Source organism: Acomys russatus, chromosome 23 (assembly GCF_903995435.1).
Source record: "Acomys russatus chromosome 23, mAcoRus1.1, whole genome shotgun sequence".
Taxonomy (NCBI): domain Eukaryota; kingdom Metazoa; phylum Chordata; class Mammalia; order Rodentia; family Muridae; genus Acomys; species Acomys russatus.
Genome location: NC_067159.1, coordinates 38,496,982 through 38,641,160, shown reverse-complemented (window position 1 = coordinate 38,641,160; position 144,179 = coordinate 38,496,982). Strand labels below are relative to the sequence as shown.

General features: G+C 38.7%; 1 protein-coding gene across 1 annotated transcript; it reads right to left on the bottom strand.

Annotated features, from left to right (window-relative positions):
* Window positions 1-35,370: 35,370 nt before the first annotated feature.
* Emcn (endomucin) lies at window positions 35,371-127,794 on the bottom strand. Its single transcript, XM_051165717.1, has 9 exons — window positions 127,531-127,794; window positions 95,376-95,501; window positions 74,303-74,410; window positions 52,716-52,769; window positions 51,150-51,245; window positions 48,136-48,160; window positions 46,995-47,056; window positions 40,963-41,035; window positions 35,371-35,893 (listed from the first exon to the last, which is right to left on the bottom strand). The coding sequence occupies exons 1-8, from the start codon at window positions 127,601-127,603 to the stop codon at window positions 41,001-41,003; spliced, it is 579 nt and encodes a 192-aa protein (XP_051021674.1). The 5' UTR covers window positions 127,604-127,794; the 3' UTR covers window positions 35,371-35,893; window positions 40,963-41,000.
* Between the last annotated feature and the right edge of the window lie 16,385 nt (window positions 127,795-144,179).

Here is a 144,179-nt window from a genome sequence, read left to right as displayed (position 1 = left end):
TTTTCTCATTTGTAAAACCATTTGGACAAAATGAATGTTTTTAAGCCCCTTCCCAGTCCTAAAGTTGTTATCTTTTTCATTTTACAGAATCCCAGACTCTGAGCAAATAAGTTGTTTGTTATGTAAACGGGCTTGTGATGGTTCACTAACTCAGTACATTAAAAAGATTAGTTCAAATGTCTGGCTTCTGAGGGCTTTAGGTTTTAGCTTTCCGGAAAGAGGAAATCTGATTAAAATGGGTATATTTCCATGTGACTCTGCTTGATCCGTCTGTGGCTGGGACGGCTGGCCACAGATATTTTTGCAACTATTAAAACCACCAGTTTAAATCTTCCTCTGGCAAAAATAAAGGGATTCTCTATCCCTGATAGAAAATATATCCTTTTGTATTAAAAGTCTGTGTGCCAACTAACAGAATTGAGAGCATTATAGCCAGATTCAAAAACGAAAGATTAGTGAATTCTGCTAAGGTTCCAGTTGGGTGTTCCAATCTATTATTAGATACAGAACTGTTGGGTAATTGCCAGCGACCTATTGTGAGGGAGAATGGGAAGGGTCGGTAGGGGCTTATTACTGATTTTAAATACTAACAACCTAGTAATATAGATGTTTATAAACATCTCAAGAAGCTCTGAGGTTTTTTTTTGAAAGTAGATTATAAGGCCACTATTAGTAAATGTGTATTCTGGATTTGTTTCCTCAGGAATAATTATACACAGTTAAAACTGTGTTCATGGAGAGGTTGAGATGGCTTTATATCCACATGTAATAAGAAGATAGTGGAAGCAACATGCTGTTTATATATTCAATAAATAAAATGCTTAATGAAAGTTAAGTGAATTATTCTAGTTATAGAGTTTAATAACATGTAGTCACTAACTTAATTACAGGAACATTAGCATACAGGGAAAAGTAGTTATGAGTTGTGAAGTTATACCATCTAGTGCAGAATCAGTGAGTTTTATGACCCAAGAGTTCCCAACAGGTGCACCTCTTCTTCCTTTTTCCTGACAGGGTCATACTGCATAATCTGGTATAATTTAATAGTCAGCATTTAGTAAGAGACCAACAGTTAGAGTGAAGAGGCAATTTTTCCTTTACTCTCTTAACTTTGCATCATGCATCTTTTCTATCTTAGCACCACGTACTATGAAATACATGGTTCATCTGGAACCAAAAAAATGCAGCACAAACTTCTTAGCCATCACACCTGTATGCAAAAATGATGTACTTCATTTGTCCTGGATAATGGTGGTAACTTTGTAGCCTCTCACCTTAGATTCATAGTTTCTGTAATATAAGGGCAATTTTAGCAACTACTTTGTATGTTGTACTTTAATGAGTTCATGTATATACAAAACATATTAGAGACTGTAAGATAGAATAAGCAATGTTTCCTTGCTATTTCATGTTGTCTAAAATAATGCATTAGTTTTCTGTTGATGTTCCCAGCTAGAAGGAGAAAAACCTTTACTTTGGCTTACCATGTTTGAGGTTTCAGTCCTTGAGGGGATGGTCAGGTTGCTTTGAGATTGTGGCTGCAGAGCACATCCTGGAGGAACCACATGGAGAGAGATTCTCTGTTTCCCTCACAGTAGAGATGAGGAAGAGGCTGGGGTCCCATAATCTCCTCCAGGGGCACACCCTCATGACCCAAGAGTTCCCAACAGGTGCACCTCTTTTTCCCTTTTCCTGACAGAATCATAGTGTATAATCTAGTATGATCCCATGCTCATCCTATTTCTTTATTTCTCCTTTCTTAGAAATTAGAATTTATGTCTGTTGTTTATGTGAAGTAACAAGCAGACGTTGATTGGCTCTCAAATGTTAACTCAAATTTATCATAGGCATAAGCCTGAATTGGCCATAGAGTAACTATTTTTGCATATTACTGCTTTTGAGATACTGACATTTTGCTTAAGGTTTTTAAAATGTCCAAGGTTATATGACTGATGGTCACCTAGAAATTTCTTTTTAAACTTCCAAATTGCCTTAAATGTAATTTTTTAACTTTTTTGGCAACACACTGAGTTTAATTATAGTTGCTTGCATGAGTGTGAGTTGGGGGTTATTTTCGGGATCATGGATGTTGTACCAGTGGCTACCCCACTGCAGAAAATATTATGCTACTGAGAGATAATGTACCATGTGCTTGTTCCACACTCCTATAGTAATCTCGATAGTCTCCATCTGGTATAGGTTTTGTGAAGGTAACCAGAGGTGGCGGAGTTCATGTGTGCAAAGGCCCTACCATATTCAGATGGCAGTGTTTCACAGCACTCTTCCCTATCCTCCAGTTACTATGTTTCTTTATAGCCTTTCCTCTTTATGTTTTCTGAGCCTTTGAGAGACTGAGCTGATATACTATTTAGGACTGAGTATTCAATAATCACTTATTGTCAACACTAGTTATGAGTCTCTTTTTTAAAAACTATTTCCAACTGTAAACCAATGCTTTTCTGACCAAGGCTGAGAGCAGTCTTGAATATAAACACTAATACTTAAAAGGCAGTTTGACACCATGTTTACTTAGCAGAAGAACACTAGCAGGTTCTTTTAGGTCTTATGACCTCCATGGTCACAGGCTTTTGACAAGGTACTAGACATAAATTCCCTTCTGTAGAGCAAATTCAATAAAGAAGTAGTTGGTTACCCTAATAACAAACCATGCCACTATTGCACAAGTCAGCACCTCTTGCGCGATAGATTGGTGGTGTGGCTCACATGGTTTACAACATAGTAAGATCACTGGTAACTTTTCTTCTTCAGTAGCCTACATAGCATCTTTCTTTACTATGAAAGCTGGGCTAAGGGGAAGCTTCCAACTCAGTTCCAGCTTGAATTTTCCTATGTCTTGCAACCAAAGTATGCAGCATCTTAAACAACATGGTCTTGACATTGTTCTGGCGGGCAAACAATACAGTGCCATATCCTGTGTTGTTATGGGCACTCTTTAGCTTCCCTAACAGCAACTCATAGTTAGGCATCCCAAACCTTGGCCTGGGACTTTCTTTTGGTTTCTTGCTATTTCCTATCTAGATGATGGTGATATGTAAAACCAGTTGAAACAGTTGAGAACTGAGACAACTTTGTTATAAAATCTGTAAGAGTTTGTGTACTATTAGATTTAGTTTTCCCTACATGCTTAGTTGAGCTCAATAGTGAAGAACCTAGACTTGTTTTCTTTGTAGAACATTTTGAATTGTTGACTTGATTAAATTATAATATATTCAGGTAGTTATTACTTATTTACATTTTCTATGTTTGTTCTGATAATAAAATGAAAGAACTTGTATTTACAAGTTTTAACACTTGTCCATAAGACTTATAACACCCATTTTCATGACCTATAATTGCAGTCTCTTCCACATTGAATACACCATTTATTTGGTTTCTATTCTGTTAGTATCTTTACTCTACCCTTTCCCCTATGCTAGGGATTATTATCATGGGTTCCAAGTGTTAAACTTTGCCAGAGGTGACATAAATCTATTTATTTGCCTTCCAAGATTTAAAATATTATGTACTTAATGAATGACCACTGTATACCTAGTTTTCCATTCTGGGAAAGTTCTGAATTAAGCAAGATGAATAGAAATCTCTTGCTTCCCTCCTCAGAGAGCCCTGAGACAAGTCGAAACAGAGAAGCAGTGTACCCTGCTGCTGCTGAGGCAACTGGAGCAGTTGTAGGAAATACAGGCTTTCTAGAAAAATCTCTAAGCTAGACTGTATGAGAGACACTGGAAACCTCCCCTTCTGTGCACATACCACCTCTGATTGGCTAATCATTCCTGTGTGTGCTGTAAATTAAACCTTTGCTTGCTTATCTATGACAATGTGATTCTAACATTTTACCTGTTTGGAATTATGTACCTTTTATCTACGGGTGTTAGATATTTGAATCTTTCACTAAGGACATTTATTTTCCTCTATGTAGCCTTTTATTTGCATCTTATAAAGTTTTGATGTGTTTTCAACTTATCTAAAATGTGAATCTGAGCAGAGTGAGGTGTGGCTGTGTTGACTGGATGCTCCTGCACCCAAGGGCTTACACTCTACAATGGTACCAAGCCTCAGCCTCACATCCCCTCAGTGCTTTCTTAGATGATATATGGCATTGCCTCACTGAAGGTTTTGACACCATGGGAGCAGTATCAACTTGACTTGGACATGAATCTGACCTTCTCTTCCTAACTGGAGTAGCATTTAAAGTCAGCTTCAAAAGCTCATCAGTGAGTTACTTGAGAGTCCTATGGAAAATTTACCACAGACTTCTATGTAGAAGACCTGATTTCTTCCCTTTCCTTGCAAATATATTGACCTTACAAGGTCACACCGAAAATTCTAGCAGAGTAATTTCCATGGTGGCCCTTTTCATGGGGAATTAAAGCTACAAGAGAAGGGTTTTTGGAAGTAATGATATTCAACGCCAACATGAAGTAAGCATATTCCAGAAGATATGCAGTATGCGTTGGCAGTTTATAAGGCTTCGGGGTGGAGGTGGCAAGTATGTGACAGTGTGCTTCAGTGGAGTGCTGAGCTGATGAAGAAAAGGGAGGAGCTAGTAAAACGCATGTTAACTAGACCACCCACAAAAGATCTTATATCCATCTACCTTGGGAAGTTTTGGACCTCAGAAACCAAAAGAAATACTCTATCTGCAGATCTTAGGAATACTGGTAAGTAGAGACAGTGAAATCTCTTTGCCTGATAGAATTTGAGGTAGAAGGGTTATTAGGGTGTAGTGGTGGCCACCTGTCATCCCAGGACTTGCAGAAGGGAAGCACAAGGACCAGCAGCAATACAAGCCAGCTTGGGCTACATGGAAGCCTGTTTCCATCTCTTTTAAGAATCATAAGGTAGTGGTGAGGGTATTCTATTCAAATAGTATCATCATTTGGCATTCCACATGTAGCCAGTAGCAAGATTTTCTTACAAAAACAGTCACTGAGATGACAGATTTGTGAAATGCTCAGTTTCTCAGAACAAGAACATTTCTCTGTGGAGTCACAGTAGGATTTTGGATGATGCTTTTACTCTGTCGGGACTACACAGCCTTCTCCTATATGGCTTGCAGGCAAATGGTACCCAAAAGGAGAGTTCTGTATATTGTCAGTCCTCAGATCTTCAGCTGAATCACTGCTGTGTGTTTATTAAAGACATAAATTTGAACGTGTGCTCAATAGGTGCAACAAAATTTGATTTGTGCAATGTATAATGTAAAAGAATCACCTTAGATTCCAAAGGCAGCTTTCTTGCCATCTCATTAAGTGATAAGCACCACAGTGATATTTTCCAATAGATGACACCAGTGACTGCTTTGTCCCTTATATTCTAAACTTGCAGAACAGGTGATAGACTCATAACCAAATCCAAGCCAATACTCATTTTGTAAGTTGTGAATGCTTCATCAGAAGTGAAAATTTCTGAATTGATTATTATAAAAGCCGCAACTAAAAAATTGAGCTCTTTGTCTGTAAAACCATTCTCCACAAATATTAAGACTGTAAAAGTAGGCATGGATGGCAGGAGAATTTAAGGGAGGAAGAGAGGAAAGTGAACCTATGTATGGGTGTTTCCATGAGAAGAACAAGAATGCTTTCCCAGAGATCTGAAACAGCAGTTCAAAAATCCCACCATCAGCCCAGCCATCGTGATCATATATGTGGCCGAAATACATGAATCATGTTGCAGAGGACATTTTTATTTCCAAAAGCAGCACTGCCACTTCTGTGTGACAAACTGTTCACTCCTTTGTGGCAAACTTGGCACTGTAGTACTCAGCACCACAGAGTACTCGGTAACAAAGGATGTTTGTGTATGAGATGCATTAAAAGGATTGGGAGGCAAAGTGCTGCTCTGTGGTCCATATCTGACTCGGTCATTCCCACAAATCTGAATACTGTTTAGCAGCTCAACACAAGAGATGCTATGTCTTACAAGTACAGCATTCTTGTTCCTTAAGGACATGCCTCTGCACCCACTGACCTTTGAGGAAAGGCTGGAAGCAGAGCTCTGTGAAGCTACTTCCTAAAGTCCTCTGTGCACCCCAGCAGCTCTGGTGGGTAGTTAACTTTCTCTAACACATGAGCTATCAAGCTCATCAGGAATTGGCAGCAGACACCTCTGCCTTCCAATCCTGCACACACTTTGATTACTTTTCTAATAATTCCTCCATTGGATTCAGACATAGTAGGTCACATTGAATGTCACCATGCATAATCATTGGACTTTAGTTTTAGCTAGTTCACATTTGTCCTGCACTTGGGAGCTTGGCATGTCAAAGAACAGCACAATAGTAGATGGGTAACCAGTACCCATCTTGCTGATCTCAATACTTTCTGTGTTCTCTGGGCTTTCCACAGCTCTCATCCCCACCACAGCTTTTTGATAAAGTATTCAATGTATTTTGGATCCTCCTTGCCCTACCTTCGTATGACCTGAGATATGCAGCCAACCGGTAACTGTCCCAACTTCACAGGTGTCATTGTCATACTAACTATAGTCTTTTCAAATCCCTCTTTCCTGTTTGCTCAGTTATTATTTAATTCTGTACCATTATATTGTAGTCTGGATCCCAAGTCTCTCCCAAATGCCCAACTGTAAAAGGATTGGTTGGAAGCCTGCGATACTACTGAGAGATGCTGGAGCATATAGGATGTGAGGTCCATTGCAAAGAAGCAAATACCCTGGGGATGTACCATTGAGAGGATACTGGGACCCAGATCCTTTTTCCTATTTCATCTGCCATATGTTCTCTATCAGGATGCTCTGCTATCTTACCACATCCCCAAGTGAAACTGCACCAACTGATGATAGACCAAAAGGTCTAAACTCAGGAATTCAGTGAAGACTTTCTCCTATTAAACTGATTTATCTCAGTTATTTTGTCACAGAGATAGAAAACAGACTAGAAAAATTATCTATGCAGGACAAAAGAAGTTGCCCTGGACACAGGCTGTGTCAAGATAGTCCCTTTGTTATTTAAATGGGCACCTATTGGGGTGACACATTGACTTAGTTTTGCTCATGAGCCCTTCTATGTATTTATCTATTTCTTAGTCCCTCAAGTATAAATTATCAACTACTTGTATCCTATTCCATGGGCTGCATAGTTAAAATTTTGCACAGTTCTCATGTTTGGCAAAGTTCTACTGTGAAAGATAATAATGCATTCAGAATAAACAGGGATTGGCTTTGGGAATGAATCCAACTTTGGATCTTTGGCAGGGTTGAACTTCTACTGGAAATAAAATTAGCCAAAACTCTGGCTCAAAATCTTTTGAAAGATAAAGCTGCAGGGATTATCCTAATGTATTCAAGGTGGCCATGTACTTTGAGTACAGCTAATAATAAGCTCCCTGGAAACAATGAGGAAGGCTTTGGCAGATTATCAAAGCTCAATAAAATCAACTTCAGATATGCCCAAGACTACCATTTCTAAAATAGACTGGTGCTTTCACGTTCACCATTTCATTTGGAATGCTATCTTTGGGAGTGTGGGAGGCATTTTTCATTATCAGGGAGAAGGGACAATGAGCTTAGCCTCCCACATTCAGTGTGTTTCCTCATGTTTTATCATAGTGTCTGAATTCATAGTTCCTTTCTAAAAAAAAAAGGCCACCCAGGAGCTGAAATGACAGTCGTTGGAGGAGGAACTTATTGTCTAATTTGGCTACAGTCCCTGACATCTCTCTCTCTCTCTCTCTCTCTCTCTCTCTCTCTCACTCTTCTCCTCTCCTCTCTCTCCTCTCTCCTCTCTCTCTCTCTCTCTCTCTCTCTCTCTCTCTCTCTCTCTCTCTCTCTCTCTCTCTCTCTCTCTCTCTCTCTCTCTCTCTCTCTCTCCCTCTCCTCTCTCTCTCTCTCTCTCTCTCTCTCTCTCTCTCTCTTTCTCTCTCTCTCCTCTCTCTCCTCTTCTCTTGAGATGGGTCTCTGTCTTAGCCTCCCAGAGTATCCTGCACACTAGATTAGAGGTCTGAGCCAGCATTGGTGAGTCTGTAGTTCTGGGAAGTGTTTAAATAGCATTTACTAGCTCAACAGTGGGACAGAAGCCCCACCTATCAGTCTCAGCTTTTTCAGATTTCAGAGAGTGGTCTGGGTTCAGAAGTCACTGAAGATGCTACTTTTGTCTTCCAACATGTATAGAAAATGAATGAAAATCATCCATGTCCTAAAAATTTCTTTACTAATCCAGCCAAATCTCGACTTCATAGAAAACACTTGATTTTCACAACTGCATGAATAAACCCTTCTTCCATTCAGAAATTATGCAATACCCCCAAGTCAATTTTTAACTAAGGAGGTCATTTTCTAATCACCTATGGTACATTTTCAATAGATATATTCTCTCTGCTCAAAGGCCAGGTTTTCTTCTCCAAGAATCTGGCTCATTCTTGCCTGGCTGGGCTGTGTGGACAGACTCTCCCACTGATCAAACTCCTTGTGACAGTGGCCTGTGTCTCCCAGATATTGGGGTGATAAAAGGTTGGGAAACTCAGCTCTATGTCTTTGAGCCATATTTCTTAGCTGTGTCTTGAGATCTTTGGGGATTTGCAGTGTTAGTAACTGGGACCTGTAGGCAATGTTCATTATGTGTTTGAGGCCATCTTATGGAAACTGTTTATCTTCTCCTGACAAGGAAGCTGTTGCAGTTCCTGGCCAAAACCTCCACTTGTGTCTTCCTGTGAAAATTATAACAACTCCTAATAGTAGTCTAATGATTACAGGTGATGGACAGTTACATACATGCTCATTATTGGATGGAAACAGAAAAACACCTACTTAACTAGGATTGGCCATTGGGTAGGTGAAACACTTCAAACCATGATTTCTAAGGAAGAAAAATAATTCAGAGGTTATTATCATTTAAAGGATTGGAAGCCACTCTGGGCTATAAATGAGAGAGGACTGAGCTGTGGGAGGAACAGCTGAGTATTATTATTTTTTTAATCAGTGGTTTCTTTCTTAATAACACATGTGTATAGCTGCACACAACACCTAACACTGCTCTCAAATAGAACAGTTGAGTGGAGAGTGGGGTATGACTTTTACATGTACTCTGGTGCCTCATATTTGACCATGTCCCCTGGAGGGGGAGACCTGGTGGCACTCAGAAGAAGGATAGCAGGTTACCAAGAAGAGACTTGATACTCTATGAGCATATAAAGGGGGAGGAGGTCCCCCCCCAGGCACAGTCATAGGGGAGGGAAATAAGGGGAAAATAGGAGGCAGGGAAGAATGGTAGGACACAAGGGATGGGATAACCATTGAGATGTAACAAGAATAAATTAATAAAAAGAATCAGAAAAAACCTAATAAAGATATGTACTTAGTTGTTAAAAAAAATTATGTGTGTCGTATCTACCCTGAGCAAGTTTGAATTCTCCACCCAGCCTTTTCTGCGATGATGCTGTGGGTGGTGAGACTGTGGGAGGCTCAACCTCAGCAAGGCATTCCATAAATTTAGTATCATAAACCAGTTCTTGGTCTTACATAAGACATGAATATTTGTCCTAAAATGTATGTCCGGAAATTCAAATTTCATTAATATAGCTTTAGTTTTTGTATAGCACCTTATATATTAAAAATTGAATGCCTATTTTCTCTCTTTCTTTTACAGAATTTGCAAGAATTTCCTCCAGAATAATCATTAGGAAAGTTGTTTTTAAGTTAAGATCATAGAGGTGATAGAAGCTACTGTCATTATCTTTGGGAAAGAAGAGATAATTTGTCTTTTTCTCCGTCCTCCTTCTAATTCCATTTTAAAAGTGCATGAGAGGAGAAGCATGGCGTGCACACCTGCAATCCCAGCATATGGTGACAGAGGCAGGAGGATCAGAGACCCAGGGTCATACTTGTCTGTATAATAAGTTTGAGGCTAGCCTGGGCTACTACCTGAGATCCTGCTTAAAAAACAAACAGACGCAAAATCAGGTGATGAAAAAAGGACAGAGCTTTCTGAGATGACATTGAGGCCACAGGTATGCGAGGGTGACATGAGTTCCAGATGGACAATTTTTTGTGTCTGTCATGCTGTCCGCATTCCCTGTCAGAAGGCAATGGAAGGCAACTTGCTCATGGAAAAGCAAATATCGTCTAATTCAGAAACTACACAGTGTTCTAGAATAATTCTGCTTTTAAAAATAATAGCCAGTAAGTTGTTTTGATTCCTGGTCATTCTTTTAAAGTGAACCTGACAGGTGTGGGCTGATATTTAGACAGACTACTATAGCAAATAAGAAAAAGGATTGTCTTTCCTACATAGCAAATGAGCTTTATAATAGAATTTTTTTTTGTACAGGGGAACTATTATAATTTTAAACATACAACAAATATATTTGCTAGACAAAATGTATAGTTCATTACATGTGATGCACTTTCTGTTGTACATTTTTGTTCTGCCCTATATAGTAAAATATTATTTCCTACGATAAAACACACATCCACCCAATTTACCAAGAATACCAGGCAGGTGACAGGACATAGCTGGCCAACAGGTCATAGTTACAGACCCATGGTTTCTCATGGCCACACCTTTCCCCACTGACTGAATCACTTACGGGGCTTCTGAAAACTGAAAGAACCAGAAGGCTCTGTGTTCAACAGTGGCACCTGCAGCTTTACGACTGGTTTGTTCTGCAGTCAACGTTTGTGGCTCACTTCTTCATGCATCTGTGACCCACCATGCCCACTGTCCAGCACTGGTTCATTTTACTTACAAACTACTCAGCACCCTGATCCCTATTCTAGCAAGTAAGCCTTTGTTTTTCTTATTGTTGTAATTCTAGAAACGGAAGTTTAACAAGAGGGTGGTTGCATTGTGCAAAAGCTTCTAGCAAGTACAGGAAAAAAGTTACCATGGCAACACATTTTGGGGGGATTAAAGCATTTTGAAGTGGGAACTGATGAGGAAAAAATGATGCATGCAGCTAACTGAGATTTTTTTTTTTTTACTATAGGCAGAAAAATACCCTGATGTTTCCTTAGAGGTATAGGGGTTGAGGAAAAATGTATCTCATAAACCCCCAGCCCCTGCTCTCCCCAGCACAAAACAAATCTGCTCAGTAGACAATCAATGACAAGGTCTGTGTGTCTGTAGTTCACTTCATTGCCCAGGAGCGTGTTTACTTTGTTATCCATGTTCTATTTGCTTTCCTTTATCCTTGCTTCGATATTACTTTAGATTGCTTTCTTATCCAAGGCATAACTTAGGAAAGGTTACTGATTGTATTTGGACTGTGTTTGGTTCTAAACACAAGATGAAGCAAACTTAATTCTTGGACAACAGAGCAGGATGTGGCAGCATCATCAACAGTCATGACTTTTGCCATGGACCTGTGCCTTGGAGCAGATGTTCAAGGCAACCCTTTGCCTTTGTCCTTCATCTCCATTCTTTTTGAAGACTGAGGTCGAGCCAGGAAGTGGTAAAGCTTTGTGTAGAGAGAGTTCCTTCAAATTGGGAACAGTGTGCAATAGTTTTGAAGAATCCTGTCTGTACTCCTGAGGGTTTCAATTAGTGCTATGATAGTATGAAATTAGCATAAATTAGCATAGCAATGATGATAGTTATGAAGAGGTAGAAAGAGAAGGATCTCACTGACTTCTAAAGTAGTCAGGAGGCATGAACTACCCTATTTTGGTTTTCACAGTACCCTGTGGTCAACTTAGATGTGGAACCTAATTGTAGCTAAATGATTCTGCCAGGCCATAAAGCCAATAATTCACAAAGATGGTCCTTCTGGGTCTTCCCTTGGCCTCTAAGAAGGTTAGGAGCCAGAGGTCTGAAGACAGTGGTGAGGATTTCAATTCTTCTTCTGCCTCTCATTTGATGAGCAGCTGACTGTCTTGTCTGTCCCAGAGAGCCACTAGAAAGAATAATGAGTACTATTTGGATGAGGTATGGATCCGTGCTTGACATAAAGCCTTTATTAATGTTTGCAAAAACAAAACAAAGCCCACAACTAAAATAAGCACCATTTTCTATTCATCTGGAAAGTATAGACAGTAACAGGACTAATCCCTCTGAACCAATTAGAGTGAAGGCCAGAATCTTAACAACACAATTTTTGTTTGTGATCATATTTAAAAATATTTATTTTAATTCTAATTGTATGTATATGTGTATTTCTGCATGTGGGTATGTGCATAGGAATGTAGTTACTGTACTGTGGAGGTCAGACAAGGGCATCACATCTTCCAGAGCTTGGATTATAAACAGTTATAACTTGTTTTTGGCAGGTGCTAGGCAATGAACTTGGGTCCTCTGGAAGAGTGATACTTGCTCTTAATCATTGAGCCGTCTCTCCCGGCCCCATGGTTATGATTTTATGATTTTATTGCTGTTGTATTATCTTCTTATGTGCAGTATAAATATTATCAAACAGATTAATAAACATTAAACACACACATGTGAATAGTATGGATAATGTATGTAATGTTTCAAAGTTTTTCGGACACATGTTTAAAATTAAATATTGCCACTATTGGTTAAATAATAATTTCAACTAAATTTAGCAGACATTTCTTATCATAGAGACCTAACTTGTTCACCCACTCAACAGTTTGAGATGACTGAAGGTAGACTGAGAAAACACTAGACCCATCACTGACCAAAATAGAAAACATTAAGGTTGTTCTTAAGTGTTGGAAACCAGGCTTCTGAAACTGCCTGAACTACATCAGCGTTCTAGCAGTACACAGCATCTCTGTATAGAAGGGGACCTGGGAAATATCCTGCAGGGCTTACCCAAACAATACCCAGAGGAAATTCCTGCAGCCTACAGACAGCTTTGCAAGGAAGGGACACAGCTACACTCCAACTGCCACTGTGAACAGAGCAGCCCACAAGGACTAGGACTCAGGAAAGCGTCTCATCATCTTCATTTGCTTCTTCTAGGCTTCACTGTGTTTGGTGTTTGAGATAGGGTCTTACAGTGTAGCTCAGAGTGGCCTCAGCTTCATAATTCTACTTCAGTGCAGGCATAAAGGCGCACACCAGTGCACAGAGCCCCACACCTGGCTGAGGAGCTATTGACAACGATCCCTGCTGGAAGGAGAAAAGTCAGTTTTCTTTAAAAGTGAGGAATCTGGTATGTCAAGTATACTCCTCGTCCAGGAGTCATTAGCCAGCACAAGTTGGATGAGAGAGAGGCGGGGGTGGGGGTGGGGCGTGGGAGTGGGGAAGAGGGGTAGTAAAAGAGCAGAAAGTTGGGTGGATAGGGAAGTCGATAAAAATCTGGCAAGAGTTATGGGAGAATATAAGCAAAATGCACTACATAAAATTCTCGAATAATTAATAAAACAACTCAAATGCTATAAACATGAATACAAATAAGTAAAATGGGTGCTAGGTATATAGCATGGTGGTAGACTGCTCGCATAGCATGAGTGGTGTAACTATGTTTAATCCTGTGTGTGTATGCTCAGAGAGAAAGAGACAGAGACAGAGAGACGTAGAGACAGAGTTACAGTAAGAAACACAGGGATACGCACAAAGGAAGAAAGGACAGTGTGGGAAGCAAGGTGGCCGGCTTCCTACAAGTTAAGGTAAAAGGCTTCAGGTCTCAGAAGTTCAGGCTGGCCTCGAACTCATCGATCCATCTGCCTCTGTCTCCCGAGTGCCGGGATTAAAGGCGGGCACTACCATTGCCCAGCTCACTTTTTATGTTTTTGTTTTGTTTTGTTTTGTTTTTGTTTTTGTTTTTAGTAGTAAATGTAGGCTCCAAATATTTTCCCCAAAGTCATGTTTTACCAACATATTTACGTTTATTAGTCCACAGAATATTTTTCTTTCCTAATTAAAAATGAGAAATATATAGGTCACAGATTTTTTTTTCTTTTAATTTCTGGATTTGTCCTTCGTCTCCCTCTTATTTTATACTTACCCTCTGCTGCATCTGGTTCCTTTGAGAATCTGAATTGCTGTTACTGCTCCTTAATTCTCCTGTGCTTTTTAAAGGGGCTACTATAGCTCAAAGGCCATAGGCTTTTGTAGATCTATCCTCTGGATTTTGTGGTAAATCAGACTACACCTGTGCCCTTTTTGTGAGACTTTATTATCATGTTCAATGCCTGCACTCTGGTTTTGCTTCCCAGACTGGTCTACAAACTCAGTCTGTTGTTTACTCCTTGAAGGAGCTAGGAGCACACCCATTGTTTATAAGCAGAGTACACAATTGTCTTTGATCACACTGTCCGTCTACTTGAGTGACTTGTTTGTTCAATATTATTCTATATGTGTCGAAAGAACAAATTAAAATCCATGATATTGGCACCTCGCCTGGAGGTTAACTGGTTTAATTTGACTCTACTGTGCTGAGGTTCAATCTAAGAAGACACCCACATTTAACCCCCAACTTCGCTAGCAACATAAATCGGGGCAGTAGAACAAAAATGTAGCCCCTGGAATATTCTAGTCCAAGAGGCTTTTAGAAAGTCATGTACCGAAGACCCGGTTCCCTTTTCTGACTGGCAGTTACCTGAGGATGAGTATGGCTCTGTATGACTATAGAGAGGTGTGGTGCCTGGAAGGCTGAGGAGATAGCTCGCTGCTGGCCTACAGCAAAGTCCATGCAACCCCAGTGACGGCTGAGTCGGTTTACATCCCCCTCCTCAATGGGGGAGAGCAAGAGAAAGAAGAAGGTGATTTGCCTCCCACTGCCTTGCACTGCAGTAGGCTTGTTTTCTTTTCAGGTGCAGAGATAGTGCCTATTGCCATTTCATCATTTTAATTCTAGTTTTAGTCAAATTTACACATTTTTTCTTTTTTTCCTGACTTCTGTATAGGCAATAACTTTGACTGTTTTTTCTATTTTATATATGAAATACCCGGTGTCTAGACTATCCTAGGTGGTGAGTAAATAACTTACCTGACAAATGCATGGTTGTTACAGTAGTTGTACTTGTCAGGCATCAGGAAAGTTGAATTGGGACAAGTTTCTGGAGAAAATTAAACTTCCTTATTATAATTACTTTCTTTGGTAATATTTCTATGGCATGACAAGACTTAAATGACTTTATTTGGAAACTGTGCTCTGAGTAAAATTGTCAAAAGTTTGTTTATTTATCTCATAAGCATTAAGAGACTATTACAGAGATGGTGGGTCATGGCCAATAGCATCCTTCCCCATCCCATGAATAAAGAGGTTTGGTGACAAGACATTAGAAAATGCTTAGTGGGCACTGTGAGATATTTGCCAGTTATGTAAGAGTATGAAATAAGATACAAAAACGTGGTACAGAAGATATGTCGTGTATCTTTAAAGAAAGATTCACACCCATAAAGAGTCACAGAGAAGAGAACTGGTAAAGAAGAGTATTTAGGACCAGATATCAATGCTCAGAGTCTGGTATATTAAAACAATTGTGGACATTTAATTCTCTCCACTGAGGAAAGGGCTGGAGAGATGGCTCCATTGGTGAAGTGCTCGCCTTGCAAGTGTGAGGTCCTTGGTTTGGATACTTAGTATTTACCCCAGTAAAAAGATGGTCACAGTGGTGCTATAGTCCCATTGCTGGGGAGAAATAAACATGAGGATTCTTGGGGCTCGCTGACCAGCCAGGCTGGCTGAATTAGTAAGCTCCAGGTTCAATGAGAGACCTTATCTTTTATTTAATATATATGCATACACAACACATATATAAATATATAAAGTTGGAAGAACATATTGAGGAAGACATCTGATATTAACCTCTAGTGTCTACATACATGTGCACACATGTGTACACCTATATACTTATGGGCATACACACATGAATACACACAGACCCACATGGACATACAGCAATTGTAAAAGGGCAGAGGACAGCTAGCAGGGATTTGGAACTATAGTTACCTATAGATTGCTGAGAATAACTGTGTCTTAGAATGTGTGGATTGTGCTAGATTCAGAAGGATGCTGGATATAAGACAGAATGAAAATTAACAGAAATGTTATTTGAATATGAGGTGGCAAGAAGAGCATGTGGGAAAGGGTTATATAAGTGGATAATGCTTTCCTGGAGAAAATAGATTTAAAACTGCAGTGGCTAGTTCAAAAGAGAACATGGTAAGCCACTAGTAGAACAATAGAATGATATCTCTCTCTCTCTCTCTCTCTCTCTCTCTCTCTCTCTCTCTCTCTCTCTCTAATTAAGCTAAAGTTGGAGCTTGTTTTTGCTTTATTCAATCAGTATTTGTTTGGTATCTACAAATACTGGTTCAAGTACAAAGGAAGAGAAGTACAAAATAAAAAATAAAAATAAAAAAATTAAAGTATAGACTAGGATTTTTTAAGAACTCAACAAAATGAACAGTCAGTATCTTAGGAAACATTATTAGATTTTCAAGGTCTCTGACCCAATGTCAGAGCAGTGATGTGCTGAAGAAGTGGACAGTCTTAACTGTGGCTATGAACTTGGTAGCCTACTTACACCATGGATTTTGAGGGAGAAAAGCAAAGTGAATCTGAGGACCATTAGCTATTTTCTTCAAAACAAAGCAAAATATAAAAACAAAAATGAAAGCAGCCAGCCGGATTATTTGACAAAATTTAAAATGAATTATGTCTAACTTGGCCTCCAATGGAGTTCATGTTTCCCACGGAAATCTCTTGACAGAGGTCTCCATGGTCTCCATTTCTCTTGGCTTTTTGGTTTTCTAATCTGGCACCAAAATAGCCCATCAACTTCTTCTCACCGCTGAGCTTCCTTAGCTCACAGCTTCAAACTCTTCTATACTCCCTCCTACAAACCAGTTCCTAAGACCCAAGGACTACATAAACAGGGTTATCACAGTAACACCCCTACCCCCTCTGTACACACTGTCTATATCAGTTAATCTCTTCATGACCTTGACAAAATACTTGCCAGGGCAACTTCAGGGAGAAAGGATTTGTTTTGGTTCATAGTTGGAAGAGAGACAGTCAGTCATGAGGCAAAGACTTGGTGGTGGGAACAGGGAATGGTGATTGTATTGAATTCCTTGTTAGAAACAAAGAGTGATGAACACTGGTACTCCACTGGTTGCCTCTTTTTATATTCAGTTTGGATCTTAGACCATGGTACAGTGTTTTCTACACTTAGGAAACATCTTCCTCCTCACATTTCTGTGAAAGCACCTCTTCATAGGCACGTCTAGAGATGAGCTTCTTAGGTGAATTCAAAGTCCAGTGGGGTTAGCAGGGAAGGCTGCCCAATAGGATTCCAACTGCACTCTCCTTATGTTATTTATTTAGTTATTCAGGTGTCCTTACTCCACATCTGGATACCACTGTGTCTTTTAGTCATTCAAACCACTGCTCAGCCTGATTAACTCACAGGTCTCAGGAGGAGAGGTGTGGCTATTTCAGGCAGTTCACAGTGGCCTCTGGATCCAGTGACCATAGCTAAGGGCATGACTAGAGTATAAAGCTGTTGCCATACAACATATTTCCTTCTCTAGACTGATGGAGCAGACTCCCACAACATTATAATAGCACTGCGAGGACACCACTGCAAGGTGTTTCTTATGCAAGGGATGGATGGAGGTGTTCTTTTTAAAAAATTTACTTATTTTCTTTAAAATTAAACTCAAAATTAATACATTATAATATCAATGAGGCAGACACAGTTTTTTTTTTTTTTTTTTTTTTTTTTTTTTTTTGCTATTTTGTTGTTACGAGGCATATAAAGTAAATGGATTAATACATTGATCCTGAGTGGTAATTGGAGCCATGGGAAGCACATTGGCTTTACACTCTCCAGCAACAGAGATCATCAGAGTTTATCTTTAAGACAAACTTAAATGGCACATACTGAAGGAGGTGGCTGTTGCATAAATCGTGATGTAAGGGCTATGTACTAAAATATACACTATGATTTCAATTAGGATCATCCAGAGAGCACATCCATGTTGTTTAAAACTGAGTTTTAAGATTCTACTACCTGTAAAGTTAAGAAAATACCATCACTCAGGGAAGACACTCTACAGGTGAATGAAATGAGCTCCTGGGAGCGTCATTTAAGAATGAGACCCTTCAGGTGTACTTCCTGAGACTCTGTGTCTTCTTTTCTTAACTTGGTTTAAACAGCCACACAAGTGGGACATCTGGAAATAATAGATTGGATTATAGAATTCTATCAGTTTCTTCCATGATTTTCTTTTATAGTAAATGTCTTATTCAAGGTTTTCATAAAGTTTAAACAGAAGTATAATGTAAGTGAACGGTCTCTAATAGCACGGATATTTATCTCATTCTTGCTTCCAGAGCACTTATTTCTAGGTTCTAAATGTTTACCAAATGGATGTGTAGCTCTATAGAAAAGCCACAGAATCAACTTGCTATTTTCCCTTTATTTTAAAAGAAGATAATACTTTTGTCATTTGATTTATTTCCTCTTATTTAGCTTCTTTGGGGGCAGGGTTTTGACTTTGTTAGCCTGGATGTTTCTCTGTGACTTTGTAATAAATAACTAAGAGGAAAGGGTGAGGAGGAGGACAAGGAGGAGGAGGGGGAGGAGGGGGAGGAGGGATGGGGGGGAGGATAGAGGAAAAGGGCAAGAGGGAGGGTAATGGAGGAGTCTCAGATAGGGCTTGGTGAGAAATTCCTCAGAGTCTTTAGAGGAAGAGAAGCAGCCCAATATCTGAACAAAGCAGATGAGATAGAAAAGGGAAATTTCAAAACATTCAAAACATGCTGCTGTGATCAGGAAATCCCTCCATGTGTTAAGAAATTCAGCTGAAGCAACAGATATGAAAGATATAATTTGAAATGGCTTTTCAGTTGCTTAGCTGCGCAGCCAACCTGTGCATGTGCCACATGCTTGTTATGCTCACTGTGATGTGAGACTTCCTGACAAGACTCTAGATTCACTGGAATTGCAGATGACTGAATACAAACTGCAAAATGCAAATGATTGAACGTGGACCATGTAACTAAGTGAATGAAAAAATAAACAGGAGCCTGATCAGGCTTGCACTCAGAGGGAGAGCATTTTGTATCTCCACAGATTTTATTACAGCTTGTTGATTGGTAGTGGAGAGCAAACAGAGAATTCTACAACATTCTATTTGGAAGAGACAATTTTGATTTTAAACACCAATATAGATTCATAATTATTTCATAATACTAAAGATACTTCTACAGAATATCCTAATGAGAGTACCAGCACACACACACACACACACACACACACACACACACACACACAGAGACATACACACACACAGTCAGAGACATATACACACCATATATACACACAGACATATACAGACACATACACACAGACACACATGCATGCACATAGAGACACACACATATGAATGTGTCAAAACACTAGATAAATGCATCTGTTTGATGAGAACACAGTGTTTTTCAATTAAACTGTATTAAAAAAGATAATTATGCTACGTTTAATGAAGTCTGCTCAGAGATTTTCAAGTTGTATGTGCTGATTATTATTACACTTATTTTGTGGATGACATTCAGTTAATTGTTCAGCTGAGTCTAATTCACCTTCTAGTTATGATAGTAAAACTGTTATTAACTCAACAAAGAATTATAGTTCTTTCCCCTGCTCTAGTAGATAGATATACCTAATTACACAATGACAGTTTAAATGTATGTTGTAGATTGGAGACTTTAAGCAGTTTTGAACTTTTTTTTCTGCCATAAGTGTATTTCTGCTTACTATGGCATGTAAAATTTTATAAGAAAAGAGCTTGAAAGTAGCATTAGCAAACAAAAGGAGTGATGGGTCACAGGCAGCTTTTCTTCCTATTTCTTCTGTTTCTTTTCCCTAAGGCAACACTGATGTGGTGTCCACACTTTTCAAGGATACGACTGCTGTTCATTTTCCAATGCTACGGACCTAATTACTTGTCTGTGTTATCTTTCTGGCATACACTTTGATTCTGGAGTTGTGGTGGTTTGAATGAGAACTTCCTCCCTGGACGCAGGTGTTCGAACACTTGGTCCTTAGTTGGGGGCCTTGCCTGAGGAAATACGCCAATGAAGATAGGATTGAGAGTTTGTAACCTTGACATTCAGTTCCTGGTCTCTGGTTCCAGGTTTTAGTTGGAAGTGTTATCTTTCTGCTTTCTATTCCTGCTATAGATAAATGGACTTTACTGCAAAGCCTGCTCCTTGCTGCCATATTTTCCATCAGGAAGGACTCTTCCCTTTTTGGAATCATACTCCAAAATAAACATTTTCTTCAAAGAGTTGTTTTGTTCACGGTGTTATATTGCAGCAATATAAAATTAACTAACAGGGAAGTTATTATTTTTATGTGTGATTATATACTAGGCATTATGCTAAATGATTTGCATTCATTGTTATTTTGTTTAATCTTCCCACATCTTCGGTTTCAAATTGGGAAGATAACTGACGGATCTTAGACCTGAGTTCCTATCTCAGCACCAAGACTTATTATGTACTACACTTGTGTGCATGGTTTTATGTAGTTTAAATCGGAAATAACGCTATGTAGCTTTCGGTTTTCTACTCAACACTTTACCAGGTAATATAGCAGCAGCATGTAAAAAAAAAATCTTCCTGTGCCAGTCTCCATGATTAATGACATTACTATACACAACAATAAACTTTTGCAGTAAATCCCCACTTACATCATTGTAAAACCTTTTGCATAAAGCTTGTGTTGAGGTAATGGGGTGAAGATGATAATGACAGTGGTAATGGTGATGATGATGGTACTGCTGCTGCTGCTGCTGTTGGTGGTGGTGGTGGTGACAGTGGTGGCAGTGGTACTGATTTAATGATGATGACATGGTAACTGTTAGCATTTAGTATAGATGCAGATGTTACTTCAGTATCTCCCCTGATCCCACACACGGTTCTTAAAACTTTAAGCTTTGAGAGCATCCCACTCTTTCCTTTAATTTGACTGCAGGCCTATGCTTCATTTACCTTCTGACCCTGCAAAGTGGGAAGCTTGGCTATCAAAACTTCAGTCAGAGTCTTCTGAGGTAAAACGTCCTGGTGATACTCAAGGTTGGATCATATCTTATAACAAGATGGAGCTGAGGCTAAGCACATCCTTCTAACATGCCAAAGTGGACTGAAGTACATTTCTGAGCCACAATTCTCAAATAACAGTGAGGTTGATTAAATGAAGCACCCACAGGCCATAGACAATAATAGTGGACACAACAGACAAATGGACTTTACTACTAAGCCTCATCGATGCCTCTTGCACACCCATCTTGTCACATAAGACTTAAGAAGTGATTAAAGATACTGTAGAGGGAACAGCATGACAGAAACTCACAGTTTTTGTTTAAAAATCTCTGATTTGTTTTAGCTTTTGTTCAAAGTCAAATGCAGAGCCTTGCAAGGTGCATGATTCATAATGGGAAATGCATAGGCCATTAGCCCATGTCCTGCAATATCGAGAAGGAGAAATCTGATAATGTATTCCAAGCACAACAGTACAGCATCATTGTTTTTTTACTGTGACATGTGTACACACCCACATGTACATACAGCATATACAGAGACACATAAACATCCCCGTCCTCCCGTGCACATAATAAGCACAAGCACATAGGCAGGCACACCCACAAACACACCCACTCATACCCAGCCCCTGCCCACATGCACACACACAAACACCCCTGACCTTCCGCCTGTGGTTGCACACACCCACACATTTTAGTTGATATTTTATAAACAAAGGAATGAGTATACAGCCACAAAAAATGACATTAGGGAAGGCAAACTAGACCTCACCTTACAGGTATACAGGTAAAATTTTGCACCTTGAAAACATTGTAAATATTGAGCTGCAAAAAATATACTTAAATTGAAGAGCTCCAGGCTTACTTTTTGTCAAGGAAATGAATATTTTTAAAAAATTAATCAGTTTTTTTCTTGAATTGCTGATATTTATGCCTTCTTTGTGGCTGAAGCATCTATCCAATATCAGTAGTATTGAGACTATCTGGTCACAGCTGTGGTGTGGGCTTTGACTTATCCAAAAATCTTTGCCAGAAAATGCCTCTTCAGTTGCTTTATGTAAAATCGTGGAGTCCAAGGGGAGTGGCCAAAAGGACATTTGAGAAGTTCTGTAGTTACATTTGCAACTTAAAAGAACAGTCATAGGGGAGGGGAATAACGGGAAAATGGGAGGGAGGGAAGAATGGGAGGATACAAGGGATGGGATAACCCTTGAGATGTAACAAGAATAAATTAATAAAAAAAATTAAAAAAAAAGACAAATCTGTTTATTCGGCTTACAGTTCTCTGCATATTTCAGGGTTGTCAAGAGAGAAACTCAAAAAAGCTAGTCACATCACACCCAAAGTCAAGAGAAAAGAAAAATAAATACATTCCTGATTACCTGCCTGCATGTTTCTTTCTTTACTCTTATATGGTTCATGGCCCATGCTATGGAGTGGTGGCACCAACAGTGGGCTGAGTCTTTCTGTAGATCAAGGCAATCTTCCACAAACATGCCCATGGGCTAAACTGTTCTAGACAATTCTTCTATTAAGACTCTCTCTTCTAACCATCACTAAGAGGGTGTGTGCTCACTTGCTGATAACTGTTGATACATTTCTCCACCAGGGCATGTGATCAGCTTATCTGAAGGATGTCAACATTGCAGAAAGTTCATTTATATTAATAAGTGGTACTTGAAACAAGTTGTTTCCAAATTTAGGTGGGTCTGTTTAAGTGGTATAATAGAGGAGTTTAGTATAGTTGCCTTATAAAAGAGAAACCTCAGGCTTGGAAATTTTTCTTGATAAACTTTTGTAGTTACTAGCAAAACTAGGAAAGAAAAATGTTGGAATTCAATTGTCTCTAATATTTACAATTTCATTTAATCATTTCAATAATGCTAGAAGTATATGTTAGTTTTCTAGCGTTGGCATTAGTAAAGAATGATGCATTGAGTAGATTAAATAATAGAAATTTATTTTTTAAAATCGAAGATTTTGGATGGTGTCATTAGGGATGGCTTATCCATATCCATGACCTTATGTGGTGGTGGTGGTGGTGGTGGTGGTGGAGGGGTGTGTGTGTGTGTGTGTGTGTGTGTGTGTGCGCGCGCGCGTGCATATGTTTGCCTTCTAGTTTCTGTCCTTTAAAAAAAAAAAACATCAGTACTATTGGATTGGTTTCATTTTAGATACTTTCTTTACTTTTTACTATCTTTCATAAATCCTGTCTCCAAACGTGACCATATTCTCAGGTACTTGGAGTTAAGGCTTTTATTTCTGAATTTTGAGAGACACAACTTAGTCCATAACAAAAAGCTACTGAGCTAACCTCCTGTCTCATTATTTAAAATATTTTAAAGTCATTAATACCACTGCAAAAGAAATTTTCTTTCCTTTTATAGTCAGTGCCAACATGGACCATAGTCATCAACATGGATTCAGGTGACATCACAGACCACAAACGTCCACAAGGCCTTCAATGGTAACACGGGTCCCAAACATCCATGTGCCCCGAGCCTGGCCTCTAGTGGGAGCACAGACCATGCACATCCACATAGTCTCTGGCTGCAGCACGGATCACAGACACCATCATGGTCCTTGGTGACTCACAGCCGAGAATAAGAGACATAGGAAGCTTCTGTGACAACCTCCCTTCCTTCTCCACAAAGAAGCAGTCCAGACAGAAAGCCATTTAAGAGAACTCTTAAAAATTGTGATTAAGATGCTAAAGTGAAGCTCTTCAGAGTTTATAGCTTCTGGCAGGGGTGAGGATGGAGAAGGCCTCAGCTTTCTTTAAGGGACTGCCCACTGGGAATTTGATTATGCTCTAGTGAGTATATGGGCAATACAGATTGGACTTGGTATTTTTTTCTTTTCTTTTTCTGTTTTCTTCTTTTGTTTTAGGAGGAGGTCACAAGAGTGAAGAGGTGGACCTAGAAGGACAGGGAAGTGAATGTGATTGGGATGCATTATGTAAAATTCACAAATAACCAATGATATATGCCAAAGTCAATTTCAAAGGTAAAAAGGGTTTGTTTTGAGAGTACAGGTTGTTTTTTCCAAAGGTATGTATAAACATGTATATTCATATAGCCAGCATCATCACCAAACTATTAAGTATTATTTTTCCCCGAAGCTGATTATGCCTTTCCTTGTAACTAATATTTCCCTCTAATCCTGGCTCCAGGTAGCCACTCAACTTATTTCTTTTTAGAATTTCATGTAATGGAGTCATGGAGCCTTTACTCTACTGTGTATGATTTTTTTTTTCTGCAGCTAGATGTAACTACCTTGATACACAATTTGGGGGATCATATATATGGTCTGCTCCATTTGACTCCCTAATGGTATTCTATGATGTGACTATTGTTTATAGTTTTGGCCATGATGGGCCAAAGATAATTAATAATTAACAGTTGAATATAGGCTTTTGTACACTCAGGCATATTTTCAGTCATCGTAGGTAAATATATAAATACTGGATCATATGTACTTAGCTAAAACAAAACAAAACAGGAAACAGAAACAAGCCTGAGTTATCAAAGAGACTTCCAAAACATTTCAAGCTATTGGCATTGCCTTTGGTTTCTCCGACAGAGGTAGACAGTAAGTCTCTGTTGCTGAAGACACCATACACTTCAGGAGGATTCAAGTCTACACAAGAAGCACAGGCAACTAAAGAATGACAAGAGTGGGAGAAATGGTTTTCTCTAGGGAAGAGCACATCAACTGGTTGTCTAATATCTAATAGTCAGCCTTAAAAACATACCTACAAGTAACATTATATGGAATGAGCAGGTTATATTTATGAATAATGTGTATATATGTACATAAATGCACAGAACAATAATTGATGATAAAAGGCCATGAACTTGAAAGTGAGAAAGGGAAGAAGAGTTTATGAAATGAATTGGCAAAATGATATAATTATACAATAATATAAATATATAATAATAAAATAGCCCTGCCAAGTTATTCCCCAATGGCTGTAAGTTTATATCTGTACTAGGTGTTCATGAGGGTTTTGGTTTCTCATATTCTCATCAACTCTTGGTACAACTTGTCTTTATGGTTTTAGCCATTTTGAGAATGTTTACCGTCTAATTCTGGTTCCAACTTACATTTTTCTGATGAACAAATAATAGTAATAATAGTGAATGTCTTTTCTCGACCTAGATCTCTTATTTTGTAAACTGTTCAAGTATTTGTACCAATGTTTAGTATATTTAGAATAAGTATTTTTTAAAATATTTATTTATTTTATGCATAGGAGTGCTCTATCACATGTACATCTGCTTGCTAGAAGAGGGCATCAGACCACATTACAGATGGTTGTGAGCCACCATGTGTTTGATGGGAATTGAACTCAGGACCTCTGGAAGAGCAGACAATGCTCTTAACCTCTGAGCCACTTCTCCAGCCCATAGAGTAAGCACTGAGTTCTACTTCTCCATATGATCATCCTATCATCCTTTTGTTGTAAATGCTGTCTTATGCCCATTGGTTCCTTTGGCAAAAATCAATTCTGTCTTACCCCCATTGGTTTTTATGTCAAAAAATCAATTGATCATCTACAGATATAGATAGAGCAAGTACATATTTCTATCTGGAACCTCTATTTTGTTTCATTAATTAAATTCCAATGTTTAGTCAATATCATGCTGTTGTGATCACAGTGGCAACAGTGAGTCCTTCCACTTTAAGTTTTAAAAAAACATTTTTGCCATTCTACTTCCACTGAATTTTTAAATAATCTTTAGCATAACCTTCTCAGTTCCCACAAAAGGAAAAGTGGATTTGGATTGGCCTTGTGAGGAAACTGCAGTTCAGTATCCCGGCGCGTGACAGCTTAATGTCCAGTCTTCACATTTCTGACTTTGTGTTACTTGGTGTCTTTCAGAAGCTTGGTACTTTTCAGAGAAGAGAGGTCACATATTTAAAACTTTTACCTCTAAGTATGTGTTTATTTGCTGACAGCATTACAAGCAAAACTACTGAAAATATTTTTAATTTCCATTTTTAATGATTAGAAATTATGTTAGTTGATTTTGGATACTTTATATTAATTTTCATTTGTATTTGCAGTGGTGGGTTTTGTTCTGGAATTTTCACATGTATATGTGACCAAACTTTGCTCTTATTTACCTACTAGGCTTTATTCTCACCCATCCCACACCCATGGCTATTTTTGACTTTGCCACAGTCCTCCCTTCTTCATTCTTATCACATATATTTCATACCTTCCTCTCTCCCTTAAATTTATTCTTTATCGTCCATAATCTCCTTTCTATTTCAATGACATTTATACATATATCTATCTACACACATCTCTATATCTATTTATCATCTATTTATCTATCTTATGTACACATACATAAATTTAATACAAGATTCTGTATATAAGAGAAAATGAAGTGATTATTTTTCTGAGTGGTGTATTTGACTTAATATAAATTTCCAGTTTCATTAATTCCCCCAAAATATTATTACTTTTTTCTTATGATTAAAAAAATAATGTTGGGCATATATATCATACATTCTTTATCCATTTATCATTTGATAGATATCTCTGATGGTTTAATTTCTTAAGCTATATAAATAGAACAACAAGAAGAACAACAGCAACCAAACCAACCCAGTATAAATAAATGTCTCTGTGGTATGTCAGCTTACCCAGAAGTCATAAGATGTTTTATATGATTCTGTTCTTACTGTTTTGAAAGACTTCTTTGGTGATTTCCATAATGACTACACCAATTTACATTCCTAGAAGTAGTGTATAAGGGTTCCTTATTCATCACTTCCAGATCAGCATTTGTTGCTACTTATTTTCCTGGAGTGAGGTAGAATCTCAAATGAGTTTGAATTTAAATTTCCCTGCTAGCTGTGGATGTTGAACACCCTTCCAAATATTATTGGCCACTTGTATTTTTTTGAGAACTGTCTCCTTAACTAATTAATGCATTTATTATTTGGATGACTTGTTTTGGGGACATTTAATTTTGGAGTTTTAAAAAATTTATTTTAGATATTAATCCTTGTCTGATGTATACTTGGGGTGCATTTTCTCTCAATTTCTAGGTTCCTTTTTCACTCTGGTAGTAGTTTTACTTCCTGTAGAAGTTTTTGTTTTATTTTATTTTATTTTTATCTCACACAACATTTTATCAATTCTTAGAATTATGGTCTGTGTTATTGGAACCCTTTTCAAAATGTCTTTGCTACATCTTGGAGAGTTGGCATGAATTTTTCTGTATCACTTTTCAGTGTTTCACATCTTACATTAAACATTTATTCACTTTTAAATTAATTTTCTCGAGAGTGAGACATATGGATCTAGTTTTATCCTCCCACATGTAGTTTGCCAGAAGCCATGCATGCAGAAAGGGTCTGTAGCAAACAAATGACCTTCCTTTTTTGTTTTGTTTTGTTTTTTTCACAGCTAAGCAGTGGGTGATTCCTGGTTGAGGCATGGCCCCAAGGCGCATTTTTTTCTGGGTCGTTTCATGCTGCTGATATGCCTTTCCATGTTTGTCATTGCTGTATCTCTCATATATCTGGCATGGTGTAAAGAAATCCTCACTGCCTATGCTCTGGTGTAGATGTAATGGCTTCACTTTGTTGGGCATTTTCTTTTTCAGAATCAATATAATTCCTATAATTATTGAATAGAATTCCTGATTTAAGTAATTCTACCCTCTACTCTCCCCCCTCAGAATAGCAAAAGATGCAAAAACAGTCTGTGAACCTTTACATGTCACTGGCATACAAACCGCACTAGCAAGAACAGGCTTGGGACAGATTTATGACCAAAAGTAAACATTTGCTCTAGGTTGCAAATGAGATCACTGGGTCTTGGTATGCACCATGATAAGATAAGCCAAGAACAGAAAATAGTTAATTAACTAATTTAAGTATAAATAATCTTAAAAATAAAACACAAGATAGATGAGCTGTTTCTTGGTAAAATCCTTGTTAACCTACGATATTAAAAAAAACCAACAACAACAACAACAACAACAAAAAAAAAACTATTGCACACTGTCAACAGAACAAAGCAACAGCCTACTGACTGGGGAAAGATCTTCACCAAACTCTACATCTGACAAAGGCCCAGAATCAAAATATATAAAGAACTCAAGACATTAAACATCACCAAACCAAATAACCCAATTAAGAAATGGGGTTCAGAACTAAATAGAGAATTCTCAAAAGAGGAATATTGAATAGCTGTGAACCAGTTAACGAAATGCTCCAGCAAGTGGCACCACATGCTGGAGAGGATGCGGAGAAAGAGGAACACTCTTTCATTGCTGGTGGGAGTTCAAACTTGTACAACCACTTTGGAAATCTATCTGGTACTTTCTCAGAAAACTGGGAATAGGGCTTCCTCAAGACCCAGATATTCTACTCCTTGGAATATACCCAGAAGATGCTCCTCCACACAACAAGGACATATGCTCAACCATGTTCATAGCAGCCTTATTCATAATATCCAGAACATGGAAACAGCCAAAATGTCCCTCAGTTGAAGAATGGATAAAGAAACTGTGGTACATTTACACCATGGAATACTATTCAGCTATTAAAAATAAGGAAATCCAGAAATTTGTGTACAAATGGATGGAACTAGAAATGATCATACTGAGTGAGTTAACCCAGAAACAGAAAGAATCACATGGTATATACTCATTTAAAATTGGACACTAGCCCAAAAGGCATGTCCCACAAAAGTCTTCACTTAGCAGGAGATTGGGATAGATTTGAGGACATCCTATTGGGACTCTAGGTAAGAGAAATATAGGAGAATGGGGAAATAGAAGGATCCAGAGGGTCCTAGAAAGCTACAAGAAGAATATCATGACAGGTGGATCTGATCCCAGGGGGCTCTGCTCAAACTACTGCACCAACCAAGGACAATACAAGCAGTAAACATTGAATGCTTACTATGATCTAGCCAATGGACAGGACATTCTCCACAGTTATGTGGAGAGTGGGGACTGACTCTGACATGAACTCTGGTGCCCCATATTTGACCACTTCCCCTTGGTAGGGAGGCCTAGTGGCATTCAGAGAAAGAATAAGCAGGCTACCAAGATGAGACTTGATAGCCTATGACCATATAGTGGGGGAGGAGGTGCCCCTCAGTCATAGACCTAGGGGAGGGGAATAGGGTGAAAGTGAGAGAGAGGGAGGAACGGGACGATAGAGTGATGGGATAACAACTGAGATGTAATCTGAATAAATTAATATAAAAAAGAAAAAACTATTGCTTTAAACCTACAATGAGCTTGTGGAATTAAAGAAATATATAAATATTACCTTGAACTTTCAGTGAGCTCATGGATAGCTGAATATGTTTAGTCAGATATGAATCTTAATGGAAAGACATATAAACAATAATCCTACTGTAATATCTTAGACTATATTAACCTTAAACCTTGCTAGCCTATGACATGAAAAACTTTTGCTTTAAACTCACAATGAACCTGTGCGATGAAGACATACATAAGAAGTATTTAGTTAGATATGAGTCATAATGGAAAAACATGTAATCAATAATCCTGCTGTGTAACAAAATTTATGATAATTGCTTTTATGGCCATGAGGTAAGTTTTCTGACATAGAAGACTTTGCTTTAAAGGGTATTTAAAAAAAAACCCAAAAAGTAATAAATGGTGTGTGTTAGAGCCTTGCTCTGTCCACCATAGCAAGAAAATAAAACCATCACAGGTGACTATCAAAAAATGAATAGATAGTGAAAACTGGGTACATATATAAAATAGGATATTGTTAAGCTCTAAAGAAAATCAAAATCACAAAATTTGCAAGAGTGTATAATACCGAAGTCAGCCAATCTCAGAAAAAAATCACACATTCTCCCTTACATTCAGATTTCACCTTATAATGTGTATATATATATATATGCATATATGTAATGACTGTAAGTGTGGGTATATTATAAATATAGTAATGAGAACAAAAAAGTGTACTATTAAGTCATGAAGAAGGATGGACACAGAACTCATGAGAGAAGATATAAAGCTAATTGGTTTTCTACTTTAAAGTGTGTCATGGAGTTTTCATTTCTGTCATTGATAAATGCATAATAATACCCTTGATAGTAATCCAAAGTGAAGCTCCTTGGCTTCGGAATGGATGTTGTAATGGTCTGGAAGTTCACCGAGTCGTATAGGCATTGGGTCTGGGAGAGAGTGGTCATATTAACTTGACTGCATAATGTTTTTCTTAAATTTTTAATTTATTTACAACAAATTAATTTTAAAAATGGTATAATTCATCAGTAATTATGTCTGGGCCTGGGTTTTCTTCACAGGGAGATTTTTTACTCCCTGTGATCTCATTTCTTTTTATGAATCTAAGTTGCTTATATAGTTTTGATTTAATTTTGGAAGCTCATATATATCAAATAATTTCTTGATAATATATTTTAAAGACTTCTGCTCTCACAACAACAATGTTTGAAATAAGAGATAGAAAAAGAGCATTCTTTTAATTTTTCTAATTTGAGGGGAAGTAATTTAGATTTTTAAACATTCATATAAGAGTTAGGTTTCTCATAAACAAGCCTCTTTCCTTTTATGATAATTATTACTAACCTTATTTGAGAAAATGTTTCATTGTGAATGAATATTAAACGTTTTCAGGTGCCCCTTCTGCCTACTGAGATAAAGCACAGCATTTTCTTCTTAACTTTATTAATAGGCTGAATTATAGTGATTGATTTTTCAAAGAGTAGATACTTGGATCTCTGGGATTAATCTCATTGCCAGAAGTTTTAAAATATGTTGGATTTGATTTACTAATATTTAACCAATAGTTTTGGCATTCACATTCATGAGGATTATTTATTCATTCCTTTTTTTCTTTTTTTCCCTTTCAAACGTCTTTGCCTGACTGGCTGTTATTAGGTTAACACTTATCAAATTAGTTGTGAAATGCTCCTCCTTTCATTTGATTTTGAATATACTTTATTGACTAATTTTAATAATTATTACAGTTCCTTTATTTTGGGGGGGGCATCTTATATGTATACAAATATGCATAAATTTAGTCATGATATCTGAAATTTACATTGTTGAATTTTTATATTGTATTTTGTTGCCTTAATAAAGATTGTCAGAATTTAGGAAGTCCGCTAAGTGGATTGCAAGCCTTGCTTGTAATCTGTGTTAGGGCTTACCTAGATGCAATATTCTAGCTTAGCTGTAATACCTGGCATCATTAAGCAAGGTTACCCAGAAGGATTTTCAGGCATTGTTTGTCAGACCTTGATGGTTTCTGGGCTATTTATGAGGCCTATGAACACACACTCTGCAGCCCCCGTTTCCTTCTTGGTATTCCTTCCGGTCTCACTGAGTTTTACTCTGTGTTGAGATGTTCCTACCCTATTACTAACAGCTATAGTGTCCTGGTGTTGATTTTTGAAGGTCTTTCTCTATGTGAGTTCTTATTTGATTCTGCATTCCATTAATGCTAGACACTTTAGCTCCCTTCCTCCCATGTATCTCTGCCCAACTCAGAATGATGAGCACACTTTGGTCAGAGATCCTCCTGTGTGCTATGCGCTCTCGGTCATGCTCCCTGCAGTGTGTTTCTGGGATGGCTGCTTAGGTTTTAAGTGTTGCTAGTGGAGTGCTATGTGCCCTTCTCATATTTTAAGATTGTGGCCCAGAGCATCGTGCTTTCACTACTTTGTGTGGTTAAGAACCCCGAGGCCTATAACGTCACAGCAGAGGGATGAAGAACAGCGGGTCGGCCATAGGCTGGAGAGAAAGTTTTCCCATCATTTAGTGGCACAGTTGTCATTGTAGTTTGCTTAAGCTTCCGTGTTACCTCCTGCATCCGTAGATGAAGCTGTTTCTAACAGGCTATCAGCTGGGGCACTTCAGTACTGTGCACGGTTGGCTTACAGCCCCGGACGCAGTGATATCTGCCAACACTTCTCTTCTTGTCATTACTGTAGTAGGACTTGACTTTATTTAAACAAACAAACAAACACACCATGGTCTAAAATATCTACATCCTCTTACTCATTTCAAAGTGTTAAACATGTCCCTGGCAACTTTCAAATTATTAGAGGTGACCTTCATTGTGGTACATTTTTTTTTTTTTTTTTTAATTCAAGCCCAGGAGTATGCTATTGAATATTTTTCTATGGCCTTCCCAAAATATTTTTTCCTTTCAAAATGTATGCCATGACAGAAATTAGTATATTCAAGCCCACAGGGGACCCCCAAAGTGTGCTTTTTAAATGAGATGGGAAACGTTTTGTTCTGGGGAAAGTTTTTCTTTTCATTTGTCTTTTGTCTTTTGTGCTCACCTCTCTTCCCCTCCCTCCCCTTTTTCTTCCTCTTCCTCCTCCTCCTTCTCCTCCTCCCCCTCATCCTCTTCCTCTTCTTCTTCACCAGGATTTCACTATATAGACCAAGCTGTCCTGGCACTCACTATATAGCCCATGCTAACCTTGAACCTTCAGCGATCCTCCTGCACCAAAGCCCCAAGTACTATGATCACGAACAGACCAGAGCCATCACATCCTGCTTTTAGGGAAGTTTTAGGGAATAGTTCTGTGGAGACTCCATCTCAGATTCTTAGTTCAGCACATACATCAGAGGTTTAATTTATCCTGTGGGTGAATATCTTAAATATTCCTCCTGTACAGTTTGTATTGTGAATATTCCACAATCATCCATGTTTTACAAGTTTGGTACCCAATTTGTTGCTTTGGGAGGTGGTGGACTTTTTATGAGCTCAGGCCTAATGAGAGGTACTGAGCCACTGGGGCTATGCCCTTGAAAATGTCTCTGAGTTCTTTCTTTCTATTTTGTCTTCTACCCATGAGAGCTGTGGTATCACTCCATCATGCCTTTCTATCATGACATGTTGTTTTGTCACAGGCATATGGCACCAAGCGGTCATGGGCTGGACCTGCCTCAACTGTTAACATTTCTCTTTAGAGGTTGATTCATCACAGGTATTGGTTGCAGTGCTGTGAAGATAACACAACTATGGACTGAGACCATAGTAGACTCACCAATAACTGCTTTTATAATCTCCTAGGGTATCTAAGGAGAAAAGTATCCATGGATGCTCAGGTTGCTTGTTTAAAATGATGAGATATTTGCATATAAACAACACACATTTATCATGTGCTTCTCAGCCACTAATACTAGCTACTAAATGTAATATAAATGTATAAACCAATGCCACACTGTATATTTAGGGAACAAAACAGTCTGTACATCAGTGTAGACACAAGTCTATTGCTATTCTTTTCTACATGAAATTTTTAGAGAATGGTAGCTGGTAATACAGAAAACTATATGACCACTGAAAATACTATATATATATATATATATAAATGTATGTAGTGTGTGTGTGTGTGTTTTCAGTGTTTTGTCAGCCTGGGGCATCAGCATCTTAAGCTCTGGCATTTAAACTACAACTTTAAAAACATATTTTGTTTTCATTTGTACAGAATCATGATATCTACGCATCTTATCTATCTATCTATCTATCTATCTATCTATCTATCTATTTATCTATCATCTATATCTAACTGAATTTATTCTGGGTATCAAACTCAGAAGTTCATACATGCTAGGCAAGTTCTCTGCTACTACGCTATATCCAGAGCTCATCACCCATAAAATCTTTGTGACAAGTAGAAAAGTAACACAGAAAAATCAGAAAAAAAATGAACATGTCCATCATTGAAGGTTAGATGATGTCACTAAGCTGATCCTCACAGACCTAAGTATGAATGATAGAAGGTAAGAGATATGTCAGCCATATCTAATGCAGTGTTTCAGCTCAACAAAGGGGCATTTGGAAGTTGTGCCTTGCAAGCAAGAGTAGCCAGTGTGTCGACCAGTAGCACCCACTTGTTCTCAGCTAACAACACCAGTTCACTAGCTCTTGCTGATGTGTAGGTTGTTGATAGATTTATATTCATATTTTCGTGTAGCACAAACTCATGGAAGGCCCTGTTTTATTACCTAAATGACTTCTGAACTGTACATTATTATTCAAACCTCATAAAAATATCAAGCATTAAACAAAATAAGTCATCCAACAAAGCAGATATTTCTGAAAGAAAAAAAAAACTTTCAGCAATGATATTATGGATGTGAAACAGAATACTTTATCCTTTCAAACATTTAAATTGGTTTATAAGGTACAGAGTTGAGATTACTTTGAGTTTGATCCTACAAAATTACCTGAGTGTGGCCAGAAATTTGACACTTTGATTGGTAGTTTAGAACAATTCCCTTAGGATCAGTTCTTAATCTGGAATGATCAAGCTAGTACAGACAATGTTTATGAAAGTTAGACAAAGTCTATTTAAGCTGAAGTAAAAGTGTTTGTTTCTTTGTAATAGAACTATTTTAAAAAGCTTTTGCTGAGGAGCTCATCAGAACAATCTCAAATAAAGACAAATTCCCCTGCTGCATCTGCTGCAACTACTGTCTCACACTTCCAGAGTCGTGTAAGCTCAAAAATAATCCCAAGGTGAAAGCATATGTGGTACAGATCTTTACCCTCCTCCTTTAATTCTTCTTTTCTTTTTGCTTCCTTATTTCTCTACCCTTCTCACAGAAAAATAAAGAGAAGCACATGAGAATTGTATATGTGCTTGCTTGATATCTTTGATAAGATGCAACTCAAATATCAGGAAGGTAAAAATCGAAACAATTATATTACCCTAAAGCCGAAAGGCTTCATATACATTACAGTAAAAGAAAATAATCATGGCGCTCTAAATACATCTTTGCATCCTTACTCATACTTCCTGCAGAAATCAGCAAGATAAGTGTTCATGGCGTTTGGCTAAAGAAATCATAGACATTAAAAAGAACTCCCACGTGTAGTTTAATTACAGAACTTTCTTCAGAGTTTCAGCTTCCTTGCCAGTTTCATCTCTTGTGTCAAGAAAGTGAGCAAGGTTGATCAAGGTTTCAATAGCAGAATCTGCTCTTGATGAGGGCGGTACTATGTTTTTATGGAATTTTTAGCAAAGTGACTAAATGAAAAATAATAGCCCAATTAAGCAATGACGGGATGTTGATTTTTCTAGACACTCGAGTTTTAGTAATGATTGTGTGTTCCACAGGTGATATTTCTAAGAAATAAAGTAATAAAATAACCACATAGATATTATAGAGTATCAGAGTCGATCAATCAAAGAAACCTAACCCTGATACGTTCTTGGCATCATGGCCCCCCCAGGCATTCTTGTCACATGGTGTAATTTACAAGTGAGGAAACCAAAGAAATGGCAATTTCTTTCCTTCAACTACCTTTGGTTCTTTGTGCTTTTTACAGACATTTTCTCATATTTTGATGTGTCCTCATATTGTAAAAATCAACCAAAAAACTAGCCAAAATTATGGGAATACAATACCAGAGCCTTACCACAGTCATGATGTAATGTTTAGCATGGTGCGTACAGCCATTGTTTATTAAAAGTAACACTTGAAAACATGAATAACATACCTGTCTCTACAGAGAACCATGGTGTGATTTCTACTTGACATTTAATAACACACTTGCAAAATCTCCCTGCATTAACATAGTGGGAAACAATAAATATAACGCTGGCTAATATAAGGACACAAAGGAAATAGGCAGGTCTACATGGATCGAGGCTGTAAACCCAACATTGAGACTCTAAACTCAGCTATGAAATGTCTTCTGGGAGCCCACCTGCTTGGGCCGAGGGAATCACAGTTCCTCCAAGAAATGTCCCTGAAAACTAGAGTCATTTGACTTTCTGCATCTCAGACAGGAGATATCCAGAACTCTGTATGATTCAGTCAGGTTATGGTACGTCATTTCTTTGCTGGGACAGGCAACTGGTGTAGACTGGTGAGAGATCGGAAGCTGGGATTGGTTCCTCAGGGCTTTTTCTCCTTCCTATCCTTGGAATTTAGAAGCCGAAGATTACCCCTGTGAACAACAAAAAAGAACACACAGTCTCAGATTTAAGGAAGTAAAGAATCCAGAGTTAGTGGGGAGAACGAGGTCTTGGCAAGACATGTTAGAGCTTCCTTAAATATTTGTCACACACAGTCGTCACACGAGGGTTATACACACCTCAAAGTGACACTCTGAGTGGACAGTGAGATCTTCCCCAAACTGGCCCTCATGCTGCAATCCCAAACTGTGCTGTTACTTTCTTGATTCTTACAAGCACACAGGCTGGAAGTGTGAGCACCATCAGCAGCACTGTTTCCTCTCCCTGCCCACATCCAATCAATCAGCACATATTGATTTTCTTTTAAATAGTGCTAGGTACTGAACCCTGAGCCTTGTATAAGCCAGACAAGTACCCCATAGCAAAATCCCCACACACATGGCTTCCATGGCTTGGGAATGATATCCCAAGTCCGTGACAAGCTTTAGGATGTAGAAGAAATTATAAACGAGGACATCCTTGGCTTCTCTCCAGAGAATCCCAGATGGCTGAGCCCATGTGAGAGCAGTAGGGGGATGAGATCTGCTTGTGAGGAAATAAGAAAGTTGATGCAAATGGGGACCAATGCAGTGATAAGCCAGAATCAGAAAGACAGCGTGCACCTTTTTTCTTTCTTTCTTTTTCTTTCTTTCTTTCTTTTTTCTTTTCTTTTCTTTCTTTCTTTCTTTCTTTCTTTCTTTCTTTTTTTTTTTTTTTTGTGGGCCCTGGGTTTAACATAGATACATTAAAAAAGAAAGAATGAATGAAAAACAAAACAAAACAAAGAAATGAAGCTATTTGGCGGAAGGAAGGAGGAGGGAAGAAGGAGGGGAAATAGATGGGCATAGGGGGTTGTATATTCAAAGTACTTGAATAAAAGTTCAAGAACCCCATCACTATGCCAATAAATGATGGCCTTAGCAGGAGCTCTATGTGACAACAAATTATATGCTGTAGTCATGCCACCTTTGCTGCTCTGTATATGAGAATAGACCCAGGGAATGACAACAGGATTCATTTGTACTTGTCAAGGAGTACTAGTATGTAAAGAAAAATGCACATGATGGCATAACATGCAGCTCTGGTTCTTTGATTATACTGGCATTCAAAACTCAGCAGAATATTTTTAAATCAATTACAAAAATAGAACCAGCTATTTTTGAGTATGGTGCCAGATATTTTGAGGATAAATTCATCTTTGTTTTTTGCACCTGGCTTCAAAGTGAACTATAGAAGGTAAGTTGAAGCTAATATAAGTCTTATGGCTCCTGTGGTGGTTATCTTGGTTGTCCATCAGACTGACTCTGGTGTCAAGTAACTAAGAGATACGCCAGTGGGCACACCTCTAAAGGGCTTTCTCATATTTGAGATGGAAAGAGCCACTCCAGGTCAGGATTCCATATTGTGGAAGCAGTACAAACAAAAGGAAAGCTAGGATAGAAAGCTGTGCCTTTAGCCTGCTTGCCTTCTGTGGATCCCTTCACTGATATCAGAGACCTGCTTCTTTAGGCATCAAATGTAGACTGAAGATCACTAGCGCTCCAGGAACCCTGCAGGCCTTCAGTGCAAACCTGGGACTGCAGAGGCCTTCACCCTCACAGATAGAGCAATGACCAGGTTTTCAGTCTGTCCAGTGTGAAGGCAGCCATTGCTGGACTAGCCAGCCCTTGTTGTGTTTGCTAATCAAATAAATCCTCTTTTATTACATATATATTCTATAGACGCTACTCCTCTACAGCACCCTGACTAGTACACCCCACAGTGTGACAGTATAAGATGTTATTTTCTGGAGCCCTATCAACTTCTTAGTGTTATAAACATAGTGGGTAGTAGGATTGATTTGAAATGATGAGACAGCATCCTTCTGTAACTGTTATTTTATTTCTTATGTGAGATTTTATTCTTCTAGTGGAACTCAAGGGTCAAAAGTCTGTTGTAATCCCCATCTGCTCTGCCAATTCACATCAAATATACGTACCTGCAAAAAAAAAAATACTAGATCATCAATAGATGAAACAGAGAGCTTTAATATATCTAGATTGCTAATTTGGGGTGAAAAATTTGAATGTGATTGTTTGCACGTTGTGGCACACAGATTTAGAAAGTTCTTAACGCCTTCCATTATTCTGATGAGCTCATTCCAATTCACTCTGAATGTCTGCATTGATATTTGATTTCTAGTTGACAACCTGGAAATTACTCACTGGTTATTAAACTCTAAGTGCAATGACAGAAATATGTATGTTGAAGCGAAAGTAACACAAATAGATGGTACAATTGGCAGATGTCAAACTTGTTTCTTCCCACTCCTTTCTGATCCTTACTTTTCAGAATATGGTTATGCAACTCCAGAGTTATTCAGAAGTGCAACAAGAATTGTGCAGCTTTGCAAATGAAAAGATAAGAAATCCTAGCCTAAGCATATACGTTTTTCATGTGTACAATATATATATATATATGTTATGTATGGTGTGGCTTGTATATGTTTAGGCATGTTTCCATGCACACAGGCATATGTGGAGGCCAGAGATTGATGGTGTCTGCCTTGATCACTCTCTATGTACTGAGGGAGGGCTTCTCACTTGAGCTCAACTTTCCAATTTGGCTAGTAGGGCTAGTTAGCGTGCCTGATTCTGGGACAGCCTGATTCCACCTCTGAGGGCTAGGATTACAAGGGGTTGCCACACTCATCACACAGTTACATGGGTTCTGGGAATCCACAGTGAAGCGCCGACACTAGTGCAGGAAGCACTTTTCCCAAGGAGCCATCTCCCCAGTCTAGAATGCTTAAAGCAATCCCCAAACCTCCCATATACACCTCTCCTTTCTCTACTTCAAGCCTATGGCCTCCACACATTCATTGTTAAGTGCATACATGTAGATGAGTATGCGTCACTAAATGTGTAATTACAAGTAGCTCAGCTTGGATAATGTTACTTCTATGAGTGTCTTCAGGTCTGGCGTTGAATAACCAGTTGGTGCACTCTTCTCTGAAAAAGAATTTCCCAGGCTCTCAGCATTCCTTAGTTACCTGTATCACTTTGTGTGGAGTTGAGGCCTTCTGTTAAATGAAGGTTAGATTCTCTCTCTCTCTCTCTCTCTCTCTCTCTCTCTCTCTCTCTCTCTCTCTCTCTCTCTCTCTCTCTCTCTGTTTCTCTCTGTCTGTCTGTCTCTTTCTGTCTCTCTCTGTTTCTCTCTCTCTCTCTCTCTCTCTCTCTCTCTCTCTCTCTCTCTCTCTCTATTTGAAGCACTGCTTGATGCCAAGCTAGCTGGCCTCAAACTTACTATGTGTCATGTCTGAATATGACCTTAACTTCAGATCTTCCTATCTCTGCTTCCGCAGTGCTGTGTTACGATGTCTGGTTTTTTATGGTGATAGGGAGTAAACCGAGGGCTTTGTGCATGGTAAGGCAAGCACTGTAGCGAGTGTGATAACATCCTCAGGTTGGGCAATATTTTTCTTATTAAATTTACCTGCACCAGACAACTTTTCTTCTTTTCCTTTTTTTATCCCACCCATCTGAATAGAAGAGAGTCTGTTTTGATCTAAGCTGGACAATTGTCTTCCACCTTTTCAGTACTTTGTAAGTAAGAAAATATTTGTTTACTAGGTCCTAGGTTGAAAGGAAACCACATCTGGTTTTCAAGGAAACTTCCTTTACATGAGTTAGTTCTCATATATTAACCCTATGTCACCACACCTAGCTTCTCCTACTGGGCACCCAAAAGTGACCATTAGAAAAGGCAGGGTAATGGATAATTCATCTTACTGCAGTACACCCCTCGTGACAGGCGAAAGGCAGATGGGATTGTGATGGTGATGTGTGAACCTAGATGGACATCTCTGCTGCTGTCGCTGTTCCTAATGAAGAAGGACTGGGCATCACCATGGGCTCACCAGACAATGGCGAGTTGGTTAGACCACCGTATTAATAGACAGGCAGTAGCCACAAGCGGTGCCTCGAACAGTGATACCCCTCACCAGGACATGTTATTCAGACCAGCTTGGTAAGGCCAGCACTGGACATTTAAGTGTTTAGTGGTTTATTTTCTTTTTATTGTTTGTTACGAAGGATAGATTTTTCAATGTGTTATATAAAATACCAAATATGAATTGTGACAGCATTTCATCAATGCTTCTCATGAGAGCCAAATCAACCTCAGAGAGTCTCCTAGCCTGCTTCTAGGAAAGCCAAAGGCAGTTTGGTATGGAGCAGTTCCCGAGCAGCCTTGATGGGAAATAAGAAAGAAACTTACATTGCACTGGCTTCTGGTCCAGATAAGGAACATGTTGACCAAAAGGCTGCATGTAATTAATGCTTCTGAGGATTCCCATTGTTTTTGGTTAACATTATTATTATTATTATTTTCAACATGAAATTTGTCATTTCTATCTGGTCTCCTTGAGTTACCGGAAGGGCTGTGTTCCTCGGCTGCTCATGTAGCAAAAGCGAACCTTTGTGATCAGTTGGGAATTAAAAAAATCTTAACTGACCATGCATCTTGGTCACTCTGTTTGAATGGTCCTATGCTCTTATCTGTGGTTCCTAGGTCCAGACAGAAAGTGTCTCTTGATGCGGTCCCTACAGCAAGAAGATGGATGGGTCTTCAGTGGAGCTGGGCCACCAGCTCTGTGGCAGAAAAACATCTCTCACCCCATGCAGCTTCGGTATCTTTAACCCCCTACACAAGGGATTGTCAGCACTGTCCCTGTGTCCTGCAAGTTGTCATTACACTATGGGACCTTGATTAACCCAGGCACAGGAGGGCTGCACTCCTGAGGAGGGAAGCATCATCCATAGGAAGGAAGGATGAGTAAACTATCATTCCTTAAGCAGGTGCGGGGGCGGGGGGCACTGGAAGAATTCTGTCCAATCAAGACAGCAGCCATTTTTCTGGCAACTTTTCTTATAGTTTGTTGTTAGACAAATAGTTGGTGATGTTCCCATCGACACCAACCATTAAATGTTCAGGGTTAGAAAGTCTATAAAATAATTTGAGCTATAGCAGGCTAAGGAAACATATTAACAACAATCTCTGTGAGAGGAGTTCGGAAACTTACATATCCATTGCCCAGGTATAAGAGGATCCATCACGCTGTCAGTTCTTGGTTTTCCCCTGCGCAGAGTGCTCCCCTGAGAACAGAAGATAGGGTTGATCTGTGCACTCGGAGATATAAAGTATGAAAATAAAGTTTTCCCGCTTTTCTTTTTTTTTTCAAAACAAGTTACACTTTTCTGCAAGATTGTCATTAAAGCCACAGTTAACCTGTTGGAGTCGCCTGGAAATTATTTACTAAGATTTATGAGCTTTCTTTGGCCATCATTTATTTTCACCCTGAAGGAGCCTTGATGACTAACTCCCTGGAGGGGAGAGCATGGACCAGGGGACAAAACAGCAGAGATGCTGGGTGGTTCATTATTGACCCTCCTGTTACATGAGGTGGCTTTTCCTAGGTAAACCCAAACTGTATATTTAAAGTGACATTTTATCAAATAGGTATTTTGTGGCCCTTCTGCTTAAATTATCCATTGGAAAGTTATGGGAAATAGTTTATAAGACAACAGGAATGCTTTTATGACATTCAGAGAAGCATATTGTAGGTGATAGCCTTCAGATTTTCAGTGATATTATGTGATTGAGTATAAAGGTAAAAGGATGAATGAGAGTGGTGGGAAGATGAAAGTTTCAGAGCAGCTTCTTTTAATGTGTTGCTGAGTTTATGACTAGTGTGTTTTATCTGACCTCCATCCTTCAGGGAGTATCAAGTATTAGCACTCTCTCTCTCTCTCTCTCTCTCTCTCTCTCTCTCTCTCTCCTTTGTTTTTTGTTTGTTTTGCATTGTTTTTCAAGAAGGGTTTCTCTGTGTAGCCTTGGCTGTCCTTGACTCACTTTGGAGACCAGGTTGGCCTCAAACTCAGAGAGATCCACTGGACTTTGCCTCTAGAGTGCTGTGCCACCATGCCTGGCTCAGCACCATCTCTTTATATAGGAGCAGTACGTGTAAGATTCTCCAGCTGTTAGGATACATGTCATCATTTTACTCTAGCTTTGATCTACCAGCTGTCTTCTGGTGACAACATATTTGTCACCAGCTACTTTCTCAGGCGTCACAGTGGTAAGTAGTGTCAGAGGGCTACAAGACAGACTTGGGAGTCTTCCCAATTGTATTTCTTAGGACCTGTGCTGGGAGAGTTGCTAGCACAAGGTGACGGCACTTGCACCCCCCCCCCCCGCCAGCACCTTCTCCTTGCACCTGTTTGGTTTGCCAGAGGCACATCACTTACCTGAAGCCCATGACTACGAAGCAGAAAAATAGGAAATAAACAAAATATGCTTTTATAAAAAAAAAATAACCCATTTTATCTAACAGAAATTAGATAAAGCACATTACAGAAGAATTCATTACATATCTTAATATCTGACCAATCAGAAATGGACAATGTGAAAAAAACTCAACACCATGATTTGTAGAGCAGTTATTATAATAATGTCTGTATATAATGATTTGAATGATAAATGTCCCTCAGAGGCTCAAGTATTTGAACACTTGCTTTCCACTTGGTGGCGCTGTTTCAGAAGGTTATGGTGATGGAGGTGGAGTCTTATGGGGCAAATATATCACTGGCTGTGGGTTTTGAGGGTCTTTAGCCTTGCCATACTTTCTGTTCTCTGTCTTTTTTTATTTCTGGGCACAAAAATTGAGTCAGCTTCCTGTCTGTGGCCATGCCATCCATGCCTACTCCACCATAAGGACTCTCTCCCTCTGGAACCATAAGCTAAAATAACCCCCCCCTTTTTTTTACTTTGATTTTACTCCTGGTGTTTCATCGTAACAACAGAAAATAACTAACATGCTGTGACAAAGCCAAAGAACTCAGTAGCATACCTAGAAGATAAGGAGCAGTTGGAAGACAATAGGATACAAAAGGCCAGCCATGGTTGCATCAAGCTTGTGCTTCATATGTAATTAAAATTTTTTATATCATCTATTTTTTTCTAATTTATACTCTACACAGTGTGGTCCAATACTTTCTTTAAATTTCTTCTACCCTTCCTTGTATGCTAAAAGTGAAGGGAAATGTATGGTCTCTGAGTTGTAGTCTGAGAATCCCACTTAACCAATCATGTTGGACATATATTCTGCGCTTAGACACAGTGGTATTTAACTTGGCTGGATTTCCTACAAAAGCCAAGCACATTGTTCTGAAAGTGCAGGTTTGTTACACAGCAGCACACTCTTTCTTTTCTATGAAGACAAGTTCCACCGTTAAACATGTATGAACAACATTTTCAGCAGCAGACTGCTTGATAATGAGCATATCTAATGGGACCGAGACTATGAGTGGATGGGCAGGTGACCCAGACAGAGAAAGAAGATTTAAGGATAAGAAACTGTTAACATTGGGGTAGGAGAATGACAACAATCAAACAAACAAAAATAAAAAATAAAACAAAACAAAAACTCCTTTAACCAGGGTCCCTTAAGCATCTAGAAACTGAAATAATTTTGCATGCACTGAAATTTTTCTTGAAAGTATAAGGCTTTAGAGGTTTTTGTTTGTTTTGTTTTTCTTGGAAACATCTGTTTTTTGGCTTCTACCCTAACACAACTCATGTTGAGGTAAAAAGCCTGAGATCTTATAGTGAAACAATGACATTTGTGCTGCTGAAGCTCCAGTTTCATTGCACTCCTGCGTGAGCATGTTAATTAATACTGTATGCCTTAGACCTTGAAGTAAGTAATGTAAGCTGCAGCAATCCTGTTCTGGTTTGTGAGTGGCCTAAGGTCTCCTTTATCAGATGACTTTCTTTCTCATTTAAATATTTTGAGATGACTAGACGGGTGATAGTAGAAAAGTCGAGCTAAACTTGTGAAATTATATTAAACTCAGTCATTTCAGGTTCTATTCTAGTTATATTTGAAGAAAAAAGATTTCAATGTTGGTCCTGAGGCAAATGCAAAACAATTTTTAAAAATTGAAACCTCTTATAAGTGGCGTGAATGACTTTTGTAAAGAAGATGTATTTGAAAGGCAATGAGAAGACATTTGATTGGGGACATTGAAGAGCCCACCAAGTCCTAATAACAATAGATTTTAATCATAAACTTGGACCATTTGTAGGTCATTATACTTCTTAATTGTAGGCTATTAAAGTCTTTTCAGAATCATCAATTTCAATCCCATCCAGACATTTTCCAATACTAATCAGCTGGATTGACCTTTCGGGTAATTTTTGAAAGCAGTGTGGTCCCCAAATCCAACTGGGAAGAAAAAAAGTACCAGAGACTACTTCTTAGTATTCTCGAGATAATATTCCTGCTTTAAACCTGGATCCTGACAACTCCTGCAGGAAGAAAAAGGAAACTTGTAAGGTCATCTTTCCACCACAGCCAACGTCAGTTATTGCTGCAGTTACATCTGACTGTGCAAGATCAAATCTGTTGTTCAGTTTGCAAAACAGAACTCAAGGGGTTTCGTTGGTGGGGGAGGTGGGGAGGTGGGGAGGTGGGGAGGTGTTCTTTGGAGAAACCCATAATCCTAGTGAGACGTTTCATTTTCTTAGAAATGGACAGAAGAGAACCTCGAGTGGTGTTTACTATTGCCCGCTCTTTGCAGATGTCACTAAGATTTCCTGAACAATGCTTCATCCACAGCTCCAGAGCCTAGGAAAAGAGTTTTGTTTGAATCCTGAGGGAGAGCGGGACAGCACATGGAACCATTGTAATGTTTTTTGGCCGGATACAGACAGACTCTTGAGAGTCATGCTTGAGGTTCTTCATCTGTGGACTAAAGCATGCTTAGGTTGCTTATTCAGTTCCCTACTCCTTTCTTTTACTCAGAATAACAATGAGGCTACATAGTCATAGCTGGTGAGTAGCCAGGAAACTCTAGGCATGGGTTCACACTACTCTATGGATGAGCTTTGTTGTTTTTCCTCATTAGATGGGATTACTCCTAAGAGAGAAAACAGAGTGGACACAACAGAAAATATGCACCAAAGAATATGGGATGCAACAACAACAAAACAAGAAAACAACAACAACAACAACAACAAACCCTAAACAGATCTCTCTCTCTTTAAAATGGTGGCCTGCAGAAGGTGCTCCACCACACAGCAAGGACATATGCTCAACCATGTTCATAGCAGCCTTATTTATAATAGCCAGAACCTGGAACCAACCTAAATGTCCCTCAGTGGTAGAATGGATAAAGAAACTGTGGTACATTTACTCTATGAATACTACTCAGCTATTAAAAACAAGGAAATCCTGAAATTTGTGGACAAATGGATGGAACTAGAAATGATAATACTGAGTGAGTTAACTCAGACTCAGAAAGACTCACATGGTATATACTCACTTAAAATTGGACACTAGCTAAACAGGGATGTCCCATGAAAGTCTTCACTTACCAGAGATTGGGATAGATGTGGGGACCTCCTATTGGGACTCTAGGTGAGAGAAGTATGGGAGAATGGGGAAATAGAAGGACCCAGAGGGTCCTAGAAACCTACAAGAAGAACATCATGATGGGAAGATCTGAACCCAGGGGTCTCTGCTCAAAATACTGCACCAACCAAAGACAATACAAGCAGTAAACATTGAACCCCTACTCAGATCTAGACAAGGGACAGGGCATTCTCCATAGTTGTGTGAAGATCGGGGACTGACTCTGACATGAACTCTGGTGTCTCATATTTGACCACTTCCCCTTGGTGGGGAGGCCTGGTAGCACTCAGAGAAAGAATAGGAAGGCGACAAAGATGAGACTTAACAGGCTGTGACCATATGGTGGAGGATGAGGTTCCCTTCTGACACAGACCTGGGAGAGGGGAATAGGGTATAAGAAGGAGGGAGGGAGGAATGGGAGGAGACAAGCAAGAGGATAACATTCGAGATGTAATCTGAATAAATGAATAAAAAAATGGTGGGCTGAGAATATTACCCAAAGAGACAGTACTTGCTTAGCATGGCTCTGGGCTCCATCTCTAGGAAGGATGAAGGGAGAGAGGGAGGAGGGGAGAAGAGAGAGGATTAAAGCATCTCTGTGCTGTGTTATGGACTCTGGTTCTTCCAGACCTGTGCTTTTTCTATGATACTTTATTCTGCTTTGAGTATCCTCCATGACATTGTAACAGCATTAATCTTCTGATATCTTGCTTTTGGTTTGGGACACTATTAGTCTTTTGTTTTATGTTTTTTAAACTACTAAAAATGTTTATCACCTACCTCTTCATTCTAGCACTCATTGGGCATAACACATACATCCCAGAACCATTTTTAAGTAAAGTCTGGGAGACTTAACATGGTGGGTGTATCATGTAACTTGATATTTAAGTTAGAGCCAAATGGGTTACTTTGTAAAACTTAGAAGTTGTTCTTAATTTCTCCATTTGGTGATATCAGATGCTTTAGACACTGGGAAAATTATTTTTTTTAAAGCAAGCTTGCATCTTATTTATTGTTGATCTTGATGCAAATACTCTCAAACAAATCTCATCTGTGTTTTGCAAGAATTTCACCTTCAAATTCAGTAAAATATAGAAACATAGATAGGGAATTATAAGCACAAATGTAGATTTTTATCACTAGGAAAACTTATTTTATGTCTCTTGGGAAGGTTAGTTAAAATTATGTGGGATAATATAGACCATTATTTACATTTTGCTTGACAAATCATGACTCCAAATGGCCACACACACACACACACACACACACACACACACACACAAACACACACACACACACCTTGTCCAAAATGAGACAAAATATTAGCAATAATTTTTAGACTTCACCATCTTTCTACCATTTCCTAAGAACAGGAAGTGTCTAGTCACCACGTATTCATCAGAACACATCTATGCGTCTACCAAAAGCGACTCCAATCATGAAGGCCCAAGACTCTGATGTATGAAAATGTCACTTTAAGAACCATTTCCTCCTCGTAGCAGGGATTTGCATGTCTTGAGAGCTGCAGCTGAACTTCTTCTCAAAAAGTTCTGCTTGGCCTTGGCTTTCCTGAAACTGAACCCCATGTTGTAGTTGGCTTTCCACCTAGTCACTTGCCTTCTATCCGAGGGGGAACTTACCAGACTCGTGAGAGAGCGTTTTAACCGTGAGCAGCTTCACACTGTCTTTATCAGCCTGAGGCCTGTTTGATAGAGGAAGACCTAAGTTACCACCATAGTCACGCACTGTGTGTCTGCAAATGGAAGTAGATGTAGCAGAGACTGAGGCAGCAGTGCAGGCAAGGTTGTTTTTCCAAGATTCGATGGCAAACTCTGTGTCCCTTTACTACAAACACGTATATCACGTGCAGTACTTTCCAGTACTTTCTGAAGACAGGTGGAAGGTCCCATCACTGTCCCTCCCAGTGGTGACCTATCAGTTTAGTGAAATAACTCTGGATGAATGGGGATGAATGTCACCAGGTCTAAGTTGTCTGTATTTCCAGTTGCTGATGTATGAGGCAAAAGGCACAGAAACATCTGTGAACTTTCTGATCAGGTAGTGAGGTCCAGGGACACTCATTTTTTTTTATTAGATCTCAAGATTTTGGTGTCAGAGCCAACTCTTTTAAAGGCAGTTTCCCAGAATGCTGTTCTAAAACATAGCTCCTTTCCTTAGAATCTCGAGAGCCTCTATTTGTAAGTAAGATGTGTAGGCAACCAAGAGCTATTATTTCTATAATGGTTACAATCTAATAAAAAAATTTAAAAAACACACTACTATGCTAGGTACATATTCAGACCAATGAAAATGTAATGGCTTTTTTGTTTTTCAGCACAAGCACAGTGCAATGCTGGCTAATCAACCTCTTGCTTGCAATAGCTGCCCGTTTTGCTACCACCCTCTATGCTTGCTTTGACAGTCAAAGTAGAGCTATTCAGGCAAGCTACTCAGAGGCAGCTGGAAGAATGATCACTATTCTCCTTAGCTGTGGTGACCACGTTGAACTTTTCATCAGAAAACTATCTTAAAATGCTGGGTGTATTTTAGATATTTTGCTTTGTTATATCCATCGTTCACCCCTTCACTTAATCTTTTGTTCATTTTTTTTTGTTGTTGTTGTTTGTTTTTTTGTTTTTGTTTCTGCCTCACATTTTATCCAGGCCTAAACATTTCAAAGAAAAAAATACATAAAGCATAATGATGAGTTTGGACATTTTCTCTACGTAAATGACAGGGTTGAGGGTTCTGGGGTGGGGTGGGTTATGCAGCCCGACTTACTGGTCATTTCCGTTTTCCTGAGTGCCTGGAAGAGAAGATGGTGTTAGTAAGCCTGTGATCCGAGCTGCTTTCTTTTTCAATTTTACTTGTTACCCACAGGCGACCCCCTCATGCATAGTTACCACTCACTCTGACATGGGGTGGTCCTTGTTAGATAAAAGACATGGAACTTAGTTCTGGTTCAAGTTTTACCATATTGTAGCCCATTACCTAGAGAATGTACCATCTAGGGTTGTCTACCACAAATACACTAAATTGGATATCTCTGAGTTGACTTTTTCAACAAGAGAATAGATGTTTATATCTTTCTTTACATGCTGCTCTTTCTTGGGAGACAAATCACTGTGTTTGTGGTGAGTGAGGATGGGTGTAGCCTTTCTGTTGGCTTGTACCCCAGCCTCTCAAGAATGACCTTCAAGTGCCATGGAGGTAGCTAATCTTCCCAAGCGCCTGGTGGAAACCCCTTGGGCTCACTGTGAAAATGGTTCATACTGAAAGAACATGGCTTCATGAATCAGATGCATGCTGTTTAACCATTTTGACTTGTTCCAGACTCCATTCCATTTGTCTCTTGTGTCAGTTTCTCTTCCCAGCTAATCTAGCTCATCCTTGGGACAGGCCTCTTGAGTGCATCTCTTCTGCCTTTGAGAGTTATTATTATTATTTTTTTTATAAAGATCTTGGATAACATTAACATGTGTGCTGCTTCTATTTCTGTTTCCCAACTCAAGCCATCCAACTAGAACTCTAATTACCCAAGATTGACCCATCGTACCCCATACAGCTCATTAATGATGTCTAACCATGTTTTATTCCCACCCAGATGGTCCAGCAGTATTTTTTATTACCATAAACATCAAATGCAATATCACCTGTGATGGTTGTAGCCTCCCTTCAGAGGGAGCTGATAAATATTTGAATGCCTATTTTAGCACTTTTTCCCTAGAGTGTGGTAACTGTGGGTTAATTAGCAGATAGGTGCCTTCCAACAAACTTTCTGCAGACATACCATGCTTGTGTTAAAGCTCAATTTATAGTCAACACATTATTCAGATAAGCTTAATTTCCAATTTCTGATTCATGTTGTCTTCCAGAGCGCAGAGTGGGCTTATTAATTTTCTGAATGTAATGAAGTCTCCTCCACATACTTAAAGAGTGATTAACTGCAGGTGTTTAATGGTGCTAATTTAATGATAACAATGCTTGAAATTCTGTGTGGAAACAAAGCTAACAGTAACCAAATAGATTTGGCTGATTACATAAGTTCCACGCTTGGTTTTTAGAACATGATACACCTCCAGACTATCTGTAGACTGATAGGGATTTATTCCTTTAGAGTCAGCTTTAATAGAAAGCATTGCTTTTAACTCATGCATTTTCAAAGTTTCCCGGCTGAACAGTTCCTTTGCAGCTCATGGTGTTTTTATAAGTGCATTTAACATATTAGTTTTTATCCATTTCGTAGACTCAACACCCACAGGCTTCAACTATGATGGCTGTATTCCCATAGAAACAGGATTGGCATGTTAAAAACAGGGAGGTGAGAGAAAGCTGGTTTATGCAAGTACTATTTCCTTTTTGGAAACTGGATAAGAAACTATCTTTCCGACATTATGAGGTTCATCCATTCATTTCTATAGCAAAGCACACTGTCTTTTGTTTGTTTCCTATTTCCCACCCAGAGCTTGAATGAATGTCACTGTTTTGGTCTGCTAACTTCTCCCTTTGCTGTCATGATCTGCACTGACTGTCCACTGCAGACTAAACCACATTCATTAGTGTCCTGTGGGTAAGAAAGCAACGGTGTAGCTTATAAGCTGTATAAAAATAAGTGCCTTTTACCTTCTTAATAGCTTAAGAGGCTTAGGTAGAATTTTTCAGTGAAATTGTTAGAATGAAAATAGAGGGAAGATCCACTTTACTGGCCATTTTAAAATAGAATAAAGTCTACTGCTATATATATGGCATAATGCAAGGGGAACTGTATGTAGTTCATGACAGGATAATTTTTGCTGGGCTTACAAAGCAATGCAGGCACAGAAAAAAGTAAAAAAAAAATTATCACAGCATGAAACTATCATCCAATTTTGTAAAAAATGATAATTAAGGATAAGATGTGTTCTGCTTAAAGAAGTGATATGTTATCAAAAGGCACAATAGATTAGTGTTGCTTGACTCCTATAGGGTAAGCTGTGTGTTCTGGAAGCCAAGTGGTAGGCAGGCTTGATGTTCCAGGAAAATGTCAAGTGTGGATAAATGTATGAAGACCTGAATTTCATAGAAAGTCCAGGGATAGAGGTCTGGAATGGGCAGATACGTCTGAAGTACTGTGGCAGAGGGTGGGGCTGAGCCAAGCAAGCACGGGGAGCTGTAGCCAAAGCGCTCAGGTCAAAAGCCAGAATCACCCATGGACTAGGAAAACATCTAAATAAAGAATACAGGAATATAGATAAGCTAAAGAGTCTTGTTTAGAACAATTTATTAACATTGGCTCAATATCTGAGACAAATACACTGTTCTAAGCTAGGACAGTTATGACGACAGATGACTGTTATTGATGGTTCTGAATGCTAAATGAGGAAATTTATTATTTTATAAATTATCTACATTAAAATATTAATATAATCTACTCCAAACTAGAAAGTTTATCTAAAGAAAGGATAAATTATATTAACACCACCACAGAAGATACCCATGTGGGAAAAAAGTTGAGCCATCAAGGAGAGAAATAGGGCCCAGAGTATGATTCTTAAGACTGTGGGCTTCTAAACTGAATTTCCATATACCCCTACCTCCTCTCAGCCCCAGACCTCACATCCTGTTGCACACCATCTTTGGAGCAGACACCTATGACGGTATTCACAGTTGAGGCTATTTCATTAGCAAGAATCCATCTATATTTAATCTTATCACACCTTTGAAGAGAATGCAGAGAACTTTTCTCTTCCTCCTGTTCTTTGTGACTTGGCGACATGGTATCTTAAACCAAAATGAAACAAAGGGCCATTCCTTACCTGGGTCTCTCTTCCAGCACATTCGATACAAACCCACCAGAGTAAACACCAAGAGGGTCATAACAATCAACGCAATAACCACGGGCAGAATAATGCCTGAAAAGTGGAGGGGACATCATCAGCTGGAGCGGGGCCCATTCCACACAAGCAGACCGCACTGGATGAAACACATGTGCTTTCTTTTTAAAACAATATTCTATCAAAACACTAGTATATCTCAAGCAATAATTAATGTGATTTGTGGGTTGGTTCCGCCTGTCATTTCTGACATATCCACTTGATGTCACTCTTGTAGCCTTTCTTAAACTTGCCAGCCTCAAAGAGATGGCTCACCATCTTCCTGGAGGCTGGAGGAGTTAGGAAAGAGGAGGCTAGAGACAACAGTTCTCTAGGTTAGAGTTAACATGGCACTCATTCATTATGTTCTTTTGTATTTCATAATGAAAATACTTGGGGAAAAAAAAGATGCAGGTCACTGAGTGGTTCTGGTCCTAAGGCTGAAACTTTTAGGTATCTTTCAACTTGTTGACTTAAAGTTGAAAATGTGTAAAAGAGCATAAGGAGATTCGATGAATAGCATTTTAGAATGTCTAGCGACATAGCTCAAAAGCCATTAGCTATGCGCGTATGTGCATGTGGTTCATGGGTGTGCTGTTTTTGTGAAAGCTTTTTATAGGAAGGTTTTCCTCCCCCCCCCCCCATCTACTTGTATCTATGCTTCTTATTTATTCAGAGGCAATAACATTTCAGATCATCAATAGGGTAGTTTCCACCTCATTATCAGGAATCAATGTTTCAACACAGTTTAAAATAGATTTTGAAAAAAACAAAAAAGAAGAAAAAGAAAAGAAAATAGATCTTGAATGATGTTATTACTTCCTCAAAATGAAAGTGCCATTAATCAGTGGGTCAGCTCTTCCTGTGATAGCTTATTTAATGAAATGATTTTTTTTTTTTTTTACTGAATCCAAAGATAATCATTTGTAATTCCAGCTTCACATACATTCATCTTATTGTTAACTACTAAGGAAACTATTGAATGTTATTTATTCAGACTTAGCACACCTATATGGTTTTATAGTGCCTATATATGTTTAATGTAAAATAAAATTAGCTGCCATCAATATGATAGAATTCCACCAGTGTAAAACGTTGTTTTTATACTTTAATTGCTTTAAGAATACTTAATTGACAAATGAAGACGAATATGTTGAAGGCATATGACATGATGATTTGGATAAAATTTATTAGTGTGGAGATTCTGCCTTAGCTGAGTACAGATCCATCAAGCTATTGTTTATCTTCTCTGATAATTGCTTTTCACTGGTACAATAGTGAAAAAGAAAAGCTAAAAGGTTAAAAAAAAAAAAAAAAAAAGGAGAGAAAATGGCTGTGGTGTGGTAATTAAGATCAGGTCTATGAGAAGTTTTTAAACCAGGCTGTAGTTTGGATTACACATGCTGAGCAAAGTTGAGAAAAGGATATCCATAATCCCGAACCTTCGTTGTTCTCAGTTACATATTCAGCATGCCTAATTCCACCAATGGGGATGCATATGTTACTCACTGGAATAAGAGGGGCTGGTCGATGGAGTGGCTGTAATCTTCCCATCATCAGTGCCTGTTATTTTGAGAAAGAAAACAAATACCATGCCTTTGATAAATATGTTAACCGACCTAACCCTCCCGCTTTTCCTATTTAGGAAAATATCCATGATTTATAGTTATGATGTTGCAAGTGCAAAATTTCCCCTCACCCTGCAAGAATATGTTTCAAAAATCAAGACGGATAGTGTTTATTTTATAAAGAGCAGTAAGTAGAATAAGCTTCCATTCAGATGCACAAACATCCTACCTTGAGGCTGTGAAATGCCTTTTGCAGTTGTTTGTGATGCTGAGGGTGACACGGTGGCTTTTGGCAAGGTATGGGGCAGTTGAGTTGGAACTATAGGAAAAAAAATCACAAACCCAGACTCAGCTTAGGCACTGAATCTTCATTTTGGACTTCGTTCTAGAATTAAACAGTCTTCATTTTTAAAGGTCTGAAAAAACACGTTACTTCTGTATAAGAGAGTATATAAAATGGTTGCGCTGAACTTTACTTCACAAATTTCTCCAGGAAAGATGACTGACTTTGGCATCAGATGAGCTGTGTATCACTGTCGTGTTACCCAGAGGAGAACTGGCCAGAAAATCTAAGTGCGTCTCATATTCTAGTCCACAGTGCATAGAACCCAAAGCATGAGATTTTTGCGAGATGTAAATCTCGGATAAATACTAACCACATTTAGGATATTTTTAATTTTGGGAAATGGTGTTTTGTCCATCACTCACGCTTAAAATAGATAGAAATGCAGAAAGCTTGAGATTTTATATTTCCCAGTGTCTGAAGATTAAAAAAAAAAAAAAAAAAAAAAAAAAAAAAAATCACTATGAAGGCTCTGATGAAAAGTGGGGAAAAACCAATGGAGACTCCTTGATTCCCCCAGAAGGCTCTACAGCTTTATGGATATCTTCCATAAAACAATGGTTGCTTGATTGTTTCTCTTCCATTGACCATGATATTTTTTCCTACAAGGAAAATGCTCTTTTTATATTAAATCAGAAGACTAAGCATATTATTATTAGGAATAAAAATTATTAAAAATTTAAATATAAGACAATATAGTTTAATATATGTAACATAATACATGACATCTCATTAAATGAAAGAAAATACAAACACTGGATGCCTTGTAATCATCATACTTCTTGCGAAATGGAAGTAAAATTGTAGTTTGGAATTTTTGAAAGTGAATTCTTTGTCTCTTGTGGCACAAAGTTCTCATTTGTATCATAAGCTTCTGGCTCCTCTCCCCATGAAACTCCCAGAGTGCCAAAGTCCTAACTCTCACCAAACGTCCCACCAGCTCCTGCCTCCGCCAGTGTGCACTAAAGCAAGGCTGACCGCTTTCCTACACTGAGACATTCACTCTGCTTAAGACTCCTTAGGAGTGGTGAGGCCATGCATAATTGCTCCCAAGAGATTGATGTTTCTAGGGCTGCCATGGCTCTTTTCTCCTTTGCCACCCACGGCGTAGCACACGCTGCATGCTCTGTGGGGGAGGCATCATGTTGAGAGTCTACACTATGCTTGCCAGGCAAGAGGATCCGTGGGAGGGAGCTAGATACATGCCCGTAAGAACAAAGAGAAATGTCAGGCTAGTGCACAAAGCAGGCAAAAGGAAAAAAAACGGGGGAGGGGGGATATTAAGTGAAAGAGTGGGAGCTAGCGGAAAGCTCTACGCCGTTAGTTGTGTTTTCCTGTGTGAAAGGCCATATAGGGTCCAATAGTCTTTTAGGTGTTTAGGTAGAGGACAAGATGACTTGCTTGATGGTCAGTGGTCTTGGGATTTACCAACAGCTGCTTTTCAAGACTCCCCGTATCCCTCTGATTACCTCATCATGTTCAGGCCAAGGGCTGATTTAAGACATATGGTTCCCGATTCAAACAGCATCCCACCAAACTTTCCAAGCAAAAATGAGCTGATTGTCCGGGGCCGAGGTGACGGCTATGACCCAAGAGAAGACTGTCGTGATAACCCTTCTTTAGTGAATGGTCCGTGCTATGAAACAGAAACTTCCAAGTTTCTATTCTTGTTTTTCTTGTAACTGTGTAGGCTGATGACCTTCATTCCTTGTGCTCAAGATGTGCTACCCTTGCTTTCTGCCAAAACTGCACTGTCTAGGAGAATAATTGGTCCTAGTATAGTTATTTTAAATATATATGTAATATATATACTACATGATATTGTTATAATGTCTGATTATGACTTTTAGAAAGGTGAACTGTCCGACTAAAAACAGTTTGTTTAATTTCCTCAAAAATTCAAAGTATAACCATGTGAAATTGACTTTTTCATACATTTCTTTTCTTTCTTTTCTTTTTTTTGGGGGGGGGGGTGGTTTTTTTCTAGTCAGGAGTGGGGGAAGCTTGAAAACAGGTCACTCTTAGATCATACAGATGTGCACCGGGCAATAGTTCTTGTGAATATTATGGTTGTTGAATTAAAGAGACATTGTGTCACAATTTAAATAGAATTTCTAAATTTTAGTTCAAAACTCAGGACAAACTATGTGAAGCAAGCTCTCTTAGAGCCAAACCTACTGTGTTGAAATGTATTCACATTTTTCTCATAAGTGCTGTGAGAGGCACTTTTTTTTTTTTTTTTTTTTAAAGACAAGGCCTCACTATGTAGCCATGGCTGTTCTAGACTCATTATGTAGAAGAGGCTGGCTTCAAACTCTTAGAGATCTGCCGGTATCTGCCTCCAGAGTGCTGGGATCAAAGGTATGTAGCACCATGCACATGTTTTTGCTGTAAACTTTTATATATTTTTTAAATCTTTCCAGTCGCCTGTGTTTATTTAAAGCACCTCTGCTCTTGGAGCCATGATTTTTTAAAAGGACTTATTGTACAATTGACTTGGGTAAGATTTTTCAAGATAGATACATTCTTATTTCTTCGTTTTCCTATTTCCATCCTCCTTCCCTTTTTTTCCCCCTTCACCCCTCTTCTCTCCATTCTCTTTTTACTTACTCTTTCATTTCATTCCATTTCCTTTATTTTTGAAAAAAAGTCATAAAATACTGAATCACATGATATTCAAGAGGGAAGAACAAGGTCCAGTGCTTCATAGAACATCGGCACGAGTTTAATTTGGAAAACTGAAGTCTTTTTTTTATTAAGTTATTCATATTACATCTCAATGATTATCCCATCCCTTGTATCCTCCCATTCCTCCCTCCCTCCCATTTTCCCTCCACTCCCCTCCCCTATGACTGTTCCTGAGGGGGACTTCCTCTCCCTGTATATGCTCATAGGGTATCAAGTCTCTTCTTGGTAGCCTGCTATCCTTCCTCTAAGTGCCATCAGGTCTCCCCCTCCAGGGGACTTGGTCAAATATGAGGCACCAGAGTACGTGTGAAAGTCAGACCCCACTCTCCACTCAACTGTGGAGAATGTCCTGTCGGTTGGCTAGATATGCGTAGGGGTTTGAAGTTTATGGCCTATATTGTCCTTGGCTGGTGCCATAGTTTGAGCGGGGCCCCTGGGCTCAAATCTGCCTATCATAATGTTCTTCTTGTAGGTTTGTAGGACCCTCTGGATCCTTCTACTTTACCATTCTCCCTTGCTTCTCTCATCTAGAGTCCCAATAGAATGTCCTCCCTACCACCCTGAACGCACCTGATCTCGTCTGATTTCCTGTAAACTTCAAAGTCATTGGGAACTTTACAGGTTATTGGTGTCCTAAGAAATCTGAGCTTGACTTGAGAATGGTCTTCAAAGAACTAAAGTTATAAAAATGTAGGTGGCTATGATTCCTCAAGCCTGATGAAAGCCTGGCAGGTATCATAATACCCACCACTTCCTGAGAGTCCTGATCATCTTCCAAGATGCCCTTGGACTGGAGGATCCCCTGATGACCTTTCTAAACCTTCCCGAGCTTGAAGGTCAATGAAGGAGGCTTTCACCCAGCTGCTCTTTCCTGCCCTCTCTCCACGCCAGACTTACCCTGTTGTCTGGTGTCGTCTCCTCCCTCTCTCTACACCCAACTTTTATGCATTATTATTTTAATACATATGTATCAATATATGCATACAACCTGCTGAGCCCATTTATTGTTGCTTGTATGTATATGTTTTTAGTGTTGCCCACTGGAATTAGATAACAAATTAGAGATCTAGTCTCTGGGGAAGACTGATCCCCCCCTCAGTATTTATTAATTGCCTGTAGCTTTTTATCTAAGGGGTGGTGGTGGTTATGAGATATTCCCCATCCATGCTGACACGTTACATTATTTCTTTTTGTATCCATTCAATAATAACCACAAATAGAGGCCCACTATGTGTTTAGCAGTAAACACTGAAGGGAGCTCAGCCGAGTGTAAGATGAAGCAGTGGCAGCTAATGTGGTGACACGCACATCTCAAACTGATCCACATGAAACTAGGCATAAAGAACAAGCAAAAAAGTATTCCAGGGTCACAGTGAGAGAGTTCATGCTACGTCTTGTGAAATCTTATGAATAAGCTATTCTTTATAACGAAGGAAAGATTTGAGAAGCTTCAGTAATGATATATACCATAGGTGAATAAATCAGATCAGGACATAAGAACCAAGGCAAAGGGAAAAAGTAACCTAGAAGAACTCCCACAAGCACAGGTGCTGACACTGGCATAAGGATGTGTGTTGAACATCCTGACACCCCATGAAAGGATGGGCTTCCGTCATCAGAAGTGAAGTGGCTTATTATAAAAGTGACTAGAACATCTATAGTTGAGATAATGAATGCTATGCATGTGGCTGGTATAGCACTGTTTTCAGAAAGAAATGTGATGACAGGATCCTCAGAATCCTTAAACGTTCCAGCTCTAAGACCTTAGATTCTTGCCACGTGGCGCTCTCTCTCTCTCTCTCTCTCTCTCTCTCTCTCTCTCTCTCTCTCTCTTTCTCTCTCTCTCCCTCTCTCTCTCTGCCCTGCCATAGCTCTCATGTGCATATGCCCATGGTGAAATTCTGTGTCGGTTAGTAGGTGGAGCATCAGAGGAGAATGCTCTGTCTTTCCATGCCCGAGGTTGATTTCTTGTCTCCTCAGTGCTGTACTACCTCCTACAGCCATGTCATAGTTTTGTCTTCAGTGATCTTCATTTTGCTTTTGGGCATCAGTGAGATTATCCTGAGATAGAAACACATTCTCACCTGGGAATGATTGTGAACTAAAATCTATTTACTTTAAATAATGCTATAGAAGTTGATGTTGAGGGAGAATTTCCCCCTTTTAACCCAGTTTAAATCGAATTACATGCAAGGGACTTGTGCGTGAGATGCAAGAAGAAATGAAGCAGGATGCTATTGCTCCGTATGTGCTAGGTAATTTTATGTCTAAGAAAGTATGTTTAATCATGTGTTTTAAGGATGTGAGGTACTGTAGCTCAGAGAGGTAAAGTAACATGTCTGATAGTAAGTAAGAGAGGTAATGTGTAAATTAAATATGCTCTAAAAACCCTTCCATTTTCCTTCCATTCTGCCACAGGATCAATAGATTTTGAAGTTAGACTATTTTATTTTCTTGCAAATAATTATCCATAAGGTTATCTTCCTTTGTTTCTGTGTGTGTGTCAGGCTGGCAGGCCAGAGAGCTTCTGGGATTATTCTGTGTCAAAAATCTATTATGCCGTAACACACTGGGATTACAGACATGCACCGTTGCATCTATTCTTCTATGGCTTCTGGGAAACCTGACTCAGATCCTTAACACTTGGGAAGCAAATACCTTACCCAATGAGCCATCTCCTCAACCCTTCTGTGTTGACTGAAGCCATCAGCATCCCTGGTTTCTATGCCTTTGAGCTTAGGCTGCTACACTGTCAGCTTGCCTGGGACTCCAGCTCAATCATTGCAAGGTCACATAAACTTTCAGGCTCCAGAATTCTTCTAAAGTATCTTTATATACATGTATGCTATTAACTATACTTATCTGGAGAACTGATACTAATACATTTCTATTTTACTCAGTGTTAAGAGCAAATGGTAATTATTTCCCCCAACATAGCTAGATACATTGTACTTAACTTTTACTCAGGGATCTTTTAACAATTATTTTTATTTGACAATCTCATACAATGTAGTTTGATAATATTCACTCCTAACTCCTGTCCACAATTCCTTCCACATATAGCTCCACCTTCTTATCCTCCCAACTTTATGTTCTTTTATTTTGAGTAACCCATTGAGCCCAATTTGTGCTGCCAATGATCGGGTGTGGAACCATCCACTGGAGTGTGGTCTTCCTACCAGGGGCCACAGGAATGAGTTCTTTTAACAAAGGAATAGAAAGCTCAGTTTCAAGAATAATAAGACCAAGAAAAGGTAAATTGTTATGTGATACTGTCTGCACCTCTAGGGAACCAATAGCCCAAGTGATTTTTTAACAGTTCTCTCCATGTCTCCATCAGCTCTGAATGCACCTGAAAGTGAATAGGTAGAGTAATCTGGCAGTTAGAAGGAGAGTTCTTTGGTGAAGTCTCTCTATATATCTTGTGTAGCTTCTTCTCTTCATTCAGAAAATATGTTTGCCTCACTGGATCATTCATAAAGTTGCCTGACACTCACTTGGGACGAACCGCTTTATATCCACATGACTGCTATGTTGCTACAGCTATTTATGCTACCAGTCTCCCTAGGTGACCTTTTAATGGTAGGGTCCAAATTTCTCCTAGCGTTATACACAATGGAAATAGAGTAAATGCTTATTGAGTGTCTTGGTTGGTGGTAGTTGATGAAATATACTAATTCTGCATAGTTATTACAGCATCACATTCAGTTCGAAGCCTTTTAAGATATGTTACAACATGTCAGTTAAAGTCTGACTTTCTCCTGCTCTAGAAGCCATACATAAATTCTTGGCATTGCACAAGCATAAAACAGATACCCACTAGAAGAAAGTGAGACCGTGTCTTCTGACCATGTGATTACTTCTATTTAACATCAGCCATGCTCATGTCATCATCTTCTCTCCCTGAACCATCTCAGTCCCAGCTTCTAATTTTGTACAACCAAAGGGCACGAGGAATGAGAGCCTTTGAGACTTGTCATCTGTATTAGTAAAATGAGAAAGACGGAAGGCCACCGTCCTCTACAGATGCAGAAGGTCAAGCAGCACTCAGCCTTACCACCTTCCCCATCCCGAGGGGCTCTTTAAAATCCCTGCTCCTCCACAATTGAACATTAATTCAGAACAAAAAGTCAGGTGTCCACTCATGGGAACTTTTGGGGATTGCCATTTTAGGCTTTAACTGTTATCTACAATGTACTACTTTTGGATATCAGGACCAGATTTTGTACAAATGTATGTGAACACATTGCGCTCCTTTGAGAGGACACACTGATTAATAAATACAGCCAGAACAGGGCAGAGATATTTGTAAGTTCCCTTTCCAGGACCTCCTCTTCTTACCTCTATCATAGACCACAGGCATGCCTTGGATATTCCTAGCTTCAGTTTTTTAAATCCAACGCCTCCTAACATTTAGCTGTCTTGTATTGTTTTCTACTTTACTGTGCTTTCAAGCTCACATATGCATGCAGATAAATGTACACCTACCTGATCTTATTTTTGGCATATTTCTGATTAATAATCTTAGAAGAGAAAATGGACTTACCTGACATTTGTGTTGTATTGATTGAACTCTTGTTCTCAGCTTTCAGAGAAAAAAAAAAACACTAAAATTAAATGTTGCATATATTGCCTGGTTTTACACTTGTTTCAGAGGTAAGTTTTATAGACATCAACTTCTTTTGGACTAATGTGTTCCCCCAACCCCCACCCCAGAGAGTAGAATCATGGAGCTTTGTGATTGCAGAAAGTCTCAGAACAAGAATCAAGTAACTTTTCGATCTCTCCCCATTTTCTTAATTTTTAAGCGACAGTTTCATCATGGCGTTTTCCCGGGTACAAATCACTGTACTTGTAACTTACTTTTAAAGGACCAAATGTCTTAGGGTTTGTGTACTATAAAGTGTCTGTTGCAACTTTTCAGTCCTGCTTTGCAGTATGAACTCAGTCATACACAATGCTAAAGAAAGGGCATAAACTCTATTTAGAGAAATACACAGGGGGTCGTGTTTTGCTTCTCTAGCTTACTAAATCTCCATCCAGGTAATTTTGAACTACAAGTACTCTGATTCCTGCGTGGAGGGGCTATCCGGTGCTATTGTTCTAGAATCGCCTTTGTTTTATTCCTGTATATTTTGAAGACCTAGGTTAAAAGTTTATTCGAAGCTCCAATCTGTTCCAACACCTGCTAGGCCCCAAGAGGTCCTAGGAAAATCTCTTAAAATTAACTTTGACCCACCAGTACCTCCTGTTCTTTATTGTGGCTACCCAGACTTCCTAGGACATCAGGAACTCTACCTCATTCCCCAGGTCTCTGACCCATCACCTCCCTCTTTAACACTGCTTCACCTTGTACCTGGTGTCGATAGATCAAAGGTTCAAAGACGTGGGGTTCGCCCAGACCTGGGCTTCTCTTGTTCTTCCCTGGGCCTCCGGGCCTTCTTAAGCCACTTCACTAAGCTGTCTCTGCACACCCTCACACCATTATCCCACCTCACTTGTTTTCCTCCACTTTAACTTCATTACTACCACACCTTGAAGAATTGCTTATTGTCTGATGGATTGTATCTCCCTGAGAATAGATTTCCTGTCTTATACAAGGCAGTGATTCCTAGGATATGCCATAGTATGTCTCTAGTAAATGGAAAAGATGACAAATTTTAAATTTGGTGTTTATAGGAGATAGTATTCCTGTTTTGTAGATCTGCAAATATTGGCTGAGAGAAATCAAATTGCTCCCTTTTTAAAAATAAATTTTTACTTATTTATTTATTATGCATGTATACAGTGCCCTCCCTGCATGTGTGCCTGCAGGCCAGAAGAGGGCACCAGATCTCATTACAGATGGTTGTAAACGACCATGTGGTTGCTGGGAATTGAACTCAGGACCTCTAGAAGAGCAGCCAGTGCCCTTAACCTCTGAGCCATCTCTCCAGCCCTCAGTTGCTTTCTTAAAGGTAGAACCACAATGACAATTCAGGGCTTTGCTTCCAAGCCCCTCTACTGACATGAAAACAGACAGTTTTCCTCCTCTTAAACAGTCTAGGTATAAGGCTTATATAATTAATTCCTGCTTTTGATAATTAATTAAAATACTTTTGAAAGTGGCATAATGCTGCATTTGGAAGATGCAGTTAAAATATTTATTAGCAGCTAGGATTAGAATACAAAGAAAATCAAAACTCTTTGTTCCTTTTATTAATATCAGGTCACAACCTTTCTCGCTGTAGATTTGCTTAAGAATGGAAAATCTTAAACTTGCATCAGACAAACCTTCAGACTCTCCTTTATTTGAATTTCTTTTAGCTTCCAAAATACGTAATACTGTTATGTGAATGTGAAATAGATACAGTTTGTAACTGTGTGTGAAACTTTGCTGGGATGCAAAGAAACATCAATTCATCTCATTGTATTGAGTAGCCTGAGGTCAAGGCCCATACTTATATCTGTACATAGAGAAATAAAATGTTGAGGAGAAAATATTACAGATTTCAAGTATTTATCCAAGAATAGAATAAGGCTGGATATAATGGCAGAAGCCTATCTAATTATAGCACTTGGAAAACTGAGGCAGGAGGATCCCAAGTTTGAGATTAGTCTGAGCCCCATGGTGAGACGGTGTCTCAATAAATCAGGAATCGGGGTATAGCTTGGTGAAAAGTGCTTGCCTAGCATGCTCAATGCCTAGATTGGATCTCAAGCCCTGTCAGGAAAAAACAAAACAAATAATGTGTGGCCTTTTCTTGAAATGGAAGAAATAGTTTGAAGACAGCAAACTGTTTTAAAATGAACATAACATTGAAACCTAGGCAGAGTTTGGGGAATATGAAAATCTCAGTAAAAATAAGTGCTCGGGCATATGGCTAAATGTGAGTATCGCTGGTTTTTATTTATATCTGTAAGGACACATATGTGCTGTCAGAAGGCCACACTCAGATCTGTGGAGGAAACGAGGGAAGTCAAATCTCAAATGCATATGGGATGCTTTTGCTAATATTCTCACAGTTGGATGATCAGTCAAAGATAGAACTGTTGAAGTCTGTTGTTGAGTTTGATTCTGCAGTACAAAACTGTAGTCTTAAAAACTGCAAATATATTTCCAAAACTGAGCTTAAACATTATCATTTAAATCAGAAAGCTTTACCAGCAATACAGCAAGTAACTTTGCATATTTCATAGAAGAGACTGCATTTCCAGATAGAAACTATAGTGACACATAAAATGTGATACTAAATGCAGGAGACAGAATATGTAGAGCTATTTTTATATATGGTTGTATATTTCTACTGTAAAATAAATTATAACCAATTTGGATTGTATTACTCTGTCATCTGACAATAAGTCAGTGGACATGGACATGAGATTGTTTTTGGTTTGTCCAATCTACGGCATGTGCCTAAGACTATTATTCTTCAGAGTCTTCCTGTTTGTACCTGTAGCAAATGATACCAAATAGCTAGCCAGTTAAGGAAGAATGTTATGCTTAAATCCTCAAGTGAGCGAAACAGTTCATAAAGTAACATTGACACTGGATTAGCAATCAGATAAATTAATGCTTTCTGAATTGTGGGACAATAGCATTGCATGAGATGGGTTGTATATAATGGTTTGAAGGGAACGGTCGATAAGGTTGTTATTTACTTTCAGTTTAATGTTCATGGGGATACTATAAGGATGCAGTGTGTGTGTGTGTGTGTGTGTGTGTGTGTGTGTGTGTGTGTGTGTGTGTGTGTGCACATGTGTTCTAGTGTGTGACAGTGTGCTTAACCATGTATGTGCCTTTGGAGTACAGAGGCTGATGCTGGGTGTCTTGTCAATTGCTCTTCACTTTACTTTCAGACAGAGTTTTTCACTGGTTGACCTGGAGCCTGCCGACAGCTAAACTGACTATGCAGTAAGTTCAGTGAGTCACCTGTCTTTGCCTCCTAATCCTGGATTAGAGGTGTAGACAACAATGCCTGGATTTTTAGGGTGTGCTGGGGATCTATTCTCAAGTCCTCAGACTTACCCAGCAAGTTTGTGTTTAAATTCTTTTTATTAAAAGGCATTTTGAATTGAGAATCATCAATCAAAACCAGTAACCCAACTTTCTCCTGGCATGATCAGAGGCACCACTGCTTGTTTTAAGACAGGTGTGGTGCCTTGAAGCACAAAGACCTGGGTGTAGCCCATTCTCAGGGTCAGGTAGTAGCACCTCTAGAATGTCTACTCAGTTATCATGAAAGCAATTCTTTTTTGTATAAAAGTAAACTTCGCACTAAATCATAAATAGTTATATGATAAGAAAATTTATTTGGTAATCTATTTATTGTATATAAACATTAGCATTATAAAGTAGAAATGCATAACAGTTATAGTATATAAATGATTTATATTTAATATATGCACATGTAATTAATATAGAATATATAACATATAATCACATATTAATTATATATAACAGTTATATATGATAAACAGATCACCAAATAAATTTTCTTATCACATACAACTTATTTGCAATTTACCACCAATACATAATCTTGCTCCCAATTTCTTTCCTCAGCTATGTCAGACTTCATTCAGGGGAGACGGAATAATCATCTCCCTTTCTTGCTAATTTCTGGCCAAAATCTTTCCAATCTGGTTATAAACATTGAATTCACTTCTTCTACCACAATTCACTTGATTACTGTGACATGACATTATGATCTAGATTGTAGAACCTTTGCTCAAATGTTTTTTTAATGAAATCACATTTATTTAATTAAATAGTTATAGAATGTATATAGTTTATTTTAGTATATCATGCCTCTCATTTTGCTCATGATATTTTGTTTATTAATTTCAGGTATTTTATTTTCACTTTGCCTCTAAAATTTTATTAGTATATGCTAATGATACAAAACAGTGGATTTATTAGTTTCACATACATGTATACAGTGTGCTTCTATAACGTTCAGCGTCTTTTCACCCTCTCTTGTTCTTTTCCCTACCCTAGCCTCACTGGTTCCTGCCCTGTTCCTAAACAGTCTGACTTCCACTTTCATTTCCCTTTTAAAAAATCTAGTTTCTGAGTATGTAGATTTTTTCTTATTTCATTAAATATTTTAAAATATTTTTACATATTTATATGTACATTTATATTATATATTATATTATTATATGCATACATAATACATTTATATTATTATACATATATGCAATACACTGCCTACAGCAAGAAGAATAATGAAACAATCAGGAATCATACAAATGTTACATTCTTAGTGCTTTGGCTGTTTGTATTTGGCAACCTTGAAGAAAACATCTTTCCCATCTTGGTGCATCTAAAATTCTGAAGGTAAATCAATATCTATCATGTCTTGTCATAATGTTTCAAATAATTTTCAACTATATGTTCAGCTGTATTCTCAGCCAGACATGTGACCCACCGGTCATGTGTTGGGCTCGCCTAACACCACATCCCTTTCTGTCCGCCACATCTTCCTCTTTCCTGTCTGTTCTCAGAAACCAAGAAAATGTACAGTGTGTAAGTTTTCCACTCCTGTGACAAATTGCCTAGGAGAAATCAACCTGAAGGAAGACAGGCACGTCCGGCTCACTGTTTCAGAGGTCCCACTCCACAGTTACTTGACTGGTTGCTTTGGGCTGTGGTGAGGTAGCATGCCATGGTGGGACATAATGGAGCAAGCTGACAACGGCCATTATATGAAAGGCACTGTACATGTAATACCCTGCCACAAGGTGAGAGCACTCACAAACTGATCACCACCAGAAGTCCAGCCTCTGCTCACTGCTGGACCAGACTTTCAAGATAAGAGTTTGGGGGGACAAACATGAGATCCAAGCCACAACGTCACAGAGAATGTCATATTTTCCACTCCATGGTCCAAAACTGGAGACTTGGGGTGAGAAGGTTAATAGGTTCCACATGACACTTGTGCCGTCTGGGGCTGGCCTACAGGATTCATTGTTATTAGCATCTCTTTTGAACCAGATGTCAGTGCCCAGGAAAATAGAACTACATAGCGACGATGAGTGTGTGACAACAAAGCTAGGTGCATAGAGGGGGCCAATACAGGTTTCTGGCCTGAGGTGGGTTTGGGTGACAGACCTCCAAAAGTTTTATGAATATGGACTTATTTGAAAAAAGGAACCCATGAAAGTATAATTTAGTTAAGATATGGAGATGGGATGCTTGTACATGAGGATAGGCTTTAGATCGCATGACAAATGTTTTGATAAAAGCGAAAGCCAGCCTGGATAGGAGAGCATGCGGAGAAACCGGCGTGCAGACACACAGGCAAGTGGTGGGAGGTATACAAAGTATATTAATATACTAAAAGCAAAGATGTGTAAGAACAGCCGGCTGTCACCAGAAAGGAAGAGGGAACTCTTCTTGGCCTCTAGACTGATCCCTAATGAAAACTTGATATAGATTTTTCTGACACTAGAATTGTGACGGGATAAATTCTGTGATGTCCTTTTTTTTTTTTTTTTTTTTTTTTTTTAACTAAGAAAATTTTATTACAGCCACATGAACATAGCTGTATAAAATAGACATACAAATCATCATTTAGTGTTAATAAATAAAAAAAGAAAGTGGTTTTAAGTATTCCTCTGGTATACACATAATTGTACCATTTATAAACTATGAAAGTATATTTATACTATTGAGATGGATGTGCCTGTTTATTTTTTACATGAAGAATTGTCTTTAGTACTACAGGACAAAGGGCATCTTCCACAGTCTTCAGTTGAGTGATGCTTTGGTTTGGTGACTATCAAGGCTAAGTCTGCCATTGCATATAAGTATGTAGTACGAAATAGCAGAATTACATAACAGGGCAACTTCTGAAATTGCTTAAAGTCTATCCTAATCTCCAGCCAAAATTCATTTAACAATTTTTAAGAATTAAATCAAGCCAGTAACTCAAAGAGAAATAAAAAACCCTAACACAATACAACATACAAAGATACAGTAATTTGATTTTTTTATGTTAAAAAATATTGGAAGAAAATACCAAGTCTTTTTTCCATAGACTATTATGATTCTGCAAGAATCATATACAGTATAAACACTGTCACAATAGTCCCTAGAAAACTAAGTGTGTATCTAACGCAGTGGTTATCATCTTGTAAGTCTCAACCCCTTTGGGGGGTTAAGTGGCCTTTTCATAGGGGTCTCCCAAGACCATAAAAACCACAGATATTCACATTATGATTTGTAATAGTAACAAAATTACAGTTATGAAGTAGCAATGAAAACAATTTTATGTCTGGGGTCACCACATCATGAGGAACTGTCTTAAAGGGTCGCAACATTAGGAAAGTTGAGAGCCACTGTTCCAATGGTTCCTCATATCCAAGGCTTTGTGATGGAATTACAAACTATTTCATGGAACTAAGAACAAAAGCTTGTTTTTTTTCAGTGAGATATTCATACTAGAAATGCTTCTAAGGTTCATGTTCTTAGTTCCAGTGAACTATTTTGAAATTTCTTCACAGTACCTTGGTTTTGATGAACCATTGGAACAGTGGCTCTCAACCTCTTGGTTTAAAAATTCTCCACCTTCATTCAAGTAACTCAGGGACCACAGACACAGTTCATACACAGGTGTGAGCCATGAAGGATGGTTTTACTGTTCAGAGAGAAAGGGTGGTCACAGCAACCTACCGGAAACACTGGTGTTTGTTTAGACTCATTACATGGCTTCCGGTTCACTAGCTAGTAAAGTATTTTCATTTGTATAATATAGCACATTTTGTGATATCATGCACCTGTTAAAATGTCTCTGAATACAAAATTAATGTTAATTTTTCAAAGTTGGGATATCCATTCATTCATACTTTCTGGTTTCTATATCAAGAGATTTAATTTTTGTAGATAGTTTTGGAGTTAATTTTGTCTTATTGAAATGTTTTACATTTTCATCAAGCTTCTTCAGAACTACGTGTTCTAAATTTCAACACTACAAATAATAAACTGACTTTCCCCCTCTACCACGCACTTTCTGCTTTCAAATAGAATGCCTAAAGAAATATTTCAAGTTTCAGATTTTATTTCACACACACACACACACACACACACACACACACACACACACACACACACATCCTTCTTTGGTTGAGGAATGACCAACTAAAATCCCAACAATTATAAATGTAAAGCATCTCACATTTTGTGAGACTATCCAAGAGCACCTTCAGATTAGGAAATCTTTGCCTTACTGAAGAGAAACGCACACTTTGCCTGGGAATTTAGGCAGAGCCTAGGACTTGCATGTGTCATGGAGCTTCTCAGAGCTTCTTGTCTAAGCAATCTGTCATCAAAGATGTCAGCATTTAGACCTCTTCATAAAGTGCTGGTGAAACGTTCAGTGTGGTGCAGCGGTCTGGACTGAAATCACCCTATCAAAGCCTAATAAGTTACTAATCATAAAACCATTTTTATCTGGTGTTAACACAACTTTCTGCAATTTTGAGGTATCTGTCCACATTTTTAAGCCATCAGTCTGTTTATACTTAAATATTTTTTTTAAAAAGTCTGCATGTAGTTTGGGCACATTTTGGTTTAATATAAAAGACTTACATTTATAAGAAAGATGTTCAAGCCATTTTATTTCATGTGATATCATTTCTGCCAATTATTGTACTTGATTTAAACTCAAGAGTCGGACATTTGTATTTAATTTCCTGTCTACTCTGTCTCCTCTTTATTACTTCTTTTGAATTGAACATTTAATAAAAATTATTTTCAAAATTATATGCATGCGTGTGAGTCTGTACATGGGTATGTGCAGATGTGTGCAGGTGCTGCATGAATCCAGAAGAGGCCACCAGATACCCCTGCACCGACTGATGTGGGTGCTGGTGGGGGTGGGGGTAAAGTTGGGTCCTTGGATTCAGGACTGAGCCACTAATCTCCAGCTCCAGATTGGGCTTTCTTTTGTAATTCCAATTTTTCCGTTATTGGTTTTACAACAGTATAGTTACCTCCCCCATGTTGTCAATTTACATATCTTTATTATTGTTCCACATATTGTTTAAGTGCATTTGATGCTCAGATGCACTTGTTATGCTTTAATCATCTCTATTGAAGAGATTAAGATGAGGTAAAGCACTTTTTGTATCTACTCACGAGTTTGTAGCTCCCAGTGTCCCTTTCCTTTATTTAGATCTAAATTTCCGTGGGGTGATATTTCTCTCTTGCTCAATGTTTTTGCTCATAATGAAATTCCTCAGCCAAGCACGTCTGTAAAAGTCTCCACAAAACACTAGGGTGACAGTTTTTCCTTTAGGAGGGAAGATGCTCCTCGTTTTTTTCCAGCAGGCAATGTTCCTGAAGGATTTGGCTGTCATTTTTCCATGTTCCTTTTACTTAATGTGTCATTTTTTTCAACAGCTTATTTCAAGATTTTTTTCTTTATCATTGGTGTGGTTTTTTTCCTTTTCTTTCTATTTTTTTTTTTTTTTTTTTGTTCATCATGGTTCTTTAGTCTACTGGTCTGCTGTTTTTAATCATATTGGGGAAATATTTTTCTGTTCACATTTCTCACTCTTTGAAGAGTTCAATTATATACATTTGGATCACTGGGGCCCAGAAAAATATTGTTTGTTTCATAGGCTTTCTTTGTAATGTTTATCTTCTTTATTTCTCTCTAGTTTGTAATGTCATGTCATGTTCAAAACCACAATGTCATATTTTGTTGGTCTAGTTTATTGTTTTATTTTAATTCATTAGTTCCCCACTTGTTTTTATGACTTTCTACCTTCTGTTTCCTTTTTGTACCCCAACTTCTTAAGATTGGTTGCCTAGACAATGAATTCTTAACCTTTCTTTTCCCCGGTGCATTTTGGAATTATAGGTTTCACTACAGTGCTGGCTTAAATGCAATATTGGATAATTTTTAATAGGTTGTGTAAAATGTTGACTTTTTTTGATCCAGGCTATGAATATGTTAAAGTGAAGACCCTTGTCCATATGAAAATCATTTGCTTTCTGTAGTTGTGTTCAGTGTTCCTTGTGTGTCCACAAGATTAATTTTTTTTAGGCAGTGTTAATGGGCTTGCGTACCACACTTCAACATTGCTTCAATCACAAATTAATTATAAAAACTCGCAAATAAAAAAATAAATCACTCAGTGAAGTTAAATAAATCCAAAGTCTATATATCTCAATGAACAGTTGAGAACAGTTTAAACTTTCTTTATTAACTTTATTCCTAAATATTTTGTTATTTTGGACATACTAAAAGTTATTTTGTTTTCTTAGTTTCCTCTAGATGTCATTAGTTATCAGTGCAGAAAACCATAACTGATTTTACTTGCTGATTTTCTGGCCTATATATCTGCTAAACTCATTTACTAAACTTAGCTTTTGTTTCAGTTGTGTGTGTGTGTGTGTGTGTGTGTGTGTGTGTGTGTGTGTGTGTGTGTGTTGGGGACGCTGTTTAGGATTATTTAATACACAGACACCACCCTCTTAATTCAGATCTGGTTTTCCTTTCCTTTCTCCTTTGTACATATTTCAGTTCTTTCCTTGTCTGCTTGCCTACTTGAGTGTCTTGTTGAAGTAATGAGGCTGGGGATCCTTATTTAATTTCAGACTTTAGACTGAAAGCTTAACGCTTTTCTCTGCTAAGTATGAGTCAGCAGCAGCAGCAGGCATCTCCCCCCCCCCTCAAATCTAGTATGTTGGTGGAATTTTCCTTTATTACCATTTTGTTGAGTGTTTCTTTCAAAGAAAAAGTGATGGATTTTGGGACATCTCCCTTTTGTATTCATATTTTATTTATATTTTGTCTTGTATTTCAGCAAACTTTTAATGACTCGAGTTATATTTTGTTCCATGAATAAGGCCCACGCAGGGCCACAATTTACAGAAATATGGGACATGAGACTACGACCTCCAAACTAATGAACAGCTCAATCAAATGAGTTGATAAACCTTTACAGTGATGTGTGGTCCTAGTTTGCTTTTTTGTTGCTGCCATAAAACACTGACTCAAACTAACTTGGGGGATAAATTGGGTTTTCCAGGTGTCACTGATGGAGACATGGCAAGAGCTGAAGGCTCTGTGTACTTGGGCAGAAGTCAGCATGACCTCAGAGGCCAACTGACATCACTGAGGCTCTAACTCCAATCATTTCCCAAAACAGTGCCGGCTGGTCACCAAGCATCTGCAGATTAGGCTCCTGACACTGAGCAAAATACCCCTTCCATTAATACAGGCTCTAGGAAAGCCCAGGAGTAACAGACGCTCTGAAGCACCATGCCATCCAATGATACTGACATATGTATGCACTGTAGAAAGGTTAAGTCACAGATTCACCACTTGCTTTGTGACGACAATTCCTAAAATCCAGGCTCAGTTTTCAATCATGTATTCTATTTTTTTTTTTTAACAATGATGGCGTATTGTAAGATCAATCCCCAGAATTGATTCTTGCTGTGTAACCAGAACATTGTTATATCTACCCCGAACTGCTCTCACCTCCAGTTCCTTCAAATTATTGTTCCTCTGCTTCTGTGAGTTCACCTTTTAAAAAAGCCATTGAGACAGAGTCTTGCTAAGTTTCCCAGGCTGGCCTTGAATTCACGGTGCAGCTCTGGCAGATTTGAGTGTGAGCTCCTCTTGCCCCTCCCTTCCAAGCAGCTAGGAATTCCGGCCTGTAGTCTTAAGATTCCCCACATGAGCAAGGCTATGAAGTGTCAGTGTTTCTATCCCAGGCCCATTTCACTTAGCTCACATGTGGTATGTTTTTCTTCTTAATAAAGTCTTAGTGCTCTTCAATTTTATATACATTTTACCACTTTTTCCTTTTTTTTATCTGTCATCTCTTGAAGGCCATTGATGGCTGTTCTCCATCTTGCCTATTTTTAGTGTGGGTGCAATGAACGTGGAAATAAGTATATGTTCCACCAGATACAGATTTAAATTGATCATATCGTAGTTCTATTTTTAACTTTCTGAGAAACATCCATATGGTCTTCCACAGTGTTTGTACTCATTTATATTTCCACCAACAATTTACCAAGGTTACTTTTCTTCCACATTCTCATCAACACTTTTCACCATTTAAATAAAAGACATTCTAAAATATGATTTAAAATGAGTATGGATTGTTGGCCCTCTTTATTCTCTTACTGAGAAATGCCTAAGTATTTTGCCCATTTTCTCACTGTTTTCTTGCTTTTGACTTGTCTGAACTTCTTATGTACTTAGCATCTTAACTTCTCAAATGCATGGCCATTTCAAGTTAGATTTTTTGGTTTCATAAAATTTCACCACTTTGTCTTTTTTCAGGGAGCGGTATTTCTGTTATCTGTGATTCTATGGTCATATGAAAGAAACCATTGCCCAGACAAATGTTATGAACTTTAGCATCCTACTTCTTCTTGTAGATTCATAGTTTCATGTCTTTTGAAGATGTGAACAGGATCTTGCTCTTGCTCTGCTCTTTATCATGTACTGGTCATTCAAATTCACTGTGGCCTTTGGCCTGGTATAGACAAGAGTTTGATTCCTACACTAATGTCTCTTAAGTCCCTTTCAGGTCAACCACCGGGCATCCTCTTTGTTAGCTGACTTAAACTCCATGTTTTTTTTTTTTTTAAAGCATTTCTTCTGCAGAAATCACATGTACATTTCCTCTTTATTCAGTTCTTCCTGCTAAATGCCACCAAGAGGGCATCCTTGACCTCAGAGAAACTTGCAACATCTCAATCACTTACTTTTCCTTACTCTCTTTTGTTATTAAGAACGCATCCATTTGTTATGACCTGGTTAATGTTTACCTCCTTTATTGTATTTTTCATCCACTTCTAGGCTAAGCCTACGCTGTCATTTTCTAATCTATAACTGTAACTCACAAATGAGAGTAATGGTGACACACATGTGACAGATGATACATTTTCCAAAAGAGTGTGAGTGAATAAATCCACTCAACAATCCCACATTTTGTTAACTATAATTTCATAAGACTGAGTTTATGATTTTTGTTTTCAAAATTCTGTAATTTTAGGAGCTTATCTTCCACAGAAGGAATAAAAGAATATCATGAGAGAAATAAATGGACACTAAAAATTATATTCTATTTTCATTTTATTTTTCTGTAGAGGGAGTTAAGCAATAAACTTCATTAACTCTTCTCTCATAAATCATACCTGCCTTTTTCTAGATTTTAGGATTTCTTTAGACACAAATATGTTTATCTTATAATCATGACCTGAGAAACTACCAGCCATAAACTTAAAGTGAGAGGGAAATCACTAGGGTTCTGCCAGCCAGCAATTGGGAGACAGGAGTGCTTGGGATAGTACTGTGTCGTATTCTGTGAATGATTCATTTACTAAGCAAAAGAGCCTTGAGATTCAAACTTGATTATTAGAGCCCTGGAATAAATTTAGAGCTGTGTAAATCCATGGACTTTGTTCTTTCTTAAAAGCATTTTGGTCAGTCTATGTTCCCAGTTCCATACTAATTTTGGATATTATCAAAATTTTAAAAAATACTTATGTCATTATTTAGAAATTCTGCTGGAGTATTAATAAACTGCTCATCAATTTGGGAAGAACTCTTCAAAATGCTGCCTTCTAATCCATGACTATGTAATGGTCATTACATAGGCATTGACTTAATATTGACTGCTTTAGTGGCAAGATACTGCATTTGTATCACTGAACTAATTCCTAAATATTTTGTAATCTTTGACGCTATTTTAAACAGAATATTTTTAGTTAGTATTGCTAGTTTGTAAAATAAGATTTTTAATATCTTGAATTTTGTGTTCAAATTACTTTGTGGTTATTATGATTTTATTGTAAGTTTTATTCCCTGTATAGATGACTGCTCAATATGCTAATAAAATATTACCTTTTCCTTTATACCTCAATAGTAGTGCTCTTTGTCTATTTATCATTCCTTTATCCACCTGATTATCTACTATTTAGAGCCTCTGGCTACAGTGTTTAGAAGAAACGCTAAGAGGGAACATCTTTGCTATGTTTTAGATCTTAAAGAGAAGACAACAAATCTTTCCATTTTTCCTGAGTTTGAGAAAGTTGATATAATTTATTTTCATAATATAGTAAAGACAGGCTCTGTTGGGGGTTTCTTCATGTGAATTTTAACAATTTACCTTTCAAATCCTTTCAGTGTTATTTCTTTTCAGGTTCTATCTTCGTGGATAATTTGCAGTGGCTTGCTTTTTGAGGAAATGTTCTAATTTCATCAGAGCTGTGTATTAAGATGATTTTGTAAATGGCTACTCAACCTTATCTTAATACCCACTGGCTCCTGTACATTATGCCTGTGAATAAGCTAGTAAGTTAAAATCATAAATTAAAAATGCAAGCAAGGTTGCTAAAGTGACATCCTATTTGATGCTGACTAGAAGTAAACACAGGGGGAGCCTGGGGCTTTTGTAACTGTGGGTTAGAAAACACTCTGAGGTGAGTCCTGCCCCACTGACGATTAGTGCCCCAGAGAAGCACCAACCTTCCTACTTACTTTTGTTCTGGGAAACTGGTAGCGTTGAAACAGCATTTGAAACCAGAAGATCTGGCACTGCTTTTATAGTGAGAACGTTGTTCTTTACGGCATCTGGAGTTGTTGTTTCTATTAAGCGGAGAAAAAAAGAAGAGCATCTATCAGGAATACAGTAAAGCACTAACTAGTTTCATTAACATCTATGCCCATATCTACCTACAAGGTCAAAATTCATTACTGAAAATGTTTGGACCAGGATTTAGAAATCTAGCATTCTAATGGTCACCATTAGAAAGTAGAGTAGCATTAGAGTTCCCTGTGTGTTTGCTACAGCTACTTGCATATGTGATACTATTAATTACATAGCAATCAATGAAAATCATTGTATGTGTGAGAGGCAGTGAGCTCAGCAATTTCCCCAGCCATATCACTTTCACATGAAGAGCATCATGTCTGGAATCTCTGCTCATTTTAAACAAAGCTGTTAGTCACTACTGGAAAGAGGAGTGCATGGAGTGGCAGCAGGTAAAGAAGGCATTATGGTTCTCATGCTGCCTAGGAGTGGATTTCATGCACATAAAAGGAGGCAGACCAGGAAAACAAGAGAACCCATTATAAATTACATTTAGTCAGTTTTTAAAGGGAAATTAATAGCAAAGGTAAACCAAATTTTAAAAAACCCACTGGAACAGGTTGATTTGAAAGAACCTATATTTATATAATTTTTTTTGAAATGACCAGCGTTCTTCAGTGTTTTCAAAGTTCAGCATAGGAACATAAGGTTAGTAAAGAAATTCATAATTGCCTGTTGGTGTACAATGTGTACTACTTAGACATAAAGTTAGATGGAACTAGGCAGGAAATCAGTTTAGAAGATCCCTATTACAGAATGGCATGGAGCAGAGCTTTCTGATGACCCTCAGTGAAGTTAAGTCTTGAAATTATGACAATAAGCAAGAATTTGTAAGGCAAGTTTTAGTGTTACTGAGGCATTTATGTTAGAGAAACCAAGTTTGGAAGGGCTCTTAAATAGTAGATAAATACATCCTCAGGTTAAAAACACTTCAGAATTTAATATGCAAAGCAACTGAAATAAATTCAGATGCAAACTATGTTGTTAATCATGTGTGAGAAGGAAAATGTAGAAATGAGTTCATACAGGCATCATGAAGTATAAAATTGGGGGAAGTACTTGAGAAAGTAGTGTTGGGCCTTTTTGCAGAGGAGCAGCCATCAATATTTTTTATATCTCAGAAATGAGGAAAATGCTCCCCTTCACCACCCCAAGCATAGAATTAACACTAAAGAATGGAGGATAGAAGCAGATAAAGATTTTATTCCCACTTGCATCTCAATATGTTCTTGGGAAATGTCATAAGAGGAGTTCCTCTTTGAAACCTTAGAATACAAACTCCTCAGATGATCTAAAATGGAACATCAAACCTTCCCATAGTGTAAGTGACAGTGCTATCTTGCCTCCATGTAACATCTACTTGTACCATTGACTGGATGATCAGTGCTTTGAGATCATTATTACTCCTGGACTGCCATTGTTACTCCTGGCTGCCTTTGCTAGTGACTAGCGTACCATTAGTAGCACCCGAGGAAACCTCAATCACTTGGTGAGGTCACCACCCCCATCATGTAACTGGACATCAGGTAAGGACCCACACACCGCTGTTGCACAGCCACATCTTCCAGAATGCTTAAGAGTGTCCCCACCATGCCATTGTTCAAAGGGACAGTGGGTCTCTGATTCTTTCATGATACTCAACCTACCTAGGGTCATTAACCACAGACAAAGAACCTGTATGGAGATGACACAAAGTGCCCCGCCAGAAGTGATCAACTGGACCGGATTACAATTTTACACTTTAGCCCACATCTTTAGGAAAAAAATGCTCCCTGAGATGGCCACCCCACAGAAGCTTTAGATATAAATGATCTCCCAGACATGAAGATCTCATTGTAGGTGCACAGGAATCCCAGAAAACATGGCAATAGGGTGCTCCTAAAGGAGCAAAGTGAGTCCAACGACAAATCTCAATGAGATTTAAATGGATAACATGCCTAATGAAGAGCTTTAAAGACTAAAATGGACATGAAAATAGGAGGGGACTTCTTGGGATGACAAGAAAGGGTGAACAGAAGTAAGAAAATGATACGAGATTAATGGGGGAATGAATATGATCACAACATTTTCTACACATATGAATTGCAAAAAAATGTAAAACTGAATGTTAGATTAAAACCCACCGAATTTAAATGGACAAATTGTTTGCTATGTGAATTATTTATCAATACTGATTTTATTTAAAAACTTAAATTTGTGCTGGGCATGGTGGCACATGCCTATAATCCCAGCACTTAGGGAGGCAGAGGTAGGTGAATCTCTGAGTTCGAGGCCAGCCTGGTCTACAAAGTGAGTCCAAGACAGCCAAGCCTACACAGAGAAACCTTGTCTCAAAAAACCGAACAAACCAAAGTAAACCAAGTCAAAACAAACTAAAATCTCAATTTAAAAGAGTAAATATTAAAAAGCTCAGCAAGACCCAGGAGAATTCAGTCAAACCTTTAAGTGACAGTAGAAGATGGACAAATGGGAAATTCATCAGAGATGGAGATTTTTTAGAGAACAAAACAAAAATTTTGTACAAAAAATGAACAAGGAAAATCAAATAATTTACAGCCCAATAACAGACTAGATCAGGGGAAATGAGGAATCTGTGAAGTTGATACTAGGTTTTGAAATGTTTCTGTCAGAAAGAAAAGAAAAGGAAAAAAAAAAAAAAGGAGATGGAGAAGAAGGAAGGAAGAAAGAAAGAGTTAAGACAGTAACAAGACTTTCAGGACAACTTTAAGTAGAAAAACAACCACTCCTTTTGAATACCTACACAACATAGAGTGGAAAAGTTAAGGGCACAGAAACTTCATTTGCAGAAAAAACAAGCAAACAAACAAATGAACAGAAACAAAACAAAACTCGCTTCCAATCTTGGGATAAATGTAGAAGTCCATATACAAGAGACTAGTTAAACACCAGTAGAAATGACCAGAAAATCTTCCGACATTATATATTAAGCGTTTAAGCCAATAAAAATGTTCTAAAATCTGAAAGGAAAAAAAGTGCCATAGTCTTCCCATTACACTACCAGCAGGTTGTTCAACAAAAATCCTGAAGGCTAGGAGGAACTCCAAAGATATATTCTAAGGCCTGAAGGAATAAACTGCCAACCGACATTACCATAATACATGAGGTTAAGAAATCAAAAGGAAGTAACTTGTCCACAGGCAAACAAAACCTGAGGGAACTCATGTCCATCAAAACAGCATCACAGAAGATGCTTAATGAAGTCCCATTGCAAATTGAAAGAAAGAAAGATGATTATGCCCACCAAGGCAAATGAAAGTGTGGATTCCACTGAAGAGGAGATTCACAAAAGAGATACAGAAAAGAATTCAATGCTATTGGTTTACTAAATCCTTAAACCACAGAATGAATAGGAAATAAAGAACATTAAAAGCAAAACAGAAGAAAACAAGCCAAATGACAGGCAAAAGTCCTAACAGTAATTTTGAATTTCATTAGACTAAATCCTTCAAGGAAAACATACACACTGTTAGAATGGATTAAAAATGTAAAAATAGCCATTAATAGCCCACCAACTTATTTTACTAATAAAGACCCACATAGACAGAAAGTAAAGGTGGTCATGGAATTAGAAATGTATATTCTAAAAATTCCCTTGCCTTAGGACACTGGCTCCATCAAACACCTGTTTCTAATTTCTTGGATTCTAGAAGTGCTCTGAGTTAAACACACAAATGTTAAAGTTTGAAGTTAGGATCCATGAAAGAGCAGGAACAGGCACTATTTGTCGTTTTGGACCTGGTTCACTACTATACTCAGTATAATTTTTTCCCATTTCATGCATTTACCTGTGTTTTCCTTTACACCTGGACAAAATTTCACTGCATATTCATATAACAGTTTTACCATCCAGCCATCAATTGATGGGCAGCTAGAGTGCTTGAGTAGCAGTGAACATGAAAGAGACATGTCTCTGTAGTTGGATGTAGTCTTTTGAACATACTCTCAGACTAGTACAGTTGGCTTATATGGTAGTCCTATTTCTAGCTTTCTGGGAAACCTCCACGCTGATTTCCATTATAGCTATATCCATTTATTGATCAGGGAAGGCTCATGGGGTCCTACCTTCCTTTCTTTAATTATTCCCTACTAATTGATTCTGGGGGAGGGACAGCAATTGTCTTCAGTTGTGTGTATAATGGTGAGCCTGTCAGGCTCCAGTGGATAGTTCCAAAATGTTTGTCACATGACCCTTGATAAAATCAGTGAGCCAAAACTAAAACAAAATGATACGAATGTAGGAAAGGCCTTACAGGAGGAGGCAGTGGAGAGTAATTAGAATGTTTTGTAAATATGTATTAAATTATCAAAGAAAAAATTTGATTGATAAAATAAAATTACCTGAAGATCAAATTGATCAATAAGATCACTTAAAATTATCAAGTTGGTTTTAGCTTAGGGGTACAAGGATAATGGGGTATATGCAAAAAAAAAAAAACAAAAAAACAAAAAAAACCCTAATGTAATGTAGTCAGTCAACAGACTGAAGTATAAAAATCATACAATTATCCCAATAGATGACAATCAATGGCATTTTATGATAAAAGTCTCCAACAAATTAGAGATACAATAGTAATAACTCAAGGATATAGGCTATATTTGACAAACCAACAGGCAACGTGATAATGAATTGATAAAACTGACATCTTTTTAGATTAAGAATAAGATGTACTCAGTCTCATAGTTTTTACTAAATATAGAACTGATCTCTTAGCTACATTATGAAAGGGAAAAAGAAAATTAGAAACTATATACAATTGGAAGGAATGAAGTCAAATAATCATGTTTTCAGTTACATATGTTGATTCAACACATATAAAAGCCTGAAGGGGGATTTACGGTTTAGGGTACTTGTCCTTGTAGACAGCCTAGGTTGGCTTCCTAGCACCCACACGATGGCTCACAATCATCTGTTTTCCAGTTCTGGTCTATCCAGTGCTCTCTTTTTGACATCAGTTGGCGCCTGGCACACATGTGCAATGCATACATAGATACAAGTAAAATAACACATAGAAGAAAATGCAAATTTAATTTTTTAAATTCTCAAGACTTTATCCAATAACTATTAGAATTTATGAAGAAAATCAATACTGTAGTATAATAGAATACAAAATCAACATAAATATCAGTAATATGTCTATATACTGATAGTGAATTTATAGAGAAGAAATCGTGAAAGAGCAATTACCCCAAACAATGAAATACCTAGAAATATGCCTAACTCAAAGACTTTTAAATAAAAGTTGAAAAATACTGCTAAATATCTTAAAACACACTCACACCTACAAAAGCCCTTTGAGTTCATGAATTGGGAAAATTATTATTGCAAAAATATCCATATTACCTAAAGCAAACTACAGTTAATGACTGTTCATCAAAGTATCAATGATTCTTTATAAATCCATAAAATATAAAAGACCTCCAAAACTCATACAGCAGTGCAAGAGACCATGACGAGAGAAAGTAAATCAGAAACAGAAGAAACAATCTGGGACATCTCACTACTTGACTTCAAAATATGCTACAAAGCTACAGTGGCCACACAGCAGGGTATCGGTATAAAAACAAACACGCAGACGAACCACAGAACAGAGATCATTAAGAAGACTCCCCATGTCTGCAACCAACTGATTCTCAACCAAGGTACCAAAAATATCCACTGAATAAAGAACAATTAATGATTCTGGAAAGCTAGATACTCTTACTAAAGTGAACTTTACCCTATACTCTGTTCAAAAAGTGACTTAAAATACACCAAATAATTAAAGGTAAGACTCACTGGAAGAAAACTGGGAGTGAATCCCTTCAAAACATTTTTCCCTAGGTAATGATCCTCTGCGTTGGTCCCAAAACACAGGAAGAGAAGCAGAAATTGACAAATATGATCCTATCACTTACCAATTATTTATGTTCAAAGAGATGATGCACAGCCAAGAGATATGTATGTATATAGTTTGTAGTTCAGAAGCGAACATAGTATTTCCTTAACAGGTTTAACATTAATAATTTCTAAAAGTGTTTTGTTGATTTTAAAACTTACAGAGAACTTAATCTTCAAACACTTTTAGAAATTATTAATGTTTTTTTCAGTGTTTTTATTTTTTAAATATATTTGATTGATTTATTCATATTACATCTCAGTTGTTATCCCATTCCTTGCTTCCTCCCATTCCTCCCTCCCTCCCATTTCCCCCTTACTCCCCTCCCCTATGACTGTGACTGAGGGGGATTTCCTCCCCCTGTATATGCTCATAGAGAATCAAGTCTCTTCTTGGTAGCCTGCTATCCTTCCTCTGAGTGCCACCAGGCCTCCCCATCCAGGGGACATGGTCAATTATGGGGCACCAGAGTTCGTGTGAAAGTCATACCCCACTCTCCACTCAACTGTGAAGAATGTCCTGTCCATTGGCTAGATCTGGGTAGGGGTTCGAAATTTATTGCACATGTTGTCCTTGGCTGGTGCCATAGTTTGAGCAGGACCCCTGGGCCCAGATCTGCCCGTCATAATGTTCTTCTTGTAAGTTTGGACACTAGCCCAAGGGGCATGTCCCATGAATGTCTTCACTTATCAGGAAAGTGGGACAGAGGGGAGGACATCCTATTGGGACTCTAGGTGAGAGAAGCATGAGAGAATGGGGAAATAGAAGGATCCAGAGGGTCCTCGAAATTATTAATGTTAAACGTGTTAGGGAAATACTATTGTGATATTTTATAGCGTTAAGTGCCTATATTGCTTATCATTTTGATTTTCCAAAGGTATCAAAAATGACCAGAAAATTATTAAGTCAGGAGTGGGAGATTTTCCTCTGCATTTGTGTACTAATTGCAAAATCCAATGTAGCTTCATTAATTCCTCATTAAAACTACTTCGGTTTAGAACATTTAGATAAACTAAAGAATCAATTACTTTTGTTGAAAAAAAAAAAAAAAAAAGAAGAAGCGAACACAGGAGGGAACCAATAGAAGGATCTGGAACGCAACACCCAAGATGTGACTTTGAGAACTACCTGTTTAATGTGGAACTTTATGGGTGAGAGTGAGACGAGAGAGAGCCTACACTACTCTGTTCAGGACTGGGGCTCATTTACCCCGTGCACAGGGGCAGTGGATGCTGGGAAGATAACGGGTTACAAAATGTACATGGTAGATATGGAGTGAACAGAATGAAGGTGTGGAGCAGAGAGCTAGCAAGGGCGTAGCATTTCTGGCACTATATGCAGATATGCTCCAGTTTTGGCTTGAGGAAAGAGAGATGCACACATGGACGATGGACGATTATTAACACATGAGTTCTGTGACATTAATACCCTGGTGGGTTCTTTTGCTTTGTACACATTATATTCCAGGCCTCAGCTAATGAGTACTGCTGCTCCAGAGTAAAAGGAAATCCATCTTGAGGCAGGCTTTGAAACTTGCACATTGGATTAATTCAGTTTTTCTACTTTCCTCAGATTACAGAGTATACATCCTTGGACTGAATGTAACTTGTGCTGTAACTTCAGAGGACACTATATACATTAAGTTCAATAAGCAAAATTTAGTATTTTAATTAAATTCAGAGGTTCTTATATACATTAAGTTCAATAAGCAGAATTTAATATTTTAATTAAATTCGGAGGATGCTATATACATTAAATTAAATAAGCAAAATTTAATATTTTAATTAAATTCCTTTAAAAATTTAAATCATAAAAAAACGATACATGCTCTTTTGATATGTATCTATATCGTGCAGTTGAGATCAAGGTAAGCTTATTTCCTCCAATACTGTCATTTATTTTTTTATTAGACGCTTTCGAAAGACTTCTTGGTTTTTATGACAATATATTTTTATCTTTGTTCACTATGTTGTGCATCAGGATAGCCGACCAGAAATTTTTAATCTTACCTCACAAAGCTTTTGTTTAATTCTCCCTCTCATGTACTATTTGTAGCCTCTGGTAAGTACCTTGTAATCTCAGCTCCTATGATAATTATTTTCGATTCTGCATGTAAGTTAGTTTGGTGCTAATTGTCTTTCTATGCCTGGCTGATTAAGCTTAGCGCAATGTCCGTCTCCATTTTGTCAGAATTTCATTATTCTTATGGTTGAATATTATTTCACTGCGTGTCTGATCACAGTTTGAGAAACCCATTATTAGTTGCTGGTATTTGTGTGTGTTCTATTTCTAAAAGGTGATGGTTCTAAATATTAAGACTTATAAGACAATTATAAAAGAAATAGAATATAATGAAAACAGATATATCACATTCATGGATCAGAAGAATTAATTATGTTTAAAAAAATCTCTGTAATTCTCAGAGCAATGTGCAAATATGAAGCAAAAATCCCAATTACATTCTTCATACAAACAAAAGAATAAAAATCCTAAAATATATATGGGATCACAAAAAAGTCCAATAAACCAAAGCAATTTTGAGGAAGAGTAAAAAGAAAACCATCATACTTCTTGATTTTAGACCATATTACAAAGCAATAGTAATCACAATTGCATGGGACTGGTATAAATCACATACATAATAGTGAACAAACAAAAAATAGAGAATCAGGAAATAAGATTAAATATGCACAGTCAAATAAGACTAGAGGTCACAGTGGAGAAAGAATAATATCTTTAATAAATGTTGCTGAGATATTAGGTTATCATAATCAAAGAATGAAACTGGACTTTTATTTGTTACTACAACCAACCAACCAACCAAACAAACAAAAACATCAAAATAGATAAAAGCATTAAATGCATTAAGAAGTCATAAAAATTCTACAAGAGAATATTCCAGAGACTTTGTAAAACAGACCTTGCTATAGAGCACAAAGCAAATATTAACAAATACAAGGAAGTTGAATTTATTTTTTATGTTTTACTCAAACACGGTGGATAAAACTAGAAATCATTATCAGATGAACTATAGAAAATAAAATGTAAATATTGTACAACACCCTACTGAGTGATGGAGGGCCATCAAGGAAACTAGGACCGAAATTTAAAATTCCTAGAAATGAATGAAAATGAAAATACAACTTACCAGAATCCATGGGACACAATGATAGCAGCACAAGAAGGAAACTTACAGATACAAGTGCTTACACTTAAAATTTTAGAGAGACTACAACTTTAAAAAATGATACATTTGGGGCTGGAGAGATGGCTCAGCAGTTATGAGTACTGTCTGGTCTTCCAGAGTTCCTGAGTTCAATTCCCACTACCCACAAGGTGGCTCCCAACCGTCTGTAATGTGATCTAATGCCCTCTTCTGGCCTGCAGGTGAACATGCATGCAGAGAACTGTATACATAATAAATAAATAAATCTTAAAAAAAAAATCTGAAGGTCATAGGAAAATAAGAAGCCAAATGCTAAACCAATAGAAATTAGAAAGGTCAGGAAAAATGGATGAGACTGAAATTAAAAAAAAAAAAAAAGAAAAAAAAGAAGAAGAAAACAAATTCAATGACATAGCTGATACTTTGAAAAGACAAGTAAAATCACAAAAGCTTAGCTGAACCAACCATATGAAATGAAGGCTAAAACTGATATATTAGAAATGAAAACATATTGTTTCCATAACTTCTTTCTCAGCCCATTTATCATTTGTAGAAGAATGCAAATAGATCCATATTTATCACCCTGCACAAAACTCAAGTCCAAGTGGATCAAAGACCTCCACATAAAACCAGATACACTAGATCTACTAGAAGAGAAATTGGAGGAAGAGCCTTGAGTTCATTGTCACAGGAGACATCCAACAGCTCAGGCTCTAAGATCATCAATTAAGAAATGGGACCTCACAAAACTAAAAAGCTTCAGCAAGGGAAAGGTCACTGTCAATAGGACTACATGGCAGCCTACAGATTGGGAAAAGATCTTCATCAACCCTACATTCAACAGAGGGCTAATATCCAAAATATATATTAAAAAAAACTCAAGGAATTAAAATCCACCAAACCAAATAATCTAACATAAAGATGGAGTACAGAGCTAAACCAAGAATTGTCAACAGAGGAATCTTTAATGGATAAGAAAAACCTAAAGAAATGCTCAACAGTCCTAGTCATCAGAGAAATGCAAATCAAAATGACTCGAAGATTCCCTTACACCCATCAGAATGGCTAAGATCAAAAACTCAAATGACAACACGTGCTGACAAGAATGTAGAGAAAGGAGCACACTCCTGCATTGCTGGCGGGAGTACAAACTTGTACAACCGCTATGGAAATCAATCTGGCGTTTTCTCAGAAAATTGTTAAATCATCCTGAGTGAGGTAACCCAGACTCAGAAAGACATACTTGGTGTGCACTCACTTATAAGTGGTTATCAGTTATATAGTACAGAATAATCATACTGTAGTTCACAGACCCAAAGATGCTAAGTAAGGAGGAGGGCCCAAGGAAGGATGCTTGAATCTCACTTAGAAGGGGAAATAGAATAGCCACTGAAGTGTGGGACCTGGATAGCTTAGGGTGTGGGGAGGGGAATGAGAGTGGGGATCAGATGTGGGGAAAGCAGGAGTCAGAGGTAAGAGGAATAGAGAAGGGAAAGCTATGGAGGGCATTTCTGAGACAAGCTGGAGGCCTGCAACACAATAAACTGCTGGGGGGATATGGAGGTGACTCTAGCTGAGACTCCTAGCAGTGGGAGACTAAAGTGGGCACCTCATAGCTGTGCAGGATTTCCTGTGGAAGGAGGGTGATACCAACCCACCAACAAGACCTTCAACCCCAAATTTATCCTACCTACAAGAAATGCAGGGATAAAGTGGAGTGGAGATTGAGGGAATGGCCAACCAATGACTGACCCATTCCATAAGAGACACCCAGCCCCTGACACTATTAATGATACGCTGCTATGCTTGCAGAGAGAAGCCTAGCATAATTGCCCTCTGAGAGGCTCCACCCAGCAGCTGACAGAAACAGATGCTGAGACACACAGCCAAACATTAGGCAGAGCTTGGGGAGTCTTGTAGAAGAGTTGGAGGAAGACTAGAAGGACCTCCACAAGAAGACCAACAGAATCAACTAATCTAGGCTCATGGGGAGTCACAGAGACTGAAGCACCAACCAAAGAACAGCATGGACTGAATTTAGGTCCCCTACACACATGTAACTGATGGGCAACTTGGTTTTCATCATATGGGATCTCAGGCAAGTAGAACGGAGACTGTCTTTGACATGGACTGCACTGCCTGCTTTTAGACCACTTGCCCTTAGCTCGGCTGCCTTGTCTGGGCTCAGTGAAAGAGGATGCAATCAGTCCTGATGCAACTGGATTTGCCAAAGGGTGTTAAGTAAGGGGGTGCAGTCTCCTTTTTTTCTGAACTGGAGGGGAGGGGGGAAGGGGGAAGAGGGTAGGATTGGGAGGAGAGGAGGAAAGGAGTGCATTTGGGATGTAAAGTGAATAGATAAATAAAATTTTTAAATCAATGAAAAGGAGACATTATGACAGAATCAATGAAATTCAGAAGATCTTTAGGACATACTTAGAATCCTATATTCAAACAAACCCAAAAATGTATATGAAATGGATACTTTCCTAGACACATATGATCTAACAAAATGTAATCAAGAAGATACTAGCAATTTCGGCTAGTGTGTAACAGTAAGATTGAAACACTAGTAAGACAGTGTTTCAACAACAACAACAAAAGCCCAGAACTGGATACACTCACTGCCAGATCCTAGCAACTTGTCAAAGTAGAGCTAATACTATGTTGCTCAAACTGTTCTGTAAGATAGAAAGAGAAGGAAACTACCTGACTGATAATAGGGACAGGTTTAATTAATGTCTGGCACCACTCAGTGCCTTCAGGAATAATGTTTGTTAAAGAGCTTATGGTAAGTTTGGGGGTGTCTGACTGTCTATATACTGAATGTGCTAGGAAGGTATTTCTGAGACCAAGCAGAGACTGAGCACTTTATGAAGCCAGTCATACCCTGAAGGCAATGTTGGATAAAAGTCACAGGAAAGCCTCACCGATGATAATGCATGTAATTCCAAATGAAGCACTGGCAAAACAGATTTCTGAAGTGTATTTTTTCTTTTCTTCTTCTTCTTCTTCTTTTCTTTTTTTTTTTTTTTTTTTTTTTTGGTTTCAAGACAGGGTTCTCTGTGTAGTCTTGGCTGTCTTGGACTCACATTGTAGACCAGGCTGACCTTGAACTCACAGCGATCCACCTGCCTCTGCCTCCCGAGTACTGGGATTAAAGGTGTGCGCCATCACGCCCTGTGTAGTGTGTCTTTTCTTAAAGGTTGTATGGCAAAATTAAGACGTTCACAGACTCCTTGTTAAGACTGCCACTGTTTTAAAGTGCGCTATTGTGCTTAGAAACTCCTAGGAGAACAGCATCCTTTTAAAACAGTAATAGCTGGCAGATATTCACATTCTAGGACAATCGGAAGTCAGTACTTTATAGGGATTCTGTCTCTGCAACAAGATAGTATTCGGGGTCAGATTTAACTAATGCCTGGATTCCCCCAGTGCCTTCTGGGATAGAGCTGATGGTAAGAAATGTCTTAGGGAGACATTTCTAAGCATCGGCAGAGGCTAAAGCAGCAGAAGCTTATTGAAGAATTTTTCAGCCTCTTTCTTTGGGTAAAAAAGTAGTGTACTTTGACAATTATTTCCAGGCTGTAGTAAAAGAGAAGAAAGTATATGTGAAGGAATATAAGTCAAACTACGACTCAATCCTGTCCAGGTACATTTCTAGGAAGAAAGGCTCAAGACATTTAAACCAAGCCACAGGGGTCCCAAGGATGCTGAAGAGAAAAGAGTAGCAGCCAAAGGTGAGCAGTATTCTACCATTAAAGAATACTTCTTTTAGTGTGTGTGTGTGTGTGTGTGTGTGTGTGTGTGTGTGTGTGTGTGTGGTAGATGTGGCAGTGGAGAGCTGCCCTGCATGAGTGCTGGGAACTAAACCTGGGTCCTCTGCAAAGGCAGTACATACATAGTCTTAACTACTAAGCAATCTCTGCTGACCCAGGATTTGAACTTGTAACAAAAGAAAAACGGGAAAGGATTTTTTTGTGTTGTTGCACAAAATAGGTCCTTTGGAGTTGCACACACAACAATGTCCTCACTTTTGCAGAGTGTAAAAGGACCCAAAATGAGCTGTGGTTGGGGATTGAAACAAATTTTTCCTTAGACCTTAGCTGGGTAACTGAATCACCAGATATTTTTATTTTCTAATGCCATTTATGAAGATAGAATATTAAAGGAATTTGGGATTGAACTAAGCCAGGAATAATATATCACTTTAAGTAAAGGGCCATTCCAGTTCTATAGTTTTCAGACAGCAAATAAGTTGCGGTAGTTTGGTATCATCAAAGGGATTCAGAATCTGGAATTTAAAAATTCCTTCTTCCAGGCTGCAAAGATGGTTCAGCAGTTAAGAGCACTGGTTGCTCTTACATAGGGCCCAGGTTCAATTCCCAGTATGTACCCAGGGGCTCACAATCATTTGTAACACCTGGTCAGGGCTTCAGTCACTGTCTTCTGGCTTCTGTGGAACCTGGCCCATACACACCACCCAGACATATATGCAGGCAAAATATTGACACATAAGATACAATAACTAAATGTAAAAATAATTAGTAAAATCCCCTGTTCTTCCTTGAAAACGCCAGTATCATGCTGATTTTTGAACATTCTCTCCTTATGGCTTTTTCCATGATGATTTTGGGCAGCAAATATTAGTAGCTTTTTTTTTTCTTTCTTCTGTGCTTATCACTTCTCTGGGAGCTCTTGCATAACTCAGAGTCATCAGCAACACTTGCTAATGGGGTAACCTTGAAACTGTTGGAGCATTTGAGCTGCCCTACTGCAGACTCAAGTTTATAGAAAATGAACACCAAGTGGCGATGGACAAAATAATTTTCTTTTGTGTTTTACTGTGAATAGAAGTGTTTAAAGGTATTGCTGTTGGTTTCAAGGTGTACATAAAGCTCTGTCTGTTGTAGACTCAGCACAGAGGCCTCAAGGACTGTGTTTGATGGCGAAAGGGAAAAACTGTGTCTAACTCCACATTCTTCTAACATGCTTATCACTTCACTTTACGTGTGGCAAGTCAACTCCTACTTGTCTGAAATGTTGGCATTGGGTGTTCTTCCTAAGATTTTTGAGTAGAATATTTCCTTCTTATGAAAAACAAGATAGACAAGGGTAGCATAATTTAATAGTGAGTTTCCCAATAACTTGCCTTTGTGGTACCAAAAAAAAAATCACAAAAATCTATAAAAAAAGAGAAGGGAATACATCTCACCTCAATCTACTGAGGCTGACTTCACTGTGATATTAAGAGAAGACAAAGGTCACAGGAAAACTATAAGCTTATACAATATATCATATGAAAATTATTAACAAAATAATATAAATGAAACTGGCCATGAAAAGTATTCCACAGCATGACCAAGGGGGAATTTTTGCCAACTGAACAAGGTTAATTCAACATGCAGCAGTCAAAGTTACATGCCATGTTTATAAAATAAACAATGATAACATGACCCTCTCAATATATTAAGAAAACATACATTTGAAAGCTCAAAATTCTTGCACGATAAAAGGTTCTTAAAATTTAGAAATAAGGGCTTAATATCACACTAAATGGTGAGATCCTGATACCTCTTTCTTGTAGTTAGGAAGAGAGCAATGGTGTAATTTCTCCCTACTGTTCAGCATTATTACAGCAGGTGAAAAGGATGATGACAAACAATAAACCTAAGTAGATCAAAGGCATTGACTTCAGAAATGAAGCCCTAAGCCTTTCTCCATATTAAGATGGCATTGTGTTGTCTATAGGAAATCCCATGGGTTACACACACACACACACACACACACACACACACACACACTCTTCAGTAACAACAAAAATGAATCAATACTCACTATCATATTTTTCTGTTGTCACTGAAGTATGGGTTGGCAGCAAAGGAGTTTCGGACACTTCACCGTTAGTTGTTCCTAGTTTGATAAGATATATGATATTATTATCAACCACAATCTTATCTCATCTGCCAAGGAATGAATAAAAGTCAGACCTAGAATGGTCTGCAATCAATATACAGATTAGTATGTAACCCTTGTCCTTTACTGTTCTCCAGCTCATTTTTTCTAAAGAGGAATGCAAGTATTGAATTTTTGATTGAGTGATATAAACACGTCTTCACACACACACACACACACACAAACACACACACACACACACACTTTTAGTATGAATGATCCAAACAGCAAGTTTCTATTACAGTTTATTACCTTGGTATTATTAAACATGCAAAAAAAGTATTGAAAAACTAAATTTTAGAGATTTAAAATTGTTTTATTTTCCCTGTTGGGGGGGAATATTCCAGTCAAATAAGTCATGAACTGTAATTTTTATTTCAGAATTATATTTCACTTCTTTAACTTAGTCATTCATGGTAATGAAAATTCTATATAAGTTAAATATAGAAAAACTTGAAAGCCTCTGTAATTAATCTGCTTATTCATTAGATGGCCTTTGAATTCCTGTTATATAAATGTCAGAGAACCAAATAGTTCTTTCTTCTAGTATGACATGCATACATGAAGCAACATTGTAATGCATTTCACAGTAAACGTGGGACCTTAGTCCTGAGTACTAAAGGGCACTGGGAAGTATGCTGAGAAAGAAGCAAATGTTACTGAAGAGTAACTGCCAAAATCATGAGCTGAATCGACTGCATAAGTCGATACCTCTGCCCTTTGCTGATCTTCATGCCCTTGGCACTTTTTTTATTTAAAAGAATATTTATTAAAGGCCAGGAATTATTCTTGAACTTACTTGGAATGAAAGGTTACTAGCAGTCAGAAATTGACTACAAAATCTTGGAGGAAAGTCTGAACTCCTCACAGAGTATTTGTGTGCATGTGTGTGTGTGTGTGTGTGTGTGTGTGTGTGTGTGTGTTTGTGTGTGTGTATGTTTGTGGTAAGAACAGTGACACTTTGGTTGGTTACTAACTTATTAGTAGCCACTTTCAAATATGTGGATTACTCTACATATGATATGGTGAATTTCTATGTACTGAATTCATTAAAGCTCTGAAGAATAAACGTACATCAGCATTATTATGAGGAGCTAATGATCACTAATGGAAACTGCAGTTTGTGTTAATTTCATGTTCACAAACAAGTGCTTTAAAAAACTGTTCATAGATACAGACTGAAGTTGGCATAAACATAACTGAACACTACAGATTATATATGTATTCATATATATATATGAAGGGTGATGTATCACAACTCTACTATTGTTTAGTGAACTCATATCTACAACATTTTGCACAGATTGTTCATTTTCAACTCATATTTACAGATAGAAATATAACAGAGGAAATGAGAGATACTAGGGAGAAAGGTGAGGTACACAATCTTATAGTAGTTCCATCCAAGTGTACAAAGAAGCTTGTGAGACTACCTTTAAAAATACATTCTTTAAATATTTTGTTTATGTATTCACTTTCTGTACACAAGACATATAACTTAACATTACCATAGCAGAGCTTCACTTGAAATAGCTGGCCAGAAATATCTCTGGCTATACTTGAAATTTAATGCCTATTTTGTACTTGAGATTTTTAATATTAGTTTTGAAAATATTTTATTCTTTCAGTTAATTTATCTCATTAATACCCCCTTCACTATCAACTATCAGAAATGAAGTGCAGAGTCAGAGAGGCAGCTCAGTGGGCAAGGGCATCGACTGCCACACCTGCTGGCTTGAGTTCAATCCCCAAAATTCACACAGGGGAAGGAGTGCACACATGTGTGCATGCATGCATGTGTGTGTGTGTGTGTGTGTGTGTGTGTACACAAAATGAATACATAGAGTCATAAAAGTTTTAAAATAAAAAAGGAAGTGCATCTATATCATTGAACGTCTATTTTTACCACCTTTCTTAATAGAAAGATAAAAAAGCTGTCTTTGGTACACATCTGACATTATACAGTGGTGACATGATAGGAGAAAATCCACATTCAAATGGACTTACTTCTTTAATGTCAAAATCTTTTAATTGAGTAGTCTGGTCATAGGTTTTGTGTATAACTGAGAACCCATGCAGGGCTTTTGTTTGAATTTTTCACCAATTACATCATGTTGATAATACTATATCTGAACGCCAAAGTAAAGACATTGGCTACCAAATGTTCCTGAAGCAAGCTGAGTAACAGTCAAAGTTCAAAACACAATTTCAGATCCAGTTTTGCGTGCTGGCAGTTCATTTTCTGATGGTGATATGCTTTGCCTGCCTTTTAACACTCCCTGTTTGATCTTTGCACAAAACACACAGGCTATTTGATGTACATTAGGGAAGAGGTCAAATCCTGTCTGTAATTGGGCAAGTCTCTGAAAACAAGGCCTGCTTCAGGCCAAGCTGTCAATCATCTCTGCCAACTGTGGCCATGCTGCTACCAGGAGAATTCTCTTCTCCGTTACACACAGTTATTTATTTATTTATTTATTTATTTATTTATTTATTTAACTTTTTTCTGTGATGGAATTAATGCCACTTGCAAGAGAAAGGCAGTTATAAGCTCCATGGAACCAAGCCTCTTTTGACTTTTTGTCTTTTTAAGCAGAGAATGTGATTAGAAAAGCTGAAAATTAGAAGAAACAGGTTTCTATATTTTTTATTTTGTTTGTAAAAACGCTTACACTGTGTTGGCCTTAAGAAAGTAAGAATGAGGAACAGTGTGTGTGTGTGTGTGTGTGTGTGTGTGTGTGTGTGTAATTAGTCTAACTATGTCTTGGTTATTTAGGGGGTGGGTCAGGATATAAACCTGCCTGACATTTAAGTTGTCCACGTGCCTGACTTTGAAAAGCCAAATACACTGACCCCCTACTTAGAACTCAAAGATTTAAAGAAGGTTTTCCCCTCCTGATCATCACTGTGTGTAACTGTGTTGCCTTTAGGAGCATGGGCTCAACCAGTGCACATATTACAACTTACCTTAATGTTGAATGGAGTTAAGCAGGCAAGGCTGACGCATTTCATGTCTTCCTTCTCTGTGGCTCTTCCTCAGTCTATTAGCACTTCTGCCTGCCTTCCTACAGCTTCCTGGTCATTCTCTTATCTTGTTTCCTCCTTACTAGACCATTTGTCACAATGCAGGTGAGCCTGCCTTTCCCACTTTGTTTCCTTTCTACCACACATTGTCAGTTGGTCTTACTGGAGGACCCAGAATGGACTTACTTACATCATACCTCCCTCATGGCTACTAGATTGCATCACTTAAAAATTCTCTAAATTGATACTAAGTGGTGCTAAGTTTATAATAATTTGGAAGGTTTGTTTGATAATGACATTGTGGCTTTGCAAATAAACTGTTCCCAAATCTGAGACACATTTTTAGTATGGCTTCCATAACACGTAAGTGGCTAAATAAATAAATTGAAATAAGAAGAAAGAAGGACGTAAAAAATAAAGTTGAAAAATGGATCAAATCTGTAAAAACTACTTTATGAAGGTAGATATAGGGAGAATAATTAAAATATTTCTTGGTTTACACTGTGCCTTAATATTTTATAAGGTAAAAAGTATATGATTTATTACAATTTTACATGTAAGCAATTCACTAGGAGAACTTTTGAGAACACACACTACAGTGTAATTTTTATTAAGTGGGTAATATAAATCACCGGCAATGTTTATCAAAAGGGATTTTAAAGAATGTATGTATGTACATTTGTGTGTGCTACATCATGTTCAGGGGTGCCATACCCTTGCCTCAGACAAGGGTGCTTCATGCCCAACTAAAGGGCACAGCCATTGCAAAAAGGATAAAGACATCTGCCTTCTCAGCCACAACATGAATAGGGCTGAAATAACAACTGAACTCAGCAAAAATAAGGTGCATTTCTGGCATCAAATATTACACTTCCACAAATTCTTTCAGTGGGCCTTTGCTGCTATGGTTCGTGTAATCCTGCTCCAGGCTTTGTGTTCTTGTAAGGATACCACTTTTGACTGTAAAGTCTTAGAGACCAGAGGCTGAATGCACCATCAGCAGCTATATTTTCCATCCTGGCTCTTATGCAAGCAAGTGAACTTACATGAATCACTGATTGCAAACATAATGCACTCTTGCCAACCTACAGCCATTTTTATATCGAAGACTCCATTTAAGAAAATAACTATAGCCAGGCATGGTGGCACACGCCTTTAATCCCAATACTCAGAGGCAGAGACAGGTGGATATTTATGAGTGCAAGGCCAGCCTGGTCTACAAAGAGAGTCCAGGACAGCCCAGGCTACCCAGAGAGACCCTGTTTCAGAAAACCAAAACCAAAACCAAACCAAAACAAAACAAAGCAAAACAAAAACAAACAAACAAAAAAACCCCTATACTTTGTAAAAATGTTAGGATGCCTCAAAATAAAACACAATATTCTGGAGATGGCTGGAGGTTTCCTAGCCTATGGCTTTTTTTTCTCCCCGATACAGTGTCTCTCTGTGTTAGCCTTGTCTGTGCTGGACTCACTTGGTAGGCCAGGCTGGCCTCGAACCCACAGCAATCCACCTGCCTCTGACTCCCGAGTACTGGGAGTAAAGACGTGTGCCACCACACCAGGCTGTGGCTTCCTACCGGTTTCCTTTGGAGTTCTTTTTTGGTGGAAAAAAGATTCTGCAGTTTCCTGGGACTAAAATCTCCCTGTTGTCCTTGCTGTGGGTGCTCTCTCCTGATTTGGTCAAGGAGTTCATGAGTATTGATTTGTTTTTATTGTAGAATCATGGTAGAAATAGATTCTGTTCAAGATATCTTCGTCTGTTAAGTCACCACTATATTCAACCCAGAGTTGGTTTTTGAAATTTTTTTGATAATTCCTTCTTATTTTTTATGTGCATTGGTGCTTTGCTTGCATATATGTCTGTGTGAAGGTGTCAGATTCCATGGAACTAGAGTTACAGACAGTTGTGGGTGCTGGGAATTGAACCCAGGTCCTCTGGAAGAACAGCCAGTGCTCTTAACTGCTGAGCCATCTCTCCAGCCCCTAAGTCCATGTTGTTGATGTACAGGTGTGTGAGCCTAATGTTAGAATGAAAATTAAGGCAGGTATACAGAGTTTAGAAATATAGTGGTAGGATTTCATCCATCCATCCATTATATATGTTCAATTTTCTGTTAGTTAAAAACTAACAAGTTTATTCTTTTTCCTTTTGAATACTGAACTTAAATAAGATGCCTTATTTATTTTTCTCTGTTGTGAGACAAACAATGTAGCAAGCATTGGTTTGAAAAGTCTTTGAGTTTTTGAGTGATTATAATGGCTTGTCTTTTCCCCTTTTTATTTCTGTTTGAAACAGGGTCTCTCTAGATAGCCCTGGATTTTGATATGCAGAATAGGCTAGCCTAAAACTCACTGGGATCTACATGTCTCTGCCCCCAAGTGGTGGGATTAAATGTGTGTGCCACCAGTCCCAGGGGCATTTCAAAATTTTAAAGATGGTTAAGTAGTCTCTTTTAATAATTTTCTTACTATAGTTGCTGTTCCATCCAATAATAATTGTGATAAGACTGCCACAGAAATCTACAAATTAAGTCTATTATTAGCACATAATGACCAAGAAAATAAGTCTGTACAGTTTCCAATTATTGGCTGTGCTACGTGAGTGGAGAACTGGTCTATTTACAAAGATATTTTTATGACTTGGGTATGATAATTGTTTTTTTCTCTAAAAATATACTTTGTTTATGTAACAGTCACAATAGGACCTTTCCCAAACAGGAAGTGATCTAAAAGAATATTATTAAGGAAATTCAGCAAGGCCTCCAGATTCTATATTCAGCTCCAAATTATAGAGGAAATTGTAAATAGTGAAGTATTACTTATTTTTATAAGAATTATTTCCCGATAGTATATTATATAGAATCTAATTGCAAATTTTACCTTTAAAAGGGAAACTATATTTTATGTAGAAAGGTCCTACCTTTAGGAGGTGTTGCAGGTATTGGTTTGATAGGAAGATTTGTTACTGACAAAGTGCCCGGTGTTGTGACAGATGCTTTTATTGTAGAAGTTTCTGGCAGTGGTGAAGTAGATTTATTTTCAACATCTGAAAAAAAAGTTTAAGTAATGTCATTATTATTTATTTTTTCAATCAACAGACTAATAGACTTAAATATAGTAAGCTATATTTAAAATTGTGTGCTTGTTTAATCTATCATCTGTCTGTTATCTATTTATCATCTATCTATCTATCTATCTATCTATCTATAATCATTTGTCTATCTATCTATAATCATTTGTCTATCTATCATCTATCTGTCTATCTAATCTATCTATCTGTCTATCATCTAGTTATGTATCTATCATATGTATATGTGATGCATATTGTGATATGATATATAGGTATTTTTTTTAACCCATTTAGTAGAGCATTTCCAAGTTGTAATCAGTTGATCTTAGCTCCGAGGTCCACCTGCTTCTCTCAGTGGCGTGGATTCGCCTAGATGAGTGGCAGAGTATTTTTATAGATATGTAATAGCTGAGAAGACTAATGAGGAATATATAATTTTGTATTTTAAATTTAACACCATTTTTATTATAACTGACCCCACCAGAGAAAATAATTAAATATGTGGTGTCTGGGCAGTGGATGTTTAGCTATATATTTTCATAACACACTAAAGTCATTGATTACTAAATGGGAATATTTGTATATATGTCCTTGATAACCCTTTTCTTTTTCTCTTTATATATATGTATATATAATATTTTAGCTCTGTATACATAAAGTATAAGTTAATATAATTTATAACTTATTGTTTTTCATTTATATAAAATATATTTGTAACATATAACTTATACTTTATTTATTATATATGCAAATATTTATTATTGTTCTGCATCCATCAGGACCCTGGGCTTTGTTGGGTACTCTACCAGGAAGTGCATGCTCCTCTGCCTCAAGGTCAGGGCTACATCAGTTTCTAGGCAGGAAATGATGGATCACAGTCAAAGATTCCACCTCTCCCAGGAACGCTGGCCTCTAGGCCAAGAAGGATGGAACACAGAACCGAGATCTGTGCCAGATCTCCCGTTCAGCCAGAGATATGAGAGAAAAGCTTTCTCCACAGTAGCTGTACCCACCAGGACAGGTGGAGAGCTCAGGGCTCAAAAACCCACGCCAGCGAGAACAGCTAGCTGCTTGCCTCCACAGACAGGCACTGTGGTGGGAGGAAGAGCACAAGAAAGATGGCAGCAGGGATCTGTGCTGACATCAGTGAAGGGCAGATGTCAGCAGCGGCCAGTAGTGCGTGGGTGCTTGAATGTCAGTCAAGCCTAGGGGTCCAGCAGTGAATTTTTCTGGGGGGCAGGAGGGGAACCCTGCTTTCCCAAGAATAAATGATCATGGTGGAGGAATGGAATGAGCGAGAGTTTATTTTGTGAACCAGGGGACATTATAAACCTTGGGCAGTGGGAAAGGTTTGCTGGGTCTAGGAGTGCCAGGGATACTTCATCAACGTGCAGCAGCACTGTCCTATCATTCGAAGGGGAACCCAGCATTGAACTATCCTGTGGGTGGTAGGGAGTGGGGGAGGAACTCCAGGTATGGTTAGAGGTATGGGAAAAGGTCATTGGCTGAAAGCACCAAGACATCTCATTAGCATAGGCAGGGTATTTCCAAGAATCCCTAGCTGCACAGTGAACGGGTTTCTTATCAGAAAGGGTTGGGCCTCTAATCTCCCTTAGGGCTACACGACACTCCTCAGAGGATCTGGAGTTTCGAGGAGAGAACCCAGCTGAGGAAGGGAGTCCACCATAGAGCCCAGGGGCTTTCCAGTAATGATAGACTTCAACCTTAGCAGTGGGGTCCAACGATTTATTGTATATTTTACACACATATGTCCCATAATTGTTACAGTTTCTGCTTTATGTTTTATTTTTTTAAACATCCACTTTGTCATGTATGTATGCAAATGCAAGAGGGAGAGTGAGTTCTTACCAATAAAAACTGTAAGGAAACCAAACAATAGGAATGGCTTAAGTCGTGGGGTCACCAAAAATGGATATTTTCAAATTGATTAGTTATCTCAATGTACTTATGCTCAGGCAGCTGAAATTATGGAAATGCAGTGATGAATTTTACCCCCCCCCCACACACACAGTCACACGATAAGTCTTAATTTTTCCCTTTAATGTATATGAGGGTCCCAGTCTATAAGAGGTAGAAAGAAGGAAGTCACTGTGACATTATCATGTTGCCAAAGTGAAATGTATGTGGCTCAGCTCTTAAGAGGCTGTGAAGAGATTAGTTCCTAATTTATTTATTAGTATGTATATAAGGCTTGGGGATGTATTTTATAGGTAGCTGCTCTCCGCCCCCCGTGTGTGTGTGTGTGTGTGTGTGTGTGTGTGTGTGTGTGTGTGTGTCTTCTATCAGAAGTGGAATTGTTCAATTGTTCTTCACTCAGAACAACTGCAGAATCACAGCCTCACCACAGAAGTGAGACTGTGGGCACATGGCATAAATGCAGTAAATAAATGTTTTCAGGAGATAAAGAGAAATCAGCCACCGGAGGAAAGCACAACTCTCCATCCACCTTGATTTTCGCAGTGCATAGAGAAGCAGGTGGATTTAAAGCAATGATGACTTAGGTTCAGATCCTGAACTAGCTGTGTCCTAATAGTAAGTGTATATTAGTATGAAATCTCAAGTTCACTTGTATTTAAAACTTTCTTTGAGCCTGAGCCAGAGTAATATCTGCGGCATCAGGGGAGTGCAGAGTCTCTAGCGTCCTGAGGTAGAGGCATTTGCTGTTCACTTTATAGCCCCGAGGTGCTGGGAAGGGTTAGCACCTAGCACTGACTTTGTTTATGGACACAGTAAATGAAAGCTGCTTGATGCATCGAGCACAGGGAGATGTGTTTAGCACACACAGAAAAGAGAGCTGCATTTTTGCAGGCTTTATGGAAATCAAGTGAGAAGCTTTTTTTTCTCTCTCTGGAAGTAGATATAGCACCTTTTGTTTGGTTTTTCCACTTCCAGTCTTCAGCTGGAAGCTGGAACTTATCGGCGTGGTTAATCCTCTTTCTGCCTTTATTATTATTATTTTTTGTAGCTATCCATCTTTTGGTCTTTCATCTTATCATCTAACACTAATTTCTAAGTTTAATCTGAAGTGGATAAATTACTCAAAGACAAATAAGTACACATTACAAGTTAGACTATTAGATTAACTAGTACATAGCGAGTATGGGCCTTGTATGTAGACTTCCTAAATAAAAGCAATTTCAATTTCCAAGCACCACCACCATCTCCAGAGGGATTTATTCCCTCCCCTCCATTCCTTACCCAGTAAACAGAATGACTATGCATATGAAAACCATGATCTGATACAGCAAAGGACTTTGCTATATCATTCATGGCATCAACTTCAAGCACCTGCTAGTCTGGCAGGGATCATAATAAAAGCGTGTAGTAAATAGCACAGGTTACCACTGTGGGTCATTGGCCTGTGTTCTACAAACGCTGGTGGTGGAAAAGAAAAGGATTTGTTTGTTTCTTTATTGAGAAAGGGTTACCCAGAAAAGCTAATTCCTTTCAAAACTGCTCTTTTAAAAAGAGAAACCCAATGTTAGTGAGGAAAGTCCCTTTGAGCCAGCCCCACTGTAGCCCAGGCACCAGGTACCACAGTAAGTTCTCTGGTTCTTTCCACTTTCCCTGGAGTGTGTGAGGCAGCAGTATTGCTCTGATACCTTTCAGATGTACATAGATAGCCAGCTGCCTGAATTCTTCATTTTACCCATATTCTTGGGGACATTATTTATTTGGGAATGTATGGATCTATTTCATCATAACCATTATTCTGTTGAATAAATGAAGCACATTTTGCTTTAAAAAAAAGCCTTTTGTAGAATATTTGTCAAATTAAAAAGAAAAAAAAAAACCACCAAATGTGCAAGAAGCATCTTAAGTGAGTGCTTGCACAAAATTCAGGATGGAATTCTTTTTGTATCCTAAGGTAGCAAAGCATTAAATTTTCTTTCTGAGAAAGTGAATTTGTTAGCCGGGCATGGTGGCACATGCTTGTAATCCCAGTGGATCTCTGTGAGTTCGAGGCCAGAGTGGTCTACAAAGTGAGTCCAGGACAGCAAAGGCTACACAGAGAACCCTATCATGAAAAAACAAACAAGCAAACAAAACAAAACAAAAAAGATTAGTTAATCCTAACTGGTAGAAAATCCAGCTTGTTAGCATTTCCACAATCATTATTGTATGATATTAAGTTTTGGTATAACCAATTCTTCTGAGTTGAAACATTCTCTCCATGAATGAAGGCTTGAGACAAACAAACAAACAAACAAAAAGCCACAAGACTGGGAAAGTGCAGTCCTGAAGGTTCCTGAAGACACCTCCCCGGCTTTATAGAAGGAGACATGCTACTGAACAGCCCAGTTGCAGAGGGTGGGGGGGGGGTCTCTAACCTTAGAGCTGCTGCATCTTACGCAGAGCCCTCCAAGTCAGGTGTCCAAGTCATCACCATGGTAGGTGGGCTTCTTAGAAGGATGGCTGTGCCCCCCCCCTCTAATAATCCTTGTTCTTATAAGTGAGCCCTCATCAGTATTTCGTAGAAACTCAGTAAAAAGTCACATTAGTTGGACTTTGTTATGTCATGGGTTACCTTTCTGAGATGTATAGGTGTGTGTGTGTGTGTGTGTGTGTGTGTGTGTGTGTGTGTGTGTATGTGTGTGTGTGTGGTGTGATTGTGTTTGTTGTGTATATGAATGTATGTGTGTGTGTTTATGACTGTGTGTGTGTGAGACTGTGTGTGGTGTGACTGTGTGTGTGTGTGGTTCGTATGTGTATATTGTGTGTGAGTGTATTGTGAGTGTGTATGTGTGACTGTGTGTATGTGATACTCTGTGCATGTGTGTGTGTGTGTGTGTGTGTGTGGTGTGATTGTGTTTGTTGTGTATATGAATGTATGTGTGTGTGTTTATGACTGTGTGTGTGTGAGACTGTGTGTGGTGTGACTGTGTGTGTGTGTGGTTCGTATGTGTATATTGTGTGTGAGTGTATTGTGAGTGTGTATGTGTGACTGTGTGTATGTGATACTCTGTGCATGTGTGTGTGTGTGTGTGTGTGTGTGTGGTGTGATTGTGTTTGTTGTGTATATGAATGTATGTGTGTGTGTTTATGACTGTGTGTGTGTGAGACTGTGTGTGGTGTGACTGTGTGTGTGTGTGGTTTGTATGTGTATATTGTGTGTGAGTGTATTGTGAGTGTGTATGTGTGACTGTGTGTATGTGATACTCTGTGCATGTGTGTGTGTGTGTGTGTGTGTGTGTGTGTGTGTGTGTGGTGTGATTGTGTTTGTTGTGTATATGAATGTATGTGTGTGTGTTTATGACTGTGTGTGTGTGAGACTGTGTGTGGTGTGACTGTGTGTGTGTGTGGTTCGTATGTGTATATTGTGTGTGAGTGTATTGTGAGTGTGTATGTGTGACTGTGTGTATGTGATACTCTGTGCATGTGTGTGTGTGTGTGTGTGTGTGTGTGTGTGTGGTGTGATTGTGTTTGTTGTGTATATGAATGTATGTGTGTGTGTTTATGACTGTGTGTGTGTGAGACTGTGTGTGGTGTGACTGTGTGTGTGTGTGGTTTGTATGTGTATATTGTGTGTGAGTGTATTGTGAGTGTGTATGTGTGACTGTGTGTATGTGATACTCTGTGCATGTGTGTGTGTGTGTGTGTGTGTGTGTTGTGTCTCTCCAGGAAAAGTCTGTCATACAATAAGAGGATCTTTGTCTTTGCTCCCAGTTCCACTGCGATGTTTAAATGTATATAGTTCTCTCATTCTCTCAAATGTCTCTGGAAAAGTATTCACTTCACTCTCTTTTTCTATAAGCAAAGGTTTAAATTCTTGAAGGAAGATGAACTTTTCTGAGGTGTAAAATTACAGTTTATCAGTTTCACTGTAGCCCATTTAAAGTAATAGTTGCTCTTGTCTTTTGACACAAGACACATTACTGATTCACTGCCAACTATATTAGATGCAAGTAATTTTATATAAAAAACCCTTAATGTACAATTATGCGGTCGAAAGCATCTTACATTGTTCTTAAATTGTATTTCTCATAAGAAATTAATAAGATATTTACTAGTGTAAGAACCATTTAAATTGATAAACATTTATTATGCATTTATTTCAACAAATGCTAAGCAAAAAAAAAAAAAATGTGACTTGCATTTAGAGATGCCCAGAGTTCTGCCACATAAATTAATGCTGTGTAATTATTATTGTGCAGAGATGGTTGTACTCAATATAGGTGACACAGTATACTTACAATAACCAATAACTTCTTAAGGGGGAGATTTTTGAGGGAGTTGGATTATTAAGCATAACATGGTAATGTGTATTTCATATGCAAATTGAAGAGGAAATCAAAAGTGATACATAAAGTTGAAGCCATCGAGGGACCGGGGAGGAGGCCCTTGATTGCGTTTGACAACCTTAAATCTTTGGGAAATAAAGACAGGAAAAATCCCATTTTAAAATGAAACTTCAAAGCTATTGAAAACTTGAAAAACATGCTTTTGATTTACATTTCATTCTCAATTAAAGCTAAAAATACTCCTGAAAGACCAGAGGTTATACGAGGGCTTTGATTTCTTATGTGCTGTGAGTTGGGTGGGAAGATAACTAACAGGAAAATCTCATCCCTCTCAGGAAAATACTCAGATAAGTGGAGAAATTCTGCACCTGAAAGAGCCATCTCCTCGGGTCTCCAGCCATCTGTGCGGTGGGGAAGGAGTGCCAAGCCGGACAGGCTGCAGGCACTGCCAGGTGTCTCAGCCACCTGGCCCCTCTGGGGACACCAGGACTCAGCGCTGCGTTGGTGAGTTTGTTAAACACAAAACATGATCTGCAAATGGACCTTAGGGTCCGAGGCACTCTGGCTGACAAGTGGAGTTTGGGGGGCCAGAGCTGTTACAGGGCTAATTCTCTCCAGCCCATTCAATACTATGGGGCGATGCCAGTGATTTTCCTTTTGCAAATGTGATTCTTTGAAGATCATGTTTAGTAATGAGATACGTTTAGACTTGGAGATTTATTGCAAGACTTTTTATACCATATGCCGAGTTTGATTGATGAGTATCCACCCCTTAGGCACACATTGGCAATAGTTATGTTTAGTATTCATAGGGCTAAGACTGAGAGGGACAAGAAAAATTCTTGTGTCCTCTTGGCTTTTCAGACAGCTGTACTAGGCAGGATCCTTTCGCCCAAATGATTCTGAGTTCCGAGAGAAGCTGGCTCTTGCGAGCTGTGTTGACATCTGTTTTGTAACAAGGTGCTGGGCCTCAGCATCTGCTACATTCTATCAAATGTCTTAGGGAGGGCCCTCAGGTCATCTCAGGGATCAGTCCTTCGGTCCGTTGTCTGCCTGTACTGTGGGAGCTCTTGCCTTTCGCCTCCCTGGGACATGCCAACCAGAGGCGGTGGTTGACCAGGTGCTATGCCTGTTTTTTTCCAGAAATTCACACCTTCAGCTTAACTCTCACTGAGTTTGGGTCCGTCAACTTTCCCAAAAGTTCCTCCAGAAACACAGCAAGTCCCGAGAGACTTCTGACTATCACCATAGTCTGTAAAAGTGACTTTCACACATGAAATGGCACATGTTGGAAACTAGGGCATGGTATATGGCCGAGTAGAGGTATCTTGTGAACCACCTGCTCTTGTTTCCATTCTCTCTGTGTCCTAGCTGAATTCAAATGCTCTTTTTAGTAAAAGGGTGAAATTGAAAAAGGAAGGTTTTTTAAAAACCCGTCTTCTGAAAAATGAGAGATAACCTTTTCTTGCTCTAATTGTACAAAGACAAATTACAGTTGGGGGTATTTATGGGGTACAAAACTAATGTTACAATTCCTAAGCAGAATGTGGAATAAATAAATGAGGCTAACGAACATAAAAACCACCTCAAATTCTTTTGTTTTGTTGTTGAATTTTACTCGCAGTGATGCAAAAGTATATAATTAATACATATTTTCCAATATGCATCTCTCAAAAATCTCAGTTATATTCTCTAGTTTAATTGTGACCCTGTCCTTTTCAGCTGTCACAGTCACGTTTCCTCCATCTACCAGCTTCTATATGCATCGTGCTTATTTAAGTGCACTCTATTGTGCACCTAAGAGGAAGGATGCAGTATGCATCTTAAGAAGTCTAGACAGCTTTACTGAGCAAAACTGATCTCCAGCCTTAGGCATAAGATGATGCAATGGCTTCAATTTTACAAATTAAATATTACTCCCATGTGTTTGCTACACACATGGCTGTATTCCTCTCTCTGTTAGTGGACATTTAAGCTGATTTGTTGAACTAATTATTGTGAATAGTTCTGGAATAGATGTGTGCTACAAGTGCCTCTTTGACCTACTGATTTCTGTCTTCATACATCCTATTAGTGGCATCACTGCATTGTAATAGCTCCATTTCAGTTTTAATAGCGCTATTTATTTTATGTTATGTGTATTTTATGTCACATGTTAGTATTTTGGCTACATGTGTATATGTGTACCGTTTCAGTTTAAATGGAGCTATTTATTTTATGCTATGTGTAGGTGTTTTGACTACATGTGTGTATGTGTACATGTGCATGTCTGGTGCCCATAAAGGTCAGAAAAGGGCATTAGATCCCCTGAAATTAGAATTGCAGATGGTCATGAGCGTCCATGTGGGTGCTGCAAATTCAGCCTGGTCCTCTGCAAGAGCCATTTCCCAGCCCAACTGCTCAATTTTTATTTGTTTGGTTTTTTTTTTTTTTTTTTTTTTTTGTATGTGTTTTGAGTAACTTCTATACTGTTGTCTATACCAGCTACCTTGAACTCCTACCAATACTGTACAAGCATTCTCTTTCCCATTCTAAATCAGGGTCTTTCCCTCCCTATAGTTGCTTGAGTTCCTCGAGTTGTTGGAGATTAGCCCTTGTCAGATGTGTACTGCGCAGTGACTTCTTCACACACCAGTGGTCTCCTCCTTCTGTTGCTTCCTGTATTGTCCAGATGCTTTTATTTTGATGTGATCTCACGCCTTTATTTTTTATTTTGCTCAAGCTTTTTCAGTGTCTACTTACCTCTCCCATGTCCCATCCCTTTCTCTGCATGTTTTCCTCTCATTGTTACAGTTTGGGGTCTTATATATAAGTCTTTATTTGAGGTTGATTTTTGCCTATGGTGTATGACAAGGGGTCCAATTTAATTCTTTGACTTGTGGGTATCTTGCTCCCCAATAACATTTATTGAGGAAGTAGCTCCTTTCTAGATGTGTGTACTTGGTGCCTTTGCTGAAAGCCGCAGCATCTGTATTCATTCTGGGTTTATACTGTGTTTCATCATTGATGCATCTGCTTCTACAATAGCACTACACTGTCTTAGACATTATTGCTTCTCTGAGGAACCGGATGCACTATAGACAGGAATTTATTAGTGTTTCCTGTGATTTCAAAAGTCACTCTAAGGCCCCATGGGGGAAGTGAGGTCATGGCCAAAGCTATGTTTATTAACAATGCATGAGCAAAATAAGATTTGACAGGGAAATAGAACAATAACAAAAAGGTGAAATTATAGAGATGACTAGCACCGGGACTGGACTGAAAGATGCAGCAGGAAGTTCAGCAGCCATGACAAGCTGAAGAAGTGAGCAGAGAGCTTGAGGACACACTTCATACCATCGTATTTGGGGAACAAAAAGACGCACACAGAAAAAGCATTCATTCCAGTGTTATAAACCTTCAAGAAACACACTTGTATGTGATATTAATTTAAGAAGGAGAAGAAAGAGGAAAAAGAGCCAGAAACAAATTATAGAAATAATGCTGAAAATTCGGCAATCTGAGGAAAGATGTCAACATCCAGGTACAGGAAGCACAAGAGTCTTCAAACTGAGTTCACCCTAAAGGGGACTTCACAGAGACATGTAAACCAGACCATGAGAATGAAAAAGAAAACAAAACAAAAACAAACAAACAAAAACAAAAAAAAATGAGAGCACAAGAGATGAAAAAATGCTAAGCAGTCAGTACTGCTTTATTATTCTTTCTATTCAGTGGGTATAGTTATAATCATAACACAAAGGTTTCAAGTTATGAGAGAGCTAGGAGTGAATTTCTTAGCCCATTTTACACACACACACACACACACACACACACACACAGAGTGTTTATATACAGTGTTCTTTATGAACTGAAGATAATAAATTAAAATAATTTATTAGAAATAAAAGGAAGCACTGGACATACCTATCAGTAGGAGTGACTCTGGGCCTCTTGCTAACTCTTGAGTGCAGGCTCTATCACTCACTAGGTATATAGTCTTATGCAAGTTACTTAATATTTTAAATGTCTGCTGGGTTTGATGCTGAGGAGCCTCAGAAGGGTCAAGTGTTAAAGGTGTGTTTTCTGGATGGTGCTATTGGGAAATAGTGGTCCTAGGGGAAAGTCTTTAAGCCATTGGACATGTGCACTCAGAAGGAAGGTGGTTCCTAGGATTCTGCAAAGGCTTGTGTGAGTCTGCTACAAATACCTTCTGTCTCTCTGATGGTCGTCTCAGATGTAAACACACTCTACTGGATGCTGTTTTACAATGTACCAAGATATACATCCAAAACCCAAGTAGATGCCCTTTCCATGCCACTGAACATTGAAAATGGAGTGAGACCCTTTTCTCTTTATAAAGTTTGTTGCCTCTGCAATTTCATTATAGTGATGGAAAGTAGATTTATACAATGTCAGTTTTCAGTCCTATGGAAAGGAACATCGTAGACTAATTATGTACATTCAAGATTAGAACATAGAAAAGATAAATGAGAAAGTTAACAAGCTTGTTATATGGGTCTATTCCTGTTAGAAACAACAATGACACAAAGAGAATTTTAGAGTTTTACAACAAGGACAGGTAAATTTGTACTACTTAGTAATACTCATGGTTAAACCAGATTTTCATCTCCATCAGCAGGTTCAAGTCAATAAATCTTTATTTTTTAAAGCTTACCTTCTTTCATAAATTATAAATGGATTCATGTAATCATGCTTTTTCTTTGGTGACCACTTGAGTGAATTTTACGTTATTTTTATTGTTCCTTTTTACTACTATACTAATAATATTTGTTCCCAGAAACTGTGGTTAAACTATTTAGAAAGAAAGAATTCAGAGTAGAAGGAAGTAACTTGGAAGGTGGCCTCCAGTGGTGAATGAGAGAGATACTGTGTGTCATCCAATGGTGAATGAGAGAGATACTATGTGTCATATTTCTGTCAGAACTTTACAGATGGTTGTCCCAAAGTAAGCACATGACTATTGTGACCCAGAGTTCCAACCAGGGACCTGTGGGTCAATTGCACACTACATACTGTCTGTATGCTAATACAATGTTCTGTTTTTATTAATCAATGAGCTCCATTAATACGATCATAATTAAGATTGTTAAATAATTTGTAGTGTTTCATTTCTCTTTCTTCACTCAGGGGTGTAATATGATGTCACTAGAGGTCTCGGGTATTTTGTATGTAAATGGGGTGTGTTTCTTCTCCCCAAGTTGAGAGAGTTGTTGCTGTAGATCTTCAGACAGTATGTCTTCAGTGGTGACATTGATCTAAGGACTCTAGGCTTTAAGTAGCATCAGAACAGTGAGTCAGAAAGGGTATCTTCTCTCAGTCATTCCCTTCAACTAGAGCATCACTTTAAACACTCGTGACTCATACTATACAGCTAAAAATAAATAAGCCACTGTGTGTGCCCAGGGAGTCCCAGCCCTTTGACTACAGTAGAGACCAGCTCTGAATATTAGCATAGCATCCCGCCTTTTCTCTCTGTGTGTGTTCTCACACAATGTCCCCAGGGACCAGAGAGAAAACTGGCCCAAAAGCTCATGCTCAGTTGGAGAACATCAGGGATTAATCTGAGAACAGAGACAAAATTGTGTTTTTTCTTTTTCTGCTGTCTGCTTTTAGAGATTATCTTTTTAATGCTATATTATTATTTTTTAAAATATTTAGAAGCGTTCCCTTAAGGTGGCAGCAAGGTCACGTGTGGGCTAATTACATGCCACACATTTAAAAATAACTCTGCATGTTGTGGGACAGGTGTGGCCGTCATTACCACAGATTTTTATTTTATTTTATTTTGTTTTTAACTTAGCAGTAGGTGATTGAAATATTTCTAGGATAAACTCTCAGCTCCAGGCTGTGGAGCACACATCCTGATAATCCGCTGAGAATATGGGACTGGCTTCCACGACATTCACAAAACGAGAAAAGAACTCCATACTGTTCTTTCTAATTGACTCAAACACACCTCGCTACTTATCAATAGAATAAGTACATTTCTACTAGAAAATCAACCCGCTCCGATTTCTCTCTGAATTCCAAGGAAAAGCCTGGGATGGAAGTGGTATTTATTGAGGAAAACATAATCAGATTCACCCATATAAAAGATGATCTTACACACTTAAAATGATGCCTGGGACCAGATGTAAAAGAAAGAACGAGAGAACTTAGTTCACTGAAAACCAGAAGTTACTTTTTATCCCTGAGGATGTAGGAGAAAAGAAATGTCCAGGGTTGAGATGGAGGATTACATCTCAATGCCACAGTAGCAGAGATATCTAAAATGTGCCCTTCACTCTGCCCCTCTCTGGTGGGAATCTCCCAACTTCACTGATGTCTGCAAAAACACAACACGACTTCAGTGAAGTGGTTTTATCTGTTATGATGAAGAAAAGGAGAAACACATTTTGGTTTCTGCTAAGGCAAAGTTAGCAGACACGCCCTAAAGAACTAAGAGCTGTACAGATGTGATGGGTGCAGGAAGCTGGAAATAAAGACGTGTGAGGGCACTTCCTATCCCATGTGACACTTTCTGACCTGTCCCGAGGGCTCAGACTACATTTTCAGTCTCATCATTATCTTTTATGAAATAATGAAGAGACACAGGCAACACTGAGGTTATCTAAAATCACTTTTTAAATTCAATTAAATATCATCCACATTCAGAACCCCGTGTTTTCTGTGACACACCTGTGTGCTTGTGAAACAGAGGCTAACTGGACGTTGTTTCTGTGGCTTTTCTCTGTGCTGCTGGCTGTAAATTGTGTTACATATATGAGAGAATCATCAGAAGAAATGGACTCTAGGCTGTGAGACCAGCACTTCAGTACAGCAAGGGTTACCTCATTCTGAGGAGCACTAGCATTGAAGAAGGTGTTTGGGCTTGGTCTGGTGCTGCTAATGTATTAAATTGTTAATTATTGGCCCTCCCAAGATCTGGTTACATCCCAGACAAGCACCTTCTTACTTACACCCAAGTGATGCTGTGTGACTTCACTCTCCAATTACCCCTGATTGGCTAATAAAGTTGCTGACAGCTGGGGCTGGGTAGAAGAGAGGTAGCTGGGTTTAGGTTCCTGGGCTTGAAGTCTGAGACAGACCATGAGGCTAGAGAAAGGCTGGGGAACCAGAAGATGCAGCAGGAGGAGAGGAAGCCAGAGAGACATGAGGCCAGAGGGATGGAGCAGATCCAACCCAGACATGATGACTTGCTGGCAAGTAGCTTGGGGTGTGTGGCTAGCAGATAGCAAAATAGCTTAGAGGTTTGATACCTGCCCAGCTCCTGTGCTTTAAGCTTATAAAATAAATTATGGGCCCTTTGTGTCAATTATTTGGCAACTTGTCAGGGTAGAGAAGCCTTTGACAGAATAATATCAATTAATACAGCCTTCAAGAGTATAATATCATTAATACAGCAGTGTTCTATAATGTTTTCCAAGTCTGAAGGCCAGAAGTATACATCGGTTTTGTTATTTTGAAGACAAATTCACTTTATAACAATTAAATTTACTTCGGTGACATATTAACAGAGACATCCATAGGAGAAAAATCAATAGATATAATCTCACTTTATTATCAAAAATCATTAATTCAGACCTCTAGAATATGTTTGATATAATTAAATAATTTAAGATGTTAGAGTTATTGTGAAAAAATGTGAGACTTATCAATTTTCAGACAATGGCATTAAGAGACATCTGTGTATCTTTGATACCAGTGGAGTATCTGCCATTAGGACCTTAATGTTTATTAAATGCTAGATGTAAGTTCATTTTGTTTGACTTGGACTGCATATGTGTAATGTTAAACTTATCTATCCTTTAAAGTAGAGTAAGCAGGTGCTATAAACTGAGGAATAAAGAATTGCATTGAATTTACAATGAATGTGTGAAATACTAAAAGGAATTCTCTGGATTTATGTTTATTTTGAACAATGAGTTTATATATAATACTATTTGTAAGGAAACTATGATTCTAATAGTGTGGGATACAGTATAACTTTGGATTTGTGGTTATGTATAGAGTCATTTTAAAACCTAGAGCTACCTGATGGAGAATTTCATGTGCTCACGGCAGTTTCTTTCGTTGTTGTTGTTGTTGTTGTTGTTGTTGTTGTTTTGTACTGAAACTGTAATGTTTGAAGACATCACTCTTCAAATCTTTTTGCGATAAAGGTTGTGATAAGATGCATTTGATATGTCCAGAGGGGATGCTTACTAATCATCAATGTGTCATCATAACCCTTGTGTGTCGTCACAGGCTCTAATGAGGGATATAGAGCTAGCAAAAAGAAAAAGCCAAATCTGATTGCAAACATCTACGAAAGTTTGAGTTCTTAGAAAGTTGGGTAACAAATTCCAGCTACTCCTCTCCCACTTGGATTTTTGTTACAGCTTTTCTTTATCCACCATTACTCCTTTACTCCTTTTTCTTACTATCAGCTCATTTTAAAAATATAGATCTAGATAGATGTTTTAAGTTGACAATGATGAGATATGATAGATATTGATTTACATTCAGAATTGCAGATGCACCGATACAGGAAAGATGATTTCTTCAAGGCTTCCAAATGCATATAGCCAAGACACTATCAATGTAATATTTATATAATTCCTGATTGTGTCATGGTTCTTCTTGCTGTAGGTAGTTTATTGTACATATGTATAATAATATAAATATGTATATAAAAATATTTAATAAAAAGCCAATTCACTTTACAATATGCAATGTTATATCATGCAATATAAAATGGCTATACAGTCTTAATAGAAGCAATCATAAAAACAAATACTATGAAGGGTCACTGGAATGGTGTGCGTGCATGCAGGCGTGCATGCGGGCGTGCATGCGTGTGTGTGTGTGTGTGTGTGTGTGTGTGTGTGTGTGTGTGCAGTGCATGTGAACACCCGCATGCACTATGGAGCAAGTTTTTTACCACTGCACTATTTGTCCAGCTATCACTATAAAGCAAGTATTTTTTTTTATTTTTATTTTTTGAGATAGAATCTCATTGTGTAGCTCAGGCTAGCCTTGAATTTGCTCACTTTTTCCCCGTCTTTGCTTCCCAAGTGCTGGGATTATAGACACATGCCACTAAATTGAGATCTTTGGATTTTTGATAGAAACCTTTAATTATGATAGCTTCAATTTGCTTCTCTCAACTTTAAAAGAAAAATCAGTGAACATAATAATAACATGAGAACATCAACCATACTAGATCTATCTTAGGAAACCAAAGTCACATGGTAATATAGATCAATATTATTTAATTCTATGACTATCTAGAACATATAGTGACATTGGTTGTACCATTTCACACACACTGGAAATGGTGTTCCTGACAATGCGTGTAAAGGTTGCCAAGCAGGCATGAATGTTGTATTGCACCAAATCACAGCTTCTCCACTTAAGGTCTACCCCGTTTATCTCACTCTGGCATAGATTATGTCCACTTCCTTTGAGATCTAACAGCACATGATCCCAAAGATCAGTATTACTTTAAGGACCAATAACAAGTAGAAAATAAGGACTGAGCCGGTGTCTGACAGTCATTTAGTGTCTCAAATACCAGTGCAGAGGAAATAATTTTGCACAAAAAGAGGCAAAAGGCCTACAATAATCTAGATAGACTTGATTTCTCATTTCATATATCACAGCTAGCAGCAGAACAGATTAAACTGCTTAATCCAGGGGAACAGCTGTCACTAGGCTTCAAAGGAACTGATCTTTACATTTGAAAAAATAATTGAAATCCAGCTTTCAAAAGCCAGGAGTGGTGGCTCACACTTGTAATCCCAGCACTTGGAGAGATAGAGGCAGGAGGATTGCTGTGAGTTCAAGGCCAGCCTGGTCTACAAAGCTAGTCCAGGACAGTCAAGGCTACACAGAGAAACCCTGTCTCCCAAAACAACCACAACAAACAAAATAAAACAACAACAACAACTAAACAACAACAAAAAGGCAGTAAATTAAACAGCATTTTAAAATATATTGAATAATAAGGAAATAGACAATATGCAAAAAAGAGTTACAGAAATTACTGTTTATTTGTATGATAAAGTTTTAAAAGGAATAAATGAACTAATGCAAGACAAGTTAAAGTATATAAACACAGGTTTAATGGAAGCAGCTTTCAGCTGCCATGCAGGGAGAGAGGGGGAGAAGCACGGGGGTAAGGGGTAGGGAGAGAGAGACAGAGACAGAGAGAGACACACACACAGAGAGACAGAGAGTCAGAGAGACAGAGAAAGACAGAGACAGAGAGACAGAGAGAGACAGAGACAGAGAGAGAGAGAAGAGCAAGCGGGAGAGGAACTAAAATGTCTGGATTATATAGTGTAGAGCCTTTGGGAGTGGGGAAGCCCCTCCCTGGGCTGAGGAATTCAGGGTAGAGGTCAGGGTATGTCAGCCATGCTCTGTAGCAGGTAGGGACCAAGGGGTTCTGGGAGAACCTGGAGTTGCTTCTTGTTTAAGCCAAAGAAAAATACAACTATATCTCGGGTAAACTTTTATATTTAATTTATATGTGCTATTACTTCTTTATGGATACAGCAAATTTAGCATCACCTTTAAGGTACCCAAATCCTGAGCTGGGGAGATAACACAGTGGTTAAAAGCACATATTGATCTTGAAGAGGACTTGAGTTCATTTCCAAGCACCTGCACTGATTGGCTCACAGCCACCTATAATGCCAGCTCCAGGAGATTTGCTGGCCTCTTCTCGATTCAGTGGTATTTACACTGATAGGTAAACATAGATATGCATAGTTAAAAACATAAAAACAAATCTTAAAAAAAAAAGAAATGTAAAGTTGATTATATGTTTAAAATAATATGCATCTCTTTCCCTGGCTTTTAGGGATGCGTAGAGATTATATATCTAACTTTTTTTGTAACTCCCAATGTATACTCAAGTGCTGCATTATTGTTAATAAATTCCAGTCTGATGTGCTTTGGTATCACAGGGCTCCACTGGGAAACAAGGCACACTGCTCTGCGTAGGAGTGTTTTTGATAAATGTTTCATCACTTTGCAAATATTTTAAAAGTACTTCTACCCTGATTTAGGGTTCTGGGGAAAGTTAAAATTTAAAAGGAATTAAAAGTCTGTGAGATAGTTGAAAACATTCCAGCTAGTGATTTCCTGTCTTCAGCACTGAGAAACACAGCAAAACAAACCTGAATGTGAACTTAAGAAGACACTGCCTAGCTCACCTCAGGCACTCCTGGGAAAATCTTGAGTGGTCCAGCTAGCCCTAAGTCTGCAGCATCGATCTGCAGCTTGGTGAGATGACAGCCATAAGCCTCTGTCATAACCAGCTGCATCAGCTAATTAAACACAATGAATACCTCCTCTGGCATAATTGGAGGCAGTTACATCTTGTGGAAATTTACCTCACTGCAGAGGAGAAGGCTGAGCAGAGGTGGGTGTTACACAGCAGGTCTCTAAAATCAAATAGGCAGTGTTTAATGAGAATCTAAAATTCAAGAGACTAAAAGTGGGTTGGGAGGAAATCAACAGATTAATTCAAGTTCACAAGTATACAACATTTCTGTGCTAATAGGTATTATTCTAGCAATGTGGAGAAATAGAGTATCCACAAATTGATTAGGGCTGAGCTTTATTTGGCAGCAGAATCTATTCTTGTAACAAACATTTGAAATGGTTACAGATGTCATCCTCCAGGGCTTTCTTTTCTACCATTTCCTAAGGTTTTCTGATTAAACACATTCAAACCTTCAGATAAGTGCTAATCCATCTCTAGACCCTGAAGACTCTTCTCTGCCAGATAAGATTGCTTACTGTCATTTTAATAAATTGCATTTTAATTGCTAAGTTTCTAAGCTCAGAACCTACATTCTATTCTTAGCTCAAGTTGTCCCACCCGCATGAAGCCTTATTTATGTTCCTGTCCACAGTCCTCAGATTTCCAACAATACAGTGTTTAAGCATCACAAATAAAGACTCACTCTTTTTCACTCAGTATAGTTGCTAAGTGAAGACTATGTAGTGGGAGTGCGTTAGCTACATTTTTCAGGAATTTCTTACTGTCTTCAGAATGTTTTTATTTGATAAGGTAGGAGACAGTTGGGGGGGGGGTAATGCATATAAAACAGTAAAATCTTAGCTCAAACCTGGGCTCACAGTGACCTAGAAACTCTTTGAGACTATGCTTATGAACGACTTGACCACCCCCCCTCCCACACACCTTCATACAAGTAACCTCTATCTACATTGTAATAGTTCTCACTCTCTCATTACAGATTCCACATTCCTGTAAGTATAATAGGGTTTATACTTGATGTTTTTAATTTCATGTAATTGGAAACAAGTATATGTATTTCTGTGTTTTGGTTAGTATAAGTATTTTTATCTTGTTAGTGATGATTGAAGTACATTTGTTATTGTTTCTGCATGAAATTCAGTGAACATCCACTCACTGGATGCAATTTACTTTGTATATGTTGCTTTGATCAAACAACTTAGGGAGAAGGGTCCGTTTGGTGTATGGCTCCTGAGTCAGAGTCTACCAGGGCAGAAGGCTTGGCAGCAGATGATCAGAACTTGGAAGCAGCCAGTCACATTTCGTCCACACACAGGCAATGCTATAAACATTCAAAGCGTGCCACCAACGACGCAATTTCTCTATCAAGACTCCAACTTCAAGCGTTTCATAACCTTCCCCAAACAGTGGCACGTATGGGGGACTAAGTGTTCAAATACAGAGGAAGATTATTTTTCCCCCTCAAATGACCACATCAAGCAATGCATTTCATTCAACCCTGTGACTCCTGCTTAGCTTTGCTCCCAACAAGGAATGGTTTGGAGGAAGCTGACCAGAGACAGGGAAGTCAAAACAGAGTATCTGTAAAGACAGTATGTTGGGGCTGGCAAAGTGGCCTAGTGGTTAAATGCCTGAGCCTTCACGCCTGGTGACCTGGGTTCAGTCCCCTGGACCCACATGGGGGAAGGAGAGAAGCACCTCCTGTGAGTTACCCTCTGACCTCCAAATGTGTGCCATGCGTGGATGTACCCACACACTCAAAGGGAGTCAGTAAATGTAAAATGAAAATTTCAAAAGAAGTCATGCTGTACGATCTTGTCACATGATTTACAGAACTGAAATGTCAAATGTTGCTTTTGGCTGTGTTCTAACTTTTAACTCTTCAAATTCAGTTTTCTCCAGAACTGTCCATTGTAGACCAGGGAAAGACTGAGGGGGACAATGGACTTCCATAGTCTCACCAAGGACAGGAAGTAGATGATCAGCAACCAATAAGAAGGAGATGAGAGGAAACAAACAAAATGAATCTCTTATTATGTTTTGTGTCCTCTGTAATTTAAAGCTCTGGTTTCGTAAGCCTATGCAATAAGACTGTGAGTTGGTAGCACTAATTATTTACAGCAGTTACTTAAGACAAATACTCATCTTGAAAAATAGAAAAAGATCGAACCAAGAAGCCTCGTTACTTGTACAAAATAATAGTGTAGCAATAGCTCTTCGTTATGCGTTAAAACAACAAAAACATGGTGACCGTTTTGCACATTGTATGCTTAAATCCAACACAGGCGCTATAGAATAAGTGATGGGGTCAAGCCCAGACTACACAGGCAGCCAGGTCAGGGGGAGCAGGCGAGGTCAAAGAGCACACACCTTTAGGAAAGAGCAGGTCTCCACAAGACACGTGCAACTCAGGTGTAGCTGGTGGGAAAATATGATACCCAGAGTTACTAAGAAAATGCAGGAAAAGCCTCTCATCTTTCCTATTGTCCCTGTCTTTTTTCTTTGTGGCTATTCTGTTTTATTAAATTTTCTTTTTTTAAAAAAACCCTGGAATTATTAACCACTTTGTGAACAAATGGCATAGCTTCTCATTTCTTGTCAAGGATGTCTAGTTTATAATCTCTGGGAGACATTCCTAAGTCGGCTCTGTGCCTGATCTTAACTTACTGAGTGTTATCAGGGTAGGGAAACAACCGCCCAACATCAGGGTGCCCTCTTCCAACACTAGACATTTTTGTGCACATCTGGCCTGGATTTGTAATAAAGCATCATCTCAGTCTCTCTCTGAGCCTCAGTCTCTATGCTAATGCCAGTCATTCAATCCTCCACAAGCCCTCACATTTCTTTGTATCTTAGCGGTTTTGTGGGAACCAGTTTTGTGTTTGCACTGTCAGACACATCCCCAGGAGGCTCTGATGAGAATGTGTCGGTTTCTTCCTTAATTAAATTATTATTAAAAGTGGATAATTTTCTTGAGTAGCCTACAGGGTGTTCCCAAGGTTAATAGGGTGGAAAGAAAGAGTAGAATTGAGAGTTGAACAACAACGTCTCAAAAGTAAGTGCCGAAGGGGACATTTTTTAAAGGAGAGGGGCAGAAAAAAAAAGTAGGAATGTAAGCTGTGGTGCCTACGGGAATTTCAGTAGCTCAAATAATATTTTTCTTGGCCATGTCTACTTTCCTATTATCCTAAACTAGTACAAGCAAAGCAAAGCAAAACAAAACAAAAAAAGTAAAAAACAAACAAACAAAAAAAACCCAAACCAAACCAAACAACAACAATAATAATAACAACAACAAAACCCAACGAATTCACACCACCAAAAATTTCCCTGAAGGCACTGTTTAACGCATTCCTCGAAAAGTCAGCTTCCAAGTGTATGCTGTGAGGTGGAGAGTGAATGGTGTGCTGCAGAGACACAGAAGAGCCTTGATGCTAAGGAGGAGAGACACACTGGCTGTCAGAAGAGATGGCGAGAGGCCACAGGCACACTCATCCCAATCAGCAGCACTTTTAGGGTGTCCCTCTCTCACATGGGGCCGGGGCGCTCCTTCTCTGAGCCTCCTAGGTTTTTCAGAACTTTTCTTTTTAGCCTCCTTTTTCCTCTCAGGAACTCTTCCTGGATGTTAAGGAGTGCCATACGAATCCCGTCATTAAAACAGATGGAAGGGTGTTTGGTTTATGAGATCTCTGGTAGCACAGACCGGCCTTTCGCTTGCTCAGGCACCTCCACCAAGCAGCTCAAGAGGCTTTCAGTAGAGCTGAGCCCCACTCCAGAGCAGGTGGACCTGGAAGCTCATTCTCCACATGGGAAAAGGCGTGGGAGGGAGCAGGGGACTGCCTCTCACACATCTTTGGTGCCAGAGATTTGAACACTGGAGGAGAGGCTCTGTGGCAACACAGAGGTAGGGGATACAGGGTACCCCATGAGACCTGACAGGCTGTGGTCAGAAGGTGGGGGAGGAGGACTCCACCTGTCAGAGGTCAGGGGAGGGGAATAGGGCAGAAAAGGGAGGGAGGGTGGGAACAGGAAGATAAAAGCGAGGGGATTACAATCGGGATGCAATGTGAATAAATTATAATAAAATAAATAATAAAAAAAAGAATTCTGGAGTGATACCAAAAGAATCAAGTTTTTAAAAAATAGTAATTTCTTATTAAAACAACACGTAGATGAATGTGTTGTGAGGGAATGGGTCTTTTACTGAAGAGAAGATTTAATGCCCATATCCACCGCCTGGACTGAGTGATGACCTACAGAAATCTAAAACTTCAGAATGACTGACTGACCTAACGTCCTCATGTTTGCGAGATGAGACTAAAGTTAACTTGAGAAGGTTTTGGATGTGAACAATATAATGAATGTGCTTTCATTTGAACTGTAATAGTTCAGAAAGATCTGACAGACGGTGCAGAGAATTATGGGACCTTTTGTTTTGTTTTGTAGGAACGTCTGAGTTAACCGTTGCTGGCCACTCTGTTTGGGCACACAAGTTTGGGCAGATGCTATGATCCAAAGGCAGGCACAATCTACATCATGCAAACTAAGGTGGCAGGCCCTCTGTACAGAGCCTACGGAGTAAATTAACCAACCAAGAACATACCTCAAAAATAAAGACTTTGGTGGTGCACACCTGTAATCCCTGCACTCGAGGAGGCAGAGGCAGGTGGATCTCTGTGAGTTCGAGGCCAGCCAGGTCTACAAAGTGAGTCCATGACAGCCAAGGCTACATAGAGAAACCCTGTCTTGAAAAAAAGAAAAGAAAGAAAGAAAGACTTCACAGATTCTCAGCAGCCAAGTATCACAGTTGGTTCTTGTTAGCTCAACACAAACCCAGACATGCCTTTGAAAAGGGAGTGTCAATTTTCTCAATTGACAATTGATATACCAGTGCCTGGTCTACCATGGGCAGTGTCATCCCTAAGCAAGTGGGCCTGGCCTGTGTAATAGTGGTAACTGAACTTGAGAACAGGAGTCCTCCATGGTGTCTGCTTCAGTTCTTGCCATTAAGTTCCTGTCTTGGTTTCCCCCAGTGACAACTGTAACCTATAAGCCAAGCACCCACCCTCCAAAGTTGTTTTAGGTCAGGGTGTATTATCACAGCAGCATAAAAACAAGCCAGGACATCAGGATAGAAATAAACAAGTCCCCCAGTACCAAAACACATCTGGGATGCCCCGTGTCTTTTCAACTCTGAGAACATGTAATGGAATAGCATTTTCCACATTAAAGCAAGGCCAGTTACTAACCATCTACCATGTACCCATAGATGGAGCCTGGAGAAAGGTAACATGATCATGAGACATTGTCCTTGATACCAGAAAGCTCATATACAGGTAAGCGGTGGCCTGCTCCTTCTAACAGCTGGATAGGTGACTGACTGACAGCATTGTACTTTATTATTGATATTGTTATTTTGTAATCAAGTTTCAGAATCTGACATAAAATTAAATCAAGTAAACAAAGCTGTCAAAATTGGCAGAAAATTAAAGATTTACAAAAAGCTCATTGATTAACATGACTTAGTCATTAAATAGTGCAACCTCAATAGTGAAATTGCTATCAGTACCTCTCACTTACTAAGCCCATGTATTTAAAGGTTACTCACATCTTTTAAAATCGGATTTTCAGAGAAACATACTAAGGAGCTATGCCAGAGTTGAAGAGAGGAGCTGGAGCCGGGGAGTGCAGCAGTGGCCTCTCCTCCCTAGGGAGAGAATCCAGGAGCTACAGGCTGAGTCCTCACACTTGCTCAACACTCTAGGAGGGCAATTTCACACTTCTTACCACAAAAACACATTTCTTTTCCCACTTCAGTTAAAAATACAGTCAATGTGTGATACAAATGGTTTTCTGTGTTTTGTGTGTGACTTTTATAACTCAAGCATTATTTTAAAAAACATGGCCCCTGGGATGAGCACAGCCACAGAAAAATAGCATGAATGTGTATAGGTAAAGGAGAAGTGATGGAACGACAGAGTCCCAGTTATTAAGAAAGAATCCTGAAATCTATAAATCCTTTTACCTATTCACTCTGTGATTTCAATATTAGTTGCCGTAAGGATAAGCAGCCCAATGGTAATTCATAGTTTATATAGCATTTAGAAAATAGATTTATCTTTGCCATGTATCATGAGTGCTTGTCAATATGTGTATTCCATTCCTTAGTGTCTAATGAGGGAACCGATGCTAACATGGGTTCAGTGTAGTGGCCAAGACTGTCACACACAGAAGCAAGACAAAACTTCGTTGTCACATCATGGGTGAGTTCTCATCGCTGGCACATGCCACCTCTCAGACCTACTAATACTTAATAATTTATTAAAGATTAAAAACATTTTTGGGGATGCTGCATGTGGCAGCATATCCTTTTGACTGCAGAACTCAAGAGGCAGAGCCAGCAAATTTCTGTCTGTTTAAGAAGCCAGCCTTGTCTACACAACAAGTTTCAGTATAGAGAGGGCTGCCCAGTGAGACCTTGCCTTAAAATATTAAAAAGCAGATATTGGCTATTTAAGATAAAAAAGATTTCCCATTAAATGTAAACTTTTAAAATAGTATTTTATTAATTATTTGAGAATGTATTCTGCACGCGTCTTTTGATGACATTTCCTCCCACCTGTGCCTCCTCCAAGATCCACTCTTACTTTCCTACTCATCCACCTGTATGTTCTCTTTCTTCCTATAAAACCTGCTATGTCCAGTTTGTGCTGCATGAATACTCTTGCGGCTGCTGTCTGTCCTAGAGAATGCTCAACCTCTCATTCATGAAGTCACACCTAAAAAGGAATCTCACTCTCCTTTGATGCCTGCTGATCTAAGTGACTGATTAGTGAAACAAGGTATATAACTTACAAATTTGAAAAACATTCTAGAAATTACACAAATTCATATATATATATATATATATATATATATATATATATATATATATATATATGATTTTACCTGTATATATTTTGACTAAAGCCTGACTTAGTATCCATCTTCCTAGAATGCAATTATATTGTGTAAGTTTTTTCATGAACTTATATTTTATCATATGAGAGATAACAGTATATTTTTAATATATTTTATTAATTTATTCATATTACATCTCAATTTTTATCCTATCCCTTGTATCCTCCCATTTCTCCATCCCTCCCATTTTCCCCTTACTTCTCTCCCCTATGACTGTGACTGAGGGGGACCTCCTCCCCCTGTATATACTAATAGGGTATCAAGTCTTTTCTTGGTAGCCTGCTATCCGTAGAAGAATGTTTAAAAAAACTGTGGTACATTTACACTATGGAATACTACTCAGCTATTAAAAACAAGGAATTTCCAAAATTTGTGGACAAATGGATTGAACTAGAAATGTTCATAATGAGTGAGTTAACCCAGAAGCAGAAAGAGTCTAATGGTATATACTCACTTATATCTGGACACTAGCTTAAGGGACATGCCCCATGAAAGTCTTCACTTACCAGGAAAGTGGGACAGAGGGAAGGACAATATATTTATTAATTGATTCAAACTGGAATCAACTTGGAGTAAATGCATTTTATCTAAATGATTGGATATAATATGTGGTAAAACTTTAAGTTCCAAAGTTTAGTAACATTTGTACCAATGCTTGCTCCCCATCCTGCATCATCTAGTGATGAGAGGATTGCACTTACCCCAATTTAATAACTCAGGATGCTGAAAGTTAAGTAATTCAACTGAGAGACAGAATCTGAATTCAGTCAGTCTGAATCTCCAACTATTATAATTTGACATTAAGTGATTAATTCAGAAGGTTTCCCTTTATTTATTTCCTTCTGCTCCTATAAATTCCATATTTATTTCACTGACATTTAGAGGCAAGTCCAATTTGTCTCATCCAGTATGACAACAGGCTGGGACCCAAATGACTATTGTTTCTTCTAACCATCACATGAGAATCATTTGAACCAGGATATTAAAAATCTTTATTTCTAATCGGACTTTCTGTAGATGACACAAGAGGCAGAACTGGTTTCTCAGTTGATCAACTGGTAGATCTCAAACTCTCTTTTCTTCTTCTCCTCCTCCTCCTCTTCCTCCTCCTCCTTCTCCTCCTTCTTAGGGAATTCAATTTATTGAAATGTCACCACACTGGAAGGTAGCAAGCTACATGGGAAGTTCTGAAGAGCTTCAGCCCTTTTTGAATGCCATGCCACATGACCTCACTATGACTTCACACTATTTCTGAGCCTCTGCTTCTTAGTCAGTGAATAGATATGATACAGATGGCCTTGTAATGCTGTGACAGAAGAACCAAGTACGGTTCTCAGCACCACCAATGGCCAATGCCCACAGATGTTGTGCAAACACTACATGGGGCTGATCTGGACCAGATACAATGGTGATCACCCACTTTCTGGTCCTTAACACGGTTAACGAAAGTTTAACTCAGAAGGTGATGGATTCGAGAGCTTAATAAGTAGTGCACACTTCAGTAAAGTCAATAGCATTTATTTTTTTAGACAGAATTCATTACTGAATCTATGCAAATATAACTGATTTCTTCAAAGCAGGTTCTCTTTAGAATATTGTTTAGCTTATCAACCAGAGAAGGATCAACACTTTATAGTTATTTCAGTAACGAGGATCTGGAACTAATCTAGATCAAAGCATACGCTATCATCCAAATCCAAATGATTCCACCAAGAAAAATGAGTTCCTTGGGAAGCAGAGTGTGAAATCAGGATGAACATGCCTTCAGTTTATAAAGGACTGTGATTGCCAGGACTGTGATTGCCAGGGAAAGAGTGGAGGGCTGCAGTGGTGAACCCAGAGAACTCATAGAGTACCAACTTCCGAAAGAAAAGGGAAGTACTGGGCTGGGAGGATGGTTCAGTTAGCAAAGTGCTTGAGGATCCGAGTTCAGATCCTACCCTACCCGTCAAAAAAAATGAGGCATGGTGATGCACACCTGTAAATGCAGAGACAAGAGGATCCTTGGAACTAACTGACCCAATCATTGAGATCTATGCTCAGTGAACGACTCTTACAACAACAATGAGAAGGAAAGCCATTGCGGAAGACACATGACATCGACCTCTCTCCTACACATACACATATGGACAGGAATCTCCTGCTACACCGCCCCCCCCACATGCACACACAAACACACACACATAAATAAATAAATAAATAAATAAATAAATAAATAAGCAAATGTGAGAAAGTATCAAGTATTCTGCTTCATCAAGAGATGTCTTGAGGAATGCTAATACTACTGTACTGATTTCAAAGATTAAAAAACAAATCAGGTAGGATTCTGAAACATATGTTAGTTTCAGAATAGCACCAGATAGGAAAAAAAAAATATAGCCAGCAAAGTGAAGCAAAATCTCATCTGTTTACACCTGTGTACAGATGGCTGCCACAGCAGTGACTGAGGTTCATGTGGTCAGGAAGGGAACAGGGAACAGCAAAGCAGGTGTCTAGCTCTCACATGGTGCCTGCTTCTATTTAGGGACAGTTATTATCTCTACTGATGTATATGTCTTCAGGAAACAAAAAATCCTGCTTAACTTCAGAAAAGGGGTTTTATTGGCCTTTGTAGATATCACTGGAACCACAAATGCTTCTTGTGTTTATTTTTCTATCGTGGGCTATGGTGAGTAAAGCCCGTGCCCCACCCCTGCTAATTGAACTAGTTCTGAGTTTCTTTTCTGAGAGATCTCACACCATGAAGACATCACTTTCTGACCTCATAAAACCACAATGAACCTAAGGAATTCAGAAGGAGAAAAAGAGATACGATGTAGGAATTGAACTTCACAGTAAATTCTTACATTGAAAAGTCAATGCTTAGAAAAGTGTCATTTCAAATTATTCTTAACGTTGAAGAGGCCCTTGAAAATTGATTACTAGTGAAAAAAGAATATTAGTAACTTGAATCATATAATGATTCATAAGTTAAAATGTTTATCTAAAGCTTGAGATAGAAAAGCAAATAATTTCTGAAACCATCAAGCATTTTCTTAATTTTCTGAATGATTATGATCTATAAAATAAAAGAGAATTTGTTGAGGAAAATGTCATGAATGTCAAGAAAGTATTCCATACATTGATAACATATGATCACTTTTAATTTTAATAAGGATCATTTTAAAATGAGTTACTGAGGAAAGAATGCTAAACAAATGACTTGAGGGCCAAATACTATTCCCACTGGATTTGCTCCACATTGAACTATTCTCTACTATAACAGGTTGATTATTCCAAGTAAGAAATATGGGTGAAAATTAAGTCCAATAGAAGGACTAAGTAAATTTTTAATATTTATTTTATTATGTATTTATTTATATTTTTTGATTGTTATATTATTTATTTGCCATAGTTACTGGAAAACTGTAAGATGCTTGCAGTATGCAGGAAGAAATAAGATGGTAGAATGAAAAACTGTCATGGAAAGTAAGTGCCATGCAGACTACAAGGCCAAGGCACCCAGAAGAGAACTGAGTATCCACGCTACTGTCACTGTGAGAAGGATTATTAACCTTTGAACCAAGAACACTTAACCTTTCAACATCACCTCCAGCTCCTGGGATGTCCCAACCCCCACTGCACATCTCAGCTTACATGCCTCACCATGATTGAGTACTTAACCATCTTAGCATCAGCTTTTCTCCTATTTATCTCTTCTATCTTTCCTCATTTCTGCTCTAAAACCATTTGCCTAATTCTGGCATTCACACAGCCCTGTCTTGGCTTATCTTTCATCACCAGTAAAAATGGTACAACAAACTACATGTACTCTGCATTCTTAAGACTTTTCCCAGACCCTCTTTTACACCCCAATGATAGAGTTTCAGACACATGGTGACTTGTAAATTGGTTTCTTTGTCTTTTATCTCTCTGGAGCCAGTAGTCTAATCTGTATTCTGCTGACAGATTGGGCCTTCTGGTTTATAACTCAGTTGATAAAGCCCCATGCTCAAGCACTTCCCCAGGTTCTAATTGTCAACTATAAGCATCGATATTTCTTTCCTATTCATTTGGTTGTGTGGGACTTGAACCCAGGGCCACATACAAGTTAAGAATCTGCTTTACTCTGAGATACAGCTCTGAGGACATTAATCTGTATTTCCTATCTTTCTATCTAACATATCATGATACTATTCTTTGTACTCTGCTTTTTAGTGTGCAGTCATGCTCAAAATATGGCTTCCTTATATTTCTAGACTAGAATACACTGATGTTTCAACAATGACCCTATTCAAAAAATTCCACATTCACCTTGAGCCTCCTGATTTTAAGTTGCAATATTCCTCACATTCTTATGAGAACTTATGTGATCTCCCAACACACCAGTCTAAGCAACTTGTGAATTTTCTATGCCATTCTTGATTTATTCCTTAAAACCTATGACAAAACCAAAATTGTGTTACTTGGTTCTCCCTCTTCCCATCCTATCTAATACAAAGAATGGATCCTACTAGTTTCAATAAAGCTACAGGATTTAGCACAGTATTTTCTTATAGTATGTTCAATCAATTATTGCTTTATAAAATTGAATATTATCACTAACAAATTAATTCCTCCTAGAAATTAAATCCTTTGTTATCATTATTTTCAATCTCTCCTAAATTAATGCAAGGTTTACATACACAGACACACACGTGCGTGCGCATGCATACACACAAGCACACATGCATATGCACACACATGCACAGACACACACACACAATGCACACACATACATACATGCACACACATGCACACACACATGCACACACACACGCACACATACATACACACACACACACAGACACACACACACACACATGGCTTCCAGGCTTCCATTATCTTTCAATCTTCATTTACCATCTCTGAGTGTCAGCAGTCAAAAGCTCACCTTTTAGACTTTAAAGCCACTGGAGTGTCTGTTCAGCAATAAAGACAAGGTAGAAGACTTCAGGAAAGACTGACAGTTCCCTTCAGGAACCTCAGGCATATTTCTATAGAGCAGCTCTTCAAGCTGGACAGTGCTGGTCTTAGACATCTGCCATGCAGATGATGCTCTGCATTTCAGCAAAAGTCTCACTGCCTACATTCTATTTATTTAAATCCAAGATTGACAAAAAAAAAAAAAAAAAAAAAGCCAGAAAAGGAAGTACTCAGAAAAAGAATTGTATTTAGAACTCAATTTAACAGCAAAAAAGAGCGTGCCTTTGTTTGAAGATCTGAATTTTTAGAGCTGGAATGTTTCCCTCCCAGACCCCACTGACTGACCGACTCAGTTGATAATTCTGTTTATCATCCTAAGCATGAGGAGCCCACGAAGCACTCAACGTACTCTTGGTACAGGGAGTTAAGGAAGAGCTGACTATATGAACTTAGGAAATGCTTCATTTCCTGTGCCCAATCTGCTAAGGAAACACAAACTGGCAGAGCCAGGTGCATCCAAGCCATCCACGTAGCCAGGAAAGTCACTTTCTGTCCCACCCAGGCCACTCTCAAGGGTCAGCCTGTGGTGCCGAGACACAACTTCTTTCTTTTTTAAGATCAGTCTGTTTCTCTGTGTGTCTCTTTCTCTCTCTCTCTCCCTCTCCTCCCTCTTTCTCTCCCTCTGCCTTTTCCACCTCTCTCTCCTGCTTCTCCATCTCTCTTCCCACCCCTCTCCCTCCCTCCCTCCCTCCCTCCTTCCCTCCCTGTTTTCCCCACTCCAGATAAAGGTCTCAAGCTATCAAATAGGTTTGTTGGCAGATGTGAAGGAAATACTGTCTAAATATTTTCACTGCCCAAGTGAGAACTTATCCAGCGTGGGATAGTAACTAATTAGAAAGTTGACACTGTTAAGGCAAGGGTAGACACTTGGCCAGCAAGCTAAAAGAGGCTGGTGTTTTTCCCTAAAGAACCACAATAGAAAAAAATCTGTAGGCATTCTGTGTTGTCCTCCATGGTAGTCCCTTTCTTACAGGCAAGCATGGAGGCCAGATCCACTGACCCGCTTCCTCTTTGTTTTCAGAATGTGCAGCTCATCCAGCATTAAAAAAAAAAAAAAATGCTGGCAGCGTGCTGCCCACAATGAAACATACAGACTCAAAATAATGAAGGGCCTAAGCCCAGGCTTTCAGAACTTACATTAACCAGGCACACAGTTTTGAGCAGTGTGTTGTAGAGTTGACATTCTCATCAATTGTTTTAATAAGGACTAAAGAGTTACTGAGAAGCAAGCCATTGATCTCTGATACCCCATGGACACTTTTGTAAAAAAAAAAAAAAGTCGAATTCTCAGGAGCTCTTATAACTTCCTGTCCAAATGCAGGATAAGTAAATGTATGATGTTGCACTTATTTATCCTATAAATTTATCCTAAATTTATTTAAAAAAATTTTTTAGATTACTGACTAAATGTAACTCAAGTTGGACCATTGGTTTTTCTACTTTCCATATTTTTTATAAGTTACAATTTTGTAGACAGTAAAAGGGCACAAACAAGTAAAATTAGGAAGAAGTTTTTTCGGATTACTCTCTCATTATCCCCCACACACATATGCCTTCCCACAAGGCACCTCCACTTCAGAGTCAGATCCCGTCTCTGCAAATGTGTCTCCTTTGGGCAACTGTGTTTTAACCTTCATACTTACTAAATCTAACCATAGATTCACTCACTTATTTCTCTCAATAGCACATTTACCACTGTGAACAAGGAAGACAGCTTCCTCATCTTTATGTTTTTTGCATAGAACAGGAGCCTAGTAAATAATCGATTAAGGTTAAACTGTTTATTTTGTATTACTCAAGTATAGAAGTATAGTGAGAAATAAAAAATAATTATTTTTGCATCTGCTCATTAATGCACCGTCATGGGCATCTGAGTTTCTTTACCTGTAGTCAGCATTGGGTTTGACATGTCTATCTTTAGGGTTCTGAAAGTCACACAGCACATTATGTGATTGAGTTCACACAGGACTATATTTCTGAACCAGAACTGTGTGAATTACCCAGTCCCATAAGATGCTAACATTCTCCTAACAGTGAATCCATATTTACTTCTTTAGGTGGCTTTACCCTATCAGAGCTAAGAGACAGCTGGAACTGCTGCTGGAGGCACAGGCAAAACTTTTACTCATTCAGGACCCTCTTATTACTCTGGACTGACAACCGAAAAGAAATATTTCTTTTTGGAACTAGCCCATTTTTTTTTTTTTTGCCAGAATTCTATTTTTAATCTCTAAAAAGTTAACACATTTCCCCAGATGCTTTACGCCATTAAACACACTCGAGGCTGTCATACCAGCAAACACTTCCCTTCGGTAGAGACAAACTCTGTTCCCGACACCGCCTCTGTGGCCTCTTCCAACCCTAACTCCACGTGTTCCCCTCAGCAAATTAACCAAGATGTCAGAATTGCAGGAGATGCCTCCCAAAGAAGATCGGCTGAGCCTAGAAGCTCTCCACCTGGGACTTCTCATCCATACCGTCAGAAAGATAAGAGGAAAGGTACCTGTGCTGTTCTCACAGCGGCAGAGACTGTGGGACAGAAGGAAGAAGAGAGCAGTCAGTCGGAGCAGAGGCATGGTGCTCAGGGGTGGTCTCAGTGGCTTCTCTCTCTAGGGTAAGGCAGGGTAAGATTCCTCCCAGCCTGGCCAGGCCAGATTAGCGAATGGAAAAGGTGTGCTGAATGCGAGCAGACGCTGCCCATTCCTACTTATTTTGGGGAGTCTGATAAAGAACTAGAGGAAACACACACACTCCCTTTGGGAGGTCAGCGGAGAGGAGATTTATTGTTTCAGCCCCTTACAGGAACTCTTTTTTTTCCCCCTCTCTCTTCCTTTGGCAGCCACTTGTGTTTTTGTTACTGCGTTATGTCGCTCTTCTTCAACAAAAAGGTCAGGATGGGATTTGAACAGGAAGAGACCCTTCTTGAGAAAGGGCCAGAGAGCTTTCTAACTTTTGTTTTGAAAGCCCGTTTTTTAGAGTAGCTGTAAAGACACCTCATTAAGCAAGCAGCTCCTCGGTTTGTCTAAGAAGCCCGTGAGTTCCCAGGGGCTGCGTTTGAGCACCAAATCCACATGGAATTGCTTTTCTTCTCTCTTTCCAACTCAGAAGCCAAATCAGCCAGCACCATCTTCTAGAGGCAAATGGATGTATTAATTGTATTGTGCCCTGCTCTTGAGAAAGTAAACTGGCCTAGTAAGGATGTCCAGATAGGTTTTTCAAGACATTTGTAACAGAATTAAGCACAGATCTAAGAAATGTTCATTGTTCATTTCTTGTTTTGAGGTCCCACACCCAACCCCCCCCCCCCCCCCCCTTATATCGTTGCAGACTGAACTCATGCTAGGCAAGTGCACCACCACGGAGCTGCATCCCCAGCCTACATTTCTGGTTCCTATTAGTGGGTTTTTACGAAGAATTAGGAAAAGTTACATCATTGTGGGTTTAAGGAATCTGCCTGGGTCAAATAAGGTATTACAGGGCATCAGTGATGTTGTGAATTGAGTGTTCAGTAGGACCAAAGTACCAACCAGTAGTCTCTTGGCTCTTAGTGATGGCTGATTGATAGATGATGGTCACGCAGCCAGGTCCTTAAACACAGCCCTTGTGTCAACAGCAGAGGTAGAGAGTCCCTAGGCCACAGATTTTACATCTCAACTCAGCCAACTGCTCTTTAATACACCTTTAGATGCAGGCTTGCTAGACTATAGTACAAAATTATTCCTTAACCCATTTTCTAAGGAGAACCCTGTTTCTTTATAACACCACCCAGGAAAGGACTCCATATCCAAGTGGCTAGAGCAGATCACTGGCTCAAACAACTTGAAAACATTGCTGATTTTATCCTGATCACTGCCGAGTTTTAGAAGGGCTCATTTTTTTAACCTTAATTTTGTACATAAGTAAGAATACTTTTAGCCTAAATGATTTTTCCAAAACACAATGCCTTTTGGGTGTCCCCTTTATTGGGTGACACACACATTTCCCAGGAATAGGGTGGGATGCGGCCCTCTGAGAACAAGGTGAGACACACTGCCTCACTTCCTGCTTGCTGCTGTTCTTGGGGGAAAGTTTTCCTTCTTGGGAGCTTTCCTGAGGCTGAATTTCCACTGGGATTCCCATGGGGCCTTGGTGTTTGGGGCTCTCGGCATGACTGCCAGGCATTCTCATAGAGGGCACTAGGCATCCATTCCAGGAGGACTTACTCCTCATAGATGTTCAGGATGCATTTATTGTGTTGCTTGATTTTGTGTACACATGCATGCATGTACGTGTGTGTGTGTGTACAGCAATGGGTGTAGGTGTACTCACTGTTATGGATATGTGGGGAAACCAGAAGTTGATGTCTTCTTCTCTTTCTTTCTTTCCTTTTCTTTGTGCTTTTTATTTCTTTTGTTCTTTTTTTTTTTTTTTTTTTTTTTGAGACAGCCTCTGTAACTAAACATAGAGCTCATTGTTTGAGCCAGACCATGGTCAGTGAGTCTGTCTTCACATCCCAGCATGAGCGTGGCACACACACTCACTGCCACCCCTGCCCCAAACTCAGGTCCTCGTGTTTCATAGCAAATGCTTTTTTGCACTGAGGTTCATGGGAGCCCCGCAGACATGAGGTATCATGGCAGCCCTGCAGACGAGCTATTTAAAAGGCAGAGGGTCCTTTGCTGAAGAAGAAAGGAACAAATGGCTGAACTTATGATCAAAGTGCCTGAGCCACAGAAGAAAGCAAATGTAGTAAGGAGAGCCAGCTTTGTCCCACAGGTCAGACATTGAAACTAGCTAATTAAAACAGCAAGGACGCAGAAGCGACAGAGCAACGTCACAGAAGAGGAAGTAAAAGTACACACATGCACACACACACATGCGTATACACACACGCGCACACACACACAATGTGTACATATGTTTACACACCACAGAAACATTTCCCAGATGTGTGAACTCACATGTCGGTATGCGCACAAAGGTAGATTAGAGATAGGTGAACCTAAGTAGTAAATAAGCTGAATAGGATATATATTGCTGACAATTTAAAATACTTAAATCTAAATATCTTATCTCAAAAGCTAAAACAAGAAAATGTTCTTTTATGAAGGCGTGGCTTTGTGGGGTTGAGGGGAAGGCGGTGACCTGATGCTCTGAATTGAAGCTCTTGGTGAGTTAAAATGTTATTTTATTCTTATATTCATTTTTTTTCCTTAAAAAGTAAAAGATTTTCTAATGCCAGCAAGATGGTTTGGTCAGTGGAGGTGTTTGCCACCAGCTGCAGTGACTTCTCTTCAATCTCTGGGACAGGCATAGTGGAAGAGAGAGTTGGCTTCTACAAGTTACCCTTTGATTTCCACACATACGTTGTGGCACACATGTACATGTGCACATATCCGTAGACAAATGATGACACAAGAGATTTTTAGTGCATTTCTGGAACTAACACGTACTCTTTCTGTCATTTAATCACAAGAGAATGTCCTCTGCCCTTCAATTTTTGTTTGAGTAAGTATTCCAAATTAATATTTGTGATTATATATGTACACAAGCATTACCAAATATTTGGTGTTCTTAACAGCTTGAATGTTTTAATCATTGTGTAGTGTGCGATTTAAGGGCAATTTAATAAAAGGAAATAGGTGACAAAACCAAAATTATTCTAGCCAGAAAGAAGAAATTGTGTTTACATTTGTTTTCCTCACAAAATGATTTTAATCAGGAGTATAAAGGACAAGGATGCTGCTGGAAGTAAGGCTGTGCAAGAACATTCTGAGTTCTTCCCAAGTACATGCATCAAGGGCTGCCTGTGACGCCACGGATGCTGGAGACAGTGGATGCCCAGACTGTAAGGATGGTGACTTCCCTCAACCTGTGTGTCACTGAGAAGATTTATTTAGGTGGCACCATTGTTAAAGCCACAAATCAAAGCTTTCTCCATACTTGTCTGCTCTTCTCTGCCAGCTCATCACACTGAATTAAAAACAACCATCCGAAGTGGTTGGAAAGCCAAGGGGTGATCTCACAAGCGGGCAGAGTTCAAGTCCTCGTCCCCTCCCTTTTACTCTGTGGTCACTGGCTGAAATCTTTGTCCTCTGAGTGCCTCGATTCCCTGTGGGAAACTGAGGGTGAACATTGTGTCTGTCTCCAATAGTGTGTAGAGGAAAACGTGAAATTCCAGGAGGTCATTTAACAGTGCCCTTGGAAATAAGTAAAACAAGAAAAGAAACGTGACCTTTGCTTCTAGGTCATTAGTTGATTTAGTTCAGTCTTCACGTGTTAGGAGTCTACAGGAGACATTATTTCAGAGTGATAAAGCTGATTTCCAAAGAGAGAGATGATGAATGCCACGAAGATCTGAGAAGAGGCGCTAGAGAGGCCCAACCTTGGTTTTCCGAAGTTTGCTGCATGCTCTGATGTGTTCTCAGTGCACATGGGGCCTGGCAGCTCGTCAATGTCACTGGTTGTTGGGGATGAGAACTGGCTAGTTTCTTGTGGCTGCTGGGAACAGTACTACAAGGGACATTTATAACCCATGATAGAAAAGATATCAATTCTCCCTCCTACACAACCCAAATGACCATTCATGGTAAAGGAGTTAGCCATGTGGTCCAACCTACGTCACCAACAGAAGTGTCTTCTGCACTTACGTTCTGTTAACTGGGTTCGAGTGGTCCAGGCTTGTACTGGCTCATTATTACTCAAGTAAGATTTAGGCACTGTGGCAAGCTGTCTTGGACTTCCAAAGCCATCCTCTGTCACATTCTCTAAACATCCATCCCTGTTTTCTTGGCACATAAGGATACTCCTTTTAACTCACACTGATTCCCTAAGCTTACAGAGTCTGTTGGTGCAGAGAGACATGAATATGGGGCATCATATTCACGATTCGGAAATGAGATATACATTTATTTCAGGGAAAATATACAAATTCTGATACTAGCACTGGAGAATCTGTGAGCAGGTGGAAGGATTGGAACGCTCTTCTCTGTGAGACAATTCAATCTTCCACTTCAAAAGGTTCAGCGACCATTCCTGCACCCTTACCTGTGTTCATGACCCTGGAAAATCTCCACCAGAAATGGAATCTTCCCATACAAAACTGGGCCATAACAGTATTTTTCACTAACTGTGTATATCATACTAACACAATAAGTGATGTTTTTCCTAAAAAGAATAATACTTTCTGGTGTATACATTTTCAAAAAATCACGCTGAATCATTTACCTCACTGCCCAGAGTGATATAGCTTTAATGTTTTATTTTGCCCCAGCCAAAATGGCTATCACAAAAGAATAGGTTTTAAAACAACTTTACTCAACTTTGTATTTAGGTCAGCTTCTACCAACATGGTACCCTGTGTTTGATATTTCTGCCCATGTGTCTATTTTTGGTTTGCAAGAAATAGCATCTTAGGGCATTTTTTGCATGTCAAGTGACAGCTATTGAAATTCTTGAATTTGTTCGTATAGAAATGTCAGATTTAGGGCTGAGAATATGATGTAGGGATGAAGAGAACTGTTGCCCTTGCAGAGGACCTGGGTACCAGTTCCCAGCTCTCAAACCATATGTGTAACTCCAGTTCCAAGGGGGAATCTGATGTTCTCTTCTGGCTGCCATAGGCATTGCATGTACGTGAGACACAACACACACACACACACACACACACACACACACACACACACACACACACAAATGCACGCATGCATGCACACACACATGCACGAGTACACACACACACACACACACACACACAATGCAAACCAATCATTTTTTAAGTATGAGATTTAGGTGAATTATAGTTATGTGTAATTCCTTTTTTACACTTGGTATGCTCTACCACTCCCCCTTTCTCTGCTAATTTACTTCTGACTGCCTATGTTAGCTTCTGAAATAGCCCCTTTGAATTTTCTTTCCTTCTAGCCATTTTGTAGTAATTGAAGGAAAAGTTCAGCTCAGCCGATTTCAAGTGATGATGATGTGATTTATTTGTTTTTCCTCTTTCAAGTTCCAGATCAATTGAAGTTGAAGTTAGTTCTACAAAAACATGTCAGTTTTTCCTTTTTTTTTTTCCCCCCAGTAAATGAAGCAAACTGCAAGCATAGCTTTCTGGTACTCACAGAAACATGAATTTAAGATTGGATGTGCCTTGTTTCACTCAGTTAAGCCCCTTATGGGTCAGTCAGGAAGGAGTCGCTACTGGGATGGTGAGCAGAGATTCAAGATTTGATTGTTTTCCCACAATTGTGACTATTAAATTAGTCTATGCTTACTGACAGTTTAGTTTGGTTTTTATTTTCAGGTGCTATATCTTAGATTGGTATTCTGTGAACATATTTCCCAGATGACAATATTTCTACACTCCCTGCCCTGTCACTGGTCAAAACACACGTCATTTGGATGACAGTGTGAAGAAGAGCAGGTATGAATTCCTCTGGTTTTCTATTCCTCTTCCTCGATGCCTCAGAAGCCATCTATCTATTCATTATATACCTTGTATACGCCCTTGCAGCTCAGGTTTATTTTGGCACAAATCCCTGACTATTGGAGAATCCTAGTATTGTCTCTAGATAAGTCATAATTTGATAAAGTTGTCGCCGAACCACTGTAGTTAGTAAACTCACCAACAGCAGAACTTTCCTGTCAATCACCTATTCTGGGTGCTCAGCACAGTATTGGTAGCAACATAATCTAACTCTCTATGTAATTATACTGTTTTCTCACATCTTATTTTAACCTTTAGGGGATGTCTTCAAGGATATCCCCTTACTCTCTTTACCTGCTGCAATTTATCTCTAGTAAATAATATAAAAATATTATTGATGTTTCAGGGAGCCATCATTCTTAGGCCCTTGGTTTTGTTTCAGTCTAGTACTTGAGTCTTTAGTTACCCAGAGCTTTAGTTTCTGCTGCTTCTGTCTCAGTTTCAGTGTTCTTTTAGAATTTCAGGACATCTTCTGAATTCTACTACGCATGACTCACAGTGATACTGGAGGTGGGTCTAAGTCCAGATGGGTCTTCATGAGTCACAGAGATGTCTGCTTTACTGACAGAAAATAGTGCTCAGTGGGAATGAGGCCTGATAATAAAGCCCCGATTCTTGTTTGTTTTTCTTCTTTATGTTTCTGTTTTATTGTGTTTCGTTATGTTTTATGTCATTATGTTCTGCTTTTGTTTTTCTCTTTTATGTTTAGTCTAGCGCTCTTCTAATGGAATACCCAACACAGGCTCACACTTGTTTGGCTCACAGTTTGTGAAGGTCAAGTGATGGGAGCTGCAGTCAGTTGAGTTCTCTGGTGTGTCATGTAGTGGTGGACAGCAATGACAGGGACAGGGAGAAAGAGCACAGGAAGGGGAAACAGGCATGGTGGGAGAGGTGGCAGGGGCAGCGGGGGTGGCGGGAGCAGCAGGGGCAGCAGGGGCAGCAGGGGCTGGCTAGCTCTTTCTTACAACATCAGTTCTTTAGGCTTATGCGTTCTCTCAGGAGCTATGAAGGTTTCTATTTCATGCTCTGAGAGACGAAGCTGACCAGCCACCCTCTACCCCCATAGGAGTACATAGCAAACTGCCACAATTCAGACCAAACTTCCAACGACAATGCCCCTGGACTGGTTTGAAATGGAATGGTTGAAGACCAGATAGTTTTACAAGGAAGCTTAGTTGTTTATGGGTTAAGATGTTTTTAGGTCTAGATAGGTGCTCTAAGTTGATAAAATTGAGATATGATAGATATTGATTTGCATTCAAAATTTTAGACACACCAAGATAGGAAAGATGTTTTTTTCAAAGCTGTCAAATACAAATAGGCAAAAACACTATGAATGTAACATTTATATAATTCCCGATTGTTTTGTGGTTTTTCTTGCTGTAGGTAGTTTATTGTATATCTGTGTAATAATATAAAAGTATATGTAAAAAAAGAAAAATAATTTTAAAAAGAAAAAAGTTAAAGAAAACTAAGGCCCAGCAATAGAACATTGGTTGAGGCAGCGCCCTACTGGGAACTTAGCACACACAGGAACAGTAGTAGGGCTGTTGGAAAAGAGCATGAGAGTGATAAAGTGATGACCTCAAGCAACTGACACTCATTACATTCCTGTTTTGTTATAGGACACAAGAATAGAAAGCAAAATGCTTTTTCTAAGTCTTAGTTTATTTGCCTGAAAAGTAACAACCCTTGGTTCTGAAACTAAGAAGCACATACTATTATTGAAAACATACGAATGGAACTATCTCATGATCCATTTCTAAGTAAAAGCCAGACAATGCTTCATAAATGTTCTCAAAATTGTGTAAATCTTTTATAAGTCAATACAAATAGTCTTAGCAGCAGGTGTTAATAGTTACGGGCCCGGGCAGCACGAGATCCCTTCACTTATCAGAGTGGAGCATTTTTTTAAATGTACAAATTGTTTTGATTTTCAACAACCTTCTCAAAATAAACCATTCCCATTTCATCACCAACTAGAATTGTTTACAAAAGCTTTCAACTTCATTAAACATGTAATATATATATACATACATATATATATATATATTATAAACTAAACATAAAACTAGACATAAAAATATCCTGGACGAACAACAAAGCTAGAACATTCTGTGACCCATCCTTCCAAATGCTGCCTTTGCGCAGAGGAAATGACACAGCAATGGCTTTAACGAGTAGACAGAGCCACACCGGAGTGTGTTTCCAACCATAAAATCCAAACTTCCTGTCCTGTGAGGTCTGGGGTGTTGATAGCACAGAGAGGCCCAATGCCACAGCGTTGGTTTGTTGTGTGTGTTTAATTTTGCCCATGTTTAGCCTCAGTCTCAGCACCACATTCCCCCTGAGGTGATTTTCAAGAACATTTATATTTAGTGTTTGCTACAAAACATAGGAAGCACAAGCTAGGATCCAGGCACATACATGGGGAAAGTGCCCTTTGGTAATCCCAATGGCAACTCTGAATTAATAATTACTGGCATGGGTCATTAGGAAATATATTTTTTAATGTTTGCCTGGCACTAAAAGGAAACATCTGCTTTTCCTGGTCCTCATTGTCAGAGTCACCAAGAAGTGACTTTAATACTCAATAAATATTCTTAACTGACTTCTATCAAGACGTCTTAGCACAAAATCCAACCCAAGATTTAAAAAGCAGTAACAGCAATATTCTTTTTTTTAAACCCACTTATGTAATATTTTTATCACAATAAACTAAAAATTCCCTTTATATGACAAAATGCACAGCTGGTTAACACTGGTTTGCTCTTTTCCAATAGGAAGGAGGGTCCTTTGTCTACACAAAGCACAGTTAGTGTTCATGATTTTGAGACCTTATGCTTTGAATATTCTGAATGCCCTTTGATGTTTAGCCACAAATTGCCTGTTGGATCACATTGTATTGGCACGCTGGTTTACAGAACAGGAAAAATATACCCCTAGCTTTTATAGAAACAGTTGTTGAGGAGTGTTTTTAGAAGACTTCTCTTCCTACGTGACCACCAGGTGACTTATAATCCCTCAAGCTTGAGACATGGATGTTGAGGTATGCTCCCATGGGAATGGTGCTGTCTCTAATTCTTTAAAGCATCCTGTGGGTTTTTTTTTTTCATGCATCCAAAATAGTTGACACCAAGTAGAATTCTCCTCTTGGGAATACACACTGCGCTGCAGCTACCAAGAACATATCTCTGCTCTGTAGCGGTAACTATACTTTGTTCAAACCAATGTGTTAACACATGCGTCTATAAAGTTAGCATCTTTTGAATGTAAAATATTCAGTTACTCAGATCTGAGAAACTCAGGTTTCTTGGCCTATTAAATGAAAAGCCAAACTTTGAATCATCGGGACCTGATTAAGCCATGACTCTGTGAAAGTTTACTCCGAAGGGTCTTGTCCCTGGGTAGATACACTATTTTACTGTTGTTGTCCTGTTACAGTAGAAATATCCCTAAATTTCATTACCCATTGCACTATATAGATCATACCACTTTCTTTTCTTCATTTTTCCCCAATATGACTCTTTAAGCTTCAAGAATTTCTAAACCTGAGATTTTAAATATCAAAAAAGGCTTGTATATTTGTTTAATATTGCTTTTCTGCTCTTATGAACAATCAACCTCTCAGTGATGAATTTTTCAGTTTATTTGGGGTTTTCAAAGTACCAGCCCATTAATTGTCTGATTTTCTAAGTCTTCCATTTCCAGATACTGAAGGGTTTTGAGCAGGCAAGCAAAGGGAATAGCTTAGGAACCTAGTGCTCTGCCTAGTTTGGGTTTTATGCACACACCCCTCTTCTAACTACTAGGCCTCCTGGGAGCTTTACCAGTTTGTACTGTGCACACACACTCCCTTCTTTAAACAATGCACCCAGAAACCTACTAGTAGTCTTGGGCCCCCACCTGCCTTGTGCTAATTGTATGTTTGCTTCAAACAATGGGAATAGTTCTTTTCCTTAGCAACCCCTGATAACACCCTGTTTCCATTCAAGCGTACAATGGGACACGTCCAGTGAACTAGGGGCAAAGGGCTGTATTTCTTGAAGCAGTTTTGGGTGCACGTGCAAGACAACAAACTGTTCTCCAGATGAGCTCTCAGGGAGAATACCCTGTTTACCATCCTACGTCTGTGAGTAATATGGCATGTATAGCACTGACATCAAGTGCATCAAGCCTGCCAATCAAAATAAAGAGCACTCCCCCAGCAACGCCTCTTAACAACCAAACTCAAGTGCATCAAGCCTGCCAATCAAAATAAAGAGCACTCCCCCAGCAACGCCTCTTAACAACCAAACTCTTCCTCCCTTGAGCAGCAGAAAAGGAAACCCCAAACATTTATCAGGGGCCTTTAATGCCCTGACTCATGAGGCTTACTGTGACTCTTGACAGCATTTTCCTTTCACCCTGTGCTATTTCTCTGTTTTGAATACAGTTTCTTTGTCACCTTTCAAATCTATATGCTTATCTCAGTTTTGTCTGGAAAATTATTCTATTGTATTGGGTATGGGAGAAAGATAATAAAAATGGAGTAATTTATAAAAAACAACAACACGTGAAAACAGCAAGATTTATCCACACCAATTTCTTATCCCAACACTAATATGAATATTAAGGTTTGAAGCAATGCTTTAAGGTATGATGCTCAGAGGGACAGGTTTGTGATGACAAAGTGGCATTGTCTGTGTGACTAAATTAGAATGGCCCAGGAGATCAGTGAGGCATTTTCAGAGATGAGTAAGTGAAAAAGAAGGCCCATCCAGAATACAGTTGTCATTGGCCATTCGAAGAAAAAGAGAATCCCCTTTTATTTCTGCTTCCTGGTCAGCCTTAAGTGAGGAATCCTCCTTGTCACATGCTCCTGTAATGATGATGTTCTTCCCACCTCACACATGTGTAGAGCCAACTGATCATGGAATGAACATCCTGAAATAAACTATTCTCTTTTTTTTTTGAGGGGGGAGGTAAATTTATTAAGTAATATTTAAATTAAGTAATAATAATAACAATAACCGTAGGTGGTGTGCATCGTATGCACTGATCTTCTCTTTGCTTTTGGGAGGACTCACAATTCATTCATTTAGCTAAGATATATTGAGCTCCAATAATGAAGCAAGGGCGAGGGAGGGACAGGGAGCCAGATCAGTTTCTTGTGCTGAACCCTTTGCCTTCCAGTTGCTCTTCTCAGGTGTTTGTTTATGATGATGCAAAATTAAGTAACATGCTCATCTGGAAAGCATCTTAATTTAGCAATTAAAGAGTAGATGACGGTTCCAAAAATAGAAAAAATGTAGCAAGAGCTTTTAAATTCGGAAAGATAAAAAAAAAAAAAAAACATGCTGATACATTAGGACTAGCTATTGACTCATATTTACCTGGATATGGACTGGATTTACAGCCCTCAAAAAAATTTCAAATTTGTTGACCTGAACTTGGTGCGGCTGTAGCTGTCTTAAGTATAGCGATGAGTCATGACCATAAAACCACCACGCGTATTTGTGAGGAACATGGAGGACGAGGAAAAAGAGGAAAGGGAGGAAGAGGAGGAGGGAAAGGGAGGGAGAAGAGGAGGAAGTGAACAAGTTTTAAGGCAAAATATGAATGAGATCAAAAAATTTTTGAGATGTTCACACCGGTAACCTTTTTTTTTTTTTTTAACTTATTCACTTTATACTTTGATTGTAGCCCATCTCTCTCATCTCCTCTGGGTTCTATCCCCCTTCCCTTTTTCCCCTCCCCTAGACCTCAGAAAGAGGGAGCCCTCTTCCCCTATCATCTGACTTCAGCCTATCAAGTCTCATCTTGACTGCCTGCATCCTCTTCCTCTGCGGCCTGGCAAGGCCACCCTGCCAGGGGGAAGTAATCAATGAGTGGGTACCAGAGCCCATATCAGAGGCAGCTCCTACTCCCCATATTATGGGACCCACAAGGAGACTGTGCTGCCTATCGACTACATCTGAGCAAGGGTCTAGGACCTCTTCATGCATGGTCCTTCCTTGGTTGGTGCATCAGTTTCCTCAAGCCCCCTTGGGTTCAGGTTTGTTGGCTCCATTGGTCTCCTTGTGGAGCTCCTGTCCCCTCCAGGTCCTTCTATCCCACAACTCTTCCATAAGACTCCCTGTGCTCCACCCCAAAGACTGGCTGTGAGTCTCAGAATCTGCTTCCATCCCCCACTGGGTGGAGTCTTTCAGAGGACCTCTATGGTAGGCTCCAGTCCTGTTCCTTCTATTCAACAGCTTCCAGTATCTAGTCTATTTGCCTTTCTGAATGATAATTGTGCATCCTCCCTAGGGTCTTCCTTGTTATTTAGCTTCTTTAGTTCCACCAGGGTAATCTTATGCATTTAAACTTTTTAGAAACGTGTGTGTGTGTGTGTGTGTGTGTGTGTGTGTGTGTGTGTGTGTGTGTGTTGGTCTTTGGCCCGAATCTTGTCCCTCCCCTACAGTTTGCTCTATGTGAACTTCAGGCAGGACCTGAAGCTTGATAATCAACAACGAAGACAAAAAAAGCCCTTTCACTTCAACAAAGCCAACATCGTTTCCCTGAAGGCGTTTTAACATGCATAGGTCATTGCGTATCTGCTTCAATATAAGGAGCTCTATCCGGATCCTAGACGTCAGTCGTGTCCCCATTTCCTGCCTTCTAGCACATAGGTAAGCTGTGGGAAAGTCAGTGAAGAATGAAGCCAAAGAAGTGATGCTTTACTTACAGTCCCCACTCACCACAGCCTCAACTCTTTGCTATGCCTACAGCCACAGCACAATAATATGATATGATATGGTATGATATGATATGGTATGATATGATATGATATGATGTCATATGATATGGTATGGTGTGGTATGGTATGATATGATATGATATGATATGGTATGATATGATATGGTATGGTATGGTATGGTATGATATGGTATGATATGATATGATATGATATGGTATGATATGGTATGATATGGTATGGTATGATATGGTATGATATGGTATGATATGCTATGGTATGATATGGTATGATATGGTATGATATGGTATGGTATGGTATGATATGGTATGGTATGATATGATATGGTATGGTATGGTATTGTATGATATGGTATGGTATGGTATGGTATGGTATGATATGGTATGATATGGTATGATATGGTATGGTATGGTATGGTATGATATGGTATGATATGGTATGGTATGGTATGGTATGATATGGTATGATATGCTATGGTATGATATGGTATGGTATGATATGGTATGATATGGTATGGTATGGTATGATATGGTATGATATGATATGGTATGGTATGATATGATATGGTATGATATGGTATGATATGGTATGGTATGATATGGTATGATATGGTATGGTATGATATGGTATGATATGGTATGGTATGGTATGGTATGATATGGTATGATATGCTATGGTATGATATGGTATGGTATGATATGGTATGATATGGTATGGTATGGTATGATATGGTATGATATGATATGATATGGTATGGTATGATATGGTATGATATGGTATGATATGGTATGGTATGATATGGTATGATATGGTATGGTATGATATGGTATGATATGGTATGGTATGGTATGGTATGGTATGATATGGTATGATATGGTATGGTATGATATGATATGGTATGGTATGGTATGATATGGTATGATATGGTATGATATGATATGATATGGTATGATATGATATGGTATGATATGGTATGATATGATATGATATGATGTCATATGATATGGTATGGTATGGTATGATATGGTATGATATGATATGATATGATGTCATATGATATGGTATGGTATGGTATGGTATGATATGATATGGTATGGTATGGTATGGTATGATATGATATGATATGGTATGGTATGATATGGTATGATATGATATGGTATGATATGGTATGATATGATATGGTATGATATGGTATGGTATGATATGGTATGGTATGATATGATATGGTATGGTATGGTATGGTATGGTATGGTATGGTATGATATGGTATGATATGATATGATATGATATGATATGATACGATACAATACAAGTTTGGGCAATTTGTTCATTGCTAACCTGCTATTACATGACTAGTAGTCTCCCAGGATGAAGTTACTCAGCTGATTCTTGCAATGATGAGAGATTTTCAAAGACTAAGGATGAGGCAGAAGGCAGGAACACAAGGCTGGCAAGGTGCCACCATTGGGATGTAAGAACTCAGAGCCCCCCCAAAAGTATTACGTTCTTATTATGGTAACCATTTTGTAGATAGAAATCAGCACCCTCCAAAGGCACACTGTCCCTCTGGCTGATTCAGTGCCTGATGTACATCAGGAACAAAGGAGGCACTTGCTATGCCAAGAATAAATTCGTTTTCTCCGTGACATTCTAAGAGACAAAAAGTCCTAAGAACAAAATGTGAGGCTCAGATCTCAGGGCCTTAAGAGGCTATCCTGAGTCTCCAGTCAGCCAGAGGCCAGATTTCCTGTCTAACATGGTGGCCTTTCCCAGTCTGATTCTACAATAAAACAACACAGGCTGATGGATGAGACCTCACCAGGGACAAAACTGAGGACAGAGACAGAATTACCACAAAGCTAATGGCATTTAGAGCCTTTTATTTACAGACGTTCCTTCTACGTCCTTCTGGGTGGAACTCAAGAGATGTATTCCTTCAGTCATGTTTCTGCTTCAGCATCTGTGCTTTAGCTGAAGTCAGTCCTGATTACTCTTGCTCCATTGTCTTGTTTTATCTGCTGAAAAAGCGCTGGAAATTGGTACCATGGGGATGTAGTAGAGACAGTGAGGATGGTGGTCTGGGTAGGATTTGATAGCATATTTCCAGGGTTCATGGTCAAGTCTAGGTGTCAAGTTACGAGTGGCTGTTTCTGTGTCTTAGTGTTCACTGCACTTCCTGCCTGTGCTTCAGCTGAGCGATAGAACAGGAATGTGCTTTATGGCTCTCCGAACTGGAATCTTGTGGGTTGTGGAAGCAACACAATGTTTGAAATGTATGGAGTGACAGGCTAGTTTGGGGACATCAGGCATATCGTGTTATCAGCAGAGCATGTGGCTTCATGTTCTCTTTTGTGAGGGACACTTAATAAATTCCATTCACTCCGTACGTCTTGCAATGTGATGGCTTTGTTTTGATAAGATCACAACAAACACAATTTATCAATTTGCCTGCGAGTATGTATGTGAATGTGTATGTGAGTGTGTGCATGTGTGGGTGCATGAGTGTGTGTGTGTGTGTGTGTGTGTGTGTGTGTGTGTGTGTGTGTGTACTGACATGGTTAGATATCACAACTGAATGAATGTAACTTAATAAAAAGGTTGGCTGATCCATGCTGATTATCTTTCTTTTGTTTCTGGAGAAAATGTTTTTTCAATGAGATTTTTACCATATAAATCAGTGACCAAGTATTACAGAGCCAAAATATGTAGAAATAATTATTACTGAAGAATATTTATTATAGCATTTCTAGTTGTTTTGACATTTATGGTATTAGTGGGATTTTTAAAATGTACAATTTGTTGTGATTGTTCCCTTCAGTGTAGACGAATAATGACTCTGGTACGTTACATTTTCGTCTAAAAGTGACCATGACATTTTATAAGCTTCAGAAGTGTTTATGTCCTCCCTGGGGGAGATAAATGGTTTATATTAAACTGTCTAACGTGTCAAGTAAGCCAACTAAATAATGTGACTCTGAAAACTCCACAGAACTGTGTAGCAAACCTGAAACTCTGCTTGGTCTCCATCTCTCTGTCTGTCTCCTCTCCCTTCCTACACACAGGCACATGCACACACATAGCCACACACACACACACATGCAAACACATATGCAGACACATGCACAAACATATACACAGACACATGTACACAAAACACAGGGACACACCCACAGGTATACAGAGAGCCCCTCCCTGACAGAGACACATGCACAGATATACATACATATAGGCACATACACACAGGCACACACACAAATACCCACACAGGCTCACACGTATGGACACATACACAGACACATGTACACATATGTGCAGAGATACATGTGCACACAAACATGCACACACAGACACACATACAGACACATGCACAGACACATGTACACACCCACACACACCCACATACTATCTAGACTTTCTATACTTACATACTAAAATAGACATTCTCCAAATTCAATGTTGTGATTTACATAACAGATCAGTCACCCTCAGCCAGAGAGCTCTACAGTGGACAAAAGCCCTCTGTTGACTCCAAATTATTTTGCAAAGTTCGCTCTTCTTCAGCTTGCGTCTCTGAACAAAATGCATCTGTGCTGATAGCATCCTTAGCCTCTGCCTCCATCCCTGAGCATTTGTCCTGCATCTGTGCTGATAGCATCCTTAGCCTTTGTCTGCATCCCTGAGCATTTGTCCTTGATTATGCAGCAGTTGCAAACCAGGAAAACAACTCAAAACCACACAGTTAAAGTCAAATTCTCTTTGAAAAACCCAGATGAACAGACAATATAAACAAACAAAAGAAAAAAATGAATGACTAGAGTTTTTACAACAAATTAAACCAAAAGGAGTCATTCAGTTTAACACCTTTTAATTAAAAGAAATAAAACTACTCTTTTAATGTGACATGCACACAGAAGTCCCAGAAGCTAGATAAATCATTTCTAGCCTCTTA

What these genes read in the sequence shown, in the direction of transcription:
- Emcn (XM_051165717.1), bottom strand. Translation starts at nt 127,603, where the DNA reads ATGCCTCTGCTCCGACTGACTGCTCTCTTCTTCCTTCTGTCCCACAGT. An exon ending in ACCAGTTTCCCAGAACAAAA is followed by an intron (nt 52,770 to 74,302) that starts GTAAGTAGGAAG and finishes TCAAAATAACAG; the next exon opens with GCACTGATGATGGGAAGATT. An exon ending in CAGGAAAACGGAAATGACCA is followed by an intron (nt 47,057 to 48,135) that starts GTAAGTCGGGCT and finishes TCTATCAAACAG; the next exon opens with GCCTCAGGCTGATAAAGACA.